We start from the raw sequence: 144,179 nt of genomic DNA on the forward strand, positions 1-144,179 counted from the left end.
CAAGAACCATAAACGAGGAATCCATGGTTGAAAATTCCAATTCTCTTTATTTAAGTCATGTGACGCCAACCTCTGGAACGGAAAAACATGTCGCGACAGCAATGTGATTTTTGAACTGAAAATTTCTTTGAGCGTTAAGGATCTTTTAGCTTTCGGCTGTGATGGCGCGGCAACGAATGTACCAGAAAAATGAACGGTGCAATTGCGGCCATAGAGAATAAAATTGGACATCCTGTCCCATGGTTAATCTGCGAACTGCATACGAGCAGCCTTTGCGTCACTTGTTCACATTACTTGATGGTGAAACTGCTGGTCCATGTAAATTTTCGCAGGACTAATAGGTAAATTGTTAGACAGGTGCGACAATTTACCACTGGTCCACTTTGAAGAAATTACGCTCCTTGTCGTAGGTGCTGGGCTGTTAGTATAATAAAGTATGATTTCATTTCCATTTAAAACTGCATTCTGCACAGTCATTGCAAAAAAAAGGACTTTAAAAGAAAAAATATTGCAATGTGTAAAAAGGCTTGAAAAAAGTCAGTTTTTGGAAATTTCACGAAATTTTACGAACTTGTGTGCGAACCTAATACTGTAAAGAATGTAAATAATTTTGGAGATACATGAAAAGCGTGTTAAAAGGAAACAAATTTAATGGTATTCGAACAAAAAATTTTAACCTTATTATTTTTATAAAAATTTTGGAAAATTGACCTTTTTTCCTATTTTTGAGGAAATTCAAGCCTTGGTAGAACCCTCAAGGAGTTGTTCAAACTTGATAATATTTTACAAGTGTATTGTTCTTACACATGCACAGCTTTTGGTGGGTATTCCAAATTAAGATTCGAAATTTCATTTTTTTCGATTTACCCTATTGGATAGTTCTGCTTGTCTTTTAAATATACAGTTATAACTATACTCGTCATCGTTCAAAATTGTTTTAAATATAAATAAAGAAATTAGAAAGATGCCTTTAAAGAAAAAAGAACATAGATTTTCAATAATAAAAAAAACTTTATACGTTTGAATAAGTTACATGCTCCCATTTGTTATTTAAGTTTTATGAACGACAACGCATTAAGACATCTTAAACTTGGAATAAAGTTTATTTTCATCAAGTTTGGGCTATTTATATTATTTATTTAATGCAATCTGGCAGCGCCGAGCGTCGCTATTCAATTAATATCGTTATTTGCTTTTGTTTCTATTATGGCAAAGGTCTATCAGGATACTAATTCGAAAAAGTGGATTCAGGCACTTCATTGCGATAGTGTACTCTGTAAAAGCACTTGTAAAGTAATCGTTTGTGTGTGTGCTCTGGAATTATATTTTTCCTTTGAAAATTTTTGGTCAATTTTAAAAATTTTAAGCTTAGACCAACGGAGAAATTTCAAGACAGTATAAACAATGTTATAACTGGTGAATTCTGGTCAAACCAACTTTATCGACTGAGATTAAGATGCAAAATGTGCACAAAGAGGAAAATTTTATATGATTATTTCAATGGTATTTTTATGCGTAGTTAATTCCTTAAAATTTTACGTTTCTGATCATGTTTCTTGCAAATAATTATTTTCGTTCAATTGACTTTTTCATGATTTTGAATTTTAACTATCTGCAAGATAATAATTAAAGTTGGTCTGCGTAACATAAAATCTGCACATGTGAGTCGGACTAACGTAACTCCAAAAATGGTTATATTCAGGTTATTAGTGCACTGCATGTGAAGTTTTATTCCACATCGAGCCATAAAAACGTGATTATTATTTTTAAAAAATCCTTTATAATTATTAACTAGTGTTATATAAAAGCGCGAGTCGCAACCATTGTACAGTGCTGACCAAATTATTAGACTAAACCGGTTTTAAAAACAAATTCTTTATTGATTACGCAACTATAGACACATTAACGAACAGAGAAATAATTATCTAATATTTAGTATGCATTCCCTTGTTCTTGATGAACATTTTGTCTTTTTGGCATACTTTTCACAAGGTTTACAACATTTCTTAACTTTGAAAAAAAGGTAAATTGTTTAAACTCACTATTATGTATACTCACATACACATACTCACTAATTACCTTAAACTAACTTTAAATATGATTGAACGCACTAATAAAAAGAAGTAGTGAACTGTTTAAGCTGATTGAGGTTATGTTACTGGTAGGTAGATAAACAAAGAACATAATCAAAGCAGACAGTGCTGCCACCTGCAAACATTAAATTATGCTGAAATAACGTAATAATCAGTGTACAGTATGTACTGTAATTTAACGTTAAAATAAATAGTATTTTAGTACAAATAGTGTACAAAAAACAAAAAAAAAAAACTCTTTAGTCTAATAGTTCGGCCAGCACTGTATACACCAGAGAAATGTTTTTCTCTCTTACAGTTTACGGATAATGTGACTAACTGAAGTTAGTATGGCTTTAGGATACGGAAATTAGTATTATTAAATTTGAATCGGTAATTTAAAACTTCAGAAATCTATTTTCTGTTATGCTGACATATAGATGACTCAATCGCCAAATCGATTACTCTCATTTCTGTTTTAACAGTGCTTTATTAATGCTTAGCATGTGAATTTATATTAAAGTTGGTTCAGTACATTTCTGACCCTGTGATGGCAGAAAATGTGACACGTGGTCCTATTTTCTCCTATGGATAACACCATCTTCTTCATAACTATTTTCTAGCTTTTGTTTAATGGAATTAGTCGATTTGGCAAGTGAAACATCCATATATTCTGCTCTCCTAAGCCCGAAAGAAATAATAAGAAAATATAAACTCTGACCATTAACATTTTTTCTTAAGATTTGTTCCACTCTGTTTAATAAGCGAACATTTTTGATCCTAGCAGTTAGTACATTCTTATTATTAAGTCTTATTTTTCAAAAACACGTGTTTTATAATAATTGCACTGCAAGCGTAATAAATGATCCTTGGATGAAAGGAAAAATTTTAAAAAAATATTACGATACGCTCTTCTGACTAAAGCGGGCAATATGGATATCCGTAGGCTGTCATTGATAAGACAATAGTTTTGCATTCTGAACAATGTCAGCTTTTTCTTGATAAGCGTCTGAAAGTGATGTGGGTGGTGACAGCATTCCGGTATAAGAACACTGTTAGATTTGACTAATCACTGTTTAAACAACACAACCGTAAAAGGAAAACTCGTTCCCAATTTAGCAAAGAACAGAATCCGAGAAAAGTAGAGCAATTTCGGAATTTTCAAGTCTGATAATTTGTTCTATGATCCCGCTTTCTAAATCGTTAATTTTTTTTATTATTATTGTGATACATCTTACAATAGGTGTGTTAGTACCTAATTCGAATTTTACTGACCCACATAAAATTTCTTTACTTCAAAATCAAGAAATTGATTTTTTTTTCGATTTATAACCATTGACATTTTCCCTCCAGGCATAATTCTGAGCATTATATCTTTAGTTGTTATAGATTTTTCAAGCTTGGATATTTTTAACCCACTGCTTCTTTACTTTTCACGGGTACTTGCACTTAGTACGTGCTGGCAATAGCTCAAATATGCGATTTAGGATCTAAAAATATGCACCTAACTACAATGGTGAAGGATGTAGAAGCTCTGTGTATGCCTTGTAATCAAAGTCAATATAGATTTCGTTAACCTGCACGAGTAAGAATTCTGTCACACTTTTGCACACAAGAACACAAATCTACAATAGTTGATAATAGTTGTTATTAATCTTGGGGTAAAGAGATGGAGTCAAATAGATCAAGATAGAGCAAGCTGACTGAGGTAAACTTGGTCGGAAATTGGCTTAGAGCTTATGAAGAAAAAGAAGATACAGTAAAACCAGTAAAGTTGGCTACCCTTGTCAACTTAGATCACCTGTTGAAGTTGACTGTCTTTGTCAGGAACAGAATTAGACTTTTCACATTTATCAACCTCTATTGGTTGACCACTTGTCTAAGCTGACCACTAAAGTACTACATCGCAAGTATTTAACTTACACAGGTTTCACTCGTTAAAATACAGCTGTATCTTTAGAATTAAAAATTACCCAATTTTCTCTTCTAACTACACAATTTTCGTTTCTGTTGCTGCTGCTAATTCTAGTTGCTTAGCCATTGGGCTGGATTAGTTCCAAAGCACCATATTTTGTCCAAAAAAAAACAGAAGAGGACTTCAAAAATGTCTTGTTTAACAATTCTTAATTGACTGTCTGATTACTTAATTATTTACTTATTATTGAATTTTTAGTTTCAAGTTTTATATTCAACCTAGTCAGTTTAATATTCAAGTTGCAACTTTTTCATCTCCTGTTTTTTCTTTAATTCTTGCCGAATAAAAATGCAGGGTGATTAAAAAAAAAAGTGATGGAGTTTCAAAGGCCTACCGATTTAGGAATGTCGGACTGGTAAAGCTCGGATGAAAGAGCGAGTTGTAAAATTTCAATTGACTATCTCTAGATGTCTCAGCGTTATATCGTATGTGCCCTAATTGTTTTCATTCTTTCATATCAGTTATTTATACCACGTCAAAAATACATTCTACCTGCTGCATTTGTAATGAAATCCCAATAATTTTCCAATGTGGTTATAGTCGACTATTCCAAAGAAAAATGCAATTGCTTCATCGTAATTTCTTCCTCGCGAAATGAATGAAAATAAAAAATTCGCTCTGCAATCAGAAGTAACTGGCGGAAGATTTCCGTACAAGACGGACAAGGCGAAAATTTGACGAAACAGATCGCCATCATGTCCGTTTCAGACGCGCATCTAATCATTCCAGTTTCATCCCTCCCCGAAACTTCACCTTCTCGAAAAAAGACCACACTTGCAGAAACTTATTTTTTCCCCGGCACACCAGGAATTAATTATGACCCACACCTGTGAGCACTGACCGGTCCTTTTAACCGTGCTGAGGAAGAAAATAAAAATGAAAAAGAGAGAGAGATGATGATGAATAAATAAGTAAAAGAGAGAGAGAGAGAACTTAAGTGAAAGAGTAGAATACCACTGGACTGATAATGAAGGCGGAGAAGTGACAGCATGATTAGGGGTTACAGCGCTATGTCTTCATTGGGCCCGGTAAATAGGGGGCCGCTACTGCGTAATTACGAGGACCAGAGCGCGAAAGGGCCTATCCGAGGTGTGAGGTCGAGCCACATTCCGACAAGCAGGGTGGTCGTCAAACGATTTTCTCCTCGGCTTTTCCAAGATTTTGTCCCTACGAAAAATCCCTTCGTCTTACGTGGATGGAGTGGATCACGAAAATCTTTTTGAGGTTTTTTGGAGTTTCTGGGAAAGTAAAGTTGTGCCACGTTCAAAAGACCATTGTTGGACATTAAAAACTTCGCAACAAAACTGGTAACTACTTTCATAACCAGAAAAACAAAGTGTTTAGTGTCGTCATGATCGGTAAAATTATGTTTTCACTTTGAATTCAGTGAAAATGTTTACTTTACTATCTAACGTTCTAACTTTAGTAACTTCAACATTAAAGTAGAACATTTTTAATAAGTAAGAATCATATCTTTTCAATACTGTTTCATAGTTAAGAATAAGGTGGAGTATTTTTGTTTAGTATTTAAGAAAAGGAGATGCAAAAATGTATACCTGTAGTTTTCGTTCAACATCTAAACATGCTATTGTCTCTTACTGTCCAAGCTTTAACAAAAAAAAAAAAAAAAGTTCACAAGGCATAAAATAAACAAACTTGTAATGATGAAATGCAGCTGAAGTGACAACTAAGCGAATAAGTTATATTGCTTCCAAAAAATATATATATATATTAGCCGCCTGCTGCTAATGGGTACTTAAGAAGAGCATGAAACAATAAAAGTAAACTCTGTTTTATTTTAGGCCGTGCATACCTCAAAATCAGTACGATGACTAAGACTCTTACTGAAGCAAATTGGTCGATTCCGACTCCTGAAATTTTTCAGTTTCGATTCCCGACTCCGACTTCTTTACCCCAAAACCAGCCCGACTCCGACTCTGCAGCCCTGGTCTTAAATCCCTAAAAGTCCACAGAAGCAGAAAAATCCCTCTCCAAGGGAAAATCAGCCGGATGACTTGATGGATTCTCAAGATCCATTGAGGTGCAATTCATCTTAAGTGCCCACGCAGGGGAACTGTAGTCTTCGGGGGTGACAAAAAGCCGTTTGTAGCTCCCCTCTCGCCGATTTTCCAATTCACGCAGCTAAATTGACCGTGAAACGGAATGCAAGAAGCCGAGGGGTCTAAATTAAAGCCATGTTCCAAAACCTTTTTTTTTTTCTTTTTCCATTTTCTTTCTGATGCTGACTTTCTTCCTACGTTTTCACTTCTGCCCCTCCCCCTAAAAGGTGCCTTCAGTAGGGTTAATGGAACAAATCGAAAAATGCAGGTTTTCGTGCTCCAAACGTTTTCCTTAGTTAAATGTACTGTTACTTCTCCAGCATCCGCGGAGTGAATTCTTTGTGTTTTCGTTATTCGTATGAGGCGAGAGGGGAGATACCGGTAATGATACCGCAACATTATTTGTTGTTGTTTCGGACGTTCTTTGATGTATGACGATTAAACTGTAGTTTTTATTTCGTGACAAAGTTAAAACCGTGTACAGGCGTCTCTCGTATAACACGGTATTTGTATAACATGGTTTTGATATTACACGGTACCACATTTGCGATTATTATAATATGGTTTCGATATTGCGCGGTACGAAACTTGAATTTAATACTTCATGGTTTTGATACAACACGAGTGTTATTTTTTGAAAAAAGATGGAATTTCATTTTTGTTTATTACATTCTGTTAATGTTTGATAATAAGTCTTTCTTTGTGGTAATTTACTTTGTTTTTATGAAAGTTGGTTTCGATACAACACGGTACACATCCCTCGATTTACATAATTTCTAAATCTCGAATAGCGCGGTTTCGATATAACACGAAACACGGTTTCGATGCAACACGATACAGATTGACATGATTTTTATTATGTACATGATTAATTAGTGTAAAAAAAAAGTTAAAAAGTTAAAAAAGTTTTGTATAACACGGTTTCGATACTACACGGAACGAATTAACCATTTTATACTAGGGACGCCTATATTTAAATATTTGGTGTAGTTGAATAACACCACGGAAAAATTTTGATTTTTTTCTCCCTCGTTCTTTAAGTAAAACTATGAGATTCTATGTAAACAAAATGCGTTTGATTCCATCAAAAACAAAAATGTTTCATTAAGTACAGTTTCTGTAAGAGCTTCTCATATGAGAAGTGCATACTGGTTTGTATGCCAGCCAGTCTTCCTTTTCTGCTTCAGACAGTTATTTTTTAAACTCTTCAACATGGAAGACTGCTTTAGTTAGTGTGTGGGTCAACAAAAGCCCTCTCTTTTACTCTTGCCTCAGTTGAATTTCTGAATTTTTCCCTGAGAAGCAAGAAAGCCACTCTTTCTCTACCCAAAGCTTTTGCAAATATTTTCAGAAATGACGTTTAATGTGCAGTGGTGCATGAAAAGAACAACGAAGATTCAAAAATGGTTCATGTGATATGTTTTTGGAGTCGACTGAAGTTTTTTCTTGGAATTAATATCAATGTTTGAAGATTGGAGATCAAAGCAAAATTCTCAACAAAAAAAAGTAAAATGGGAATTTTTGGGAAAATGATGCTCGGTAAAAAATAAATAAATAAATAAAAATAAATCAGAATCGTTATTTGAACTTAAATACTTAAATTGCTCACAAAAAAAATTGTCCGAAGGACAGTTATGTGCAGTGACATTTTGAAATATTAATTATATTTTAAGAACACAGCAGCTTTCAGAAACAGAATATCCGTCTAACCAACCGGATGATACTAGGTTAGGAATTTAGTGTAATCGAAGACCGATTTAATGCAAGCTAAGTTAGTTCTTTTTCAAATAATTTTGAAGTATTTAAAACAAAGATTACTCTTGAAAATGTTCATGTAATAGAACTTTGCTGTCACAATAGAAAAATATTTATGAAGACGCTAATTTCTATTTTAGGCAGTAAGAAGCAAGAGAATGTTAGTAGACTGTTCAAAGTTTTGAGTAAAGCGCGAGAAAACATCAAACCCTAGACAGGCTTTCGTTGAAAAGTTTCTCTAAATCACTAAATCATGTTGTGCAGCAGCTTTTTCTAGAGCTACTAGTATCATCTTTAGTACTAAAACAGATAAGTTTCTTCTCCCGTTAGAAGATAACTCCAATTTTTTTAATTTAACACTTGCACCCCCCTTTGCTTCTAAGTACTGCATTTCTCACGCAGGGTCTAATCTAACGAAAAGCTGTTATTCAATTATGTTTAATGAAAAGAAACTACTTTCAGCAGAAAATTTTTTGAGAGGAACAAAGATGTCTGACATTTCCTGTTTCATTCTAATTTAAATAACTTACAGCTGATATTCAAAAAGTGATTGTTGTATGAGTTTGTAATAATCTCATAATTGAAGATAGAATTAAAAATCATCTTTGTTTCAATTCTAAGAAAATGCATATTTACAATTTTTATTTTTGAATGTATTTATTCTTCTTCTATTTAAATTATGTATAAATCTTTTATGTTACTCTTAGTAAGTCTTAGAAATTCATTTTGATATTCAATACCGATATGGTAATCAATTTTCAGATATTGAACATTTTTTACACACCCCAATGAATTATGCTTGCCGTCTCCAAAAATTTTCAACTGTAACAAAAATCATTGTAAGAAAGCCATCAGAGGACTAACAGAGAAAACTTTCAAATAAAAAGGGAAGATGAATAGAAAAAAGCTCATATTAACAAACAGTTTTATTGCCTAAAATTCAAAAATATACACCAATACATATTTTCCAATTTTATAACAAAATAATACGTATTCACATTTCTTCTTTGAAATAATAAATACCTAGAAAACCATAAAATCTGAGTTGTATATAATAGGTTTAGTAGGCTGTATGTAATAGGTTTAGAGTTTGAAATGCTAACGATGGCATAAGTTTAAATTGAAACTTTACCGGGAAAATTGCAACAAGAAAAGTAAATAGCCAAAATATTGATCAACACTGAGATAATCAACAGACATATCACACTCATTTTGTCAATTATGTGTGTGTGAACTAAGGATAAAACGTCTTTTTAATTGACTTTTAATGCATGAAAGGTAAATACTTCCAATGACATTACTTTTTTCAATATTCTCAATTCAGTGTATAGTCTTTTAATCTATCACAAAATGTTAAAGCTATCGCAAAGAACTAGCCCATAATTAATTCAGCTTGCACTCACATTCTGTAATAATAATTTTATTTATGATTATCAACAAGGATCTAAGTTACTTGAAACATTGTTTCAGCTTTGAAAACGTAACTTTTTATAGAGTTTTGTGGTGCTTTTTATAAGCGTGTCTATTGCACTTTTCGATTAGTCATTGTCAAGTTATATAGTGATGAAACAGGAGTTAGCTACATTCTTGTTCGCTGGAAATATCGAAACTTAGCCATTTTTATCCACCCAGTAAATACATACCACGAATTAATTTTCATGTAGATAAAAGATGACATTTGCACAAATGAGATCACAAGTTGAGAAGAAAAAAAAATGCTTCGATTAAGGTCCTTGGCAACACCACATTTTTTCATTCTTTTTTTGAGATCAGCATATTCACTGCTTCATCTGCTGTATGGCAACAGCTGAACTATCATTATACCCTAAGAGCATGATTCCTTTTCTAAACTCGGAAGATTACAACGCATAAGCTAAATGAGACAGTTTATCGAACGCATTAATAGACATTGTGTATCAAAATGTCCGTGACATGTGACATAACTTAACATGCAATCCTGCAGAAACCAAGAACACAAATTACCTTCATAAAAGAAGTCCTATTTAATAAGTTAAAAAAATAAGCTGTCCTGTTTTGAAACCCTTCCTACAAACATCAACTTCAAAGTCGATCTTTTCATACTTCCATGCTGGAATCCTTTTTACTTTGTGCATTACTTGCCATATCTGGTGATTTTTCATGCACGGAGCGGATGTCCGGTTGCAGATGGAAGTACTACATACCCCTCACAGCTTTTGGTAAAAGAACATATGGAATGCTCTGTGCACAAACGGCAGAACTTGTACCTCTGACAAAAACCAGTCATCCACTTTCTTCATCATAAACATGAGTTGACTATCTTTTTCATTTTGCACATTTTGCACTCCACTTGACAGCACCAATGAAAAGTGCAATTACATCTCGAATGTTCTTCCCGGTTCTCAGTCTTGAAGCCTCTACCACAGCACATCAGGTCGCACCCGTCCAAACCAATGGACGATTCATTGCAACTGCGCCCCAAAGTACCACCGTGTCCCAAGCTTACATCCGGGAAACAGAAATCCGGACTGCTTTCAAAGTACACCAGGTCCTTTTTGGAAGGAGGTTTGTGCTCGGGGTGGTAAGGTTTGAGAAGTGCACGCCGTCTTACGTTACCACGATTGGTAACCAGAACCCTGGAGGCTCCGTCAAATCTGTCCTTGAGTCCTTCACCGACAGCTCTGAAAGGAGGTAGTTGCATCCAACAGGTTTGCACTGTACAACTGCCTGACATCCCATGACACTTGCACTGCCGACGCATTCCAGCTACAACATGCTGAAACAGAGAATAATACAGTAAATGTCGGGTAAATACTATGTTTCACTTAAATAAAACGGCCTAAAATTTCTAAAATGTCTTTAAAAAAGTATGTAAGATTGCAGACACCAGCAATTTCAAATAGCACCAATCATTGAATTTTTAAAAACCTAAGACAAAATTTATTGTGAACTAGTAAGATGTGCCGACGCATTCCAGCCATAACAAGCTGAAACAAAGGATAATGCAGTAAATTTCAGATTTCATGTAAATAATATGTGTCACTTAAAATAAAATGGCCTAAAATTTCTACAATGTCTTTAAAAAAAAAGGATATAGGCTTGCAGACACTAACATATTCAAATAACAACATTTGCGGAATTTTTAAATACTTAACAGAAAATTGATTTTAAATAGTAAGATATGCTTCACAATTAGGTACCACTTTCGGAACATTTTTTAAAAATTTATTTTTGCCGGTTTAAAAGTACTTGAACCTTTAAATCTTTTTATGCACTTTTGACGTTTTATACTTAAAAAAAAATGCTTGAATGCATTTAATCATTCTTATTTTTAATTTTATGCATAATTAACGTTGTTTTAAAGCTTTGGAAACGTTCCAAATTGAAAAATATTTAAATTACATAAAGGCTAAAATTTCGATCTGGGTCATTCCATAGAAATGTCAACCTCAAACTCAAAGAAAAAAAAATCCACAAAGCCCTAATTGTGACCTATCATTTCATTCAGCATACTTTCTAGTACATAAATCCAGTAACAGTTTGCAAAAATTTCAATCGGTGTTATTCTTCTGGCTCTAAACGTGCGAGGTTGTAGAAAAGGCTTAGCATGACGCAAAAAACATGCGTCTAAGTTTTTTTGTGTAATGTAAAAATGTTTGCAAATTTTTAAACGAACCATGCTTATTCTAAAAGATTAGATGTTGTTTCAATAAAATTGACAGTTCTTTTTGCATACATTATAAGATACGTATTTTAATTAGTTTGGTTCTTTCACTGAAAATATTTACGTTGCGTTAGTCACGAAAATATACTATTTTCTGCTTAAAAACTAAACCAGATGATTGAACCAAACAGCAATTTTTAATTTCTTACATCTATGTCATATCTGCTTAAAAAGTGCAAAATATTTATTGTAGTATCAGTGCATATAAAATGATTAGGGTGACTAACGTAACATTTGAGCTGTGACTAACGTAACAGTTTGCATGTGACTAACGTAACATTTTAAAAATGACTGCTAATATTTAAAACTCATTTAATTTAATGTTTTAATGAACAATTTTGAAAGGGTCGGCAGTCTATATTGATTTAAAATATTTAAGGTGATAAATACCAGTAATATTACATTGTAGACCTTCTGTTTACTTAGAAAAATACTTTTTTAAAGGTATTTAAAAAGATACTTCCAATTTAAAGAATTATTATTTTAAAAAAAAAGGTTAGAAAAGCAAAATGAGTATTCTGCTGAATGTGCATTCAACACAAGAATCCAAGCTAAAGAATTCAGAAAATGGAAAGACAGTCTTAACAAAGGAGAACGTCTCTATTTTTTAGAAAATACATCTCCACCTACTAAAATGAAGTAATGGCAGCTGGTTGGGGAAAACATTTGAAGATGTTACATGATACAGTGACAATAAGCGCTGCTGCAGCATATTTCAGAAAATGTATAAATGATCATTTAGACATTTAAACATTTGCGGTGATATCTGGAAATAAAATGCATTCTGGAAAAATGTTCGATTTTTTTTTTTTTTTTTCAATATTACATTTTAATTCAGGATGCACAACACTATTCGTACGATGAATCAATAAACTTAAAAAAATAATATGCCGTTAAAAAGTACTACGGAGTTTCTTATGACCCAAAATGGTGTTATTTAGTTAGCATTCATTGCTTGTTATTCGATGGTGACGTTAGTCACGTTACTTTAGTCACACACAGTTTTCGCAAAAGTACCATTAAGGGCCAAAAAAGTTTCATCTGTCATAAATCTGTAGTATATTTTTTAAAATAGACTGTTTACCTCTTACAAATATATCGGCCAATTTCAAATGCCTGCGTAACTTTTGCCTCGTAACATAAGCATTGTTTCTCAGGGTTGCAAAAATGTTACGCGAGTCCTTTTTTTTTTTTTTTATTGGAGAAAAAAACCTGCAAGCACTTATTTTGCTTCAAATTCTTGGTAGAAATGAAAAATAGTCACCTTGTACATTTTAAATCTACATATTAAACAAAAAAAAATTTCTTTTTAATCCATGGAATAAGTAAAAAGAAGAAAATCAGCTGCGAATGTTACGTTAGTCACTATGGAATGGCCCTTCTTTTAAATGTTGCTGGTGAATTATTCTGACAGTGCGCTCAGTTTTGCTTTTAATGTGCCTTACATTTATCTCTACGAAAAGAAAGGAAATAATTTAAATTTCTTTGAATGGAGAGGTTGAGAAAAATGTGTTTTTCAATAAAAATAAAACTTCAATGTAGTACGATCTATTCATTACTACACTCTCAAAATATAACCTCATACCTCTATTGTCTTGCATGATTATTTATCTTTAAACCACTTAAAAATGTATTCTATTTGACCTGGTTGAGTACCTTATGTACACAATGAATTTCGTACTATCAATATTTTATAGACATAAAATGTTTGTGTACTCGTGTTCACGCAAAATTCTTAAGTCAGATTTGAATACAAAATTTTGTTCAAATATTTGTTTTCCTGTGTTTAACTTATGTGTATATTTTCGTAAAAATATCGCTTATATTACTAGTGTTGCCATAACACACACACACACACACACACATATATATATATATATATATATATATATATATATATATATATATATATATATATATATATATATATATATATATATATATATATATATATATATATATATATAGTGTCACTAGGGAAAGAAGAAGGGGTCGGTCTATCCGGTGCCACCCACCCGAACAGCTAAAGTGGATTTATGAGTTTTAAATATATATACATACATATACTTCAATTCTATTCCCCCCCCCCATATATCTTATTTGTAATTAATACAGTACACCAAATTTCAACAAAAATAAAGCACAATATTTTGGGGAATACATATAAAATACGAATATAAAATATGTGGCATCGATGAATTCCTATTTCCCTCCTTTTTTTTCCTCCTGTCTAAAGATATTTTTATTGTACTGCAGAACAGCCACTCTTTTTACAAAAAAAAAAAAAAAAAACAGATAATGTTGCATCTTTCCTTTCACGAGAAAAGTATCCTGCATACCAACTATTTCATTTTGAAAAGAGCCATAGAGAAAACTCGCAAATAAAGCAACGTGTGAAAAAAAAACTGAAAACCACCTGATCGTTCAACAATCCCTTTCTTTTTCTTCGAGCTTTCTGAAAGTTCTCACAGAAAGTAGCTGTTGATTTCTCCCCGAAATAAACGCCCGCTCAATCAAGTCATTTGACATATCCCACCACAGCGTCATTCTTAAGAATGTAACTTTGTTCAAACGCTCAGACACAGTTCGTTAGGGGATCTCTTGTTGCAGGTCATCCACGCATCTCAGCACAAAAAGCAAAAAAAAAAGGAAAAAAATCTTCTAAACAGGTTTCCAGTCATGATACACACCGACAGGTAAATTTCGGTGATACTCCATATTTCATGAAGGCAAAAAAAGAGGGGTGACGACCACCAGTGGCGTGTATTGTCCAGAGAAGTGTTTTGCAATTCATAAATCAATTAGTCGTCTCAGCCCGGGGAGAGTCGTGACTCAATTAACTCAGTACTCGGGGTGGTCTCACAGCCCTAGACGAAACTGCAGGGGCAGTAACACCAAACACTCTGTGAAAATGATTCGAACAGACTTGACCAGCAGTGCAATGGAGCTCACAGCAGTTTGCTACTTTGTCATCAAGTTAACGGAAAAAAAATTTCTCATAATAAAATATCTAGGTTGGTGAAGATCAATAATAACAACACGAAAAACTAATTTAACACATTAAGTCTAGTATGTTATAAAAGGCATCATATTGTGCATAAATTAAGTTTAAAAGCTGAGAAACAAGCTATTTAAAAAAATTGCGTGTTGCAGAAACACATAATAGAAGTAAAACTTTTATTCTTTCTTTTTTTTTTACATTCTGATCTGTTACTTCACCCGCACGTTTTTTCTCACGCAACGGTCTTGTTCTTTCTGCGCCTGACTTAGGCATACTCACAACAAAATTACGAAATTGTATATTTTGAAGAAAATAGATTATGAACAACGAGAAAGCGAAACAATTATCGATATTCGCTTTTTAATTGTTACCAAAAACAATGAAAAATAATAGCAATTATAAAGCTAATTTTTTTTTTTTTAAAGAAAAGTTAACAAGCCAAGCAATGTGGATAACGCTTTTAAACTGAGGACTTGACTTAAATCAAAGAAATCTTTGAAAACTTGCATAGTTTAAAAAGGTTAAAATGCCCAAAATCCCCAAATATATGCTTCTTGGAAATTTTTTTCATAAATTCATTAGCAAAACTAACTTGATAATTATTATTATTTTTCATGGTTTTTGGCGACAATTTAAATGCAGAAGCATTTTAACTTCATAATTACTATTTCTTTCATTGTCCCTTTGGCAACATTTAAAAACAACAACGTCATTTCCGTCACACAAAAAGGTTAATTTCAAAGTCATTTAAAGTTTCACTTCAAAAAATTGTAAAACCCAAGTTCTTTATGTATCGTATCTCATAAATCTTTTCGAAAGTAAGATTTTACAAATTACTATTGATTAAATGGAAAGGGAAAAAAATTTCAGCGGTAAAGTTATAAACCACTAAAGCTTACTTAAGCCCTTATAAGTGTGGTCATTTTTCGTTATAACGTTGCTAAAATCAATATTCCTGAAACTCTAAAATTTGATTTTTAATTTTTAACCCAAGCAATTCACTAAATAAATGAGGCTGCAATCTTTTTTTTTTTTTCCTTGTTTTAATAGTTTGTGTTTGACTATGAAAAAAAAGAGAAGTACGATGCTATTTCTTTTATTCTGAAGCAGTTATTCGAAGATTATATTCAACAGCATCATAAGTCACATGAAACACGGCTTCTCGATTTCTCTAAACGTCAAAATATGATGACATTCCTGTAAAAAATAATCACCCTGTGAATTTATATAAGTAGAACCAAAACCTAACTCTAAAAATTTTAGACATTAATTGCCGAGCATGAGCATCTATAAAGAGTTACTGCTAGAGTCAGGGGCGGCATTTCAGCATTACATTTGGGGGGTCGAGCTTCTTAAATATGAGTTACCTCAGTATGGTACAAAACGCACACTGACTAATAAGAGGTGGTCATAAAACTAGTCTAATATTAACAATCAATAATGTTTAAAAACATGATAACTTATAAAATGTATTGAAATTTATGATAAAATCTTAATTCATTTTATATGAAACAACTTGATACTACAGTTTTTACCTTTTAGTGAATTTTTAATGAATGTTTTTCGGAATTCAGAAGAACAGGAAATCATGCACTAATCCATCAATGCTCAGGGTAGCGCTCTTTTTCCGGTAAAGCTAAAGATAAAAAATTTTTGATCCATGGTGCTCCGACAAAAGGTCTCTAACCTCCTGAGACATAAAAATGATCTTGCTCAACTAGCTGAGCTGGTTGGATTAGTTAAAAAATTAATTGAGGTAACAAAGCTATGCATAAAAATACACTTTTCAGATCTTGCTCTTCAAAATTACCCAGGCAACTTTAAAAATTGCGAGGGTCTTCAGTTTTCATCATTGAATAATCTAGCCTCTATCTACAAAACAATGCTTCGTGACTGATTGAAATATTTTATTTTTTGTTTTCAACATCCAATCCAGATAATATAGAGCAAACAATACAGAAAAATATTCATCAAATCTTGAGTTATTTTCATTAAAAATGAATCTATTGGTTTATACAAAATATTAAATCAATATTTAACTTTTCATCATCATGGAGATATTTGTTACATATCCTAAATTGATTTTTTTTTTTTAATTGGAGCAGAATAAGATTTTTTTTTAAAAGTTACACGCTTGGTTGAAATAAGCATACATGTTAAAATCATTAACAGTTTCAATTGTAGACTGAACTGAAACTTGAATAGTCAAAAAATAACGGTAACGGATTGAAGATGTTTTGATAGAGCAAAGCATTGTTCAAAAACTTTCCACGATATACACAAATTAAATAAAATTTAAACGAAGCCATTCATGTTAGAGGGCACCAGCTTTCTCACTATTGAAAGAATCGTTTTGCAATAATTCTGCCAGGCGTCAAATCACTGCTTTGAAATTATCGAGAAATGCTTTATTGTTTTAACTATTGAAGACCATCTTGTGTCAATCCGAGTCATAATTAAAGAAGGAATTTGTTGATGTGTGATGTTTATGTTTTCAAAAATAGCGTGCATTTTTAAGAAGTTTCTGTGAATGAATGCTATGTATTGAGTAGCTGGAATGTTTCTGTACTTGAAAAAAGCAATATACACTCAATAAATAAACATACACTTAAAATATGAGCGTAAAATCAATGTTATGTCTCAAGGAATTTTCTTTTGAAAATCATGCACACCACTTGCTTGCACGGCCTCTCATACTGTATCTACCATCGTTCCAGATCCAAGTCCGGATCTGCGTTCCCATAGATCCCGCAGTGGCGAGGGGGGGCCATGTCCTTAAGGGGCCAAACGACCCAAGAAATTGAAAAAAAAAAAGCACTAAGGCTTGCAAATATACACTGCTGGCCATTGGGAAGAGGCCCTACAGATTTTGTTGCAGGGGGCCCGAAATTTATAGATCCGGGTCTTATCGTTACACTGGGCACACACAATGAGGAATTTAGCCTTATATATAGGAAAATTACGTCTTGAGTTAAAGCTCACCATGGTTCAACGTCATTTTTTTCTGTGCTGAAAAAGCCAGAAAGTGTTTCATGCATTCAACGGAGAACACTTGTTTGTGCCTGGTAATGTGTCGAGTTTCATCAACTATTTACTGAGAATGAGAGCGATTTTTAAAAAATGAAGAATGATTTGCGATTAACAAAAATTGGATATACCCATTTTTTATCATTCTGCTCAAAAAAAATTTGGGGGTGCGACCGCCCCCTCTTGCCCCTCCTATTTGCCGCCCCTGGCTAGAGTAACAGATTTTTTTTTACTTCCTTTTACAAAAAAGGAAGTATTGTATTCACGAAAACATTTTCACTCAAAAATCGACCTTAATTTCCATTTTGCTCACCCCTGAATGAATGTTGAGTGTTTTTTTCGACTCGACCACACGTGGATAAGTGTCTAAGAACGTATAGACACGCGAAATATCCATTTTGACGATTCCCGAGTTAGTTACAACGAGTTTTCTCGTGACGTCTGTATGTACGTATGTATGTATGTGCGTATGTATGTCGCATAACTCAAGAACGGTATGTCCTAGAAAGTTGAACTTTGGTACGTAGACTCCTAGTGGGGTCTGGTTATGCACCTCTTTTTTTGGTTATATTCGGGTGTTTCTAAAGGGGTCTTTTGCCCCTTTTTTGGGGGGAAATCATTGTTAATTTCGATGTAAACTCAAGTGGTGTTATGATTTGTCGGACACTTGGCGATATATCGCCCGTCTTTTGCTCGCCAAGTGTTGTCACCAAATTGTCGATTTTTTTTAAAATTTGGTTTCAAATTGGCCACTGTTGGTGACATTTAGAGAGTAAACTATTGAATCACATTAAAATTGCCAATAATGTGGAAATGACGTTAAATTGGAGTAAAAGGAAGTCATGTGATGCACACATCAACTCGTTTTCCTTTTTGTAGGATAACGGCACCAGTAACAGACAAGGTGCAACTTGTAACAGACAGTCATAAGTTTGAATTTAAATTATAAGAATTTAAGGGGGGTAAAACTGATGTTGCTGTGGCTTATAAGTATGGTGCAACCATCTAGTGTTGTGAGAGTGAATTTTATGAGCCAGTTGGCATTTACAAGGTTGTGGTGGAAAGTTATAAACAGCCACCAGGAGGTCAGCTAGTGTTTCATGTTCATTTGAATTTAATAAGACTTTAGTTCTAAAAATAAAGAAATCTTGCACATTTTGAAGAGAAAAAGGGAATTTTGTCCATTACTCATCCTTTCCTCCTGGATGTCATCAGGTTTTTCGTTGTCTGTTACTCGGGATCGGACCTTTTTTAGAAATTGAGCAAATAAAAATATAATTAATTCAGAGGATCCAGAAGCAGCTAAATGAGAAATGAGGTGTAGTTGCATGAGAAAAAAGTAGTTAAAAAAGTCGAAATACATCAAAAGGCTCAGGAAATTGGGTTTACCTGAAAGCGATGTCTTAAGCATGTCTGTTACTGGTGCTGTTACCCTATAGAGTAATAGGCTTCGTTATTCTCTTTAACATATATTTTACTATTTGCGAATATGAATGAGGCTACTTTTACTTCATAAATATTACCGGAAACTTTCGAAGAAAAAATCATGAAAGAAATAAAATGGTAATTACGCTGCAAAAATTACCTGTTGAGGCTCATGTTAACAGCGTACATTAGTGTCGAGGGGGCTCCTCCATAGACACGGGGAGCTCGCGACCTCTTGCAGCGAGCATTGACAACTAAACAGCGAGGAGCCGCATTTTAAGGAGCCAATCTTCTTGTTGGGTCCCAACGGGTGGGATTTCGACAACATCCTTTCAACAATACTCGGGGCAAATAGCAGATTCCAAAATTATTATTTAATCCAAGTGAGAGGTTTCGATCTATATTAAATTTCAACGAAAAAACTTTTTAATTTTTTGTAAAAAGTATTAGCTCAAGCTCTGATAGATCTGAAAATAATCACTCGCCATTACACATCTTTCTTTGGTGGATTAGTAAAATACCCAAACAGTGACTTCTTAGAAACGTAGCTGATTTTTTTTTTTTTTTTTTTTTTTTCATTCTTTGAATTTTTTTTTTTTTTTTTCAAAACAAGTCATTTCTATTTTGAATCTTAGTTTGTGATCAGGGCCGTAACTAGAAAAAATTTCGGGGAGCGTTTAAAAACTTTCATGTGGAGCTTTGCGCTATTTGTGCTAATGTTCAAGTCGTTGGATTATCTTTTATGAAAGTGTTTTGTGCAACTCATATACATATGAAAGACATTTGAGTTTTGGAACAATATTTTTTGGAAATTTTTAAATATAAATGGATATTTAAATGTCAAACCGAACTTTTCGAGGGGGGGGGGAGTTGAACCCTAAGAACCCCTCCCCCTTGTATAACGCCATATTTGTGATGTAAAAACGATTCTTAATTCTCATGTAATATTCTATGTATCACCGATGGATAATTAACACCAGTATACCCTTCTCTCTCCTATCACTACCTCTCAAGAACTGGTAAACGCTAACTCACGGCCACTGGAAATACTAATCCACCTTTTTACATATTTACTAGAAAATCGCACGTCAGGATATGACGGGTGAAAATTGCTTCTTTTTTAGAAAGATTTCCAGCAAATAATGACGTGTTCAAATAGATACATATGAGAGAGAAATGTTTAACATTTTTTGAACTTAGACGACGATCACCAGCTATTTGCAAAGAGCATCTCCCCAACTTTCCTAAAATTCTTATTACCTTATTTTCTCATCTTTATAATATTTCATAATACGACAACAAAAATTTCGAATGAAGAAAAATTGTAACAATTTCAATAGCCCCTATTGAAATTCCTTGCAGGAATTGACAAAACTTCATCAAAACATTGTGAAATTTTGTGCTTAAGTAGAAATTCGTGAATAGTATACCATGTAACGTTGGTATATTTTTATAAACATCGAATGCTTTTTTTATTTGTGTGTTCTGCTTATGGTATACCATATTTCTATAGAAATAAAAGATGAGATCAGGATTCCGAAGGAGCTACGTTTCCTGAACATTCCTCAAAGCGTTTCTGGGGTTCAGTACCTCTTCAGAGGTATGAAGAAACCAGCAAGAACAACAATAATAATAAGAGAAATAATAATAATAATAGAAATGATAATAATAGTAGAAATAATAGAAATACTAATAGAAATAAAAATAATAATATAAATATTAATAATAATAGAAATAATAATAATAAGAAGAAGAATACTTGCAATAAAAATAATTATACATGCATTAGAAAAGAAATGTTACAAATGCTTTTTGTTTGTTCTATGATAATCAGGCCCGACGTTTTCATGGAGACGAAAAAGGGCTTTAAATTTACTTTGCAAAAACATTGCCAAGGAATTTCTTCTTATTTCTTTTTTTTTTTTTTTTTTTTTTCCCATTTGTGAGCATTAAGAATATTAATTCGGTCAAATTATGTGGAATTTCAAAATGAAAGCACAGTCTTATGATACACTTAGTGTGATTGTCTACAACATAGATGACTTTATTACTCGCTCGTCAAGCAGAAAAAAGATTCATCTTCATCGCCATCGGCAGATGATGCTTCAAATGGCAGGGGATGATTTAATGGAGGGATCCCTGGGGCGACACTTACCAGTAAGAGTGCAAATGGCAAAGGTATGAACGTGTCATGGTTGACCTTTAAACGTAAGAACAGAGAAATGAAATCTGCAAAAATAGCTTTCCTTTGCGTCACTTGAGTTATCTTCAGTGCCGTAGTTAAAAGTTAGCTGTTTATTGTTACACAATGAGAAAATTTTATTTACCGTCGACTGTTGCAGTTAATTGCTGCAAATTTAGTTACACTGACTTTTCCGTAACACAACACGTGAACTTGGTAACCGAAATCTCACACCGTTCCATCTTGATTTTAAATCATTAAACGTTGCAAGCAAAACCTCAAATTGTTCCAGTGCTGTTGGCACATTCATTAGCCCTTTCGTCACTACCATGACATGTATGTCCCACTGACATTTACAAATGACTATAGGATAGATCTAATTAAAAATAATTTAGCATTTCATTGCATTTTAAGTGAAATTGCGATAAATGTGTCCCACTAATGTCGCATTAAGTCCCTCCCCATCCCTATATCATTTTCTCCTAGAAAAATATTGGTAAGGAAAGGGTAAGCTTTCATATTCAAGAAGTATACATACAAAATCACATCATCGTGAATGACCTACGGGGTATGGCAAAGAAATAATCCTTTTTTCTGCACTTATTTCCCACACCAAGGATCTTACAATAATTCATATTCTGTACAGAAGTGTGAAAATTGTTAGAATAATTGTGAAATTTATAGTAAAATCTTGTTTTATCAAAGAAATAATATTTTATTTTTAAAATTCTGATACATTTAATATTGAGCGGGCATGCTGTCATTTTTTTTATTAAAGATTCGATCCATCTTGGCATTCTTTTATACGTTTTTGGCAATTAATTTGTATTTCCTCGTTATGGTGCCAAATTTGAATGAATCCTTCTGTGAGACTATTCTTGTTTGTGAAGTTCTATTTCTTTAGTTTTTTCTTTACAATTGTTCAAATATTCTCTATTTGGCTCATATATGAACTCTTTCCATGTCGTGGAAGTGTTTTTATACTTAGTTTTCATTCAAAATTTTGATCACAGATAAAGCTTCAAAACACAGAACTCCATCATGCATGAATATGAAATCTACATTTGGAAACCAAACTTTTAACCATAAAACCTTCGTTCAAGCAATGTTTCATGCTGATATTGGGTCCTCATGCCTTCTACAATGCTTAAACATCCAGCACTTTTAACGGAAATTACGCTCCAATCCATACCTTTGGTGAGGTGTTTAACCGTTTGTGTAATGCGACTTGGGAAAATACTTTACTGGTACTTATCCTGACGTACTGACTGCTTTCTTTTGATATTTTCAGTATTGATTTATCAGAAAACTATACTTAAAAAGTAAAAAGTATATTGTAGGGAAATATTATCACAAAGCAAGTTTTATCCACATGTATAAGCACTTCTTAATCTTCAGTCAGTTTGCAGTAAATTTAGTTTCAGTAAAAAGACTGAACAACTTGAATTTAACTGAATAATTAAAGGAAAATTAATATATCTCGCCCTCCTCTAATTACCCTGGCCTCAAAAAGTTAAGGTACAACATGTTTTTCGATGATCACCATAAAAAAAAAATGGCAGTAACAATAAAATGCATAGTTTGCATGAATGATAATAACGAACTTTAAAATCATTTATAAAAAAACGATAGCTACCATATTTATTTTATAAAAAAGAACATATCTTTGAGTGAGAAAAAAAATATGCTGTTATCAGGCTTTCGTACTTTTGTGTGTAAGTTGTGTTGATTTTTAAATGTTGTTGGCAGTTTCAGTGACAATAGTGAATAAAGTTTAGAAAATGTCTCAGAGACGTCGTTTACCCGATTCGTTATGGTGGCGGGCAGTTGGGTGAAAGGAAATAGGATTGTCGCAGGCTGATGCTGCTAGACGTATCAATGTGTCTCGTAGTGTTGTTCAGCGACTTCGGAATCAATACTAATCCGAAGATTATGCGTCCAGAAGACCCGTTCCAGACCGATCACGAGCTACAACACCTGCAGAAGACCGTTTTTTAGTGCTTCGGTCCGAAAGAGAAGAACCACTACTGTGCCGCAACTCGTTGCAGACCACTTTGTAGCATCAGGACGAAGAATCTATACTACTACGGTGCAAAATCGTCTTCACAATGCAGGTCTCTCTGCAAGACGATCAGTTGTGAGTGTTCTCCTCAACGGACCGCGCCGAAGAATCCGATTATGCTTTGCAAGATAACATGTTTCCTGGACCCAGCAGCAATGGGTTTCTGTGATGTTCACAGACGAGTTCAGATTTACATTGAAGAGTGATTCAGGTCATCCACTGATCTGGAGGGAACAGCGCACAAGATACCATCAATCCAACACTGTTGAAAGACACAGTTACAGAGGTGGTGTAATCATAGTTTGGGCAGGGATCTCGCTCAGTGATCGCAATGACCTGCGTGTGTTTCATAGAGGAACTCTTACTGGTCTGAGATATCGGTATGAGATCCTTGATCCATATGTCCGCTCATATGCTGATGCTATTGGTAATGATTTCATTCTGATGAATAGTAATGCACGACTTCACCGAGCTCAGATTATTGAGGAGTATCTTGAAGATCACAGTTTGGAACGAATGGAATTGCCAGATCGATCGTTGGACCTGATTCCGATAGAACATCTTTGGGACTATCTTGGCAGACAGGTTGCTGCTTTAAATCCTCCTCCAAAGTCATTACATGAGCTGGAACATGGCTTACTCTGTATCTGGTCTGCGCTTCCTATTCCAGTGTCCGAAAACTTAATAAACAGCGTGGAAAAACGATGCCGCCAATGCATTTAAGTTAGGGGGGACACATTCCTTATTAGAACCCATTTTTGTATTGTTTCTATGCCATTTTTCAGCGTAACTCTGTAATGTTCCGTTTTCTTCAAGAATGAACTTTTCCGCAAAGATTTTTTTTTTTTTTGCTATAAATCGTTTTTGCAATACACTTATACACATTTCTATGACGCATTCAATAAAAAAACTACTTAATGCACATATCCTCCAAATTTTTTGTTTCTATATTTATTCATTTGCAAATTAGACGCAAAAAACCGGTTGTACCTTAACTTTTCGAGACCAGTGTACTTACAGATATTTTACGCACAATTATTGCCCTAGCGATTTGCCATAGCAAATTTGATTTTAGCGCTCTTTACAAGGATAACGAGCACAGAGTTCAATTAAGATGAATTTTCCACGAATAGAGGAATCACATACATTGTACTCTATATGGTTATACGCCTATAAAGAGATTTTTTTTCATGTTCAGTTGTTTTTCTGTTAGTTTCGGAAATATGAATTAATTTCCTTTCAGTTTTTGCAATAAATTTACATTTCTACTGCGTTTCCCTACTCTTAAATTGATAGATTTACATTTGAAATTCAAAGATCTTTTCATCCTACGCACCTATGCTTGCAAAATTTTTAGTTTTTTTAGCGACTTCTTGTTGTGTATAGTGGTTTTCTTGGATGAGACACTTTATTACAGCTTGTTTTCTAGGGGGGGGGGGGGAACTTGCTTTACTTATGATCACGCAATAGTTCTTTAACAAAAGAAGAAAAAAAGCTGCCGATTATAAACTAATTAAAGCTGCGAAAAGAATTGCATTTAAGATAAAATAATACTGATACCAATCCGAGGGAAGAATGCAAAATACTAGCACAGCAAGCTGGCTTTTAAATTATATTTTAAATTTAATTGTTAATCAAACACATTCCGTATGTAATGCGAACAATTTCATTAGATCAATTGTTCCTCTACTTTATAAATGCCAACATTTGACAAAGTAATGTCCCCAAAACTACTCTAAAGGAGTGAAAAAAATAATTGGAATAACAAAACAAGTTATCCTCCATGAATTAATGCAAGTATATACAAAATTATTCAAGAAAAACTGAAAAATCACAATTATTCTAATAATTTTCACACCTCTGTAAGTGCCCAAGTTTAAGAGGGTGTTAGTTTTATCCAACCGGTGAGTTTCGGGCTTTCTTTTACTACGAGATGAGTTTTTAGAATAAATTCTCTTAGAGCAACTTTACAGATTTACAAAAGGTGAATACTTTTTATAACATAATTGACCTCTAATCTCAGGAAAGATATTTCTTCATTGGAAAGGGATGAAAGAAGGACTACTGGACTAGTAAGGGGGGTATTAGACTTAGATTATGATACCAGACTTAAAAGGCTTTATGTGCATGGAGCAAAGGAGAGTCAGAATGAACATGATGTTTAAATTCATCAAAATGAATGATGGTAATGGAGAGAAATTTTTGCACAAAAAGTAGGACATGGGGTCATTTTCAGGATAACCTGGAAATTAGGAAAAAATACTGCTTTAGGGTAGTTAGGCTGTGGACTCTTGGAATAGCTTACTGGAAGGGGCTGTAATGAGCAAGAGGGTAAACAGCTGTAAGAGGGCCATTGGTCTTCATTGGCGACTAAGAAACTGACAAGGACTATCCTAGCTGACCTAGAGCCTGCTGCTGGTCGTCACTTTCTGTTTGTATAATCAAGCGTAAAAACCCAGTTTACCTTAAAAAATCTGAAGTTTCTTAAAATTAAACTATTTATTTCCTTGAATTTAATTTGTCGTTGGAAGTGTTCATCATGTTCATTTCTTCGCAACCAATGAAACTAGTAAAATAGTTCGCCAACTACACTTAAAAAAAAAAGAGTTCCCCATTCATGAATTGTGTAAAAGAAAAAAATAATGCACTCATATTTTGTGGAAACTGGTTTGCGGTGCACCACGTACTCCTGACACTCGCATGAAGTGAACAATGCTCTCAAGGTACGTAGGTTTGAAAGATCATGCAGAGAGTGTCTAGACGCTTCCCGAAGCATCTCGATGATAATTAACCTTAAGTATTCCTCACCAGGGTTGAAGAAAAGATACTCTCTCTAATTAGATGGCCACCTTGCGGAGGCAGGCCAGTCATTGAGAGGATGGGTTTGATTTACAGTTTCATCTCATCCGGCATGTCCCGCTGAGTCGACCGCAATTAGGCATGAGTAAATGAGCCATTATCTGTGGGAACTGCCGTGGCTCTGCGGTGCTTTATTAGGTACTACTACTAGGTTGCATTTGCACATAGTTTTTACAGCTAAAAAATGCACGAGGCTTCGATAGGAGAAATTGCCGGGCACTCAGCAAACATTTCTAAGTAACAAAACAAACTACATTTTTTTCGTCTAAATTTTAGAAATTTAATATTTAAATATTATTTCGATCTTAAAATTGTGAACTTCAACTGTACTGTCAAAGGAAAAAAGTACAACACTACTAGAAACTCTCTACGCCTTTGAAATTCTATAAAACTTCCCAGTCACCGAGACAGTTTCTGTTACGTTACGCAGTAATGTTACTTAAATAAAGCTGCATCGGTTTCTAGAAAAATGGAATTTCAATTTCTTAGAGATTTTCTATAGTAGTACGGCGGGGTTTTATTTTTTTCTTAAAGTTTTTCCACAGTATGCTTCCTTTTTTCATCTCGATCACTCTGGTGCTTTTTTTTTTGTTTAAAAAAGAGTATGAGATAGATGAAAGACATAAAAACTAACAGCAGATACTCGTAGAAAAATTGGGTAAGGTGATGATATTAAGCTTCAAAAAACTTTACTCTCTTTAAGATGAGAGTTAAAATTTTGAAGCTTATACCCACGACTTCTTAAAATTGTTAAGTCGAATAAAAAAATTAAGACTCTATCTCTTTTTGAAATAGAAAAAATATGTCAATCAGAAACAAAAAGCGTTTTTCGTCATGTTACCCCATCTACGGGGTCAGATATCGAACAGCTTAAAGAACATTCAGAAATAAAATTGATAAATTAAAAATAGCTACAAACATATTAAATTGGGAAGACCAATATGTTATCCCCTCCCAAACTCTAAACAACATATTTGGAGCATGTTGCCTACCTCCTCGCAAACAGTTCTCCAGTTGGAAAGAGCTTGGCTGAATGGTTCTGATAGAATAATTCTTAATGACTAAAATTATTAATGATAGACTCCATATAAGGCAGCGAAATCAAAGGGATGTAAGTGGACACTTTCAAGTTTTGAGTAAATGTTTAATTTTTTAGTCACTATGAAAGTAAGGTTTGCAATTTTAGGAGTATGGGCAATATTTGGACTCCATATTTTACATAATTTTTAAATGCTTCTCTACTTAATATATAATACCATTTCTATAACATAAAAAAAAATTAAAAAATGGCATCATCACTTGCGCTCAGAATTTATGACTCATCATTAACTTACGGTTGACCAATGACGGATACAATGGAGGGGAGATCCCCCTCCCTTGAGTTACCCTGCCCCCGCATTTTTTTTTTTTTTTTCGAATTAAATTCCTGAAACGAAAGTGTAGGATATCTTTGAGATGACATTAAGGAAAGGAATCTGGTTCGAATATCCCTGCCGGAAATTTTTTGGAACTGAAGTTTCAAACAAGCAATTTAATCGATCTTTGGTGATGTTAGGAGAAGAAGTTTGGAGGGCTTTCCCGGGAATATTTCAAAATTTAAGCCTTAAAGAGACAGTTGTAGACATCTCAAGTAGTGCTAGAGGAGAGAATGAGTTCAGTGACTTTCCTCCGGGTATTTTTGGAAACTGCAGTTCCAAAAAGCGCAATTTTAGACGATTGTCGAAGATGTAGGAAAAGGAGGCTTCGAAACATTCATTTGAAAATCTTACGAAATTGAATTTCTAAAATACAATTTTTGTATTTCTATCAAAGGAAAGAAAAAGAAGTAGGTTAGGGGATCTCCTTGGCTAAATATCTATAGTTTTACTTGATTTAAGTAAAATGGATGGAGCACCCTTCCTTCCCCAGCAGGTGTGAATCAGATGCGTAGTAAGAGGCCAGGTTTAAAAAAATCTCCACGTTCTTGAAAAATTTCTGGATTCGCCCTCTTGACTTTGAAATGTTAAAATGATTTTCTTCCAAACAAAGATAAACTGATCTGGAAGTCTATTGAATTTTCATAAATCATCAAAGTATTGCTCGCTTGAAGCGGGGTTTACTCAAAAAGCGAGTTGTGCTCCGATGGACATAACATTGCTCAAACCAAGTATTTCTGGTTTTGTCATTAAGTGCTTGTTCTCGTGAAATCAAGGCTCGTTATTTGCGAGTTTGGGTGTTTCGTATTTTTTTAGTGTCCGAGATTTTGAGGAAAAAAACGGAATGGTTATTTCTGAGAAATAGTCTTTTCATACCTTTTTAAGTCTTAAATCAATTTTCTGAGCAACGACTGAATACGCGATCATGTCTGAAGTTTCTATGACAGTTGTATTAATAACAAGGTAATTTAAAACCAATAAATTCTTCTCGTGGGATAGTTATTGCATAAGTCATATTTGTTTACTATGCTGATACAAAGTTAAAACATCGGATTGAAACAAACGACCATAAGTCTCTATCTGCCCCCAAGAGATGAACTTTGTTAAAAACAATAACACGGAAGATGCCTTAAAGTGCTCTAATAGTCATAATACAAGCTGTTATTTGCTCACCAGAAAGCACGTGACGCGAAACAATAGCTTTTATGACTCTTCTCGGTAGAAAAACCGAGCTTAATTTATTAGCATAAAATGGTGCTTGTGAACACTTGTACCTACACCACAGCAATTAAGTGGCCTTGCAATCGATGAGTAATGTTTCAGGAACACACTATTTTCTCAATACATTTATCAAGAGTACCAGGAAGAACAGAGGCAAGGAAGAGCGTGGAATATATAAAGAGCATCTTTTCCCGAAGCAATCCAAAACCAGTACTTGTAAAAGATGGTTTCGGATCCGATTTTGACTCTATGTAAATCTCACCCCATCCGTTAGTCTGAGTTTACGCGCCGAGCATAACCACGAGCCATTGAAGCAAGTAATAGCCTATTCATTGGTTTTTAATTTGCCAGTCTTGTCCAATCAGAGGTAAAATGAATCGAAGTCCCGGGGTGGTTAAAGGTCGTCATGTTGCAAATTGAGCTTGATAATTAGACCACCCAGTTGCCCGGAATTTATCAAGGCACTAATGAATGAAAGATGGTGACGTCACTTCTTCAGTGCTAATGAGCCACCTGGTGGCCAACAGAAAACGGATTACAGTATTTGTTTTCCTTTTTTCCCCCCGGCATTGTATCTCTTCTATAAATCATGTGGGTTCATAAAAATAGATGGACAAAAGCTGTAAAGGTAACTTTGAAACACAGAATAATGAAAATGCCACATTTCGCAGTTTGAAAAATTTGGACACAAATTTCATTTGTTTTCAGGATAAACGCGTATTTTTTTATGAACCATTGAACAAAAGTTAAGTATTCCTTCTGTTTAAGGGAATATTTATAGAACTTTAAATCGAAATTGAAGAAAAAGTGGTGCAGGAATGAAAAAGGGTTGTGGAAGTAAAAACCGGTGGTAAATAAGAATTATGTTTAGTTTTAATGCACAATTTGCGTTGTTTTTAACTCTATGTGATTCTGATGAATTATTTTTTTTAATCCATTTCTTCTAGGAATAGAGTTAAAATTTAGAAGTTATGGATAGTCGGGAAGCATTGAATGCCGGGAGGAACGGAACAGCTCTGCATTTATGCCAAAATAAAATGTGAAAAATTATTTCTGGCTTGTTCAGTAACTGCAGTAGCAAGAGTCATAGTCTCAAGTTGCTTCATCTACTGGACAAGCTAAAAATAATTCCTACATTTTATTTCTACACAAATGCAGTACTGTGCCATTCCTCCTGACACACACCCCTACTAATTAAAATAGCAGCTTTTGAAAGGAACATTGAAGGGCAATTCTACGGTAGCAGACGCATTAATTGTTGCAAAATCCATAAGTTCTCTTATTTTGCAATGAAAAGGAGATTCCTTGCAACTCCGAAACACGTGTCTGCAGTAATCTGTAATTTGAGCAATTTAGCGGTGTTATTTCTCTTTTCTTCTTTTATCCCATGAATTTGATGAGAACATCTACTCTTTCTGCTATATGCGTCATTAAATTTTAAATATTTCTGATCTTATGAAATACGTCCTTACCTACCAATCACAGAGACGATAGGCTGGACAAACGTCAATGTAGTACAAAGTGAAATTCATAAGTAATCTTTGCTGTTCAATAGAAAAAGCAGATACGTCAAGTATTTTGACAAGCCGTTGAAGAAGAAGCATTAATCGCAAAAATGATTTTCACAACTACTAAGATTAAAAATATAAATACCAGCTATAAAAAGCAATTCAAAAAAATCTTACTCACCGTCCTCCCTGCCTCGTTGTTGTGGATATTCATGATGTATCGGAGATCTTTCCCCCGTTCTGCAGCATCTACGAATTGCCTGGAAAACTTGGCTCCAAACTCGATGTTGTCACTGCAACCGCCCCATTCCCAGTCCAGTCCACTGGGCCCCCGTCTCCTGTAGTCGCAACTGCATGTGCTGACCAGACCCTCTCTGCAGGCACGAGACAGTGCATGAGTGACACCAGCACTAGTGATGGCGTAGAGGAAAGCAGTTTCACGACAACCTAAGGGAAATACAGTGAAACCTCGTTACAATGAATACCAATACAACGAAATATCCGTTTCAAGAAAACAAATTTTCAGTCCCAATTTAATTTCCATTAGGGTAACGGCATCAGTAGTAGACAAGGGTCCGTTAACAGACAGTCATAAGTTTGGATTTAAGTACTAAGCCTTTTAGGCTAGTAAAATTGATATTGCTGCCACCCATGAATACGATGCAACCGTCTAGTGTTGTCAGAGTGAATTTCCTGAGCCAGTTGGTTCAGCTCTACAAGGCAGTGGTCAGAGCCGTGTCCAAGGGGAGGGTTAAACCCCTCCCATTAGGAAAAATAAAACTATGAATCATTAAATGATTTTTCAAAATGTATTTTAAGTTTTAATTAATTTTAGAGTTAATACTCTGATACAGTGTTCAACCTCTTTAATATTTACCCATCTTTAACAATAAACATTTTCCAGAATTGTAGGATTCCCAAGCACAATCATTGATAAATATTTGAAAAAATAACGATGAAGGAATGGCTGAAAAGTCCGACAATGCTGAGCATGCAGTGGAAACTTATTTAAAGAGAGTATTAGACAATGATGTAGCCAAAAGAAGAGAAAAAAAAATAGAGGGGCAGGGGAAATGGTTACTTTGCTTACTATTAGGTTTTTTTATGGTCAAAAAGGGAAAGCTTATTGGGTTTCGGAAAAGGATATATCCTCAAATATTTCCCTTTGAATACGCCTTTAGTGTTTGCTGGATGAATTTGTCGTTTCACATATTAGAAGAATGCTTCTATGCGAAACAGCAGTTGTTTGGTATCAAATTTATATTTTCATTAAATTCCTGTTAATATTATTTAAAGAAAAAGAAAAGAAAGTAACTAGCATTTGGTGGCATAAAAGACTATGCCACCAAACTATGTGTGCAGTTTTTTCCACTTTTGCAGGTTGTTAAACTGTAAAGAAAAAAAGAAAAAAAAAGAATTCATTAAAAAATGGTTTATTCAACATGCTTAGTTACTTTCCTTTGAAAATCTAAGTTTTAAGCAAAAAAAGTTTGAACCCCTCCCTTTTTGAAATCCTGGACACGGGCCTGGCAGTGGTGGAAGGTTATGAACAGCTACCACGAGGTCTGCCGGTGTTTCATATTCATTTGAATTTAATGAGGCTTTAGGTCTAAAAATAAAGAACTTTTGCGCATTTGGAAGAGATAAAGGGAATTTTGTCCATTACTCATCCTTTCATTATCCTATCTGTTCCAGGGTATCATCAGAATTTTGGTGTCTGTTACTGGAGGTTGGACCTTTTTCGAAGTTGGGTATATAAAAATAGAATTAACTAATTCAGAGGATCCAGAAGATGCTTTTGCATGAGAGGAAAATAGTTTATGTCTAAATGCATTAAAAGACTCAGAAAATTGAGTTAATCTGAGAGCGATGTCTTCAGCTAGTCTGTGACTGGTGCCGTTACGCTACGTTGCTTGAATTCAAGGGCTCGGGGCAGAAATGTGACAAGCCACAAGGAGTGACTTTTCGATCAAAATTTTTGTTTCTCATAACTAAAATTGAAATAAACATGACAATGGATTATGTCTATGGAGAAAACCATGTGTGGTTTTAGTATTGCAGAATATAGAATGTATAGTACCTTTGAAAAATTCTAAAAATATTTTTTACAAGTTGAAAATTGGCCAACTGAAAAATTCACATCATGTGGCATATCACATTCTTGCCCCGAGCCCTTCAATTCCACTGCAACGAAATTCCCGTTTCGACGAACAGAGTTTACGGACCTTGAAGTATGCTGCAACGGAATTCCAGTGCATAGAATTGGTAACTTGAACAAAAACAAGCTGATGAAATAATTCACCGACGCATAGCTTCTTGAAGCTTTCCAGGTGAAAAAAATATGTGAGACAAATAATATGAATAAAATTGTAAGTCAGTTTTGGATACTTAAAATGCAATGGTACTTAAAACCAAATGTTTCGTATTTTGTAAAGTTCCTTGTAAAGTATCCGGCATTACTACATAATTAGCTGAGCATGCGGAATTCAAGACAAGTGTTCAGTATAGGAACTAACTGGAAATATAGTTTTCTTGAATAGTGGTCACTTTCTCTTGTGTTTCAGGAAAGATCCATGATTCTCTAATAAAAGGTGATGAGAATGGGGTTGTTTCCTGCAGTCAAAAGTACTACTTTTAGTCACTGAAATTGATAGAATAAGCAAAATAAATAAATAAATAACATGGAGTCAGAAGAAAAACTTTTTACTTTCTCCAAGAGTTATTTTTTGTTTCATTTAAGGGGTGAAATAAGGCGTGTTCTTTATGGCGTCAGAAGTGATGCACTTTGGCGCGCTACTCCATTTTCGCTCTGAATGTTCACAGGCTGTTTAAAAGAAAGGTTTCCAACAAAACAGTAATATTAATACAATCATAATGTTAACTTTGAATGAAGGTTGATCTGAAACAAGCATGAAATTCATTACCATAATTGCGCTATATTCTTTTTTATCTTTATCTAATAGAAATAACTATCTTTATCTAATGCCAAATTATTGCGCTTTGGGCTAATGTCATTAGTGAATGGCATTTCATCACTTATGATGTCATGAGAAGAAGCGGTAAAAATGAAATTGAATCTGCGCACCGATTAAAAAAAATATTTTTTTTAAACTAAACTTTATCAAATTATTTAAAAAATGGTTACATTTTTTGGTTTTAAGCATGCTATTTCAGAAAAAAGAACTTTTAAAGTTTCAGAAACAACCCAATTAGTTCAGAATACTAAGTTGAGTACGTAAAGCAGTGAGCAATACTATCCATATGTAAATGTTGTTTGAAGCTTGTTAGTTCCTCTTGCATGTGTATTGAAGTAAACCGGAGCCTGTTGTAAAGGAGAATTTTTATTATTTACTTATTCGTTTATTTTTTTAGCAAAGCACCCCCCCTCGTCCCCTGAAAACACTAACCTCTGAAATTCGCAACCGAATGTTTTTCCTGGTGAGCCAGTGATTTTCGAGCAGTTTTACGAGATGCCGACTTTTTACATCTGTGTGCTTAAAGTTTTTTTAACCTATTATGTGTCATTTTTTCAAATTATGAACCCATTTGTAATGCATTTTATTTTTTTCCTTTAAATTGCATTTTATTATATAGGTTAATAATATTGAACCGTCATTTTCATTCAACGGGTTTAGGGAGGTAACTTTTGGTGCTCTTTCTTCAGTTGTGATTGTTATAACATAAGAGCATGAAGTTCTTACTGAACTAAGTGAGCCTACATTCCTATTTTCCAACTTCAAAAATTGTAGCACTAGTTATGTCAATCTTTTTTCCTTTTCTCTCTCTCTCTCTCTGTGTATCTCTATCTCTGTCTATCTCTATGTCTATCTCTCTCTATTTCTATATCTCTATCTGTCTCTATATATATCTCTCTATCTCTCTCTTTTCCCCTTTAGATTAGGTTAGATTTGAAATTATTAGAAACATACTTTTTTAACTGTTAAAAGTTTGATACATAACAAAGTAAATTTATTTTGTGTTAAAAAATTACTATGAACTACACAAAAGATACCAAATTTATTTTAACAAAAGTTAGGCATTATATTTCTGCAGTTTGAAACTGTCCATTATTCAACAAGAAATTTTTAATGTCAAACATTCTTCAATATGTAGTAAAAATTAGAATTTATACTCAGGAGAAACTCCTCCCTTAGCAACGTAAGATTTCAAAATGACACGAGTAAAATCAATGAACAGAATAATTATTAATTAACTTATACCATACCGTACAAATGCTCTTTATTTTAAGCAAAATATAATGAGTTTACAATTGTTTTTTTTTTTTTTTTTTTTTTTTTTTTACGTTTCCGAACAAATTTTTTTTAAATGCTGAAAAATTAAAATGAAATCATAATATTTACAATTTAATTCTTATCTGCTTAAAAAACCGGAAATGAAAATTATTTGCATCATTTTCTTTTGCGTGATGCACGCAAAGTGCCTTCCTTACATTTACATAATCGAACTAACACAATTAAAAAATATATATACCTTCATGAGTATAAAATGTACGAAGAAATTAGTTTTGATTTTTCCAATGCTAAAGAAAAAAAATTTTAACTTTAAAATGGTAATTTGTAAATGAAAAAAAATAAAAAAGCAACTTTTTTTACTTAACCTCAAAAATATTTAATCCTAAAAGAAAATATGCTTCTTACTCAGGGTTTGTTGATAATGATGATGCTTAAAAATATAACCTTTTAAATATCATTCATTTTCTCTTGTCAATGCTTACTCATTATTATTTTTTGATTGTGCATCAGAAATAAATTTTGTCGTTATAAAGTCATAAATTACTTCTTACTAACAACTCAAATAATCGGTAAAGTGAAAGAGTTCACCTAATCATTAATTTATTTATTAAATCATTTACAAATTCATTCATTAGTTAACTCATTTACACATTCATTCACTAACTCATGCACCTCTTACTTTCTTGTTCATTCACTCATTTATTTATTTGTTTATGGTTTCATTTATTTGTTTATTCGTTCATTCATATACTCATCTAAGAAAAATATATTAAATAATCAAGAAGAGTACATTTCATTAGGAATGTAATATTTTTTCATTTGACGTCACTTTTATTTGAAGGAACATAGCTTCGTATAAATAATAGCGAATGATCGATAACGCTCCTAAAGTCATCAACAATGAAACTCGCTCCACAGTATGATAATTTGATAATATTTGTTAGTAGTGTTTGATATGCAGAGAAATGATTTAATTTGTCGGGGCTGAAAGGATCCGGTAAATTGACTGCTTTACTGGTAAGATTCATTTTAGGAGAATGAAGAAACGAAAAAGTGGTCAACAATGAATGCTATCTACTGGAGTTTAGAGTTCAAACACTGGGGTTAGGGTTAAAATTTCAACGATCAAAAGACTATCAAACAGGCAATTGCTTCGTTCAAATGTAGAAGCAATATTCACCTGTCATACCTTGACGGGTGGTTCTCTAGTTATAAATAATTATTTAAAGGTCAAAAAGAAAAAGCAATATTTTAAGCAAAATCTATTCCAAAATATATCACTCTGCATTTACATACAGTAAATTTCAAATGAAGTTTCCAATGTGTTCATTTTGAATTAAAAAAGAGAAAGCAAGTTGTTTTAAATAGTTCCCCAAGTTCCACATTCTCCTACTTTACACAGAAAGTTTGACAACCGCTGATAAGTTGTGAAAATGATTTTGGTTTTACCCAAAGTTACGGAAATATTGTCAACAGAAAAATAAAATAAATGAGTTAAAAATTAGAAATCCACTCTGCTTGGGGCAGGTAAACGGCAACATCTCCAGAAGTGAGTTTTCAAGTTTTTGAAGCATTTTGAATTCAATGCTAACAGTAGGGAAATGTTGAAGTTATGCGTTTTTTCGTGCTTTTTTTCAGCGGAAACTACATAAGCAAGATTGTACAATAAAGTTAACAAAAGAACAAATAATGATGAACGTAACAAAAATACCAAAAAATTAAAAGTGAAAAATTTTCAGTTGCTCTCTTTTATCTGCTCACGATAGAATTTAGAAAAACTATAGTTATGTAATTTTTTACTTGTGAAACGATTCTTTTATACTAAGCTTCAGTTAAGTCCTCAAAACACCACTTTCTTAAATGAAATAGAACGAAGAAAACGAGTCAACAATGGAATCGTTTTTTTCGATCAGAGGAACAAACGAATGCCAAAAGGTTTTCTTCAGTTTAAAAGTTCGTAAAGGTCAAAGGTAACCCACAAAGAAAGGAAAACGAAACCCCGGTGATAAATTTCCCATCTCATGGGAAGAATGTTTTTAAGATAATTTTCATCCATTTATTCCAATCCTCCTCCCCGCTCATTAATTTATTAGTCTCTTAGTCCTTATCAGTGAGGCTCTACTCCAACTGCAGAAACGAAATTTTTATTTCACAGCTCAAAGGTCCCACCACTGGAAGGGTGCTTTGCTGCCAGATCGTGCTTCTGGTATTAAGACGGCCGGGATTTACATAAGGGGGGTTCAGCCAGTGGCAAGGATAACAGCCCGGTTTTACGGCCGGCTAATTCCCGACGTCGGATTTAATTGCGCATTAATTTGTGACTTCGCTAATGTTGTGTATTAATAAGAGATACATCTCACGCTGATGGCCTTTAAAAAGCGGTGTAAAAATATTATTCGCTGTTTGGAAAGTTTGTGGGAAAATTGCTTCGGAAAAATAAAGAGAAGGGGAAAAAAACGTTATTAGCGATGTTACACAATGGGTTTGGAAGAAAAAGAAAAGTTGAAAAGGCTGCGTAAACAAGTCATTGATTTTTTTAAGAACTGAATAAGGAAAACATATTTTTTTACATTATGTGACACCTGAAGTAAAAATGAAATAACTTTTTGCACACAAAATTAAGCTTTTGACCCTTATAAATATACACAAAAAGTATGCGGCTTTACTATTCCTTGACAAGGTGTATCTTTTTCCCAAAGGAAGGCAGCCATCAAAAGAGAAATAAATATCGAGGAAAACCATTTAAGTTCAAGATTTTCTTCATAATTTTAAGAAATGAACACTGGAGCTAAAAAAATTTCATAACGAATTCCATAATTATTTCAACGAAACCTTCATTCAAAACTCTTATTATTAACATTAAAAATTTATTTTTTATGTAAGTGATCATTGATCTCTCCTTTTACACACACACATTTCATCTTAAAAGCACAAGAATAAACAAGTAAATTTTTGCTTTTAGTTGTAGATGTTCAAATTTGAGTAAACTTTTTCACTCAAATTTCGACAAAAATTTCAATTTTTTTTCACCCCCGAATGAATGTTGAGTAGTAGTTGGGGTTTTTTTTAAATAATTTAGTTAATTTATTTTTTCATTATTTATATTTTATTAATTTATTTTTTAATACATTTTTGTTTATTTTTGTATTTATTTATTGACTCCGTTCAAGAGTATATGAACCTACGAACGTATGGACAGCTGAAATATCCATTTTGATACCCCCGAGTAAATTTTCGCGATTTATTTTGCTTTTAGCTACATGTAGATATTCAAATTTCAGTGTAAAATTTTTCACTTAAATTTCGGGAGAAATTTCTATTTTACTCTCTCCAAACGAATTTTTTTTTTCCTTTGACCTGTTCAGGAGCATATATATCTACGGACGGATGAAAAGCTGAAATATACCCCTGAGTAAATTATCAAGAGTTTTTTCGTGACCCCTCTATGTACGTAGGTGGCTTGTTTTGTTTGAAAACTATACATTAAATTTTAAATTTCAGCAACATTGATTTTTGTGACGTTTGACAACCAGGTACGTTATTCATATTGATTAGTTTGGCAAAAAATTATTTACAATCTGAATAGTTGAGTAAGTTCTCAGAAAAAGTAAACACTTTTGGTATTATTTGCATGTTTTGCATGGAATAGAACTTTTGTCTTTTTTTCCCTCATTAAGCTGTAACCACAATACTCTTTGGTAACTAATTCGTGTATTTATTATATAAATAAAAATGATCTTCTTTTTAGATATTTTTCCTTATTTCCAAAAAAAAAAAACCGCGCTTCATTCCATTCGTTACCACCGGTGAACCGTTCAGCTCCAGAGCTAGGGATGAATGGAACAAATGGACGTACTAGTAAATCGTCCGTTAAGGTATAACGGGTGAAAATTGCTTCTGCATTTGAACGAAACCATTGCTTATTTGACAGTTGAAATTGTCACCCTAACTCAAGTGGATTAATCCTGAACTCCAGTAGGTAACGTTCATTGTTGACCATTTCTTCATTTCCTGAAATGACATAGTCTAACCACTAAAACAGTTAAGTTACGGGATCGAGTTCAGCCTTGTCACAATAAAACCTTTCCCTGCATGCTAAAAATTACCAAAACATATTATCAAATTATCATGCCGTGGCGCGAGTTTCCTTGTTGAAGCTCGCGCGTTACTCGATCATTGGCTCGATTCAGTAATATATCCTTATATTATATATATGAGGATATATTACTGAACATGTAATGAAATAATCCGGAGCAGTTGAAAAGATCTGATCCATAGAAGAATGTAAAAAGTTAAAGAAAAAAAAATTCCCATTCATTGGGATTCTCCCTTAATTTGTTCAAAACAATTTTCCCTTTGTAACCCGTTTCAAGAGCTAACTTTCGACCACCGTTTACCTGACAAAATATTGCCTGATATCAGTCGATCTTGTCGTGTTTGTTCATTGAATCATTAATTTTTTTAAAGGGGTAATCATTCGGATGCAGAATTTCATTTTCCGCCTTATATTTTAATATTTTTATTTTATTATCAATTTGTATTTTTTATCGACGTAGATTTGAGTAATAGACGTAGATATTTTTAAATCTACCCAACGCTTTCAATCAACGCAAACTAAAATATGTCAGAAGTAACTGCATATTACAATCAAACTCATTTATTTCTCTATATTATTCTAATAAAAACTTAAAATTAATGTTTCTTTCATCACTTATCTAAACTATATTTATTTCATAGAAAAGAGTTACGTATATTTTAAATGGTATTTATATATGAATTAAATTTACAATAGTTTGTGAAATGTGCTGATTTAGTGGCTTAAATTTTTTGTTACTTTTTTTGTTACTTTAAAGGGTATTACTTTTTATCGAGTTACTTCAGCATTAGCTTTATAGTGTGTTGGCAAGTTCATAGAGTTATACTATTCGAAAATAATGCGCTAGTCACCATACACACGTTAGACATTTTTTTCTGACCAATGTTTAACTTCAATATGACATTTTTCATTTATTTTAAAACTTTTGCATTATTAATATTTTTATTAATATAAAGTAAGAAAGTAATCCATCATTGCATTTCATATCGCATTTAAAATAAATTAAAGTGCATTAGCTTTCATAATTAAATTTTTTAACTATAAATGAGTAATTTTAACTTCATTAATAAGTATAATTTTACTATTGTTTTAGTCAAGTGTGTTATCAGATGTTAAAAGTTTTTAATACCATGTGGCAAAGTGAAATAGTTAAGATAACTTAGCTTTTTCCAAATCAAGAAATTAGAAATTCGATTGAAAGTTACAATACAAAAAGGACGAACAATGTATTCTATAATAAAACTTGCGCTGAAGCATCATTTTTAATTAGTATATTTGTACCCTCAAACAAAAGTAGAAAATATCCGCTTAAAAAATACATGAGGAAAAAATGAAACATTTTGTATTAGACCATTAAAAATATGTTTGATCAAATGAATGATAAGTAAAAGAATAAATGAATAAACGAATAGATAATGAAACAAAAAATGAATAAATATATATATAGTTAACCAATGTATGAGAAAATAAATGAGTGAATAAAATAGTGAATGTGAGAAAATAAGTGAATGAATGAATAAGTGAACTATTGAATGAAAGAATGTAAATTAATTAATTAATAAATGAATACGTGAGTGATTTAGTAAAGAAATATGTAAGTGTTTTAATAAATGAAGGAATGAGTAGGGAAAACGGAACTATTCCACTTTGCCCCGCTCACACTTGACCAGTTAAATGCAAAAAATACTTTTATAAAAATACAAGTATTGTATTTGCAAAAAAAATTTCAGTCAAATATCGGCCTAAATTTCCATTTTGCTCACCCTCGAATGAATGTTGAGTTATTTTTTCAACCCGACCGCACGTGCATTTGTACCTAAGAACGTATGGACGCCCGAAATATCCATTTTGACTATCCCCGAGTTAGTTACCACGATTTTTCTCGTGACGTCCGATGTGCGTATGTATCTCGCATACTTCCAAAACGGTATATCGTAGAATGCTGAAATTTTGCACATAGACTCTTAGTGGGGTCTAGTTGTACACCTTCCCTTTTAAGTGCATACGGATGTTCCAAAAGGAGTCTTTTACACCTTTTTGGGGAAAATGAGTGTTAATTTCAATGCAAAGTCAAGGGATGTTATAATTTGCAGACCCATTGGCGATATTTCGCCAAGCTTTTGGCTGACAAGTTTTGTCCCCAACTTGCCAATATATCGCCAATTTGACGAAAAAATCGAATCTGGTTTCAATTTGGCGCTATTGGCGATATTTATAAAGTTATCCATCAAATCACGTTTTAATTGTTATTAGAAAAATTAATCTCTGTAAAACGCTTTTTTGCATCAACAAACTGGGGGGAGAAAATATTTAAAGTGTTTCCTTGATTACGCCAAGGAACTATTATCATTAAATTGGCGTAAAAGGAAGTCATGTGGCGCACACATCAGCTCCTTTTCCTGAATACACAGCATTTATATCAAAAAAGGTAAAGTGAATAAAAGTTTAGAATTTATTTGAAATCTGCTTTTAAGAAAAAAGGTTGCAATTCATGTTTTATGTAACTTAAAAGGTCTAAACAAATTCTATCACACATAGAAATTTCGTTTTTTTTTTTTTTTTTTTTTTGATTGGTATAAATATGTTAAATATATGAATATGTTTTGACAACCAAAATTATGAAAATTACAACCAAAAAAAAGGCTAGTTTTCGAGGTCAAAACAAATAATATCTTACACAATGACAAATTCCTCTTAATGATAATTATTTGACCTATGTGATGATGTATTAATTGATTTTGTAGAATCACATGAAGTTATATAACGGACAAAAATCATCTGATTAGGACCAAAACTCATAATTAAAAATTCTAGATTGCATTTAAAAATTCGATATTTAAGGTGAGTCAAACCATTTTTATAAGACTCCATGTATACTAAATTTCATGGATACCGAGTCTGGACCTCTCACACACGCGGAGACACATAAACACACCAGCACTGCTTTAAACAAAAAAATGAAGTTTAAAAATATTTTGTTTAGTATTTTTCTCTGCTTCTGATAAGAAAAAAATATTAGCATCGTTACGTTAAAGCTTTTAACGGAATCTTAACGGTATATTCCAGGACCATTCTAAAAGGATCTAAACTGATTTCGCAATCTAGAAGTAAAATATTTTTCTTGGATCACCTTGAACGTCTGTCTTGCCAAGAAACAGCAGATAGAGATCAGTTCTTGTAATTCCTCCTCATTACAGAGTTCGGGCTCTATGTCAAAAGGGCATTCGAGGCAGGGAATTCCAGGAGCCCTCGAGGACAGATAACAATGGGCCTGGTGACAGGGAACGCTGTGATGGAATGCGCGATCGCTTATCACTTGCGCAAACGGACATCGAGGACCACCCTCGTCTGAACCCTACCCCACGTCAACGATCGTGTCCGCGAACAATCTGGGGACAGATAACCGGGCAATATCTATTTTAGAGCTCCCAGACTTGGTTTTGCTTGCCTACCTTGGCAAAAGGATTGGTGTGTTTTGCAGGAGACTGGAGATCAACCATGCTCTATACATCCACTCTATGAGGAGTCGTTATGGCCGATGCAAACGCTTTTATACATTGACTAAAAAATCGCCCGTCAAGGCATGACGGGTGAAAATTGCTTCTACATTTGAACGAAGCCATTGCCTGTTTGGTGATATTTTGATTGTTGAAATTGTAACCCTAACTCCAGTGGATGAACCCTAAACTTCAGTAGGTACCATTCATTGTGGACCACTTTTTCGTTTCTTCATTCTCCTAAAATGACAGTCTTCCCAGTAAAACAGTTAATAAGTTACCGGACCCAGTTCAGCCCTCTTCCCATCATTTCAAACATTTCCAAAAAATATTATCAAATTATCATGCCGTGGCGCGAGTTTCATTGTTGATAGCGTCAGCGTAACTCCATCATTCGCTATTACATACATATGAGCGATTTAGTATTCGTGGATTGAGATTCCTTCGATATCTTCCTGAAGCAGAATGTTTTCAAAGGTGCAAAACAACTTGCGTAATTCGGGCATGCCCGCTTAAACCAGTAATAAGAAGGCTCGAATTCGAATGTCTAACGAATGTTCGAATCGGCTGGTCAATGCAACCATTAATTGGTTGAAGAAGACTTCAAGCGGCGGCTTATATCTTTGACGGAGGTTTGAACCGGCTGGTGAATACGACCGTTAGTTTTCACCTATTTTCGCAACTTATTGAAAGATTTTAAAGGGACGAAGATGAAAAGTTTAGAGGAAAATAACCATCACAGTGTATGTACGTGTACAAAAATTAACAAAAATTAGTTCTTTTTTTTTTTCGGAACATCTTCGTGGGACAGCAGGGGAATTGAAGAGTAATTTAAATGTTATCTGTGTAGCACATTTTCTCACAACCTAGTTCTTAAAGTAGACTTTAAAATGTTATTACGCATTGAGCTTTTGCGCATTTTCACTTCCGATTGGTTTCTCAAATTGATCGTGTGGCAGAAGTTGTAATATTAGAAGACACAGATTTTTTTTTTTTAATGTACGAGTAAATACATTTATCTAATTCGAAAACTGAGAAAATTTCCAGTTTCAACCGATTTGGACGACTCGATTTTTAATCGATTGAGAGCGATGTAAATTAAGGTTTCCCCACATCTATACTTCAAAAAGAAATTTTATTAACGAATTTATTAAAAATTTTATTCTTGATTCCCCATGTTTCGAAAACTTTTGCAATATTATTTTCAACTGTTCTCCTCGCTAAAAACGCCTAAAAGTCTTAACCAGTAAAAGAAAACATTACAAAGTTAAATTGCACCAATTTGCAGCGAACTACAGACACGTGTATCGAAATGACAAGGAACCATTTTTTAAATGCAAGAGAGGTGAACTTGTGGATGAAAAGACACATGAAAAAAGTGATTTACAGTTGTACTATTTTATTTTACTGCACAAAGATGGGGTTTTTTTTTTCCTTAATCCGTATTTTTAGTTTAGGGCAGTCAGACAAGTCTTGCTTTTTCACCTGAAAAGCTTTTTTTAAGTAACAACATTATTTCTATTTTCACATCTTTATTTAAATCAAATACAAAGCTAGTGAATTGATTTGATATGATAAAATTGTGGGGATATTTCAGTAACAAAGAGTTATGCGAAATGCCATAAACATTTTATGCTGGTAGTATCAGCAAAGACAAACACATTAACTCTCATTCTTTGACGTCGAAAATTCCGCCACGACTCCCAGTTATCGAAATCTTGAGGAAATTATAACGTGGAACTTGCCAAATTGACAAGCGTGCCATGTGCTCAACGTTATGACGATTCCCGCCAAAATCTTCCCTAAAGGGATACTTCGGCATTATATATGAAAACACTTCGTTGGTTTCAAAATTCATTCCAAAAGTCTTAGGATATTTCGATGATTGACATTTTAGCACGATCGCCAAATTTTGAATAATGATCATTTTATTCTGGCAATATCAACGTCTAAGTGCATTAACGTCTTGTCTTTGGCGCCAAAAACGTTTAAAACAATTAAAAAATTATCAAGAATCACATTTATCGAAATCTTCCCAAACCTTAACACTTGAACATCTTAAGAATTTCAGTGAGCAAGAGGGAAAGTTTTGAATTTTAAAAGGACAAAATTTCAAGAATGAGGCTTCTGATATTATGATACTTTCCGTTAAAGGTACGTCACTTAGCATATTTTTTATTTTTGGTGGTTAAATTTACTTATCTCTATTTCAAACTAAAAATTTTCTTAATTGTCTACATCCAACAACTTCAATTTCTAAACTCTAGGGTTGCTATATACTTGTAGACATCAACTTTAGCAATTTTTCCATTTTCGCCAAGATAGAAAGTAAGCAAGTCGTTAAACCAAGTGACGTACTTCTAACGGAAAAGTACCATTTGATTTAATTTATTGTTTCTATCTTTGGTCAACAAAGGCAAGACAAAAGGGAGAAAACATGACGAGAATGTAAACGATATTTTTATATTTCCGCTAATGTAGAAAAAAGGCCGCCATGCCAGTAGACGCAAAAAACACCGACATTACTTGGCTCACTTAGGAATAAAACTAAAAATCAATTACATTGTCTTGTATTAAATCACTCAAAGTTTCAAAAATAACTTATCCGGTTCTTGAAGGTACTATTTAATGATTTTTAGTGTATAGTAGAAACGAAATGTTATCGATACTAATTTTAATTCACACATTTTTTAAACGTCAGGAACCATTTGCATAGTGGGAAACTCAGTACCATTTCCTTTAGAAGAATGAACAGGGAGAAACCATTTCCATGGCACGTCGCCAAAAATTTGCTTTAAATTTTCCGATTTTCCCAAGTTGAAAATGTTTTTTCTCCGTCTTACTCTAAAGACCGGTGGTCGGAAGTATTCCAAAGTGGTCCTGTTCAGCAATGAAAGTGCTATGTGAAAATAAAGAAGGGGAATCAGGCTGAGTGCAAAAACAATCGAAATGAAACATAAGAAACTGGTATGGAGTCTTCTTGAGCTTTCGACTTCTTCAGTCCATATTTTCAAAAGGAACCTCATAGATGTCGCTAAAATAAACGTGAAGTAAAGTGCGCCATAGCCCAGAAGCAATATAAAAAACTTGTAATTTGTGAAAGACACACAATTGTTCACCCAAGGGCAATGATGATCCATTTTGAGAACGCAAAAGCCGCAGGACGAGCAGTGGTGAGATCTGTCTGGCTTGATGAGGAAACACTCCCCGCAGTATCTAATGAATCCCCAATAGGTGCAACATAAAACAGGAAGATTTTTTGCAAATTCTTCCAAAAGTTTCATCTGGTCTTGATTATTTCCTGCAGTTTGGATTCTGACGATATCCGTGGCGGAAAGTTTAAATTCCTGTGGGACAGTTCCTGGTGGCGTGAATGCCGTTTTGCAGTAGGACCATACAAGTAGAGGGAACATCAAGTGGTAAAAAAGTAGATAAAGAGATCTTTCTGTTATACTTTCGGTAGAATACCAACATATTTCAACAACATAAGCGTAGTACGACCACAAACATATCACGGTGGACAATAAAACCGGAAGTATCTTTAAACAACGGATAAATAAATAAACAATAAAAAGCTGTTTCCGATTTTCAGCAGCCCCAATGTTTGACATCTTGTCAAACAAATTTCTGAAATTGCTTTGCAGAAGAACGTATGACTTACAGAGCTGATATGCAACACTTCAAATTTTAGCTCAGTGCGTATGACAGTTAATGATATTTTTGAGTCAATGCTCGTGAATGTTTTAAAAAGAGGACAATCTAAATTCTTTCTGAAATTGCTGTTTAAAGCCAGTTTAATTATCACTTCACTAGAGGTCTTTAGTGTGGTGTTGGTTTAATACATTGATGATAGATACTAGTCTATGGATAGATAGCATTAGGGATAATTATATGAATGTGGTGATAAAATCTCGCGATTTTGAAAGTAACTTAACTTTGCCCAATCAGCTTAAGGTCAGCCATTTTGGATCGGAGAGCGTGTTTGAATGGTATTTTCTTTCATGTTCGGTAAATTTTCGTTGCGAGCAATTATTATTGGCACGTGAATTATTTATTAAATGAAATATCAGTTTTGACCAATGTGGCAAAACCCGAAACTTTGCTCTGGTAACCCTAGCTCCGCAACAATGAAAAATCAGATCCAAAATGGCTAAACTTACGTAAGCTGATGTGTCGACCTGTAAATATAGCGGCTCTAGCCCGATAGGATGTCATCGTTGAATGTTATTGGGAGACATTGATTAACTTACATTTGAACGAAGCAATTGCCAGTTTGGGGATACTTTGATTGTTGAAATTTTAACCCTAACTCCAGTGGATTAACCCTAGACTCCAGTAGATAGTGTTCATTGTTGACCACTTTTTCGTTTCTTCATTCTCTTAAAATGAGTTTTACCAGCAAAACAGTTAAGTTACCAGATCCAGTTCATCCTCATAAGAAAAAAGCATTTATCTGCATGTCAAACATTACCAAACAATATTATTAAATTATCAAGCTATTTGGCATTGGGAGAACAGTTGGTAAATCCGGTTTTCCGTATTTGAATGCTTATCTTTGAATTATAGTGACGAAATTTCATCTCACAGATATAAAAAGTGTGGAATTATCTAAACGAATAAGGTGCTAAAACATTTCTCATTACTAAATAATCTGTTGTTGCTTTTGTTCCTCATACTTTAACTTCCTATTTTAATGGAGTTTTTCATATTAGTCAAAAACTTGTATGTTTTGAAGTAAAACTTTTTTATTTGAGGGCTTTGAAATACTGATCCCCAATCTTTCTTGTGGCGGAAGTGAAGTCGTTGTTTTTTAATTGTTGCCAAAAGCAATGAAAAATAATAGTAGTTATAAAGTTAGTTTTGTTAACAAATTTAACAAGCTAATTTCAAAGCTGAACCTAAGCAAGTATATAATTGTGGGTTCTGTTTTAATTTTAAACTTTTCAAATAATGAAGATTTTCGGATATTTCTTTGATTTAAGTCAAGTGATATGTTTAAAAGTGTGGCTTAAGTTCAACTTTGAAGTTAGTTCAAAATTTTTTTTAACAAAAATAACTTAATAACTACTGTTGTTTCCACGGTTTTTGGCCACAAAATAAAAACGAATTTCTAGTATCGTTTAGTTTTCTCGTTGTTTGCAATATTTTTTCTTCATTAAAATATGCAAGTTTGTTGTAAATATACCTAAGTCAGGCGCAGTAAAAAAAGAGCGAGAGAAAACGTGCAGATTAGAACTTAAAAGAAAAAAAAAAGATAAGATAAAAGTTTCACTTCTATCGCGTGTCTTTAAGACACACATTTTTTTCCCCTAGGCGGAGTGTTAAATATGTAAATATCTTAATTTACATTTTGGATATTTTCATTTTCATGAAACTTTTAGTCTAATTTAATGGCTTTCTTTGCTCCAAAATAGTAAAATTTAAATTTCAGAAATAATGATTTTGGCCACGTTTGACAAGCATGTCTGACCACCAATGAGATGGAAAGCGGAACACCCTGTTACAGGAGGAAATTGGTGCATCTATTAGTTTGTTTTATGCCTGCTTTTGGAGACGTGTTTTAGCCTCTAAACGTTTGAACTAAGCATAGTCACATTGAAATGAACGAAACGTGGGCATCAAAGGTTTTCCTTTTCCCCCTCATTCAGATAGACTCCTCTTAGTTGGCCGTCTGGTCCGTGGGCAGACAGCCAGGCCTTTGTTTTGATTCGCTTGAGGAAGATTTTGAAAACGCACGAACGAAGTGTCCCACAGTAATTCCTACTCAAAAGTCTTCCCCAATTTTAACTTTCTTCTACACTAACTACCAATAAGTATTTGGACACCTATGCAAATGTCGATATCTGCGGTCCTAAGGTAGGTCACGGTCTCCGCCGGTATATACCGTGTAGGAAACAGCATCGGCTTTAGTCGCATGCAAGATGCCTCGCAGTTCGGAGCTCTCTGATTTCGAGAAAGGTATAATTATCAGGTATCACAAATGTGGCCGATCCTTAAGGGAAATTACTCGAGATCTGAAGTACCCAAAATCGATAGTGGCCTATGTGATTAAGAAGTGGAAGGTGAGCGGTCATTGTCGGAATGTGCCCCGAGTCGGCAGACCCAAGAAACTGGAAGATAGAGACCGACGAGTGCTGTCCAGAGAAATTCGGAAGAACCGCACCCAACCGATGGCCCTCATCCGCGAGGAGTTTCAACATTCATCCGGGAGTATTGTTTCATATAATACCATCCGTAAGGAAGCACATCTGCTTGGTTTTCATGGTCGTGCTCCTGCCCATAAGCCTTTGATCACAAAGTCTAACCGCCCTGCTCGGTTAATGTGGTGCAAAGCACATCGAAATTGGACCGTAGATCAGTGGAAACAAGTTCTTTGGAGTGACGAATCAAGGTTCACCCTTTACCGTTCGGATGGCAGGGTCTGGGTCTGGCGTCTACCTGGAGAACGTCTCCTGCCAGAATGCATTGTGCCAACAGTCAAGTTCGGCAAAGGTGGAATTATGGTCTGGGGGTGTTTCTCTTTGTATGGGCTGGGATCCTTGGTCCCCATTCATGGTAAGCTCAACTCTGATGCCTACTGCACTATTTTGGATGACAATGTGCTTCCTATGTTGTGGCAGTTTTACGGGTTGGACCCCTGTTACTTTCAGGACGACAATGCTAGTTGTCATGTTTCGACGTTAACCAAAGCTTGGTATGGTGCCAATGGAGTTCAACGAATGGACTGGCCAGCCCAGACCTGAACCCTATCGAGAACCTCTGGGACGAGTTGCATCGCCGAATTCAGGGGTGCACTCCCCGTGCAAAATCGGTGAAGGAACTTCTATGCCTTCTCCAAGCTGAGAGGAAGAAAATACCACTAGCTGTCATACAAAGACTTGTGGAAAGTATGCCTGGGAGGGTTCACGCTGTAATTGCCTCTCGTAGAGGCTCTACCAACTATTGATTTTGAATAAAGTTAGTTTTTCTTTTCTATCACAGGTGTCCAAATACTTATTGGTAGTCAGTGTATATTTGATGCATAAAAGAAAGTATTGGATTCGTTTTGATGGATTTGCACGTTTTTGTGTGTGTTGAGTTCATTTTGACTTTTTTTTTTGGAGAACGTCTGTCTGTGTGTCGGTATGTGTGTGCTCAGGTTTTTTTTTTTTTGGAGGGGGGGAGCAATCGAATACTTTTTTCCGTTATGTGTACCTGCTACATCTCAGTAAATAACGGGTGGAATCAAACAAAATGTGGTCCGTATGTTGACCCTAAAGAATATAAGTGCTGATTCAAGTTTGGTGCTAATAGCTCAAAAGGGGGTGGTGCAATCGAACGTCCTTTCTTGTTCATTACGAGTGCTTTATCTCAAAAGTAATGCTACGTTCTGGATGAAATTTGGAATAAATGTGACCTACACGGAAACAAGCGCTGATTCTATTGGAGCGTTAATCTATCCAAGGGAGGGCGTTGATCTGTCATAAGCCTTGAAACAGCAGTCCTTGAAACACCCACAAGGTTGGTTGTTGTGGACATGGCCGCTCCAGCGAGGTGAGCTCCAATTGTCAAGCCTTTTTTCACGTCGGAGAATTCGAATATATTCTCGCTATGCTAAGAACAGAATTTTCTCAAACACCTCTCACACTGCCAAATGCTTGACTGATACCTTCCCTATCACCACCGCTAATTGGCGCATTGTTGCAACACGTGGCGACCGTTTATTGGACACTCAAAGATGATTCCTTTTTAAATGGGTGTTCCTATTATTTTTCTTATGCAGGCAACTTTCGATAACTCGAAGCCTTATAACTCAAATATTCATCTATCTCTAAGTTTTCATTCGGTCCCAAAATAAATTAGTGCTTTCAATCCAAAGTTTTTTCTATGTCTCGAATGTACTCCTTATAAGTCGAAATATTTATGAAAATTTCGTTTTCATTTTATGTATAAAAATGCAATCAAAACAAGAAAAAAAAAATTTCCCTTGAACACATCGCTTGCTTGTCAGCTTGTTTGAAAGGAATAATTTATTTGCAATAGTTCTCCTCAATGCGCAAAGTGTTGTAAAATTGAGTGATTTGTAGCGGAGGGGGGTATTTTTTGCCTTGGCTGAAGGCCTAAAAATTGCATTGCCGGCTTATCTTTAAGAGACTAAAACTTTGTCAAAAACTGAAAAAAAGTAGCGTTTTTTTTTTTCTTGATGACTCAAATTGTGTTTTGACGACAAACTGCGTACGAGAGAAACATTAGTTAAAACTGTGCTAGAGCTATGATTTCATTAAACAGGCATGATAAAGAACCTAAAGTGACCGACGAATGGGATCATTTTGAATTTTCTGGGGGGAGGATTTTGCAAATTTTTAATTACAGTACCTGGACAGTCCCCAAAACGTGGATTTTATCGAATTGTGTTTACAAACTTAATGACATTTTAAGATGTGATTTTAAAAAAATGTAACGGGTCGAAAATAACTTCCTTTTTTGGAGTACCTGAATAATATTTATTCTCTCTAAAGGTGTTTTTATGTAGTACATATGAATACTTATTTTTATCTGAACTGTAAGTGTTTAAGTGTGTCTATTATATGTTATTATTCTTGAGAAATAAAATTAAAATATTCTTGAGAAAGTTGGGAAACGAGCTTTCGATAACTCAAACTACCGATTACACGAAGGTTTTAACCCGTCCCTTGGGACTTCGAGTTATTGAGAGTTGACTTTTGTTATTACAAGTATACTATTGAACCCACATTCGACAGACTACAATGATGAAGTGAACGAGCTCACATAACGCGAAGCGATTGGAATGGAATTGCTTGTGTTTCACGGGGGTTGGCGAGCGACAACGAACAAGGAGGGGAGGAGGTAGCCTCCTAGTATTTTGAAGCGTAAACACATATCAAACACTTAAGACCAAAGAAATATTACTTGCCTTGTTTTAAATATGCTACAGACAGATTGTAACCGTAGTATAATGCACTGAAATAACTAAACAATATTTTTTCGACAATTCTTTCATGTTCTTTCTTTACTAATTAGAAAATCACCCGTCATGGTATATCGAGTGAAAATTGTTTCTACATTTGAACGAAGCAATTGCCTGTTTGGTGATATTTTGATGGTTGAAATTTTAACGCTAACACCAGTGGATTAACCCTAAACTCCAGTAGATAGCGTTAATTGTTTTGGTTTCTTTGTTTTCCTAAAATAAAAGTCTTACCAGCAAAACAGGTAAGTAACCGAATCGAGTTCCACCTTGTCACAATAAAGACTTTCCCTGCATGTTAAACATTACCAAAACATATTATCAAATTATTATGTCGTGGCGCGAATTCCATTGTTGAAACACGCGGGTTACTCGATTATCGGCTTTATATGAGAGTAATGAAGCTGTAAGTCTGGATGTCCGCTACGCGCATAGTACCTAGACCGTACGGCCAATTTTCATGAAATTTGGCACAAAAGTAGTTCGTAGCGTAGGGGTAAGCACCTTGATGCGATTTTTCCAAAATTCGGTTTTGTTCTTTTTCTATGGTTTTATTTTTACCATCATTGGTGGATTTAATTCCTCTGCACCAATGAATTACCAGAACATGGACGAGAAACATTACCCATAACATGAACGAGTAAATGAACATAGCACATTGATGAGAAATTCATCATCCATTATTTGTAAATATACAGGCGAACCAAAATATCTTTTAATTTTCTACTACGGGTAAAGCCGTGCGGGTACCGCGCGCTAGTTATAAATAAAGTAAATATGAAAATTTTTGAAAGAATGACTCACCTTTCTGAACAATTTTCCCAAAGATATTCTTCCCTCTGGCATAATCAGTGGTTGGACAATTCCACCTCCGCTTCCTTAATTGGTGTTTGCATTCTGTAATGGCAACTTTGACGCCCCTGCCGATCGCCGCCATGGCGCCTGGATTGTCCCTGACCAGCCGCTGCTGTTTTTTACGCAGGGGCAACAGGGGCGAGGAACCTTTCAAGCTCACCAGATTTGCTCTCTGGAAATCTACCACTAAATTGGTTGGTTCTTCCGAGTAGGCGAGACTCCTGAAGGAAACAAAAAAGTACATGTAAATTGAAAATTGTGAAAGAGGATAATTATACAGTTAATTCCCGATTATATGCGAAATTGGGTGGCACAAGTGCCGCGGATAACAAAAATGCGGATAAACCGCAAAAAGGCTAAAATAGGGGGCAAATAAGGTAAGAAATGTCTTTCCTCAAAAACTTGACTGTATTGATGCATAATACTACTTTTAATGAACAGTGAAAATATCAAATACGGATTTAAGGGAGGGGTGATGGGGGCGATCGCCCCTCCCTTGTGGGATTTCGTACTGGACATTTTTCCGAATTGAAGTCCTAAAATGCAAGTGTAGGCCATTATCGATGACGAGAAGGAAAGGAGTGTAGTTCTAATTTATTTCCCAGAAACCTTTTGGGATTCTAGTTTAAAAAAAGGAATTTTAGACTAACTTCGATGATGTTAGGGGAAGGTGGTTTTGAAGCATTTCAATGGAATTATTAAATAATTGAAATTCTGAAACAATTTTAGAATACTTCTTTTAACGGAAAAAGAAAGGAATAGGTTCAGTGATCTTCTTGGATAAATTTCTATATTTTAGTTGCTTTGGATAAAAATGCTGCGGCAGCCTCCTCCTCCCCCTCTTTTAAACATGTATAAAACAGATACGTAGCAAAAAGTGAGTTAAAAAATCATCCGCCCCCTCCTTGAAACATTTCTAGATCCGTCATTGGAAAATATATACAGTTCAGTAAGAATGTTTCGTACTTTTGTGTAATAAAAGTCAACACCAATTAAGAACAAGAGTATGTACTTTGAAAAAAAGCACGAAAATAATCAATAGGCAAGTAAATAATTGAAACAAAAGCAACTGTGTTTGAATTTTAAAAATTTCGAAAAAATTAGCCATTGGCATTTGCTTTTTGCTACGAAAATACATGTTCCTGATTGTTAATTAACTCGCGGATAATCGGCAGTTTACTGTATTGAAACAGCATCATTTTAACAGAATTTCATAAGAAACGTATGCTCTAAAATATAGAACTTTGGTTACGCCTTTCGTACATTACCAATCTCGTATCATTATTTTTTGAAAACTCCCGCTGGAATAGCAGGAAAAAACTTCTTTGACGTTCACCAATAACCCAATGAGATATTCTTTTCAGAAACATTGAATGCAGCACCATCGTTTTGAGCGATATACTAGATTATAGACCATATATATGGTATATTAATATATACCATAATACTGTATTACCGTATACTTAAAGTGCAGTTTGATTTTATAAAACTTAGCAATATCTCCAGAATAATGAACGAATACAAATGTTTATAAGTGTAAAAAATAAATAAAAATAGAAATAGATAAGACTCTCCAAAAAGCGAAATTAGATAATTCTTTAGTTGTAAGTGGCCGGCAATAACAATGCCATTAGTCGCCACTTTTTTTAATAACTCGAGGAGCTAACTTTTTTTTAATGTTGATTTAATAATCCGAATACATTAATTTATGTTAAGTAACATATTTTTAGTAAATTAGTACATGGAGTTTGGTGGAAAAAAAATTTGCCAATTACTTAATGCCTTTTGTACACTTTTGGGTCATTAATTTATTTTAGGTAGCAATCGAACGGCAATTGACCGATGATTTTCATCCGCTATTTTTTTTTTTTTTTTTCATTCTGTCGCTCTGCGATCGTTGCCGACCGTTAATACTTTGTCTAAAAAAGATTACCGAAATAGCTTTACAGATTTCATTTTTGGGCTGCGAAGTTTTTTGATAAAATGTGTAATGCGAAAATGACGCAATGGCTATAAATTTTGGCCAGGTTGTTAAATAAACAAGATTGGTCGAATTAGGAGCAAAATAAAGGAAACACTACGTTCAAAGGACTTTCAAAATTAAAACCTGCTGTACCGAAGAAATCGAACTATACACTACAGCCACTTCTACGACCAAAGACATGAAACCTTATCACGAGTAAAAATAATTTCATAACAAAATGAACGTATTTTAAAAAGATGGGGGGGGGGGGAGGAGAACACATTTCAGTTCATTTTCATTCAATGATAGGGGGATACCCCCCCCCCCGTTAGCTACCGTTCACCAACCCCCGTGAACTGCTAACAATTCTTTTTTTCGTTCGTTCACTACTTACTGACTACATCACCACCCCTGTCGTCTACCCCTGCCGGCCATGCCAGGATGAAACGATAACTACGTGATATTGCCAAAATCCCAACTGCCAAAATACTCCCTGTCATTGAGCGCTTATTTTAACTTCAAAAGATTTTATTGAATAAATGCAAAAAAAAAAGTATTATTTCAGTTTTATTTAAGCCTATTGCAAAATATAGCATTTGATCTATTTCAGACTCCGCTTAGTATTTTAGCCTCAATTATGAAATTCAGCCGACTTTGCTACGTCATTACGTAGTAATGATTTCATTGGCTACTGCGACTCCATCATTGGATTTTTTTACTATTGTAACGCAACAAAATACACTAGAATCTAATGCAGGCGAAAAGAGAATACTCGCTAAAATGAATCACATTTTTGTACATGTAACTCAAGTTTAAATGAATACATCTATTAGTTTAATCCTTTTCATAAAGAATATAAAAACAAGGTTTTTTGTGCAATACTAGAAGTAAATGTTGCAAAAGAAACATTTTATGTAAAAAGGAACTTTTGCGGAAAACTACTTAATCATTTATCAAACATTAAACTCAAGAGCAGCATGCAAAATGAAAAACATTTTATTTTGTTCCGCACTCGATCCTTGCTTGCAATAACTTGGGCTTACACTGAAGGGAAGGGCAAAGTTATTAACAGAAATACTTATCAAGATTACAGCAAGTTCTTTTTTTCTTGGACGAAACACCAAATTCCATTACGATACATTAACGAAGCAAATTATATGCTTTGTTATGTGTAAAGAGTTTTTTCGCAATAAAAGCCTCGATAAGCTGATATTAAGGGGTAATAAAGTATTTTTTCTGAAGGCTGCATAAATGAAAACATCTAAATAAATAAAAGAAGGAATTTCGTGCTCTGGTCTCTGTATAGATCCTAATGCAAATGCCAAGCCACGGTCAACTTTTTCGTTGTGGAGGCGACACTTCATTGTTTATTCCACTTACGCATTTGAGATTGTTAATGTTTTTTCAAGTTTCAATATTTTTTATAGGAGTACAGGGTGAGTCAAAATGAATATAGCGAATACAATCGGCTATAACTATTTATTGAAAAAAATATATATATCGATAAGATTTACACAGAATGTAGACGGAACTTCAAAATTTTGTATACATATCTCAGAGATTTTCTATGTGTCTTCCCTTGGTCACACGGATAATATCCAAGCGGTAGTCCATTTCACGCCATTCATTCTGAAGCATTTATACAGTAACCGACGCAGGCGCATTACAAGTGCGAACTTTCAGTTCTTCAATTGTTTTCGGCAAGGGAAGCACGAACGCCCTGTCTTTCACATAACCCCAGTTATGTTAGTTAGTAAAGTTAGTTAAGTTTGTCTTTACAGGTTTCTTGTCGTTGCGAAGTTTGAATTCGCGCATGTGCAGACTTCCACTTCGCCGCACCTGCTCTTTACGTAAAAAAATTGTGAAGTTCCGTCTACATTCTGTGTAAATCTTATCGATATTTTTTTTTTCATTAAATAGTTATAGCCGTTTGTAATCGCTATGATCATTTTGATTCACCCTGTATAATTAAAGCTAAATACATTCTTGCAAAAAAATTGAATCAAGTACTAAAAAGGAAGCTCGCGACAAATATTGAAATAACGTTGTGGAGCGTAATAGATAAGTTCCTAGTTGTTAAACTATATGTTTTTTACAAACTGGTATCAAGTTCATTCTCTCAAACTGTTAGGCGTTATGTCTGAGCAAAGTTCAATTAATGAAAGTTTCACTACTCTTCAGAAACTTTTTTTCACACATTAAGAAGCCCTGAAGAACATCTCATACCAACCAGATAAAAAGAATATTAAATATTTTCTTTTTTTAATTAGGTTTTTCTTGCGTAGGGTAAAATGGGTTACAGTCTGGCATAGCTGTTTCAATTATTTTTCCCTTTTTCCTCTGTATAGAAAAACTTCAGAAAGTTTTACTTAACTTAAGCAATGCGTTAGTTATACATTTTTCTTGAAATTCCATTTTTAATTGTTTCATATAAATAATGATATCTTTAAACAAAGTCTAAAACTTTCACTGAATTAAATTTTAAACTGTTTCATTTAAAATATGTTTGTTCAGATTTGTAACAAATTGTGTTACTAACGTTAATTCATAAGTTAATAGGTAGGGTAAGTAAAACAGTTATAGGTCACATTTTTCAAAATAAACAGAATGGAGATCTTTTCTTATTTTTGAAAATTACAAAACAAGAAGGAAGAACAATGTATTTTTTAACAGTAATGGGGTTGTTTCCCTCAGTTTACTACCCTTAGTACTACTTTTAGTCGCTGAAATTGATAGAATAAACAAAAAAAATAACATGGACCCAGAAAATACTTTCATTTTCCCAACAGTTATTTTTTATTTTTATTTTTATTTTTTTTTAATGTCCCACTTTTCAAACAAGGCGTGGTCTTTATGACGTCACAAATGATGTATTTGGGCGCATCTGTTTGCCGCGATTCCACGTTATGATAATCAAGAAGCGAATTAAACATTGCGCGCTACGCTTGCTATCAACCATATCGTTACCAGTACGCGTGAGTAAAGAAGCAAATTAAATATTACGTTCTGCGAATGGCAACAGGGAATGGCATTTCATCATTTGTGATGTCATCGGCAGAAGTGTAAACAATAAAAGCGCACCGATTAAAGTAATTTTTTAAAAATATTGAACTCAGACAAATTATTTAAAAAAAAAAAAAGTCAGATCCTATGTTTTTAAGCATGCTCTTTCAGAAAATAATACTTTTAAAATTTTGGAAACGACCTCATTGTATTCAAATGATATTTTTCTTTTTTGGCAGTAAAGTTTCAAATAAAAATTGAAAATTAACATTTTGCCCTCGTATGGAGCAGTAAACGGTTTAGATATTTTTAATCCTATATTTTCTATGTATGATTTAACATATTTTTCTCTGAATGAATAATTAAATGCCTGAATGAATAAATAATATTTAAAGAATGAATAAACCAGTAAATGAATTACTGAATGATTAAATACTCACGTTATGGTCCCGAAGATTAAAATCAACCTGAAATTTGCAGCTTGAAAATGGGTGATAATAAACCATAAATAATAAGTGGGGTAACCAAGGGGAAAAAATCAATGGAAAGATTTGTTGATCAAATCACAGTTGTGTTGATGGTGGTGAAATACTTGTGAAACATAATTACTAAATCAAGAATAGGGGACTGATATGTTTCTATAAAAAAAGATAACGTTGATATCGTAGAAAAAAAATATTTATTAAAAGTTGTAAAACACATCCAGTTTACAATAAACAAGAAATATCTTATATATTAAATGTTACTTTGAAATTTAATTGTTTTGTATAACTTAATGCGCACCAGGCCATCTTTTTTTTTTCTAAAATTTATTAAAAGTAATAAATAAATTCCTTAGGCCTCATTTTCCAAAATGCCCCATTTTACACCATAGTGACTTATTTCGACCCATGGTGGGGTAAAATGAATCAGATCTTCTTAGTTTCGGGTTAGCTGGTTTATAATTGGAAAGATTACGTTAAAATTACACAAAAATGTTCTGAAAAAATGTAACGTCAAGTACAAGTTGCAATTTGAAAAAAAAAAAAATAAATATTTCTGATTTCAGCATTTCGTAACTTTAAATGTGAAAATAGCTAAAAAGTGACCAATTTTACCCTAAACAAATTACCTAAATAAATGTTGCAGATTAAATTCCAATAACTAATAATTCATTTTCCCTATTTTTTTTCTGCATACTGTGTTCAAGACTTTACAAATTTCTCCTTAAACAAATCGCTACAAATCCATTATTCTAAGATTTTTCTTTTTAAACTTATTCACGTGCACGTTCAGAAAAATGAAATGTTTTCTCTTTTGGATGATAAAATTTCTCGTTCCATTAGCACCGAATACGATATTAAACATTTCTATTTTCACCTACAGATGGCAGCAGTACAAACCGCATGCACGTCCTCAGGGCATTTTGTTAATGCAATTAGCGTGAATCGACCATAAATAATATCTCACTCTTCACAAATAGGTGGCTGGTACGAAGGACCATGGAGACTGTGTAGGGCAAATTTTAATTGCATGCACGATTGAAGATTAACAATTGATTAATTGGTAAACGTAGTAGTAACAGTTAAAAATTAATTATTAATTGTAGTTTACTACAGTTAACAATTAATTTGTTGTTAATTGTAGTCTACTACAATTAACAATTTACTACACACAAATTACATGATTTTTAAAAAATTTTAAAACAGGGCGGTCTCTGAGACCTCACGTCCCCAGTTTCAGTTATGTCCTTCTTTCTCTCCTCGTCCCCTCCCCTGTTACGGGTTAAACTAAAACAATGATTTACACAAACTTTTAACCCTTAATTACCTAAAACACAAACATTTACGTGTGAAAAAGGGATGCCAAAACGAGACTAATTCAAGCGGCGAGTGAGCAATCAGCACTGAACGAAAATACGAAATCGAAAAGTAATACTTTGTAGCCTGCGCTATACCTATTGATACATAAAGTTAATTGTTAGCTCTCATTGTTTCATGAAACAATTTAAAAAATTAATTGCAATCGAAAAATGATTAACTTACAATGATTCAATTAAAATTATTGTAAAGTGCAATTAATAGCTTAATTGCGATCAATTTAATTGCAATTAATTAATTAATCAACAAGGTAACTGAAGAAATATTTGATTACTACCCAATCCTGAAGGGGGGCAACTGCCCCTTCACTTTCAAGAGTAAAGAACCTTGTCCCTCCCCTTTTCTAAGGGGATATGTGTTATGTGTGTACAAGGGGGAGCATATGTTTAGAATATTTTTCTCATAGTCTCTGTAGCATATGTTTTAAGAAAGTACTATTTGAAAAATAATTTAAATGGTTATTGCGAAGAATGTACAGAGAAGAATGTATTTTCAATAATATACATGGAGGAATAAAATACTAATGTTTGTACCTTACAAGATACAAAATAAATTTTAATTTATAAATGCTGACCATTTACACGATATTTGTTGCTTGGATATTGAAATAGGCTCATAGGCTCAGTTCCGAGGTAAATTAATCTTAGTTTAAATTTCCATGTGCAAAATTAATTATCATTTCTTGTGCTTAATTGAAGGATGTCCGTGAGAAAATGAAAGAAAGGGGTGTCACTTTGGGTGAACGAGCCAAGTAGATTCTCCAAAAGATCAGGGAAAAGGCAAGGAATTCTGACAAAGAATCATAGACAGGCCTAACCCCTCATCCCACATGTAATATATTTTTTCGAGCAAAATATTGTTTACCACCAACTTGATTGTTGTGATTTGTACTTTCGCTGAAAAAAATCTTTGTCGTTATCAATATGCATCTACGTCACAGCCATTAAAAGAAACTAATGCATGCTATATTTTTCTCATATTATTTCAATATATAGCATTCAAACAGAAAATTGGAAGAATATATGTTTAAATTTATATCATAAATATTTATATTAAATCATTTCTGATTATTTGATTTCTTATTGAGTAAATGAAGAAACGAAAGAAAATGACTAGTCAAGTAAATGCTGTTTTTGCCTTTATTTATTTATACAGCTGTGTTGCCCGGCGTTGCACAGTCTTCCTCGAAAATAAAAGTTGTGTCAAATGACACATGCTCAACTAATGACCCAAACTTTAAATTTATACTTGTTTGGATTTTTTTTTTTTTTTTTTAAATTCCAAAGCGGGGGAAAAAACTCGTTGATCCCGAGTCAAAAGACCTCTGTGCTTAAACTTGACAAAGATCCGGTGCAAATTGTAGATTTGTATAAAGAACATACACATGCACATACGTATATATATCCATTTCTATTTAGTTATGTACTTATTTATTATACTTCCCTTCGGTATGGAGAAGAATTTGTAGCCGTTAAAGGCAGAACGCCTCTCACGAATTCTTTACATTAAATAACATTAAGAAGCTTTAAGCCAAATAAAAATAGATATACTAAGGGGATTTACAACTGATCACTTCGCTCGTCAACCCCTGTTCACCTGTTGTGACTCAATGCCGCTTTGGCGGTTGACAATTGATGATTTTAATGCTTTTCATTGTTTTTGTCAGGACATCTCTGGATGTCCCCAGGACTAGATGCCCAGCCTCTTAAGATTTAAAGGGGTAAGCGTACCCCCAGTGGCGTAGCTACTGTTTCTGCCGCCCGGGGCATCTCCTCTATTTGCCGCCCTTTCATTAAGACATTACTAACACATTAAAATCATCGAAAATTATTGACCTTAAAATTAAACACTTTATTTAAGGAAAAAGACAAATTAATTAAATTCATATTTTTCTTACAAAAGAGAACGGAGGTTGGGGGGCTCTTCCGAAGAATGCTCTAAATTTACGTCAAAAATCGCTTCAACTCATGTCAAAAGATAATAGCAACGTTCCAGGGAGAATTCTCTCCCCAATCTTCTTAGAAACTGAAGTCAGTTTTAGCCTTTGGTGACGTTAGGAGATCGGGGGCTTTTCTAGAATATTTTCCGAAATTTAAGTCCTACTAATACTATTTTAGTCTATTTTTTAGAGAAAGTTAAGGAAATGAGAAAAGTTCAGGGGCTTACTTCGAAAACTCTTGAGCTTTGAACTCTGAGAAGCACTGCTGAGGCAATAAGAAACAAAACGGTTTAAGTGGACTTTTTCAAGTTTCAAGAAAAACGTGTTTAAAGTTCATACCCTAGGTAGGCTTTCATTGAATTTTTTTTTAAATTATTCTGTATAGAAGCATCCACCAGAGCTACTAGTACTATATCTTACCCTAAAACAGAGACGAGGTTCTATTGTCACTTGTGCTGATTATCTCCATTTTTTTTATTTCGGGACTTACATCACTTTGCTTCTCACTGCCTCAGTAAGTTGTCACACCAAAACCTTATATTTCGAAAGGGTTTTTTCTTTGCCTTTAGTAATAGATTTTAAGTATGATTCCCTTATTTTTCCGCACATCAAAAGCGCTGAATCATCGCCCCCAAAATATGCCGCTAGGAGGCGGGCCGCCCCTCCGCTCCGTCCTAACTACGCCACTGGGTACCTCCCTTGGGGTACCGCTCTCAAAAGCTACAGAGTACACCTAAATGATACCCCCCCCCCCCAAAAAAAAAAGAGATCAAGTCCTCTAAAACAAAGACCCTAATTATTTCAAGAGTAACACCCCATCCCCCCTATCTGCGGTAGTGAGAAGCAAAGTGGTGTAAGTGGACATTTTCAAGTTTTGAGTAAAATGCGTTTAAAAATGCAATCCTGGTAGGCTTTCATTAAAAAGTTTTTCTTAATCATGTTGTATAACAGAACCTAGCAAGGCTACTAGTACAATCTCTTGTCCCAAGACAGAGGAAAGATTCACTTACCATTTGTACTGGTTGTCTCCAAATTTTTAATTTTGCCACTTACATCCCTTTGCTTTTCACTGCCTCATTTAAAACTTTTTTTTTTTTTTTTTTGAGAAATTATCGAGTGCTTGCGGAACAAAATATAAAGGTAATGGTAATTCATTGAAAGTGAAGTAAATTGTCAACCAGGGAAGTAAATTGTCAACCAGTTCAGTTTTAAATAAAATAATCGAGGTGTTGACTTTTAAAAAGAGTTAAGTAATAGACAAAAATATAGTTTTATTGGAGAAAGGAAAACCAGTAAACAGTCAATAAAATAACAGTTAAAACCATATTAATAAATCGCTTTATTTTCAAAACAATCTATTTACAGGCACGAACGATTTATTAGTATGGTCTTAATCGTTTCTTCACTTTCCAGTAAAATTTTGATTTTTGTCGCTTAACTTCTTTTTAATGTCAACTCTTCATTTAACCTGAATAAAAAATAACACAAGGTAAGTGAGAAAGTGTTACGTTGTAATATTTTCATACAATACTGAATACGAATATTATTATGATTAAAACAAACGTGACAAAAATATTATTCAACCATAAAACTAATGCAGAAACGTGTTTCTGGAGCAAAAGGAATCATTTTATCTATACTTAAAAATGTAAGTTTTAAGGTGAAAACCGTCTAAGGTTCATTCGGCTGATTTTCATCCGATTAATACAAGTCACGTGTCTGCAATATATTTACACATTATTTCTTCAATAACGTTAAATCTATACCATTATTTGGTTATTTCTGAGGTAAAAGTTAGTGGAGATAGGCAAATGATGATTTGGCAAAACAAAACAAACTAAAGTTGACGTGTTTCAGGATTTTTCTGAAAATACTATTTAAAGTAAACCTCGCAATCATACCCCGTCTCAGAGCTAGTTAGCTGCCTAACGAGCAATACCATGCCAGATAAACCACCTTCTTGATCTCACCATTTCCGATTTCAATAAAATTTGACGTCAAGGATACATAGGGCAAGATAAGTAATCCTGACAATTTTGTTATTTCTAGTTTAAAAATTGCTTAAAATATAAGGCTATAAAAAAAACTCAAAATGTGAGAAAAAATGAAAAGCGTGTCAGAAGTTTACAAATGACTGAAATTTCTCTCTTAATTTTTGTTGAATAAAAACTCAAAAACTGCTGTCAAGCTAAAACAAAAAGTTTCCTATGAATATATTATATTACTTCAAGAGGGGGGGGGGGATCTGCGCCAATTTCGCCAAACTGCGCCAGTTTTCAATTTCTGATACAACCTGATACAAAACGGCGAAATTCGCGATTTTTGTGCCAAGTGCGCCACAAAAGCGATTTTATTATCCAAAAACATTCACTACAAGAGAAAAAAAAAAGCAGTTGAATTTATTTTTTGTCATTGAAAGCTAAAAAGGAGCAAATAAGTAAAAGAGGGGTAATAATTCTTTATATTCGCCGAAATTTGCTCGCTGTGCTTTAAGTTTCAATCCTTTTGCATCCTGTAAATTTTTCAATTATTTTGCAAAATAGAAGTTGTTTTAACCTGTATTTCTTTCAATTGACTTATTTTATTTCTTATTTTAATAATTATTTCACGCGTTGAATACAATTAAGATGTACTTATAATTTAATAACATATCATCGTCTCAGAGCAACGGTAGGATATCTTAGTTTTATTACTGGGATTTAATTTCTTACTGTTGCTCTGAGACGACAATATGTGCAGAAAAAATGTTTTAAGAGTTCATAAAAATATTAATCTTTTTTTGTTCTTTTTTTTTAACTGTATTAACTGTATATTACCACACATCCATGCATTTATTTCTTCAAAAATATTTTTTAAAGTAGTTTTTTTTTCCACATTTTTTTACTTACTGCAATGCATACCTGTATCTATTTCTTTTTAAGTTATAGAATAAAATATGGTTTCTACCACATCATCTGCCGATTACAGCTTATGTTTAATAAGAAAAGTTCCTCTGATACCGGGTGAAGTTTAAACTAGTCAAAAGTAACACATTGACATTGAGTAAAGTTTTTTTTTAATAAAATGCAAATATGTGGTCACGGCAGGTAGTGAGTAAATCGACATACTAAACAGCAATATAGAGTCCGCATCCTTTTTTTTTTTTTTTTGTTCAGCTAATGAAATGTTACTCCTGAAAATGAGCTGATTATTATACTTAAAAGTAATGCTAAACTATTGCCTGAAAAGAATCAATGAGCTCCCTTTTTATATAAATGTTGATAAATAATTTCTTCTGTAGTTATTAATTAAAATTTCAAAATACTTTTAACTTCATTTTTTAAGAGTTTTTGAAGTCTTCTGAGAGCTATATTGAAAAAGCCTGTGAAGTTTAAATGTAGTTATATAAAGTTTTATTTATTTATTTATCTTATATATATATATATATATATATATATATATATTTCATTTTTTTAAAGATTTTATTTATTTATTTTTTTTTTTTTAGTTCAAGAGGGATCTATTAATTCAAGCATTAAAAGTAACATTTCTGATATTGATGCAATATGAGAAAATTTAAACAAAGTCTATAAGTTCGGTTGTGTATGTGTGATGTGTGAATGCATTGTTTAAAAAGCAGATCAATTCCAAATTAGCTTTTTATTTTTTAAACCAAGGTAAAAAATAATCTCACATACTAGCATCTCTCCCTCCCCCCTCCGTCTGTTTTTTTTTTTTTTTTTTGCAATAATTAAAGACTGCCTATAAGTATGTTTCCAGTGGTGTTTCTTTTCCTCTTTAGTTTTGAACGTAATTAATATATTAAAGGTATTTTTTAATTTAAATACAAAAGTTGTTGTCTGTGTCATGCAATCTGTAGAGATTTAAAAAAAAAGTAACGTCAAAGATATTGTGAAAGGAAGTGTGGCGGGCCTGCATTAAGGAGACCCCATAGCACCTACACATCTACAGCCTTGAAATTTTTTCACAAAATAGCTTTGAGCCCCAAAGTTTTTTTTTTTTTTTTTTTTCTTAATAATTAATTTTTTAAGCTGTAATCTCCCGTAAACTGCCCATTTAAGGCATGAAAGATTTCCCACACCCCTAAACATTCTATGTCGTTTGAAAAAGATTTTCTTTCTGCATCAAATTCACAACTCCAGAGCTCGAATACGCTATCTTGCGGTGATTAACAATACTAGAGAAAAAGGTAAAACGTTCCATTCCACGTGTTTTTTTTTTTGTGGTAAATTACAGGCTTCTGACACAGTTTGGGGTGTAATGTAATTTCAGAAGAATAGAAAATGAAGCTTCCCATAAACACGATGAAAAATTACTGTCATTCACTAAGCGTCAAAGCAACTTATAAGTTACGGAATGCGTTTGTTTTACTTTTTTCATCCGCCATTAGACAGTGGCTGCAGCGCCCCCTACAGTTTACTGGAGTTGCGAATAAAGCTTGCTTCAAATTTCTCAATTAATTAGAAAAGTGTATTCTATGGGTTTCTATTTTAAATCCGGAAAATCCTAGGCTCAACTCAGATCAAGTCCTTACTTAAAGAGCAGAATATATTACTAGAGACCATAAATTTGAAAGCGGTTTTTCAAATGTTTAAAACTGCCGCTTTGCAAAGCTCAGGAGCCCCTTAGCCTTTATAGCTCTGCAAGTTAGTTTAAAACACATTTTGAAAGTTTTGTTTTCATGAAAGGGGTGCTTTTTGTTCCAAACGGAACTCGTAATGCGTCTTTAACCTGATTATTTCTAATAAACGATTTAAATCTTTGCGAATCAAATAAGATTGCAAAGTAAGCTTCAGGGGTTGGTGAGTGTTAGCGATTGCTATAAATAAAAATTTGATAAATGTTTTGCAACAAATGGTATGAAAGAATTAAATTAAGATTCTAGTTAGGTATGTATTATGATTAATCGTACATTTACCAAAAGTTGGTTTTGCACACTTTTTTAGAATGACGATATTACTACCAAATTGAGTTTTAAACATTATTTACGTTTTTTTTTTTTTTTTTTTGCTACAAAAGTTTTGTATTTGCTTCAAAGTGTGTACTGATCTTGTCCAAAATTAAAGATTCTGTTTCAAAACCGTGGGTTTACCTGATACAAAACTGATCATTCTGATACAAAACGGTGTTTTTACTGATACAAAACTGTTCGTTTTGATACAAAATTGACATTTTTGTTGATACAAAGCTGATACAGAAATGAATTTTTGATTTTCTACCCCTGACTTTTTTACGATAGATTTAAGTTTAAACTTCATTCACCGTGACGGGGTGATATTGGGAAGGATAGTTTACCCCTATTAATAGTATTTTCAGAAATATCCTGAAACACGTCAACTTTAGTTTATTTAGATTTTTAAATTTTCAGTCAATATTTGAATTTTTGTAAAAGAATGTATTGCACTGTCTAATATCCCAATTATCCTGTATTTAAGTGTAAATTTCACCCCGTTAAAAGTTGCACGCACCCAGTTTTTTATTAAAGCCCAAGCGTCCCGCGACATTTTTCTTTACGGGTCTTTTTAATTTTTAAGAACTAATATTCTCATCTGCAAGCTTCTCTCAATCCCCTATATTCCAGGACAAGACCCTGTAGTCTTTAACCACCTGTAGTATTGTTTACCGCTTTACTATGTACCTATTCACTGCTTTATTATACTCTACAAGTTTCAGTCAGTGAATACTTTACTTTCTATGAGTTCCGTTCAACCATGACAATTCATTTCCGTTTGAAAAATGGCAGATACAAATGTAACAAATGCCCGCTCTACTTAAATAAATTCAACATACAAGTCGAATCTTATCGGCTAAATCCGGTGTAAAATTTCAATTTATTTGTTAGCCGAAATTCGCGTTCTTCCGTGCTAGAGGGTAATCCATCTTCGAACAGGGAGCGTCACAGTTGCAGAAATTCCTTTATTGGTTCATGTGGGCCCACACTGTTGAGCAGTCGCAAAGTGCACTTTATGTGAGCCTTCGAAATGAGTCTAAATTGGCAGCATATTAGGAAGAGGACTTGTCTTATCGCCGACCTTTGACTCAGATTGGGGTAAATGGGGAAATTGACGCTGCTAGTAGCTGGACGCGTTTGTGCTGTACTCGTGTGGGCTGACTGCGACTGAAGAACTCGCAGCATTTGCTGCTAAACTGCGCCGCATGTTCAGAAGTAAACATTTCATTTGACTGAGACACTGATTTGATTTCATCTAAATCTTCACTCTGCTTCACGAGCGCGTGGTACCTGTAAAATTTTATCGAATAAAAGTGAACGATAAACTATTAAAAATTAGATGTTCAAATTTGCAAAGAAAATTTGTGTACCTAAGTCATTAAATCAATTAAACCACAGGGGGGGGGAGACAGGAAAGATTTTGATTAACATAATCTTTACGAAGAGAGCAAAGTAGAACAAAATGAAAATCCCGTTCTTCCTCCCGTAGAAAATATAATTTAATAGAAGAACTCATTATAAATAGAACAATATGAAAAGCCTACTCTCACCCGAAGAAAAAAAAAAGACTGTAATACAAATAAAATTACTTTTTTTTTTTTTAATACGCGCTTTCCCTGGTAAAGGTACTATGGAGCTTCTAAGCACAGAAAAAGGACATTTTTGTCCGTCTGAAAAGTCATTTTCATATTCGTTGCCTACAGTAACATTTTACTCTTCAGCTCTGTGCTTGAATTGACGTTAAATTAAAAACCTTTATATCTTCTGCTCTAGATAGTTGAGAAAGTTGGAACAAACTGTTACTTGTGTAGACAAAAAATTTCTTTCTAATAGGGATGTGTCGTTCATGAACAAACTGATCAAAAAGAACAAATCCTTAAAATGAAAGGATAAGTTCGTTCACTTAAAAATTAGCGACCGTTCTTTTCAACGGCGAGCAGTTTGGAACATTGTATTGAAGGACTTGTGATCTTGTAATAAAATTGCTTTTTTTTTTTTTTTTTTTTGATCGTACATCCATCTTTAAATTTGTAACCCTTAATCAATCTCAATTTTCCTTTTTCTCAGTGCAGTACAATACAGTCATATTGAACCATTTTACTTTCTACTATATTCATCATTTTTCTTTAACCGTTGCAGTTCATTTGCAATTTTCCAATATATCCATTAGTGTGCAACACGTTTGGGCTACTAGTAGACCGAGATCCTACTGGGATTGGCCTATTCTTATGAAGTTTATAAAAACTGTTACCATAGATGAAGAATAAAAGTTGTAAATAAAACACGAAAGTAAGAAGTTCATCCTCTTTTGAATGAACTATCAGAGTTGCCGGGGATTGAAAGGTGCCTAAAAATGGGTAATTTACCTTCATTGAGTTTCCGCAAATAGTTATCCTAAATTGAAGAGTAAACGGTGGAAATAAAATGCTAAAGTATAAGGTTGCCTACATTTTTCCAGTTCCTAATCAGGGTTGTCAGGGGCTAAAATGTGGCCAAAAAATGAGTAGTTTACCCTCATCGAGTTTCCACATTGTGTAAAAAAAATAGGTAAAAATATTACAAAACCGATGGGATAGGGTTGCCCAAGCAAAAGTGGTCCAATCACAGAGTTGTCGCTATTTGAAGTTGCAGTAATTGAAACTTCGAATAGTGTATGCTAGTAACAAAGAGTTCAGTAATCAATACAATGATGTGAGCTTTAGGGAGATAAGTAATTATAATAAAGTCTATTTTCGCTTAAAGCTTAAAATTTATCCAAATATAATTCCTCTATTCGTTTAATCGTGTTAATTGCTTTAATGCGAGTGTTTTCTGGGGCAATTAATGCCTCTAGGATACGAGCTGAACTTTGAGAATATGTCAACCCTTTATCTCTTCTTCACGCTAGATGGCAAATCTTTTTATTTTCGGGTGTTTGGTTTCTCCCCCTGCCCTTGTTAGTTCCTTACCATCCTAATTTCTTCAGATCTCTCCTTGTAATGGCGAAGCAATATCAAGTCATAAATAGCTGGATGGTCTTAAAGTTATTTTTAGTAGCTTAACATCTAATTTTTCTTTACAAATAAAGATTCAACTCTTTCTTGTTTTTCATATTGAAAGATAAGCCTTTGTATCTAAATATGTTAGGTAAAACAGAAACAAAGTGTAAAATGGTCAGGAATAAGCTCATATGCTCATTGCCCGTTTAACATCAGCAGGTATGTACTATAACTCAGCGGAGAAAATAAAAGGCAGAATCTGCAAATTTTTCGCTCATTTAATATTTTTGCCTTTTTGCCATCAATTTTACTTCAGCATTACTGTACATCGTACAAGCTTGCTTATTTGGTTTCTTCTGAAGATAAAAAGAACGTAAATCTCTACCATTTCCCTATTGCACTTATGGAGTTAAAATGTCTCAAAAATTCATTTCTGCAGATACTATCCTTTACCTTCCATAGGCAGTATATATGAGGCAGTGAGAAAGCAAAGGGATGTAAGTGGCAAAATTAAAAATTTGGAGCTAACCTGCACAAATGGTAGGTGAACCTCTCCTCTGTCTTGGGTGCAAGAGATAGTATTAGTAGCCCTGGTAGGTGCTGCTGTGCAGCATGATTTAGAAAAAAAAATCAATGAAAGTCTACCTAGGATGTTATCTTTAAACGCGTTTTACTCAAAACTTGAAAATGTCCACTTACATCCCTTTGATTCTCACTGTCTCATATGGGTATGAATGTGTGTGTGTGGTATCGTTTTTTGTGAGTTGGTCCTGACGCTATGCTGTGTCTATTGGTTCGGCGGTCAAAAACTCCAAAATCTACCTAATAATTATGAAGAAAACTGCGTCTAAACCCACTTTGTGAAAAAAAAAAGGTGTGAAATATCGTGAAAGTAAGTGTAAAAGTTATTTCATTACACTAAACACTACGAAATTCGAATTGGAATCGAAGTTTTAAATCAAGAAGATTCAAAGTGATAACGTTTTTTTTCCCCCCATCTTCCTGAACAATTTGTAAACATGCACATAGCCTGTCAATTTCATCAAATAGTATTTTTCACTTGTTTAACAGAATATGCGTGAAAACGAACATATTTTTGATTAGCCTGCATATCATGACCACCCCACAAAACAGCCTCTTTTTCCAACTCCTATTTATGAGTATCTTAGAATGGTTTTGCTATGCTGTACTCTCGACTAGAGTTATGGCATAACGCAGACCCTTGAGTGTGCCTCACTAAAATTACTACAAGTGGAAACTTAAAGTCAGTCTAGATAGCTTAAAAACTTTAACACATTATTTAGATTTGCTGGAAGAAATATGGAAGTATCTTTTCGACATCATAACCATAAATTCGAGTAAGCATTACGTTCACCATAAAATTGTTTATAACGGCTTTAAAACGGCTCTATAGCACTTCTGAAATCACATTGGGTTTTAGGAGGCAGATTGCGGCACAACTATTGTCTTTAAGAACTAATTCTCATCTTTCTGAGGCATCGCAGTAAGCACTCTTTTCCATTAGGGGAGAAATAATAATTGTTGCAATATCTTTTATTTATGCCTCCGAGGTCAATGTTAATAACATTTAAACATAACCCACTGAGATACATTTTCAGACAAATTTGAACTGTTGTAACATAACATAAATTCGCTGTTATCAGGCTACACTCTTACATCACGGTCATTTTCTAGTGTTGAATTTTAGAACAAGTTCGGTTTTTATTTATTTATTTTTCTTTGGTTTTTTGCTCTTTTTAAGCATAAAAATACGCAGATTTTATCAAAAAAAAAAGGATTTCATAAAGTGAAAATACAGTTATTTGCATAATGAAAGAGAAAAACAACGTAGTTAAACACAGAAATACTCAATTATTTCTTATTGTGTGTACATAATAGGGTCGTTTCTGAAATTTAAAAAATATTTTTTTCTGAAAGAGCAGGCTTAAAAACATAGCATTTGACCATTTTTAAAGTAATTTGACAAAATTTAATATTTTTAAACGATTATTTTAATCGCTGCGCGGATTCAATTTCATTTATTTTACTTCTGCACATGACATCACAAGTGATGAAATGCCATTCAATGATGCGCAGAGCGCAATACTTTATTCGGTTCTTTAATTACATACACTGGCAACGATATAGTTGATAGCAAGCGTAGAGCGCAATAGTTAATTCGCTTCTCAATCATCATAATCTGGAAACGCGGTATACAGCAAGCATAAGCATTCAGTGCGCCAGCGGAAATGCGCGCTAAAATTTATCACTTGTGACGTCATAAAGACTATGCCTTGTTTGAAAGAATCGGACATTTAAGGAAAATTATTCAAAAATTAAACGTTTTGAAAAGAAGTTTTTCTTCGCTCCATGTTTTTTTTTCCCTGCTCATTCTATCAATTTCAGTGACTGAAAGTAGTACTTTTGACAGATGGAAACAACCCCATTACCTTTTGTTCTTTTCGTTTAAACAAAGCAATTAATTACAAAATGTTCACTATTATTCACAACTTATTCCAGTCGGATTTGCGAATTTTAAGAAAACACAATTAAGAGTCGATCTTAAAATGTGCAGAAAAGTTCTTAAGGGAAAAAATGTTGTCTAAACAGATTTACTATTTAAATTTACCCCTTCCTGTATGAATTATTACCTTTCAATTAGATTTGCTTTGAATTCAGCCGTCTTTGTTGGAGATATTGTTTTTTTATTCTGCCTAAAATGTTTTAGCAAACCTCTGCCGACAAAATTTTTCAAAATATTATGAATACCAAATAATTTGAAATAACTAGCGAGGATATGCGTACTTCTTTTAAAGCAACCATAATGAATTTAAATTAGGAAGTATGATTAATGATAGTTGTTAAACATTAAACTGATTAATAGCCAGCAAATTAAATAGATTATTTGAATATGCTTGCATATCATTTAAATATTTGTTTCTCTTAAGTCAATTCAGGTCAATAATTGGACGATTTTATGATAGTAGGAGGAAAAGAACTGCAGCTTTTATAAAAGTAAATAATCAAATGGAACTATGATATTTTACCTTATTAAGCAATAGAAAAGATAGAATGTACATTGAATATGGATACATTTACTATTGTACCAAGAAAGTTTGTTTAATTCTTTATCAAATTCTGGATTACTTGTTGCGCTGTTATTTAGAAAGAGAAAGTGAAAAAAATTGTTTACAATATTTTCATTTTTAAAACTATAATCAAAAATGTTGTTGATGTGTTCTTCATTTTTATATTTCTTATTAATAATAAATACTGCAATTATTAGTTTTCAATCCAAAGTTGATCTTATAAATACTGTACCATGGTTCATAATTATTCCTAATGCATGAAAATAAACTATTCAGTTTAACAAAAGAAAAATTTCTTAGCTAAAATGGAAAGAATTAGTTCAAAGCTTATGCATATTTTTTCCATATCCCGAATTATTCCCCATAAGGGAGCATTTCACATTTCCTTCTGTCTTCAAAATATGGTGTAACATTGTCTTAAACTTTTAAACCGTGCAAGCGTATGAATAATATTTGAAAGATGTAATATATATATTTTAACTGCAAAGTATTCAATGGATTTCAAACCGAAACCAATGATGAAACCCCCCCCCCTCTCTCTTTCTCTTTCTATATATATATATAATATATATATACACACACAACAAAAAAGATCAAGGCACAAATGTGGCACATACGGCATTAGCTGAAAACATAACTTCTACCCATTTAACTAAATACGTTTTCTGTGTAACTTATAGTTTTTATTACTCTTTCTAAATAGTAATAATAAACCCTCCAGGTGCGAAATTTCTCGCATTATTTATAAGCGCTACAATACACTTTTAATGAAACTCTTATCTTTAAACAGTTGTTATAATTCAGACCGAGAGTCATTGAACACATAAGCAATTACTATTATGGATATGAATTTTCTTCAACTACATGGAAAGTTTCACAATGTTTTGAAAAAGGAATGTCGAAACGCAGCTTCTATTATTAGCAAATGGAATTGATCTTTATATGTATTATCATCTATGTGTGAAATGTAAAAACAATGCATTCGAAAAGAAAAAAGATGTTCCTTAACGTATGTTTTTAAAACACATCTGGGTCATTCTTCAAAAAGTGTAACATTTCTGTCACGCGGCTTTTACAGTAAAAACTTTAAGGAACAATTCATTTAACAATGATTTTCAATTCCATCAAAAGTGCATCTTTTTAAAGCTGCCAACAATTTTTTAATAATAATTTTTATTTTAGTATATTTTTGGTTCACAACATGTGAATTCTCATCTCCGTGACATGTCACACACCCTGGTGTGACTGTTTATGCTGCTTAATAACCTTTTTAATTAAAAGTAAATACTTATTTATTTATTATTTCTTTCATAAGAGTCTCAAACACTAATTGCTTAAATATATTTATTTTTTTAATATTGTGTTTTAGTTCGTTTTAGTAGGATAAGGAGTCATGTCACACAATAAATTCTCACCTCCATTACCTAAACACAAAATGCCATTCCTCATTAACACGTGGCAGTAATGTAATCACATCTTATTTTCCATGATACAAGGGAGCCCCTTTGTTTATTTTTAGCCATAGTTGAAGCTGTGAGATTTTTGTCGAAAAACAAGAAGATGGATTTTGCTGTAAAAGCTTAGTGTGGTTATTCTGACTTCTCACTCCGTGAACTTGAGGTTCAGAGATGTAAAGTAATGTAAAAAAAGAAGTGAGCATGTTTTCAAATGCTTAACATGCGCAGATTGTAGCAACGAAAAAAAAAAAAAACATTTCCCTGAAAAACGTATCCATTCTGCCCATATTAATGGAAAATTCCTCACCTTCGTGACAGACCTTATCAATGTCATTATTTCTGAAGTGAAAATAAATGATGGATGGGAAATACATCAGTCTTAGGCATTCTACCAAAATTATAAATTGCCAGTATATGCTCAAATTTACTAAATACTATTTTTAACACACATTTGATCCAAAAGGATAACTACTAATTAAGCCGTACTTTAATTAAGAGAGCTTAATATTAGATCCCCAATAATCATTAAAATAGCTAATTGTTTGCACAATTAACTAAATTACTACTTTGATATTAAATTGACCTCAATTTTCAAATACTAAAAGTTTTTTTTTTTTTCTTTTTCTTTTATTTCCGTGAACAATGCATTTATTATTTTTTTTTTATTTGAGTAAAATAATTGGAATTTAGCTGGGCCATTGTTTATGGTTACTTCTAGTAGGTAACACTTTCATGTAAGATTGAAAAAAAAAGAAAACAAAAGGTTTCGAAACTGAAAAATTTTTGCGTTCAAAAGTTTCGTTTTCTGGAGAACAACCCATCTACGTGTAACGATCATGTTAAGCTCTTTGTTGGGTTTTTCAGTCCATTGTAGTAGGAACTATGGGGCAAAGTGAAATAGCGGGGCAAAGTGAAATAGCGGGGCAAAGTGTAAAGCGGGGCAAAGTGTAAAGCGGGACAAAGTGAAATAGCGGGGCAAAGTGAAATAGCGGGGCAAAGTGAAATAGCGGGGCAAAGTGAAATAGCGAGGCAAAGTGAAATAGCGGGGCAAAGTGAAAAGGTGCAATATTTCCTTTGCGTTTAGCACCACCTATCCGGTACTATTTCAACAATGTTGTTGCACACATAGTCTATTCCAGTCAGGAAAAAAATACCGCCGAAGATTGAAGCTTATGATAATACCAGAAATTTTCAAAAATTGATACTCTTATTGTAATATTTGTTGAAAATCAGAAATTATTTTTGATATTATAAAATAATAAAGTTCTTGTCATTAACATTTTAAATATGAATTAATCCCATCTAATATGCGGTGCAATATTTATTTAGTTAATATTAAGCTTATTTCTATTTTAAATATTTTGCTGAAGTAGTCGAGTACATGCGGGGCAAAGTGAAATTTCTCTTACTCACTCAATCATTTACTAAAACATTTATGCATTCATTTATTAATTAACTAGTGTACCCGCACGGCTTTGCCCGTAATAGAAAAATTAAAAGGTCTTTTGGTTCGCCTCTATATTTACAAATGTATGGTGAATTTTCTCGCCAATTGGCTTGTACCCATGTTACGGTTCCACGTTATGATAATTTCGTAATTTACTCGTCCATCTTATGAAAACTTTGTTCTTAAAATTGGAATAGAAAAAGAACCACATCGAATTTTCGAAAAATCGCTTCGAGGTGCACTCCTCCATGCTACAAACTAACTTTGTGCCAAATTTCATGAAAATCGGCCAAACAATCTAGGCGCAATGCGCGTCATAGAGATCCTGACAGATATCCTGACAGACAGAGGGACATTCAGCTTTATTATTAGTAAAGATAAAGGTTCATTTACATTCCTTAATTTAGTGCATGTTACATCAAAGTTAAAGGCGGCGTGATTAAAGTTTATATCAATAGCAATTTGAAAACCATTTAGGGGAATGTAGGGGGCAAAATGAAATAGTGAAATATTTGCTCTGCTTTTAGCGCCACCTATCTGGTAACATTCTGGTAAAGGTAATTTTCAAATATTGATAATTATATTGTAATATTTTGTAGTAAGACAAAAAAAAATGTTTGTTATTACTAAATGATAAAGTTCCTGTTATTAACGTTCGTTTAAAATATTAATTGAGATCTACTAATATTCGGTGCTGTATTTATTTGTTTAATATTATGCGTTTTTGTATTTTAAATGCTTTGTATGATGGTTAGTCAAGTGCATGCGGGGGGAAGTGAAATAGCTCATTTTATTTTCTCATTCGAGCCTTTATCAAATCAGTTACGTATTCATTTATTACTCATTTTATTTACATCTAAAAATTTCCTTTTTTATTCATTCATTCATTCACTTATTTTCTAATTCATTCAATGTTTTCTCATATACTATTATTTTTCCTTATATATTCATTAAATAATCAATACATTTATTCGTTTCATTTTCTTTCCATTTATTCATTCATTCTTTTATTTACTCGTTCATTTTATCTAAAATATCTTTAATAACCGAATAGAAAATATTTATATTGATCTTTCTTTATGTACAGCAATTTTCAGAACAAATTTCCGAGTTGTTCATTTTAAAAAAAGTAAGTTCTCTTATCTATTTCACTTTGCCTTACATTTCCCTACGTTAGATTTATGACGTTTTATTCATTTCACAAATTATTATCCATAATTACCAGTAAAAGAATGTGGGGCAAAGTGAAATGGAAAAATATTTTTAGTTTGCCGTGCCACCTAGCTAACAATATTTTAACATTTCGTAAAAACATGTTGATTCCATTCCAAAAAAAATTCTCCAAAAATCAAAGAAAGTAATAAAATAAGTCATTTTTTAAGTTTGGTACACAAACTATTATATTTTGTTGCGTAACAAAAATATTTTTTTGTTGTTATAAAACGATAAAATTTTTGCAATTAACATTTTAAGGTTATTTATTCATTCATTTACTTGTTTTCTTATTCATTCCTATTGTATTCACTCATTTTCTCATTTATTTATTCATTTATTGTTTCATTATTGATTATTCATTAATTTATTCTTTTATTTACTCACTCTTTTGATCAAAAATATCTTTAATAACTGAATAGAAAATATTTCCTTAGAAAAATCTTTCCTTTTTCACTTTGCTCCATAAAAAAAAGAAGTGAACACTTTTCACTTTTTTTCTTTTTCTTTTTTTTTAAATACAAATTTACAGTCAAAAATGGAAAAAATATTCTTCAATATTTTTTATTTACACATACATTCATCATGTGTATTACAGTACAGAAAGAAATAATAATAATATGTAATTTTATTATACTCATTTCTTTATGTACTATAATTTTCTGAGCAAATTTCTAATTTGTTCATTCTTAAAAAAAAAAAAAAAAAAAGTTTATCTTCAATAATTCACACTGCTCCACATTCCCCTACTTTCAAAAGGATGAAATTCGGAACGAAAATGTTTTTTTTTTCTTTTATCATAACATTTTGGAAATTTTAAGTGGCTATAAAAGATTTCTTAGGCATTATTAGTCGCTGAACAAATTACTTTCGCTTCAACCAATAAATAATTTCTACTCCAATTAGCATTAAGTTTAAGCTAAAATTCAAGTGACAAAAACTTTTTGAGGAACGACAAATTGAGAGTTGAACAAAAAGATTTTTGTGGAGAAGACGTAATTATTCAACAGGGAGGAGCACCGTAGTTGAGCAGGTTGTTCATCTTTAACTTCGCATATCACAGCGCCATCTATTAGATGCTAATACAAATGTGTTTAGTTAATAGTCATTTTTGCATTTTAAAAGACCAACATAAAGGTATTAGCATCATTTGAAATGAGTGATGAGAGGAGAAGTATACTGAACAAAAACAGTACTGTAAGTTTTTTCTTTCATTTATTTTTGTCATCTTATTATTAACTTTTTTTCTTTTTTTCAATCGCAATGAGTTTTGTTCTGGGACATTTGTTTTCCTATTCGTAAATTATATATTTTCCTCATCTAGTTTTTGATAATGTAATCCCAGCTCCGGTTGACTTAATTGCGTAAATAAATTTCATTTATGCAACATTTTTACGTGTTCATTTTTATTTATTTTTGATGTAGTTTGTTCTCATCGCGAAGAAATGAAAGAAACTCGTTTGAAAAATTATTTTCTACAGAAACTATAGTCTAATTTTATTTTGCTATCTTCTTCATCTTCTCTTTTTTTTTTTTTAATGTATTAGCTCAACGTTTTCGATGCTTTTGTTTCCACAAGTGAATCGAACTTTGCAACATTATATTATTTATTTTGACATCGATACGAATAGAAGACAAAGAAGGTAAAAGTAAGAAAGAAAACTACTATATGCAGAACTAACTACACAGTAGATATAATCTATGGAATACACTTCTCACTGTAAACTCTAAATTATATGTTTAAATCATCTCGAATGAAGTTATTTGCATTTGTATTAATATCCAAAGTCAAACGAAGAACTTCTGTCTTGGTGTATAGCATTAATGCAAAAGACTAATATATTGATGCTATTCACCGACTAATAAAACAACGATAAATGCACAAATTTACAGGTAACTGCAGACACGTGTTTCGGGGTTACAAGGAATCCATTTTTCTAATGCGTTAGAAGTAAGATTATGAATAAAAAGATATCCGACCCAGTTTCCCGCAAATTTGTGTCTATTAACTTTGTTTTATTTTCTTTCACTTTTCTGTACAAAGGTTTTTATTTAATTCTTAGCATTAATGTAGTACCTTTTTTTTTTACTTAATTCATATCTGACGTACTTGACAGCATTTTAGAATAAGTTCATTAAAAAGTTCTGAGTGCATTAATGTAGTTTTTGTTTCACTTAATTTATGTCTAATAAACTTATTAGAATTTTAGAGTAAGCTCATTAAGGAGTTCTGAATGCATTAAAAAAGTTCCTTTTTGTTTATACTTAATTCATACTAGACGTATTCGTCAGCATTTTAGAATAAGTTCATTAAAGAATTCTGAATACATTAAGGTAAGTCTTCTTTTTTCTGCTTAATTCACATTTGACGTAGGGGAAAGGAGGGCACATGTTATTTTTTTTTTTTCTTAATTTCTCAAAAAATAATGCCAATTTCTCAGAGCAAAAGTGTCCTCATAATTGAATAGTATTTTCTTTGTGCCCTGGATTTTTTCAGATTAAAATATATATGTAATTCTTTACGTTATGGAATTTTTAAAAAGTGTCTTCAATTGTGCACATGTATCCCTTAAGGGGGGGGGGCACGTATGAACAAGCCTGGAACACATATGAACATGATTAAAAAATGCAGGAAAAGTATCACATCTCAACGAAAAACTCTTTAATATAAAACATATACGTATAAACCAATTACATTGAATCGTTTGTAACCTACACTGTGTCAGTTTAAATTGTGCAGTAAATGTCAATAAGAAAATATTTTTCCGAGTTACAAAACCCTGCAACTGTCAAATTTTAAAGTTTTGTAGCATATTCTAATCACTGTACCGACAAGAAAAAAAACATAAGACTACTCTTCAATACTAAGAATATTTTATTTTTAAAATTTATTCTTGTTATATAATGCGTTTAAGCTTCATACAGAATATGATGATGAACTTTGAAATTATTTTAAATTTGAATTTTTAGTAAAAGTCGCCTTTTTTTTTCCTGTAAATTTTATATAAAAATTGTTGGCCAACTATTCAGTAACAAAAGAATTTAAAAAATAAAAAATTATAAAATAAATTAAATAATTAATGTTTTCATAATGAACAATAAATTTACAAGCTAATTGCACGAAAATAAAAATTTTAAATCTTTACACCTTTTTCTAACACCTATAACCTTACACCAATACTATATTACGGAGAGGATGTAGGAACTGTTCACATATGTGTCTCTACTTGGGTTCACAAGTGCCCCGTCATCTGCATAAGAAATAATTTTCAAAAATAAAGACTTTTGAATTTAATCAAAAAATTTAAACACTGTTATAAATTTACTTGAATCTTTGAACTCCAACTCTTGGAACTATAGACCTTTGACTCCCGACTCAGACTCCTTAAACCCATAACAATCCGATTCCGACTCCGCAACACTGGTTTATACTGTGAAATAATTATTGTTGATATGATTTGTTGTTATTTTCTCTCTAAAGTTTTAATTCATGTATTCTGTTTTTGACAATGGCAAAAAAAGCGAAATTTGAATTTTTTTATAAGCATATATAACATAAAGAGCTGTGCAGACGGTTTTTTTTTTTTTTTTGATGAGGGTGATTTTTTTTCTTTTTTATTAAGTGGACATTCTGCTAACATATATATATATATATAATATATTTATTTTAATGATCAAATTATTTTTAATTTTATTTGAAATCGATGTTTTTTTTTTTTTTTTTGAATGGGAAAAAATGTATTAGCTGCTGTTTGACATAATTTGCAGTCTTAGCTAATTTAAAGAAAATTGATAAGATGCTAGAAACTCCATATTGATATACAGAAAAGTAGACTCGTTTAGTCCTGGACGGAACTTCTAGTTCAATTTTCGGTTAAAATAAGTAAGTGCTTATTTAAGCGATCTTCAAAACATATTGACAAAAACAAACATTCAAGCGTTCGAACAACCTTAGAATACAAAGAAAATATGGAACATTTCATACATTGATGAATGCAGAGCTCTTTGATCGCTTATTATGCGCATAAAAATAACAATAAACGCTCATTCATACAATTTTGTGCGAAGTAATTTTTTATTTTTAATTAAGATCCTACATTTCATCCCCAATATGTCATTTGATTAGCTGATAAAGGCGATTGGAGGAATTATAATCAAAGATAATGTCTTCGTTATAATAACTGATTAGAAGTTCTGGTAAAAAAATGAAATAAGTAATTGCAGTTTGGGAACTTTTTCTATAACATAATACGTTTAATATCGTCATACCCGAGGGGTTTTCTCTTATTTAAAGTAAACAGTATAGTATATTAATTTAACATTTTTGAAGAATGAATAAAACGTTTCCATTGAACTATTGCTTGAGTATCCTAATTTTTCTAAATTCTGCTTCTATTTCAATATAGGTTTTGACTAGAGACATAACACCTAGTAGTAAACCTGTTAAAATAAATGCGCTGGGGAAGAATTTGAACGTGCATTATGATATAAACAACGAAAACAATCATTTATATAAAAAAAAGAACGATTCGTAATAAAACATTAGTAATGTTTTGAAATATTTGTAGTTAATATTTATATGAAGAAATGCTCATATAAATATTAACTACAAATTTCATCCAAAACTTCTACATCGTAAGTAATATCACTGTTTTTCATGGATTTCCGTGAAGAAAAGCAATAAAATATTAATTTATATTCGTAAAATGTAATGTAACGTTTTCTTCAAAACTTTTATCGGAAAAAGAAGTTTTTAGACTCGTGGAAATTTCCGTTCTCGTGATAAAAATTTAGATTCCCAAGGTAAAAGAACGTGTGACTAGGCATTCTCATAGTTTGTCGAAAATAAACTCAAATAATTCAATGCTATGAATTATTCTAAATCAATGGCTGCAGTAAAATTTAAGAAAAAATATTGTAATTGAAAATTTTAAAAAATGTAAAAGTCATCAAAAATTTAGGATATTTAAACATTTTTATGTACTTTGATTAAAACGAATAACCAGTATCAAACCAATCTAAAATATTGTGATAAAAATGTTAAGAATAACTTCATAAATAATATTCTTGAAAAACATTCTGTTTTTTTGGTAGCTTCCTTTTTTAAAATTAATTTCATACAAATAAGGAAAAAAAATTGAGGTAGTTATATACACGTGTTTAAGTTTGCTTAGCAAGCATGCTTGCACAAGCACTCAAAATGCTTTTTTTTTTTTTTTTTTTTTTTTTTGAGGGAAAAGCTTCAGAGAAAAATGAAAAAATAATGAATAGATAACAACTGTTTCAATACTAAAATGAGATCTTTCATCAATGTAAACAAGTTTGTTAAGAATAGTCAGGTATTGGGATGATATGAAAACACTTGTTGGCGAATAAGTAACCGACCTATTTTCTGACAAATTTTACTTCTGATAAGTCTTATTATTAATGAGATTATAGTTATACATTAGTGTTTTTATTCACGTTGATTTAGTTTTTTCTCCTGCGTTTTTTAATTCTTGTTTTACTCATCGAAACCTTTTCCTGAACGTATTTTGAAAAACGTCACAAATAACGAAATGTGCTATATAAAAAATCACGGGACTACTATTTTAACTTAAAAAAACAAGTGAAAATAATTAAACTTATGTTAGAATATTGTATAAACAGAGAATACGATTACATTTTAAGCAATTTTCAGCAACATTTTAAGCAAGCGGTTAAATTTATTAACTCTTCCTCAAACAGGGTAGACCGGGGCACATTTACGCATTGGGCACGTTTACGCAGTGCCCTTTTTCCAAAACGAGTTATAAATGGAGAGCCAACAGTCATACCAGATTGATGCTGCTCCCTAGCAAATATTCTCACAAGTTTTTGAGAATCAGTCGAACTTCGGTCTAGCCATGCAGAAAGAATAATCTGTTTTTTATCAAGTCGAGTAAATTTTTAATTCAACGTTTTGAAGCTTATTGTGAATAAAGAATACTTTGTTAAAAACAAATAAACACATAAAAAATAGCAGAACTTTATACTTTTTTCTTTTTGAGAATTGTATTTATATGGACAGAAAAGTTATTAAATTTTGTTGCACGTTAAAAATAAATCCAAACTTTCTGACGGGGCACGTTTACGCATTTTCATCGGAGCACATTTACTCACGTTCTTACTGTGTCTTACTATTATGTCTTACTTCTAAACGGTCCCCGAACGTTTTTTCCGCTATGTACTGTCTCAAACCTTGAGTAATTTCGGGGAATTTAGTTTTGAAAATCACCATTCATTTTTAATTAAGTATCATATTCGTATTTTGTAGCTTACAATCATACATACATAGTGTTGTCTTCATGCCTGTTCAGCTTTAACTTTATACACTATTCAGCCTGTAATATATTTCCTTTATTGTAAAGAGGGTAAGACTTTACGTTCAAATCACTAACAGAACCACGTTAGGTATCAAAATAATGAAAAGTCTTATTCAATAATCCAAGTATTTCTTTCACTAGGCCTTCCACATCGTCACATATGGAATATCCCAACTGAGACCATTTAAAAAAGGAGGCCCAAAGCTTAGGAATCAGGAAAGGATTGTGAGCTTCCTCTTTTATTTCCCTAACTGATACTCCGATCAAAGAAGCCCTTAGACAAGAGTAGTTAGAAGCTAAAAAGAAAACAACAAACTGGGGAGTACAAAAAAAAGGAGAAATTACTTTGAAATTTACAAGTTTCTATTGGAGCAGAAATAGAAGACATTAAAGAAAAAAGTATGAAACCAAAACCTACGACAAGGAAAAGTTAGTACACTCTATAAAAAGGAAATTAATGAACGGTTCTGTTTACGAAGTAGAAAATTGTGCTTGCATCTATTGTTTGAAAGTATACAACCACTCGAAAAAAGGACAAGACAGAGTTCAATGTCTTAGACGTCAAAACGCAGTTCCTTGACAAGTATGTGAAAAGAAATACTTTATTTTTGTTAGTAAAAGCTAATGGTGATGAAGAAGTTGACTAAATAGTTTCTTTTTTTAATTAGCAATAAGCTCTATGATTTTAGTTTAGCCTATAAAATATTCTTTAATTAATTATTCGTGATTTTCTTATTTTCAAAGTGACTTAAAGAAATAAAACATTTAAATTTGGTTAAATATCTATATCACTTACTCCTTGGTACAATTTTTACTATGCGTAAACGTGCCCTAATCGATGCGTAAACTTGCCCCGTGTTCGGGGTAAGTTTACGCAACTGACTTGGACTTAAAAAATATTTTTTTTTTACTGTCAAAAACAAAAGCTGAGCAACAATTGAATATACAAATTTTGACTTCATTAACTGCCTTATAAAATCACAATGTCTAAAATTTAATAGGTTCAAACATAAAAATTAGAAAATTCACTGAAAAAAATCCTCGTAAATGTGCCTCGGTCTACCTTACTTCTTTCGAGGTTCATTTCAAAACTGTTTGAAAATTCGACGTTGGATTCAGCTCTCCACCAATTTTGTCGCTTTTTACTTTGTACTTCAATGCTTTCGAGGAAAATAAACACTTTGACAGTTTATGATATTTAAAAAAAACTTCAGAACAAAAGCACAAAAAAAAGAAAACTTTGAACATTTTACCAGTTTTTCAGAATATGTCACTACAACTAATGCCTCCATAAGATAAAGAGTATTAAGGTAGGAGAACCGGTAAACTTTCTTCAATTCCAACATCGTTTTCTCTATGACACTTATCACATCCTTTAGTTAATCAGTAAGAATAAATTATTTTTGTTGTGTTCCGTGCTTGAAAGTATTTACGCGTATTTTGGTTTCTGTCTTAATGCACATTTATAGCTCATTAAATCTATTTTTTTAATTTTCGTTCACTATTTTATTGTATGTATAATACTTTCTTAAATGCCAACCAAACTCCTCTACGTTCTGTTTTTTGACATCCATTGTTGTTAATGTTGATTCCTAATTGCATTTAGTTCTTACTGAGACAGAAAAACTTTTATAAACGTATGGTACGTAAAGAAAAGAAAACAAAAGGCAACATAAAACAAAACCTTCACTGTTATAATTCTACTGGTTTTGCGTCATAATTCTACTTGTTTTGATAACATTGAAATATAAAAATAAATATTCTAACTAAAAGAAAGACTGATACTTCTTACATTTTTTTAAAATTACTCATTTGAACCAAAATATTAAAACATTTTAGTGAAAAAATGTTTACTAACGAAGAAAATCTTCAATTATTTTCTTTAGCAAATTTAACCAGCGATTGGTGGAAAAACAAAAAAGATAATATATCGTTGTTGTTTCCCAAGTCCGCTACATGCTGTAAATTCCATTTTTCACTTTTTCAGTGATTCAGAAGCAATTTTGCATTGCGGAGAATTCCCAAAAAACGCTACGACTTCTTCCGTTATTCTTAGAAACTGCACAAATGCAAATAGTGGGTTTTGGGAGCACAACGAGGATAGATGAATTAGTACAAAAAATAAAAAAGGCACAAAAAGAAAAACCCTAACAATATCTCCTTTTTGCGGGGGGGGGGGGCAGTATTAAATCAAAGATTTGAAACATTTTAAAGTTTTCCTGGACAAAGAAAGCCATCCAGAAAATTTCAATTTATTTTATTTCTGATTTCAGAGAAACATATATATATATATATATATATATATATGTGTGTGTGTGTGTGTGTGAGGGCATTATATATACAAACATACTCAGGGATCGTAGGGTGATTGAAAAATACGTGTAAAAAAAAAGTTTCTCCTAGATAACGGGACACCCCTCAATATTTTTAGACTTGTGGATAGCAATATACTGGAAGAATTTTAGCTTCCTATTTCAACTGAAAGAAAGTGCTCAACCCCTTCCCCCAAACTTCCTACGTAAGGGGAGGGGGGTTAAAAAATACATTGAACTGAAAAAACAATGCTACGTATTATAATATACACTAGTAATATGCATATACATTGCAATAAAATAATTATTTACAAAAAACAGCAGGGGAAATTAAATGTTTCTAAATTTGTGACATTTTCTATGCTACGGCAAATGTTAAATTAAGGGGTCATTGAGCATCCTCTAAAAAGTTGAGTAAGAAGCTAAAACTTTTACAGCATAATACTATTAGTAAGTCTTAAAAAAAAAAAAAAAATAGGGTGTGCCCTGGACTGAACCTGAAAAAAGATTTTTTGAACCACCCTAAAGGACAGAGTCGGGTTTTATTTCATTTATTATTTATTTTGCGAAGTCATGAAGATACTCCTTGACATTTTTTTTAGAAGTGTGAAATTCATTTTGAACGAAATTATGGGAACCATGGAAAAGACTATAATAGTGATCAATTTTAAAAAACAAGTGATTTTCTAAGCACGAAATGGAAAATAACTGGGAAAAAAGATATATGTACTATTTTGACTTTTAACATTTAGAATGGCTGCATTTTGAATGCAAAACAATAATAATAAAAAAAAACATTCAAACGCAACGTTTAAAAACGATGCAAAAGTTTTGTTTGAAGCAAAGATTTAAGAGATTTTAGTTTAAAAGTTTTCTAAGGAGAAGAAAAATCGTCAAGGGTTTTTCAGTATATTTTACTTGTGATTGGTGGAGTATTATTATACAAATGAGTACATCATATACACGGAGGAGGGAAATGTACGAAAACATTAAAGACCACAAAAGTGATAAATTTGATTTTCTTTAAAAAAGTAACAAGATGAAATGGAAAATGAAATCTAAAGAAGAGATCAGTGTTGTTTTGATTTTTAACATTTTGAATGCAAAATATATAATATGTAATATTTATGAAGTTGTAACTGCTTTTTATCCTATTTTCCACGATACAAATTCTTTATTCTGTATACAAAGCGCGAAAATACATTTAAGTAAGTTTCTAGAGTTTATTTTTAAAAAATATATTCGTGAAATTCATTTAGAGTGGTGTTCAAAATATCTCTAAAAATATGCAGCGCTTTCCTGCTCATTTTAAAATAAATTTAGAACCAGTGGCGTAGGAAAGGGGGTGGACCTCGGGTTCAGACCCCTGCCTTGAAGCTAAAATTAAGCTTTTATAACGAAAATTGAAATTACTTTTCTCTGTTTAAAAGATGTTTTAAATTATTCAATCCGTTTTATGCAAGTATTTACTGTCTATTTAACTGTACTGCTTTCTGTCTATTTAAAATTAAAATAAAATTCCCATTGCTTCTATTCACTATTCTAGTGACTAGATTTCGCTTTTCTGAGCCTTATATTGACACCCCCATGTCAAAATTTTTTTGCTACAACACTGTTCAGAACAATTTATTAAAAAAGAGATGAAGAAAACCGTCAAGGATTTGTTTGATATATTTTAAATGTGATAGGTGTGACATTAAAAGGAACGGCACGTTATGAGAAAAAAGAAAGCGTGTCATATTTATATGTAGGGGAATGTGGGGCAAAGTAAAATGGTTAAGATGACTGAGTTTTTTCAAAATGAACAAATCGGAAATTTGTTTTTGAAAATTACAGTACATAAAGAAAGAACATTGTAAATTGTAATAAAACTTGCGTTGAAACAGTATTTTTTGTTTTTTAGCAGTAAAATTGAGTCTTCAAAAAAAAAAGTGGAAATTTTTCTCTTCTTTTTTATGGGGCAGAGTAAAAAATAAAATATTTTTGTAATGAAATATTTTTTCTTCGATTATAAAACATATTTTGATCAAAAAAATCAGTAAAAAAAGTTGAATGAATAAATGGAAAGATAATGAATAACAATCGAGTAATTAAAAGTATAAATAAACTAATATATGAAGAAAAATAAATAAGCAGGTAAAAGAAGTTGAATGAATAAGAAAATAAGTGAATGAATAAATAAGTGAATTTCTAAATGAAGGAATGTAACTGAATTAATTAATAAATGAAAACGTAAGTGATTTATGTTAAATGATTGAGTGAGTAAATGAAAACAAATTATTCCACTTTGCCCCACCCGCTTTGCCCCGTACGTATTAGACTAATTGTACAAGTAATTTAAAATACAAATAAGCTTAATATTAACTAAATCAATATTGAATTGAATATAAGAAGGTCTCAATATTTTAAATGTTAATAACAAGAACCTTATCAGTTTATAGTAACAAAAATAATTTATAACTAACAACAAAATATTACAATGTGAGTATCATTTTTTTTTTTAATTGCCTGTATTACCAAATGCTTTAATCTTCGGCGGTATTTTTTTCCCTGATTGAAATAGACAACATACAGTACTATATAGTTAAAATAATACCAGATAGGTGGAACTAAAAGCGTTGTAAATATTTCACCATTTCACTTAAGAAAGAACATGTAACAAACATATCCACGGAACAAACAAAATGACCTACCGCTTCTCTTCCATAAGCTTGCAAATGAAATTTTCCGTAAGATTCTTCGGATGTTGGCTCTCAGTTAATGTTGCAGTTAAATTTTGAATCGCTGTCTTCAAATTGGTTTTATTATTGCAGATTTTTTTATATCTAATAATTTGTGAGATAATTATATTTTTCAACACTTTTTTACTAAAACACCTGCGAAAATGAATTAAAGAATATACTTTAAAATCCAAATCGTTACGTTTAACATACAAAGCTACACTGGGATCTTTTTTATTTAGTTGAATGTTGAGATCTAGGAAATTAACTGACCCATCCTTATTTGTCTGTTTCAGCAGTAGTTCATTTGGGTAAATTTCTTTATATAAATTGTGAAAATCATTGCTTTAAATCAATGCTCCATATTCCCCTACTTCTTTGTTAGAGTTTGTGCAACTGTATTGCAAACATAAAAATGTGTTTAGATGAATACGATATTGCCTTCTCAAAGTGATTAGAGCTGTCGGAGATTTTTAAAGATTCGTGTGTAATTTCGTAGGAGAGTCACAAGATGTGGAGAAGAGGAAGAGTTTGGACACTCACCACCAGCGGGACCCCCTTCCCCTGGACCTGGGCTTGGCTGTTCGGGCGAGCACGGAGAGCACGGCGATCAGAGAGATGAGGAGGGCTGCTCGGATAGAGCAGAAGATCATCGTCGTCTGTCGGACCTCGCACTGCCTCTCCGCGTGCCCTCGCTTCCTCTCTCTGGGATCGCCTGCCGCACGCCACACCCCCGCTCTCGCCGGGGGTCAGGGGAGGACCGGATTTATGTTCAAGTGGGCTTCCCTGCATCTCACATCACTTAATGGCCCGATTATGATTCGCCGATGACAGGAAAAGAACACTTTTTTTTTCGCCCGTCGTTCTGTCAGGTGGCAGGGCAAACATTAACCTCAACGCTTCGCTCTTCCAAATCGAGAATTGGCATTTAGGCTCGCATGCTTATGAATTATGTCCCTGCCGCAGCCGTATGGAACTTGCGGACCGACGAATTGTAGTGAGTAGCCCGGTAATAAGCCAGTCAAACTACTCAACAAGTCGTGATGTAAGCTTATTTGTGTTTGTGTGGTCTCTTTAATATCTTTGAAGAATTTCACGCGGTTCAACAGGAGCGTTAGTTAGTCAAATTATCTTCACGAAATTTTACTTTTACTTTTCTTTCTTTCCTTTTCTTATTTTTTTTAAGCCCCTTCTTCTTCTTTTTCAGAAATTCATTTTAAATTGGTCTAAATTGACCGATATTATGTTCTTCCATAGAGAAATGGAATTACTTATGAATTCGGAACGTTTTCTAATTTTACTTCCTTTTACAAAAAAGAAAGTAATGTATTCGCGAAAAAGTTTTCACTCAAAAGTCGACCTTAATTTCCTTTTTGCTCACCCCCGAATGAATGTTAAGTTTTTTTTTTTTTTTTCCCGACTGGACCACACGTGGATAAGTGCCTAAGAACGTATAGACACGCGAAATATCCATTTTGACGATTCGCGAGTTATTTACAACGAGTTTTCTCGTGACGTCTGTATGCACGTATGTATGCATGTGCGGATATACGTATGTGCGTATGTATGTCGGATAACTCAAAAACGGTATGTTCTAGAAAGTTGAAATTTGGTGCGTAGACTTCTAGAGGGGTCTTGTTGTGCACCTCCCTTTTTAGTTGCATTCGGGTGTTTCAAAAGGGGTCTTTTGCCTTTTTTTAGGGGGGGGGGGTAATCATTGTTAATTTCGATGTAAACTCAAGTGGTGTTACAATTTGGCGGACACTTGGCGATATATCGGCAGTCTTTTGGTCGCCAAGTTTTGTTGCCAACTTGGCGACAAATTTGGTGATTTTTTTTTTAAATCTGGTTTCAATTTCGCCACTGTTGGTGATATTTAGAGAGTATTGCAAAAAAACATCTTTCGGGTGCGCGAAAAGATTGTTTCTACGCGTGCGCGATTTCAAATTTCTCAGAAAAGAATGCTTTACGTTTTTAAGAGCGAACTAGTTAACTTTGAACGGGGGAGGTCAACGTTGCAGTTTAGGAAATGCAGCGTTGTCAGAGGTAAAGAAAGGGACACAGGATACTGTTCATACATAGAAAAATGGTTCCAAGATGGTTCCAATGGTTCCCGCTTGAAAGAAAATCATAAATTTGAAAGTGTCTCATCGAATAAATGCCATATTTGTTCGCAGTTTTCAGACGTTTTAAGGCCATTAAAAAGTTTCACAAGGCGAGCTTTAACGGAAATCTATGGAAGAGTTAGAACACCCTGTAATCCTTCGTTTTGGGCTGTTTTTACATTCCAAAACGAGGCTTATCTTGATATTTAAAAACTTAAATTGCGACAGGTTTTCCTTTTCGCCAAGAAGGTAGTAATTTTATCGCCAAAACATATTTTGTTGAAGAGAAATACATGAATATCCTTTTCAAATTCATTTCAAGAATCTTTTACAAACTGGTTTTGGACTTTTAAGTTCTAAAAAAATAATTCACTGCTTCTCCTGCAATCGATTCAATATTATTCGGAATTTAACTGCAACTATTTTAAAAACTATAAATAGGCTAAAGAAAAGAAAAAAGTTGCAAAGGCTTGTCTTGCACGAGATTAATACTTATTGAATAGAATTCCTTTAATAGACCAGAACAGTACTGTCAGTTCAACGTTTTATAGAGGGGAGGGGGCTAAGAGTATGTACTCAGTTTAGATTAAACTTTTAAAAAAATGGTGCACATATCAGTACTTTTTGTTTCGACACTTTAGACCCATTTCTACACACATGAGTGCAGAGTAAATATAGATAATGATAATTTTAAAGTTAAAAAAACTAAATGTCTTTGTTGGCGTCTGAGACCTGAAATTGCAACAGTAAAAACCAAGTGGAATTTATAAAAAGAGAAAATTTACAATACAATAGTACCTTTGGTTAAGTAAAAAACATTTAAATACTTGCACTCCTAGCTTTTTTTTTTAAACCAATGCTAAAAAGACCGTTTTACAGGGATTCATATGGCAAATATCGACAATTTTAACGTTGATTTTACGAGAATATTGCTAAATACCTGGTAAACTGACACGGAATTCGGTATCTCATCTTTACAGTCAAACTTGCTAACATACGTACGTTACGTACGCACTAACATTGGGTGAAAACTCGTGATAATTGACTCAGGGATGGTCAATATGGATATTTTGGCTTCCCATGTACGAAGGTATTAATGTACGTATGGATGTGTCGAAAAAGCTAATCAGCATTAAGCTAATCAGCATTCATTTGGGGATGAATTAAGTGAAATTAGTTCGAAATTTGAGTGAGGAGTTTTTTGTGATCACAATACTTCCTTTACTTACTAAAAGAATGTAAAAAAAAAAATCAATTACTCAAAATGTAGTCTTTCGTGTTTAAAGATGAATAATGTTGTAAGAGCTTCTTGCATTAAACTTAGTTCAGAATTGAATGGATTGTTTTGAACAATAGCTTCTCTGGAAAATCGGCAGAGATGCAGTGAAAACAACCTGGCAGTAGAAATCCTCGTGTCTCGAAATACAGATAATTCTATTTGCGACCTCAGATATAAACGTTGGAACAAAAGTGCCTTAGCAACTCTTTTGGTTCTAAAATTATGTCACGATTGTTTACGAATTAGTTAATGTTGCTGCGCTTAAATGTAGCAATAATATCGTAATCGGGAATAGAAAACAGTGTTTTAGTAGAAGTGGCAAAATTAATCTACATTAAAAAAAATTTTTAAGACATAATACTTGGCGCGCACCAATTAATCGGTAATAATCGGTAATCTGCTACTTTTCCGAGTATTTATAAACGGTCAGTTTTAACCGATTAGTTTTCAGAAAATTTTTGTTTTGATTAAAATTACTTTAATAAGTATACAAAGAACAATAAACTATGATAAATGAGCTAATTAATAATAAACAAATGCAATTTTCTGCAACGAAAGGTAACATGTAAGAATAAATCATCCTCATATATATTTCCTCATATATATTTCATATATGGATGCCTCAGTTGCCAAATCGATTAACTCCACTTTTTTAAAAAATCATCATTTCTGCTTTATTAGTGCTACTAAATGCTTACAGGGGTAGAAGTGGTTAACTTGTAACATATAGGACATTTTCCATGAAAAATATAGGACAAATATAGGACACGTTTTATGAATAATTTTTTTTTGAAAAAGTAAACAATACATAGTTTATACTATCTAGTTATTCTCGCAGTAATTATTATCAATGATTTCAATTAATCATACTGCATACAGTTTAAAAAAAAAGAAACTAAAATAAAAATTATAACATACCTAGATTGAGTTTCTTGAGTTCTTGAAAAAATAACTTATGAAAAAACTGTTTACTTATGTAAAAATATTTTAAAACAAAATTTAAACAATGTGACATCTATTTACATTTAATACAATTACTTACAATTATTAATTATTTATATTTTTGAAAAGCTTTTGTTAAACCTTTTTTTCTCCATTTCATCTTTTGCAAGTTTAATATTTTTATTACCAGCATAAAAAGAATTCGCCAAGCTTCTGATATATATATATATATATATATATATATAATATATATTTACACACATCAAAGCATCGTTTTTAAGCAATCTTGAGTTATTTGTTGTCAAGCTTTTAGAGAAAGTGTGAATCAAGTGACCTAAAGGTTTTTCCAAGGTCATTTTCTAAAAATATATACACCAAACTATGAGAATATAGGAAATATAAGACTACTTCTACCCCTGTGCTTAGCATGTGAATTTATATTGAAGTTTTGGTTCAGTATATTTCTGACCATGTGATGGCAGAAAATTAAATAAGTGGGCCTATTTACTCCTAAGTATAACACAATCTTCTTCATAACTTTTCTAATATTTTTTGTTTTGGAGTTAATCGATTTGGCAAGTGAGGCATCCATATATTACATATTACTCATATATTTTTTCATATAGTTTTTCGTTAAATTTATTTTCTTTTCTGCGGATGAGAATTTTTTTCACATCTTATTGATTCTTCAGTTTTCTGTGAGGGTAACGACGGGCGTTTTGTCAAACTTAATAGTCGACCAAAAAATGCGCTATTTCATTCAACTCATCAATGCTTTCATCATTTTTTTAAACAAATATATTACGATTTTTCGTCTGAACATTTCATTTAATATTTCAACTGTTCACATTTCATACGCTATGGTAATTTATTTTTTGGTGATTGATTTATGTATAAATGTGGTTATAACTTTCAAAGCATTCCCATTTATTAGTGCTCTTTTCGTATGATATTTAACTTGAATAAAAAAAATCTGTTAATTTTTTTATATTTATGCGATACTAACGTTTAAAAACATAGATTAATCAACTATAGAACAGAGAAATTCAAGAAGAAAAAAAAGAAAGTTTTAAGAAGTAACAGTATTTAAAATCCTAGCTGCAAGTCCTGACTACGAAAACGAAGTTTGTCTGAAACAAAGTCACATTAAAAAAAAAAAAAAAAAACTTTTTATCTTCTAAATTTCCAGAAAAAAAATACCTTGAATGGCGAGAGGTTTTTTGAATACAGTAATATTTCGTTACAACGAACTTCAAGGAAGCGCAAATTTCGTTCGTTATTACGAAAATTCAAGCGATTTGCTGGCAATTAAACAGGACAGGACTGAACGTTAACTTCGTTGAAACAGTTGATATTTTGTTGTACCATATAACCCCGCATTATCCGACATGCCGGAAAAAAGCGAGGTTGATCATCATGCCGGGAAATTCGAATATGCCGCATAATTCGAGGTTTATTTTGCAATAAAACAAACGTAAATTTCCCCATTCAGTTACAAACGGAAAGCAAACCACTGCAAGGAAAATAATTAATAAATCCCGAAAGTAACCTTCTTTCGGGAAAAAAAATGTGTGTTGCATATAATATGGGCTTGTTATTTATAGGTCATTATTGATGGATTCAATGATACGCCAATAAAGTAATCAATCGTAAGCAATCATCGTTACTGCGATTTGTTCATTTTTTTTTTTAAATTCATTATTTTAGGTTCCTTTTAGAGAGGTAAGTTTAATTTTTATTCATTGAATAGGTATGGTAAATTCTTTATGCTTATTTAGTTTTAATTTAATTTTTATAAAGCATTATTCGTTATTAACCAATATTTTTCTTGTTAAAATAACAGATGAAATCGTTAGTAAATATTTTTACAAAGTTAAACAGCTTATTAATACTAATCAGATATGTATAGAACTTATACTCATTTTAAAACTGAACACACACACACACACACACACACACACATATATATATATATATATATATATATATATATATATATATATATATATATATATATATATATATATATATAGTATTATTTTTTTCCTAACCTAGATTTTTCCAGCATGACGGAAAGGACCAGGCAAGTGTTATTGAAAATCTGGCGACTCTTGAATTTTGCGACATTCCGGATAATACAGCGTAATACAGTATTTGGTATTCGCTGTGATAAAATTTATCTGTTCACTCAACCCTGTTTTTTTTTTTTTTTACGGTGTACGAGAAATTCAATCAAATTGGGACTCAGTTGACTAACAAAGCTAAATTTTTTATGCGATATTTTTATGCGATCCCTATCTACCGCACAAAAACAGGTTCGAATGTATTATTTTGGATCTAACAGCAATGTAGAATTTAAAATTTACTGAAAAAAGTTCAACAAATATAAAATAATAATTTTAAAAAAGAAAGAAACTTGGAATTTACACAGGTATTCGCAATAAATCACCCACAATTTGCGACTGCAGTACAAAGAATCTTCTCTGAGTCAATGTCCGCAACCAGAAGTTATTAATCCCATCCAAATGTAAAACAAATCACTATGGGCTCGTAACAAGGCTGAAATGCGTGGCCAAATGAAATGCTCCTGTTTTAATTAAAAACAAAAAGCCAGAGGGGGGAGGGATGTTTGAGAGGGACAAGGAAGACAATGGATATGAGGGTGAAAGCATCGCCAACATGAACGAGTCACATTATAAAACAGACTCTTGACTGGTTTTGAAGGTACAAAATACAAACACAGTGCACTGGAAATTGCGCAGTTTCCACTGACAATTGAATAGAAGTAGAAAAGTGATGCTGGAGGCGAAGAAGAAAAGGCTTATATATCATTATAAAAATATTTTTATATTATCAGTTAACTATTTTCGTAAATGAATTTCTAAGTCACATACGTAAACATATTATTTCTTAAGTGGAGCATCACTGCTACGTTAGCTACTAATGCTTCCCAGTCTCAAGTTCACCATCTTCATCGGGGTCACGTTTGAATGGCCGAGGAAGAAACGAGGCATTCCTTTTGATACAAAGCAAATTCATTGTTATCAATCTTTAAGTTTAACGCAAAGCAGGTTCAACTTGTGTTGGTGTAATTAGGGAAATTGCTTCGTATAAACTTAATATTTCTTTAATTAAAAGAACAAACAAACATTAAATGAGCTCCTACCTTTCGGACATAAATGTACATACAAAGGGAGGTTCAAAAAACTTTTTTTTTTAGCTACAGTCTAGGACACCCCTTATTTTTTTTTTTTTTTTTTTTAGACTTACTAATAATATTTTGCTGTTAAATGTTTAGCATCTTACTCGAATTTTAAGAGGGTGCTCAATGACTTCTTAATATAACATAAGCCGTAGTATAGAAAATGCCACCAGTTTAAAAACATTTAATTTTCCCAGCTGGGTTTTTTTCTTTTTTTTTTTTTTTCAGTTGAAATCACCCTCTTTCAGTTGAAATAAGAAGCTAAAATTCTTACAGTATATTGATATCCACAAGTCTAAAAATATTGAGGGTTGGCTCGTTATCTAGGAGAAACTTTTTTTTCACGTGTATTTTTGAACCACCCTAATACACAGGGTGTTTTAAAACAGTTTAAGCACTTCAAGAGGTGATATAAGAGTTTATTTGGATAAGAAACCGACATAGATTCCATAATTTATCTTAAATTTTTCCCAACTTACACTCATGTTTGTGAAAATTGCAACAAGATGAAGGACTCATCGGAAAGGAATTAAATTTATTGCACATATTACTCACAGTGCTACAAATAAACGATCAGAATTACAGATCAATGAAATTAAAATAACAGGCGTAAATTAATATCGAATGTAGCTACCCCGAACAGCTATGACAGCCTGTACGCGTTTTGATAGATGTGCTGAATGTTAAATTGGGAATAGCATCTCAGAAGGCTTCAATATGAAGCCTAAGTTCATCCTTACCTACTGCCAGACGAGATGCATGGGCGAGTCTCCGACCACCACAAACCGAGACGGGGCGTCATATCCGGAGAACGGGCAAGCAAAGGAAGTAGCGGAACCAGCCGTGCAGCGAAGAACACTTATTCTTTACGTGCGACATATGGATGTGCATTGTCCTGCTGAAACACTGCACCAGGAATGCTCTGAAAAAAAGGTAGTCACAGCGTCCCTGAAGTAGCGCTCGCTATTAAAGTTACCCGTAAATCGGCCTAGATAGGTTGCCCTCGATATTCAATGGCACTCCAGACCATGACGTCTGCCGTTATGCCGGTATGACTTCGCATTACACACCTGGGAGGTGACGTTCCCTTGTGTAACGTCTGATGCGTAGACGTTCAACGTTATAGTGCAGATTAAATCTGGACTCATCCGAGAAGACGACCTGTTGCTAGTCTGCACGCAATTGAGCGTGTTGATGGGCCCATTAAAGCCGGAAGTAACGACGCGACGGTTAAAGGAATCCTGTATAGGAGAATCCTTGCATGCAGTCCTGGCGCAGCACACGTCGACGAACCGTGGATGCAGCAAGTGTAGCCATACTCCAGCGTTGTGCTAGCGTACGAGAACGCGCTATGCGATCCCTCACGGCTAAGCGGGGGAGGTGTCGATAATTCCGTGGCGTCGCGTCGTTCTGTTGCGTGGGCTGGGGCGAGCTCTTCGGCTAATTTCATCGTCCTCTGTCCATCTTTTACGAATACATATCAGAGCTGCAGCATTACTCCCTTGCACAGGTACTGATTTCTCTATTCGTATATTCACCCTCACGCATGCCGATCATGCGGTCTAATTCGAACTCCGTTATTCGTTCGTATGACTCTCTGCGTTTGGTCGAGTCGTATTGAGTACTAGAGAAACATCTACCATTGTCAGATAGTCATACTGGTTTTCAAAAAACCTTTACAGCTCTTTATATACAGTCTACGCCGCAGTTCAGAAGGCGTTTCTCAGTCCACGCATGCGCGACGTCTCTGTAATTCTAATCATTTACATATCATATCCTGCTATACATTTCCTGTGAATTCCGGTTCATTTGCATGATTCCTTCTTGGTATTACAATTTTCACAAACGTGAGGGTATTAGATCGAAAAAAATCTAATCCGTTAAAAATTTTTATTTTTTTTAAACTTCTAAACATGCTGCAGAACACAAAAAATTCTATAATGTAAACAGCTTCATTGAAATACCCCCTTTTTATGGCGAGGAGCAAGCACTGAAAAAGCCAAAAAAGGAAAAGAACATCAAATCTTTGGTCAAAAAACGTGTTTCTTAGACAACACCGGAAGCTTTAGAGCAATCATTGCAACAAGGTCCTCTTCGCTGTTGGGCCTCTATCGTACTTAAAACTTTTTTACAACGGTTTTTTTTCTGTTATTATATGAATTACTCGTTCGCAAGCAAAGTACACAATCATTATTTTAATCCTGTATTGGGTATTTCTTTACAGACAGAATTATGAATTTCTATTTATGAAAAACAGAATTACAGTTATCAATTGGAGAACATGCTCAATTGTACGTGTTCTGATTTTAGCAGTATTCTCTTTTTTTTTTCTTTTTTTTTCTTCTTCTTTTTAGATGTCTCAGTGCTTGAACGGCGGACGTCGCCATTAAACGAGTTTCCAATGAGACTGATGTAATTATATATCTTTTTCTGTTCTGTAACGTTTGAATAGTTTCAAAAAATAGGTCTTTTTTTGCGATTTCGACACTTTTCTGTCGAATAATTTGAGAACAATTGGAAATCTGGTGTCTAGGTTGGTTTCTGCTCTACATCAGGTCTAATCATACACAGTGAAAACCTGATTTTACGATTCTCAAGGCACTGGGTTAAAAAAATGCAAAATACGGGAAATACATAGAATGCAAAAATCAAACGGAAGAAAAACTAAAGGTAGTTATGTAAACTCTTTTAAAACGTATAAGATCTGTATTTTACGAAAAGAACAGTAATATACATATCATTTTATCACACTAAGTTACGAATCTGAGTGTAGATAGGAAATAGTCCGTAATAGTTGAGTTTTTTAGTCATTGAGTTCAAAGTGTTTCAATCTTCCAAACACTTTGCAAGTTTTTTTTTTTTCCTGGTTTTGATGAGAAAGAAAATTGTCTTTCACTATTTATAAGCTCTTTACTGCAATATTGAAAGAAGGGACGGGTTGTGCTTCCGCTTCTTCTTTTTCATTTTCATTGGCATACGAAAAGTTCATAAGATCGGGGGGTGTCCAGACCAATATATGTTTTATTTATGTTTTAGAAACAAAAATTGCAATTATGAAGCCACTTACTGTTCTCAATAGAAATGTCCCACTAGAATAAAGTAGGATTTTTCTAACCGTTTTTTGACTTGTGGCTCCCTCATGAGCCCGAAAATCATTCGTGGCCCACCTAGTACAATATTATTGTCAATTCAAGAAAAGTATGATGGGGAAATCTGCATTTGCAGTGGCCTTGTAAATATTCTGGCAGATCAAATAAGATGCATCGCAGAAAGGATGCAGTCTAAACGTTAAACTGATTAAGAATTTGCTCCCTGGTATCACGGAAGAATGGTAGAGAAAACTAATATAATCATTTATTTCAATACAAAATGAACAATTTAAGACAAAAGTTGAAGGGATTTAAATACTACATATATATGATTGACAAACATTAAAAACAAATTAAAAATAACCTCTTGTTTGCTAAAGCTTTTAACTTTTTTTTTTTTGGAAGAATCGAAAAGAATGAACTGGGTTTATATTTTTCGGTATTGTAACGCTGATTTGTAACGTCTGTTCTTTCTTTCTCTCTCTCACACACACAAATTGGGCTTAGGTTCCATTTTGAAATTATAGGTGTTACAGTTCAGCAATTTCAAAGTATTACCAATGTTCAAATGGCAATTTAAATCCGGTGCATATTTTCAGTACAAATGCATACGAAGGTTAGGAAGACTAAAATGCAGATACGTCGTTAACTCTCCAAAAACAAACTTGGGTAAAAAACTTCAAAACTAAACATGTAAAAATATAGATAAGTGGTAAGAAATATTGTTATTAAATAAATTCTAAAATCTCTAAAATTTGAAGTTTCTAAATTTTGAGAGGATTATACTGAAATTGAAAATTTTTAACTATGTATATTATAAAAAAGTGACGTCAAAGAAACTGAAATCCTGTCTGTGGTGGGCCTGCATCCAGTAGACCACTAGTACCTACAGCCTTGAAATTCGTTACAAAATTACTTCTAGCCCTGGGGGTTTCACATCTGGGTTATAATTATAATATATATGTTTTTGTCGAATCGGCTTTTTTGTAACTAATTATGCTCAAATTTCACATAAAAGTGCCTATTGAAGAGATGAAAAACTTCCCACACCCCTTAACATCCTATGTCATTCAAAAGACCTAACTTTTGCTAACGGATTATGACTTCAAAAAGTGTTTAATAAAAATATTTCAGAAAAACACTAATGTTAGTTTTTCAGTATGAGCAATGCTTGTGTTCAAGACGCATAATTTATCATCATTTCCACGTGTGTAATGTAATATATTTGATCAAAATTTGTGACATATTTTACCCTCGTGTAAATGAGTAACCAGTTTGAAACAATTTCCCGTGTCCCCCTTTGCAAGGCTCATGGCTCCCCTGCTTTCATATTTCTCCTGTTGCCCCTTGATTTGTTCAGTAGCCCCCTAAAGGGGTCGTGTGGCTTCCGTTGAGAAACAATGGGCTAGAGCAGTGGTGCTCAACCTACGCAAATATAGCCCGCGAAGCTGATCCTTGTGGCACGTTGTTTAGTATTTAGTTCAATATTATGAATCGAAAACTGTTTTCTAAAAACTTCCAAAACAATTAATGATTCATGAAATACACCGCCAGCTCAGTAAACTCCAGCCGAGGACTGCAGTTTCGTGCTTATTAGCACTCATCAGAACGGCATAGGAGTGACTGAGCTGGAGGTAGAAAACCTCTAAAGGAAGTCAAGAGTGCCAAACAAACTGGCAGCTAATATAGAATTAGTTTTCCACCTCCAGCTCAGTCACTCCTATGCCGGGCTGATGAGTGCTAATAAACGCGAAACTGCAGTCCTCGGCTGAAATTGACTGAGCTGGCGGTGTATTTCATGTATTTCTGCCTTAGCTCTGGCTTTAGGGTGGTAACTTACTGAATATACCTGCCTTGCCTTCAATATATTAGTTGAACCGAACCATTGCTTCGGTCACTTGTCTGGTCAGTGCTAATTCTTGTATTAGTTACCAGTTTGTTTGGTACTCTTGGCTTCCTTATGAGGTTTTCCACATCCAGCTCAGTCACTCCTATGCCGGGCTGATGAGTGCTAATAAGCACGAAACTGCAGTACTCGACTGGAATTGACTGAGCTGGCGGTGTATTTCATGTATTTCTGCCCCTGGCTTTAGGGTGGTAAGTTACTGAACAATTAATGATTACTTAATGAGGTGGTAAAAATAATTGCTGTAAATTTGGAGCCGAATGGTAAGAAATTGTTTTCGAAAAGTCAGGTGGAAATTTCGTACATTGATAAAATAAACATATATAGTAATTGATTACAACAATTCTTAGTTTGAAATTTTACTTTCTTTTCTCAGCTTTCCTGTGTAGTCTATGAAAGAAAAAAAAAACTCAAGCATATTTAAGTTTTGTATGAGTTCTGGCCCGCACTGGTGATCTTAATACAAGGTGCGACCCTCGGGGGAAAAAAAGGCTGGGCAGCACAGGACTAGAACATTCTGTTTCATTTTTTACTCTTTATAACATTTTTCACAGTACATGATATGTACTGTGAAAAAGTGTGTGTGGCTGTACGTGATACGTACGTTCTCGTATTATTCAGATATTCTCCAGAAAATACAGCTGCTTGTTCGATGCCTGTGAACGATGAAATTCAGGAAAAATAACTGGAAAAATTTACAGAATATTACAATGGTATGCAATTTTTTTTAAAAACTTCTTTGTACGAAGCAAAATACGCAAAAAAAAAAAAAAAAAACCTGAAATGTCAACATAAGTTTCCATTTTACTCACGCCCGAATGAATATTGAATGAATTGTTTTTTCACGACATCTGCCTATGCATACAATGTCTGAACAGTAGAGAGGAGAAAAAAAAACAAAGGCGATAACAAAAATTCGATTTCACTTTTGGCACGGTATGTAAAAGTTCTGTTGTACATTAGTTAACAGAACTTTCTTCATTGATATCCATTCATATTTTCCGGTACCCCCAAACACTTCAAATTGTTTAAAAAATGGTAATTTTATGAAAATTAAAAAAAAATAGATATTCATTTTGGCAAAGGGTCGAGAAAGTTACGGTTTAGATACAGTAAAACCTGTAAAGTTGACCACCTGTCTAAATTGGCCACTATTTTCAGGCATAGAATAATTCAATCATTATAAGTTGACCACCTGTTTAAGTTGACCATTAAAGTAGTGCACCGCAAGTGGTCAACTTACACAGGTTTCAGACACCCCCCCCCCCCATCAAATTCCATTCATATCTTATGGTACCCGAGGGCCTCAAATATAGTTATTAATGGATCGTTTCTAGAAAATTTAAAAATTTATAAAACGAATTTTTTCAATTTGTTTGACTTGGGATGGGAAAGTTGTATGATAGGTACAGTATTTTACATATTTTTTAAAACAAGTAAAATCCATGCATCTTTTCTAGTGTCCGAAAACATGTTAAAAAGACATCAATAAAACTATAAAATAATTTAATTATTTCACAAAATGTCTTTAAAAATGGTGCCAAGGTGAAAATAATACAGTTTGTAAAGTTATTTTAAACTTTATAAAGGCAGTGTATAGGGTAGTTTAGGAAAATTGAGTATCATGAAAGAAAAACCTAAGCAATTTTTGTGATAAAAAAAAGTTAGATGATATTAAAATAAAGGGAATTATCTTAATGCGTTAAAAGATTTTTAATTGTTATTTGAATTGACTGGTTAGTTCGCATATATAATTTTATCGATTCGTTTTATGCTGTTGCAAATTTTCTTTATTTATGTTGGTGACATACCTCTATATTTTAATTTTTAACCTCATGAAAATGCTCGATTCGTGCCTTTTATTAGTTGTCAAGTGTAGATTAACTATCAAAACGTTTTTCGGTAAATAAATGCAGTTAAAATAGTTCCAAACTGCCGTTGTAATTATAATTGGTTATGGTTACATTAATGAAATGTTTCAACAAATACTTTTTAAAGTTAATCAAGCATATAAAAGTATCACCAAAGTTTTCACCAACAAATTTAGTTTGTAACACGTTATTTCAGCATTATATTTTACACAAAACAAACTTAGCAGAATGCATTAACAGTGGGGAAAAAGTACTTTATTTTACATGCAATAAATTATCGGGAAAATTCGTTTGTTGTGTCTGCTGCAAGAAAAATTCACCTTCACATTCGAAAGCTTTTCTTTTGCGTTTGTCATTTCATGTTGCTTAATTTCTTTTCTGATTTCTTCAAAAATTTTCTTTGCAAAAATGTTATAATTATACAGGGAAATTACTTTGACATTGCGTCTGTAGGAAAATATTCGAATCTGGAGGGTTTTATTCTTTGAACCGAATATTTGTTTATCCATTACTCGATTAAGAGGGTCTGACAGTATTTTGTTATATTTTTGAGGATTAATTATCCCTAAATCAATAAGAACTAAGAAAGTTAATAAAATATCTGAGCTCAAAAGCTATGAATTTCCATGACTTGCGAAAAGAGACTGAAAGCATAATCTTGAGTAAAGAGTGCTAGATTTCCAAATTGAAGAGATTGCGCTTGGAGTGGAGCAATTGGGAAGACTCGCTGAATTGCAAATTTTACTACATAATTGCTGCAAACTATTATAAAGAAATATCTCACACAAATGCTCTCAATGAGGAAAACTTTTTTTTTTTTCAAAACATATTAGGGTCAGTTGGGGTAAAAGGAAAATGAGGTAAAGGGATACAAATGCTATAACCATAGTTGTGGTAAGCTTTGAAACTAAAATGTTGGTGATTGAAGACTAGGTAACATATAGAAGAGATTCTGAGGGTTCTGCTTGTTTCCATACAATTTTGCAGGAGTCACCATTGTTTGGAGGTAAAACTGAAAAAGTTGTTCTTCTTTTTTTTTTTTTTAAATGTAGTGATTCTACATTTTTCTCTCCAGCAAGTCTACAAATGCTAACTGGTTTCAGTTTAACATGTTATGCATAAGGCTACTACTATCCATGACTAGGCTAGCCAGTTGTCCCTGTTTGACCGGGATAGTCCCGGCTTTTAAACAAAATCCCAGTGTCCCGGTTGGTTTACTTCATGTCCCAGAAAAAGATAAATTTGATTACAAATGACCGAAAAGGTCTAAACATAGTTAACTGTGAATGATTATTTAGAATAATTACTTTATCATTTGTATCATTAACTTGTAAAATTAATACCAGATTAGCTTGTGAAGATTTTTACGAGAAGATTAAAACCAGAAAAGACTCTAAAAAACTTATACCCACACAACATAAACTGGTGGAATAGACGTTGAAAAGTCGTCGAATCTGGTCTAAACACTCGTCTATAACTGATCTAAAAACCGTCTGTAACTCGTCGAAATGTCCCCTCAGAACAGTCGAAAGTCGTCTTATACACGTCGAAAAGACGACTACAATGGATGAAAAATGGTGGAATTAGATCAATAATAGACGATATCCATAGCGCTAGATAACGTTACCAAGAACAGTTATAGATGATCTAAAAAACGTCTTCTAGGTGCGCTTATTAACGCACCACACCTTTTTTCAATTCTGGACTCTTCATTCTAATGTTTATACGACACATTACATTTTCCTTAACCTTTTAACATTCATACATTTTTGTCTAATATGCCAGTTCAATTTTTTAGTACTTATTGCAATTACACTATTAAACTTAAAACCTTATTTTCAATTTTTCATGTGTGTAAGCTTATTTTTTTTATCCAACAGTCTTATTTCCATATATCATTTTGAAACAGAAATCATCAACAAGATGAATAAGCTTACCGAAATCAATAAGGCGCTATAAAACAGATGCTAAAATATCAGAAGTAAAAAGCGGCGGTGCTGCTCAACGTACGTTGAAGCACGTGCTTCAACACTAATAACATGGCAACAAGTGTTGCCAATTATGTCAATAAATTATAAATATCATCATTGTCATTAATATTTTTTAAAAATAAAGTTCTTGACTTTTAACCGTTGTTACATGAACTAATGAACTATTTTTAGTTCACTTTTTGCAGCATTTAGCACCACCACAATCCGCTTTCACCCATCACTGTTTGTGTTGATTCTACTGGACACTTTCTATTCGACGTTTAGTAGACGACCCTTGTGGATGATCTAATTTACGTCTGTAAAGGATGACTAATAGACGTCCAATTATAGACGTTTAATAGAACATCTAGAAATGACGTTTATTAGTCGTAGAGTAGATATCACCTTTAGATGTAGATGAGTATAGATGAGTTTTAGATGAGTTTCGACGAGAAATAGTCGTTTTATAGACGAGTGTGCTGTGTAAAATGAAAAGTATATCTATATATTGTACAATTTTTTATTCCTCATTCAAAGTGTTTTTTCTAACTGAAATAAATTGTAAATACTTACATCTTGGAAGTGAAATGTTTTAATTTTATATGCTTATGTCTTTTTTTTTTTTAACTCCTGTTTTAGGTTCATAATTAGTAACCATTTATTCATAGTACCGAGAATAAACTGAACTATAAATTGCTCCAAAAATCAGCCAAGGGTGTATACTAGGGTGGGTCGATTTTGACTTTTTTTGAAATCGAAAACGCCTGTGGTGGGAAAAGTTGTGTATTGGCATCAAATGCTTGCATAAAATTTTTTTTGGAAATCAAAATATATTTAGATCCCCCGCCAGCCCCTTAAAGTTTGGCCAAATATGTAAAAACTAGTCGACCCGTGCGGAACTCCGCACTGTGCTTCGAATCGTTTCATAAGGCATTTCGCTCTTTAAAAATTTCAAAGGAAGAACATTATGAAGAAGAACCGAAAAAAACTAAGCGCAGAAGAGATGGCATGTAATTTAAAGACATCAGTAACAAAACCTCGTGAAATACAACGTAGTGATAATTTGATCATCGCTCACCTTTTGGTTGTACGGATTTTCAATGAAAACATAAATATCATTAAAAGTGTGGCTAAGTAGTGACTCGTGAAAAAGCAATAATTGTGCATGTGAAAAAAACAGGTTGTGGCAAATACAGTCCTGCCCATGTGAGCATCTGACGGGAAAAACAGAAACATTAGAGATATATTTATTGGCACGGATTCGAATTGACGCCATTCTGATTCACAGCCCGACACCCCAAATAACCTAGCAATTGCGCCTTCCTTTTCGAAAGCTATTCATTGAAGGAATGCGTAGTAAAAAACAGCAAAAAGCTTTCTGCCGAAAAAAAATAATAAGATCATGCTTCTATGTTTTGTCATTAACCAGCATAATACGATTTAAAACTATTCGTAAAGCATATGGAATTTGATTAAAGAATGACGAAGATCTCACTTAGCGATTGAAACAAACATTCTAGAGAAGTAATAAATTAGATTGAAAATAAGTATTTTTATTTTTTTATATTGAACTCTTTAACATAGAAGGTTGCTTTAATCGTTACGGCTTAAATGCACGCACATATTTCTCTTTTAATCGAACACTTAAAATACCAAACCAAAACCAGTTGGACTGAGTCCGTTTCTTAAGTGTAATTTTTCGAACGTAGATAAAATGTTTTTTTTTTTTTTTTTTCAGCAGAAAGCAGAGGAGTAGAAAATGATTTCTTACTAATAAAGTTGATAATAATTTTAATGTTTTATATCGTATTCGCGCAAATAAAAAATTAAAGATTTACTGAGTGAAACTCGTAGTTTTAATTTGGCGTAGTATTTTTTCATTTGTACAAAAGGTCGAACACTGCTATTAGAAACATCTACATTTAAGCATACAATGAAAATGTTTTTCTGCACAAAAAGGATTTCCTTGAGGTAAATCTAATACTTTTTTATGCTTACATTATGCTGAGTGGTCTGGATGGAGTCAAAGCTTTAAAAAAAAAAGGAAGAACACCCTTTGATTAACAGTCAACTTATCCGAATGATAACTTTAGCCTGCATAAAGGAGTCGAAACACCAAGTGGCATTCCCATTGCATTTATTTTATTACGTGTGTTATCTGTTGTTTTTGGTCTCCTTATCTTAAGAAAGACATTAATGTATTGGAAAGGGTTCAAAGGCGGGCTACAAGGCTAATAAGTGGACTTTCTCATTTAGACTATGATTCCAGGCTTAGAAGGCTAAAAATTTACAGTCTTGAGCAAAGAAGAGACCGAGGGGACATGATTCAGCTGTTTAAATTTATTAAAACGAAAGATGTTACAGGGCTAAAGTTTAGCACTGAAAACAGGACAAGGGGTCATTGTTTTAAGCTATTTAAATCTCAGGCTAACATGGATATTAGGAAAAATTATTATTTTAGCAGGGTAGTTGAACCTTGGAACAGCTTACCGGAAGAGGTGGTAATGAGCAAAGGAGTAGACAGTTTTAAGAGGGCCATTGATCTTCACTGGGGATTGTAAATTGACTAAGACCAGTCTAGCTGGGCCCAGAGCCTGTTGATGGTCGTCACTTTTGTATTTGTATTTGTATGTTATGAGTACATGTAATGTGTCATATCAATCAAAATTTGCTATTATGTCGGACAGCTCGAGCTTGCCCGAAGTTCAGTTAGTTTATAGCTGAACTCTGTACCGAAAAAAACTTATCAATTTAACCGAACAACTAAGTTCAGTGCTTTTAAGCTTTATTGAAAAAAAAAGAAAAAGAAAAATCAACACACACAGGTTTTTTTTTTCTTGCCGAAAGCGACGTAAAAATTGAAATATTGTATTAGAACTTAGCTTTAAAAAAAAAATCTGCATAAGAACTTCGGGCTGCATCAAGGTTTTGAAACAGCAAGGGGCGTTTCCGAAAACTTGATTTTTCGACCGTAAGTCTATCGTCATTAGCCAACCTAAAAAGTTTAAAAATGAGAGGGGAATAATACATAAGATATTGAAGAGAAATGTTTTTATTTTTGAAAATTTTTACAATTTGTTACCGCAGGCTGTTTGAACCGTTATAACTTAGATGGCAGCACGTGTTCATCATTTAACAGCACGGTTAAAATACAAAATAATTTGAACTAAGCTCTTTTTTAAGCGTAGCTATTCGAATGTAGTAAAAATGTGATAGGATATTTGTTTTATACAAAAAGAATTTAAAAAAATGTAGTTTACCCTTCAAATTGAGGTAGTAATTTTTTTTATTTGTACAAAGAGTCAAAAACTCATTAGAAGACTCTATATTTCAATATACGATTTATTATTTTTTTCTGAACAAAAAACAATTCCATTGTAGTCTGAAATCTTAAACCTGATACTTATATTTTCGCTTACATTATGCTTTAATTTTCTTACTGGAGCTAAAACTTTAAAAACAAACAAACAAAAGAAAAAAAACCTTACAATTCAGAAGTAATTTAGCACAATGTTACATCAAGTTCTCATAACAGCAAGGAGCGTTTCCTTCTCATTTATTCTATTCCATCATATTTGTTATTGACGTTACTAAGTGTTTATGTAATGCGCGATATTTCTCTAATTTTTTTGATGCAGATTGACGTGGGCCCGAACACTTATTCTCCTGGTTACCAGTCGAACGCTCTGCTGATCAAGCTATTCATCTCTGTCGGTCATTGTGCAAGTTAAAGTTATAAATTTAACCGAAAACCTCTTTATAGTTCTTTAAAACATGTTTTTTGGCAGAAAAAAAATATTTTTAGACCGTGGGTCTATTTTTCGTCAGTAGCCAGCACGATAAGCTTTAAAATAAGGTGTAAATCAAAGAAATCGATCGAGAATTGAGGAAAATCTCGCGTAGAAACCAAAAACAGGCTACAGAAATAATATATAAGGATTGACATTATTTATTTATTTTTTTTTTTAAATCTTATGTATAATATTTTTAATCGCCTGTGGTGAGAAAAGTTGTGTATTGACATCTAATGCTCATATAATTTTTTTTTTTTTGGGGGGGGGGGGGGCAATCAAAATATAGTTTGATCCCTCACCAGTCCCTTGAAATTTCACCATAGATGGAAAAATTGACATTTATTTGTTATTTTTTAAATTTCTCATGTTTGATTTTTTTAAACACCCGCAGTGAAAATGATTGCCTAGTAAGATTCTTCACTCATAAGTAATAATAATATTCAAGCTCCGCTCAACCGGTGAAATTTGGAATATTTTCATAATTTTTAAAATCTTGTCGTTTTAAAGCAAAAATTTTATCAAAACACTTTTTTTTTCAAATTTAAGTATTTTTTATACTTTATTTTTCTATAATAACACTATAGAATTCTTTAGGATTAATACATAGGTATAAAAGATGAAAGTACCAGAAGTCCGTCCTCGCAGTTTTACAGCAGCTCTTCGCTCATTTTCCCGAAATATTAGGGGAAAATGACTAAGAATTCACCTCGGAGTTTTTTTTTGTAATAAAGAAGTTTTACACTTTAAACATTGCTTTGTTCTCAGATTTTGGCATTAATTTTCGGGAAGCCACTGTGGTCAGAGCCGTATCCAAGGGGAGGGTTTTAGGGGTTAAACCCCTCCCATTGTGAAAAAAAAAATATGACAAATGAAGAAAACGATTGACTTAAATGAACTTTAATGTGAAAATCTATGTTTAGCGTTTTTTCTCTCTCTCTCTCTCTCTCTCTCTCTCTGAAGTGTTTCTGTAATTTAACTCAGTAATTCTGTATTTTTTTTTCTCTAATTCAACTCAGTTGGACCTAAACACTTGCATTTCTTTCTTCTTTTTTAAATTAAAAAGTTTTACATAACATTCAAATGTTATGTAATTTACAGTGTGTTAAAGCTTTACCGACTTAAATAATATTTTGGAAACTATGGTGGTAGAACCACTGAATGATCTACCAATACAAAGCATTAATATTGCTTATTGTAAAGAAGTAATGATGAATTTGGCATATGTTGCAGCTATGAAGATGTCTTAGTGACTGTGTTTAGTAATATAATTTGCAACTACAATAAGCTCGTTCTTGTTTAGTTTACGAGTAATTACGTATTAAGCATTATTTCAGAACATAAAATCTGATATTCATTCTACATAATAAAAGAATTCATGGAGTTTTTAATACTTGTTGCAATTAACTGCATAGTAAACAGATTTAATTAAAAATAAACAAACAAGGTTCAAATAAAGCAAACCTGTAAAATGAAGGAATACTTTGGTCACTTGTGCAGCCAGAATTATCCTTCTAGGGGAAGAGGGGGGGGGCGTTCAGCAGTACTTACAGGTGCATAAACGCCATACTGGGATCGAAAATTTGTCGTAAAACTAAAGGTTGTGGGGGTTGAATCCCCCCCCACAGGTAAGATTAAAACCCCTCCCTTTATGAAAATCTGGACACGGACCTGACTGTGGTACGTATAAAGCCATCATGCCGTGTTGCTCCACAAACAGATTAAGATGCTTCTGTCACCAACCTAACTTCTCTCTCTACCGCTTGTGTATGACATGGTAAATTCCATAACTCACTTTCAATAACGTCACCCGTTTCAGCTACTTTCTCAAGTTCCGCATTGGGTAAATGTTTGGTGAGTGGAGGGTCTGTAAGGACACAATTTTGCCAATTTATCAATTCTGTATAGTTTTTGCTAAAATATTTCGAGCTGGAATGACAAAATCACGAACAGTTTCATTAGTAAGAGTTCGGGCCTTCAGGATTGTTCTGTAGCCTAATTTCCTTACTGAGGATCGCGTGCCGTTGATCATGGCTATTAGCAGGTTTTCTGGATGACCAAAAAAACCATTTCTTTCTACAACAGGGTCAACTACTGATTTCAGATCGCCAAGATATCTTGAGTAGTGGATAACTTCCCAAAGATGCTGTTCACCGGCTGTGCATGAAGGCTCAGTTTTAATCAAAAAACAAACTTTTGCATGCACTTTTATAATGTATTCTACAATAGTCCCTATTTCCAGCGATAACTCTTTTGTACCAACGAAGTACTCTGTTTGCTGTTGTAAGCCACCTAGCATGAGATAGCTTTCCTGGTGATTTGGTGGACAGTGATGTTGAACAAGTTGACAATTGGAAGCTGCTCACATGTGCCAAGAAGCTTTCCTATAGGACCATTGTATGTAAAAGGACCTGTAGTGCTTCCATCAAGATGCCGTAACAGATAGCGTAAAGGTAGCTTATTGGCGTGCAATTGGCATATGAGCCACTGCAATGGCCTTTTTAAATGCAGCTCAGTCTTATTACACCACCTTTCACACCAGTATTGACTGCTGTTCCATCTGATCCTACTGCAATTAAATCCAAAGTAGATACTTGGGTTGTTTTCAAATAGTCTAATATGCTTGATAACACTTCATTTGCTGTACCAATTCTTCTGCTCTGAGTTTTTCGTTACGATTTCTATTTGGTTCTTATATGCTTGGCTAAGTGAAAAGAGCATGCCGATTTGTCAGACTGGGGGATGGGTGATTTAAATAGTTTCATCATATCACGGAGAAGAAGGAAAATAAACATTCGGAGGAATCACACCATCTGTCTCTTTGACAGTTAAAACTAAGCAGAAGGAGCAAAGAAAAAAGGTAAAACTCGCAGTTTCAGATTCCCGGCAGAGGTGGTATAATGTAATATGATATAATTATTTTGTTCACAAACACAGGGTCTTACTATTTACACCACATGTGATTAAAAAAAATACATAAGAAATAAAAAAAAAGTTTTAAAAAAGTCAATTTTTACATATTTAGTGAAACAATAGGGACCTGGCAAAAAGTATAAATATATTTTAATTACCAAAAATGTTTTTTAATGAACATTAGATGTCAATACACAACTTTTCCCACCACAGGCGATTAAAAATATTATACATAAGATTTTTTTAAAAAAATGTCAATTTTTACATATTTGGTCTAACTTTAAGGGGCTGGCGGGGGATCTAAATATATTTTGATTTCCTAAAAAATTTTTTATGCAAGCATTTGATGCCAATACACAACTTTTCCCACCACAGGCGTTTTCGATTTCAAAAAAAAGTCAAAATCGACCCAACCTAGTGTATACCCCTTTGAATACTAGAATGCGGGGGGTGGGGGACATTCCGGTGTCCCGGTTGAACATTTCAGAAATCTGCAAAAGCCTAAACATGATACAATACTGAAAATATTTATTCATGATTTTTACCTTTGCAGCTATTTTTGATGTGCAACATTTATGTGTTTCTATTTTCCCCATTAATACTGCTACTCTGAGATAAATGGAAGAAACTCAGTTTTTGATTCTTCATATTTTTTGGAAGACTAAATTTTGATAGAAATTATATTTTTGTGAGTGTTTTACATAACACATTCAGTGCAAAATGATTTTTCTTTTTATTTGATTTTAGATTTCATTTGAGGATTCCAGTGACGTGCGGTCTGCCCAAGCAAATCAAGCCTGTTTGGATTGCCACTGTAAAACTTCTTCAGCAGTCTCCTCTTGCTGGATAGAAGCTAGGGTGATGTGGGTTGTCGTGGGATCAACCATCATTCATGTTTCTGCTTGGATTACATTTGTTGAATTCTAGTGGTTCGCTTTTTGCAAGAAGGTAGAAATGTGCACAGGACTTCTTGGCCGAGCTACTCACCAGTTTTACTTATTTTAAGGAACAAATAACATATACCATATTAATATTTTGTGTCTTTCATGAGCATAATTTTTTTTTTTTTTTTGAGCGATCACGATTGCTTATTGTTCTCACTTGACCTTTGAATGACGTTCCTATAATTTTATTTTCTCCCCGCCTTCCTCTGCAGTACCACCGTCGCCTGGCCCCTCCCAATACTGCTCCTCTAGCGAAAACTGTGTCTAGGTTGCGTCCATATCCTACACACACCCATGCGTACATACACACATTCATGCCTGCACACAGACACAAACACATATGCATACATACACACACTCATGATTGCGAAAAACATAATTTGAATTTAAGATGTCAAAATTCAAATTAATTTTTTTTTTAAATTCTTTTCTTTAGGAGAGCCGAAGCGCTGTTTGTTTCACTTGGGCAGACCACAAATCACTGGAAGATTTATTGGGTTCCATAAGACCTGTGGGCCACAGATTGAGTGTTGTTGCTACAGAACTTCTTAAGCTTCAGAGCTGATTGGATGCTTTACGATCATCTACCAACATCAACCTAATGAGTAAGTAAGTGAGATGTTTCCATTTACCCCAGAGCCTTTGGAGTAAAAGGGAACATGATTTCATTGCCCAACAAACAGTCATAAATTCAGTAAATTACCGCCCAATAGCCAGGGCTAAAGCAGATTACATGAAATACACCGCCAACTCAGTCATTTCCAGCCGAGGACTGCAGTTTCGTGCTTATTAGCACTCATCAGCCCGGCATAGGAAAGTGACTGAGGTGGAGATGGAAAACCTCTTAAGGAAGCCAAGAGTGTCAAACAAACTGGTAGCTAATATAGAATTAGCGCAGACCAGACGAGTGACCGAAACAATGGTTCGGTTCAACTCGAATATTGATGGCAAGGCATGGTATATTCAGTAAATTACCGCCCAATAGCCAGAGCTAAAGCAGAGTACATGAAATACACCGCCAACTCAGTCATTTGTGGTGTATTTCATAAACAGTCATAAAGTCAAAATTTTTGCAGTCAATTACACTCAAAGAGTGTAGTCTTGGGCACAATGCACAAAATTTTAAGCCTCAATTCATCCAAAAGAAAAAGAAGGATCTAAAGTTGAAACATTGAAATCCAGCTTCCAATAACCCCAACAACCTTATACATATGTATTTTTTTCGTTGCATAAAATAATCATAACAATGTTTGAATAACCATGCGGATGTAAGAAAGTTCAACGCTCCAAAACTCGCAAAGTGAGCAAAATGCTCATCATTAAGAAGAAAAGAAAAACTTTTTTTTTTCATTTTGTTTCATCAAATATTAGTATTTTTGTACGACATTTGGCGTTTAGACTAAATGAAAATGTGTTTTGCTTGAAGATATTTCATGTACTAAAATTTTTGCGAGGGAAACGAATAACTCGGAAAAAATTCTCACCCACAAGTTCTAAGGTCACTTTCATTTTGATACTTGTTCTGGAGGAATAAATAAAAATTAAAATCGTTAAATTCTCAATTCAATGTCGAAAATGTTTAGACTGTACTTATCTACAAATGACACAAAATAAGTTGCGTGTTTTTTTTCTCTGAACAAGTTTATTACAGAATAAACAACAATGAAAACAGCAGAACAACAGTTGGTGACATATACTGCAAAAAAAAAAAAAAAAAAATTGAAAATGTAAACAATTTACATTTCAATTAAAACTTTATATAATTTTAAACATATACATAATAACTTAAAATATAAATTCTAAAAATTGCGCAAAGTAAATACAATAATAAAAGCCTCTGATATATTCTTAAATGATCTAAGAATTAATCTGAATTTTACTCGGTTTACACATTAATATTCAAACAGTAAATTCAATTTTAAAAAAAATGAATAACCTTTAAAGCATTACATGGGTATATATTTATTGGTTGCAAATCGATAAAAAGCACTGATTTAATTACCATTGTAATTCCATATGACTAGAAAAATAATATGTCATAAAGCAATCCCATAAATAGCCCAGTCAATAAAGGTTTCATGTCGCAACTAATTTAGGGAAACCTGAATTTTCGCAGGATGTTAGCACATAAAGTATACACTAAAAAAGCACAAAATCCTGACCCCCACTCCTCTTGCTTTTCTTCGCACCCCTTCCAAAACATTACAAGCGCAGTACTATGATTATACTCTTTTCATGTAGCAACTAATTAAGAGTAAACTGATTTTTTGCAGGATGTTACTACTTAAATTATACACTAAGAAACAAAGTCAAGACCCCCACTCCTCTTGCTTCCCGCCCCCACCCTTCCGAAACATTGCAAGAGCAGTACTATGATTATACGCTTACAGCTCAAAAATTAATGATGTTACCAAGGAGTTCCTTTTTTTATTTCACTCCTAACAATGAGAAATCAGTGGTGCGCAACCTATGGCCCATGGGACGCATCTGGCCCGCGAAGCTGATCCATGTGGTCCGCTGTTTTGTGAAATGTTACAACTCGAAGAGCACAATTAATGACAATGTTCCAAATTTGGAGCCTAATATTTAGAAATTGGTTTATGAAAAACAGGTTGCATTTAACAAAAGAAGCATCAAGTAATGATAAGAAAAATTTGTTTGCTATTTTCCTTCCTTTTTCGTATTTTCCCATGTCATTTAGAAAAGAGTAAAACATTTTGAAATTTTATATGTGCTCCAGCCCGCGAGAACGATTTTAGTACGATCTGCGGCTCTTATGGGAAGTAAAAGATTGGGGACCACTGTTATAAACAAATTATGTTACATACACTTTTTATGTAGATAACTCAGTTTCACCATTTTACTAATTTAATCAGATACAGAAAACTCACTACAAAAAACATTCAACAAACGACAGCTTTTAATCATTACGTCTTGGGAAGAAATGTTTGAACAAAACTTATAGATAATGACACAATGATGATCTGCAATAGTCATTTAGTTGAAATATAGCATCAATGTAATTACGTTCACTTTAAGGTTTTACAATGAAAATGCAATATTTTGTTACAAAAGTTTATTGTTCGTTTGTGTCGCTGATAGTCTACAAAATAATGTTTGGTCCAAAAATATTACTACAGTGCATTCCACTATACAGTGTTCATAAATAAACGTGCAAACGAACCCAGCTTTACGACAGCTAATTTGTAACACACAATGTTTTACAATTGCAAGAATTATTTGTAGGAAAAGTTCATTTGGAAGGGGTAATCGTCATTAGTCAGTTGCATGAAGTATATTGCCAACCCCATTCTTCTGCTGGAAGTTTAAAACGTCACCAAGATTTAATAAAAGTTTGTGTATGAGCAAGTAATAGCAAAATTGTCTTTAAAGTCAAATTTTGATTTAGCAAAACTTCCAACTTCAGACGCCGCTCATCAACATCTTTTTAGGATTTACCACCAGATTCAAACTTGGTTAGGTTTTAAACTTTGCCCCAGACAAGTCGGGTTGTCAATATACTAAAGGCAACAGACTGATTCCTAAGCTCATGGCTATTAGCTCTGCTCTAAATGAACTTCTCCAACAAATATCTTGCAATTGTAAAACATTATGAGTTACAAACTGTATCTGTCATAAAGCTTGGTTCGATTGCACGTCAATGTGTGGACCCTGTAGTGGAATGCACTGCAACAATATTTTCAGATCAAACCAACGAAATATTAGAAGATGACCCTTATAAAAGAATAAAACATAATAACCAAAAGTAATGTTAAACATTAATAATATCCGCTGCAAAGAAATAATCAGTTGAAATATACTATTCCTGATTTATTTAATGCAAGACTTAAATAGTTAGAGCAAAACATTGACATTATTTTGTAGACTTCTATCGGCGACACAAACAACCTATAAACTTTTGTAACAAAAAATTGCATTATGGTAGTAAAACTTAAAGTGAACGCCATTATATTGTCGTTCCATTTCAACTAAATGACTATCATGGACCTATGAATTTCGTCCAAACATTTCTTCTCAAGACATATAGATAAAAAGCTATAATTTGTTGAAGTTACTTTTTGTAGTGAGTTTTCTGTATATGATTAAGTTATTAAACTGGTGAAACTGAGCTAACTACATAAAAAGTGTGTGTAATATGATTTGTTTATAAGAGTGGTCCCCAACATTTTCTTCCCGACGGCCGCAGATCATACTAAAATCGTTCTCGCATGCTAGAGCACATATAAAATTTCAAATTATTTTACACTTTTCTGAATGAAATGGGAAAATACGGAAAAGGAAAGAAAATCGCAAACCTATAATTGTTGTTATCATTACTTGATGCTTATTTTGTTAAATGCAACCTGTTTTTCAGGTACCTATTTCTAAATATTTAGATCCTAATTTGTAACATTGTCATTAATCGCACTCTTCGAGTTGTAACATTTAAAAATAACGGGCCACACGGATCAGCTTCGCGGGCCAGATGTGTCCCGCGTGCCGTAGGTTGGTCACTACTGGTTTATAATATTGTTAGGAATGAAATTAAAAAAAGGAATTCCCCGGTTACATCACTAATTTTTGAGCTGTAAGCATGTAATCAGAGTACTGCTCTTGCAATTTTCGGAAGGGGTGAGGGAGGAAGCAAGAGTGGTGGGGGTTGGGACTTTGTGTTTTTTTAGTGTATACTTGGTCTGCTAACATCCTGCAAAAATTCAGTTTTCCTTAAATTAGTTGTGACAAAGCCAATTTTTTTACCTTCATTGATTGGGCTAAAAGTTGTATAGTTCGCCAGTTTACTATTTCATAAATTGATATGCTGCTAAAAGTTCCAAAATTTTTGTTATTATAACAAAATAAATGCTTAAAACTTATATCAAAAGTATTGCTCTTGTTGCTTTAAAATGGTTATGCTTTTATAAAATTTTCAAGGTTAAAAATAGAACAAAAGACTTCCATATGAACTATGAGTTTGAATTCATAAAATAGTCCAAGGTACATGTCGTATTTTCCATTTCTGTACAAAGAAGCAATGATAAAATCATTAAATTATCATTTCCTCTTCATCTGAAACCGTTTTGCCGTATCCTTCATCCTGAAGATTGTGAGCTGTATCAACCATGTTACCTACAACAGAAAGTTTAAAACTTATTTGAGCAAAAGAAAGTAGTTTCTAAAATGAAATAATGTTCTATTGAAAATTTTTTTAGAGAAAAAATTGTTTTTTTGGATAGAGTTATGACTTCAAATATTGAGATAATATTCTAAACTCTTGGAAAATATTTATCAAAACAAAAGAGAAGTTAAATTTACTAGAAATAATACGGTCAGTCAGGAAATAACGAGACAGAGGCTATAAAGTGTATTTTATTTGACATTCTTAAAAAGTTCTGACCGAAATTGCTTAAACACTTATCCCACTGGGAAATTAGGCATAAATTTTATGGCATAATTCCATGCTCATAAAAGTCCTTTGCTGCTGCTTTCACAAATTCCACACGCACTCCTTTACTTCATTGTCCAAATGAGATTGTTGTCCCCGAAGTGCCTTCTTGAGTTCCCCAAAGATGTGGGATCACATCAGAGTTTCCGCTACGGTTGTATTTTTCACATAATGAGAAAACACTATCTGAATTGCGAAAATAAAGCAATGCATTTTCGCTTTTTTGCTCAAATAAAAAAAATTATATTTTTAAAAAAAGAAGAAATGTGTGATCCTATTGAGGAAGAATGCATGGCAATAATTAACTTAATCTTTTTAAAATCTCAGCTAAGATGTTTAAATTACAATTAAGTTCAATAACTATTAGTCTTATCCAGCATTATGTCCCCCCAATAACTGCTTTATTAGGAAAAGGGGACTGCAACATTCTAAACACCAATCGTGTTTTTTTTTTTATTTTATGTTTAAAAAAAAAATGTTGTACTTATTTCTTCAAAGATGTCACAGATGAAATATGAATTTTATTTTCAACTGGAGATGAAACACACTGAGGCATATATAAATATATGAGAATGTGTAACATTTTAGCATTTTGCTAACATTTTCCCCTCAATTTCAGCTTTTATGCTTAAGAACTTTTGAACCCAGCTTAAACCCAGGATCACATGGCGATTGATCTGGACTATAAGTGGGGTGGCTCAAAATTTCCCACTTAAATTTCCATAACAATTCTTTTTTTTTTTTGCATTGGCTGTCTATGGTTTAGTATTGTCATGCAACTGGATGACAGCACTTGAAAGTTTTACTAGGACCAAACACACCAATGTAAAAAAGAACTCTTACAGAAATTTAAGTGGGAAATCTTGAACCACCCCTCTTATAGTCCAGATCTATACCCATGTGATCCCACATCTTTGGAGAATTCGAGAAGGCACTTCAAGGATGGATACAAGGGAGGAGCGATGAGAGTGATCACCCCTCCCTTGAGAGCCCCTGCACCGGTAATTTTTCCGAATTGAAGTCTTAAAATGCAAATGTATGCCCTTTTTAATGGCGTTAAGAAAGGAAAGGGTTTGAGTCAACCTTAAGCAAAGTTTTACGAATTAAAGTTTCAAAAAGACAATTTTAAACCATATTTGGTGATGTTTGAAAAAGAAGTTTGAAAGCCTTCCAAGGGTATTTTGCAAAATTAAACTCTTAAAGCGCATTTTAGCCTATTTTTGACGATGTTAGGGGGAGGAAGGCTCGAAACTTTCCCCAGACATTATTACAAAATTGAAGTTCTAAAACACAGTTTTGGAGTACCTCTTTCAATAGTAAAGGAATAATTTCGAGACTTCTTTGGCTAAATCTTTATATTTTAGTTGTTTTAGATAACTGTGCTCCCCCCCCCCTTCGAAAAATTTATAAATCAGATACGTAGTAAGAGGTCAGTCAAAAAATCAACCGCCCCCTCCTTGAGAACTTTCTGGATCCGCCCTTGAGGCACTTCAGGGACAACAATTTCATTTGGACGATAAAGTAGAGGAGTGCGTGAATAATTGGTGCGAGCAGCAGACAAAAGCCTTTTGTGAGCATTGAACTATGTGACTAATTTCCCAGTGGGATAAGTGTTTATACAATTTCGGTCAGTATTTTTGAAAAATGTCAAATAAAATCTGTTTAATAGCCTATGTCTCGTTATTTATTGACAGGCCCTAATAGTATTGTGTGGCATTAAGATCCTGTATGAAAGAATATCATTTCAAAAATGAAAAATAGAGTATGATAAATCAGCATGCCACTTTAAAGATTTTGACAAGAGTGAGGTCAAAAGTTATCTCCATTGCACAACAAACAAATATAGTTTGAAATTTTATCTTATATTAAGTTTCCAAAACATAATTTTACCATTTAATTCATTTTCTTCAAGTGTATTCGTCATAGCAGCAGATGAAGGCCTAGGGCTGACATTATCAACATATTTGCATCCCTCTGGAAGATTCATTTCATCCATTTCATTTTCATTCACTCTTTTTTCATCTAAAACTGCAAAATTCCAAGAATTTAATTAAAATAAAATGTCATTTTGAGATGAAGTGAATAAATTTGAGATAAACATAAATTATTTTTAAAAAATCAAAAAGATAAATATAAGATTTAAAATTGAATCAACAAACTTTTCAATTCATAAAAATTGAACGAACAAATAAAATGGGTTGAGTTACAAGTGAATTTTTAAACACAAGTTCACATGATTTTTCTATATAAATAACTTCTTTATAACTGTCATAAGCACTTAATGAACAAGAGATTATTAGCAGGTCTTTTAATACAAATTACTCTTTACTAAGTCACACTACAAATATTACTCTTTACAAATTACTCTTAGGCAGGTCTTTTAGTACAAATCTCTGCTTATTTTAAGCAGAGAAAGAACATAACTTTTCTGAAGTGCCATCGAAAATGCAGTCACAAAATTAGCAAAAACATGTCATGTTTCCAAAACGGTGTTTTATAAGTTGACTATTTTAATGAGTAGTGACAAAGAGGCAGTAAATAATTAGTTTCAAATCAATGTTCGCTATGATTATCAGTTGAAACTGAACTACTTATGCAAGCATTTAAAACATCCCATACTTATTACAACTAACCCCATACTTATTACAATTTTAAATACCTCTGCACTGCATTTCTGTCTTTAGTGTTTCTGTTATCAGTATATTGTCATACAGTCATAGGGGAAAAAAAGCAAATCCATGATCCTGAACCTACCACATTAGAGTTTTTCTTTTTTTTTAAATTTTTGCAAAGAATTAAAATAATATAATAAAATGCATAACACATAATCACTTTATGATCCTTTAAATAGGTATAAACGCATATCGGACACATGACGCACACTAATGCAATGCCATTAATACTTCATAAGGAATCATACACAAATGACACTTTGAAGGGGGGAGAGGGGCTGTGAAGTTATGAGTTGGTATAATGGAGGGGGAGGGGATAACAAGAAATGGGTGATTCTCTAAAATCCTTACAATATTGTGTCCCAGGAGCATACCACAAGGATTGTTTGATCTAGAACTTTTTTTCTTTTCTTTTTTTTTTTTTTTTTTTTTGATAGTTAGAAGTAACTTTTCCGATGTTATTCCATTTTTCTTAAAACAATAACTTCTTTTTTTTCTACAAAAACTTTTGAACAACCAGAAAGTCACTCTTTTGGTGTGTCCCCATTCGTTTCTCAACTACACTTGAATTATTAAAACATTTTATAGCACTAAACTATGCATACTTAAAGGTGTAAAATAACATTCTTTAAATAAATTTAATTATTTAAATAGTCAAGGTACATCATTTTCAAGTTTGTCCCCAGGTTTTTATGTCACTCTCCTGTCCTAAGAATGAGTTCAATTTATTTAGATATTAAAAAAAAAAAAGAATTTTTAACCTGCTGTGCTACAATACTGTTTATCATCAACTTTTTGTTGGATTTCTTGAGTAATTTGTTGATATGATTTGTCTGCTGTTCACATTAAAATTTTGAAGTTCAAAAATGGAGTATGTAATACTTTTGCTGTCATTCTCCTGGGCAACATTTTTGTTTTAATTAAAAATTGTGAAATTAATGGAGAATTAATTGTGAAAAATTTTAATGCCACTCATAGTGTGTAGTTGAATTAAGAGGTTAGAATAAAAAAATAACATTCTTTACCTTAATTATAACCCTGGGAATAGGTATCAGGCAAGCTGTAATTTTCCTTACAGCTTGGCTGTTACCTATTCCCAGGGTTATAATTAAGGTAAAGAATGTTATTTTTTTATTCTAACCTCTTAATTCAACTACACACTATGAGTGGCATTAAAATTTTTCACATTTAATTCACTCTCCTGGCACAAAAAGAAAAAAAAAGTGAAACGTTGATAATATATCCAGTAAAATAGGTTTATTTCCAATGCATTAGTTAGAAAATAAGACTAGGAATTTAAAAAAACAGCTGAATTTCGCAAACAATAAATAAAAAATGTAGCAGCAGAAAATTTTTATGTTATTATTGTTTTTTTTCTTGTTTAGACAAATCTTTCAAAGAGAGTTTTGTTGGAAATACATTTTTCAATATCAACGCTGCTCGAGTAGGTAAATAAAGTTGCTTTAAATTTCTGACTTAGATAAATTAGAGCACAACTTATACTAGAATTAATTAAATACTTTTCTAAAAATTCAAAGTAACAAACATGCAAAAATTGTTATTAATTTACTAGGTCTAGAAATTTAGCATAGCAATTGAAAAAAAAATTTTTTTTCGTTAAAAAAACTGTCCGTTATTCGGAGTAAGATATTCAGAGTGAATAGTATGGAAAAACCTAGACATATAAAGGGACCGGGACTCAAAGAAATGTTTGTTATTAGAAAGTGTCTGTTAAGGAAGGTTTTACGAAGATTTTGTTTTGTCATGCAATAACATACTTTTTGATTTAGGTTACAATTATTTATTTATTACTATAATTGATTTTTTTATAACGTTTAACGAAACTTACTGCTTGTCACTCTCCTGGTGCATGAAAATTTGACCACCCACGTTTGAGGGGTGTAGCCTAGTTCGAGTTCCCCCTATTTTTCCTCTAATAAGTTTATAACATAGAGTATAATTTTTTTTTTCAGATTTTTTTAAGTATTTTTATTTTTTAAAATTGTTATTGAAAAAAGTCAGGTTTTTGAAGAATCACCCAAATGTGACATTACACATTTTTATAACAATTTGCTTGTGAAAAACAGCATGACATGGGACGACGCGATGGGGTGAAGTAAAGCATGACACTTTGAGACCAAGGCATCAAGTTTGTTGAAAAAAAAGTGTGACATTATTTATAGAAAACCTTTAACAAAACAGAAATCCAATCTTACCATCAGTATATGAGTCACTTATAACCAGCGGTGTATTTTTAGAAATTTTATCCATAACCAATGAAATGTGTTTTCTCAGTTTGGACAAATCTTTCGGTATTTTCAGTTGTGCTTCAGGAAATTTGGTTTCATGATTTCCTTTTCCAAGACAGTTTTTCAGTAAATATATCATGGCAACATTTACCTTCTCTTCCCAACCCTAAAACAGAAGTAACAATTATAAAGAAGTTTAGCAATTATTCTTACAGGAAAAAAAATAAAAACAATGTTTATTTTAAGAAAAATGCACTTGACACCATGTTTCATATTACCTTTTCTTGTAAAGAGTAAATATTTGCATTATTTCACCGGCGTCATCAGCTCATCTCAGAATTTAAGCAAACTGCAGCTAAACTTTTATTTATGCACTTCATGTACAGTGCTGTATACTCATTGTTTTTTATAGGTTATTTTATTGGTTTAAATATGTACCTCAGAGCCAGCAGGACTTAAGTCACATTATGTTAATTATCAGTGGCGCCGACTCCAACGGGCCTGAGGGGGCCCAAGTCCCCTCAAAAATATTTTCGAGAGGGCAGAGCCCCCTGCAATAAATCAAAAAAATTATTAATTATACTATGCTTTCTAAACTCATCCCAAAAGAGTACTTCAATGCACTTTACATTGAGGTTTGTGAAATGGTGCAATCTTGCAGCATTGTGCGGTTTAAATCAACTGGACTCACACAGTTCAATGCAGTTGAACAAGAGTGCTTGCTTTTATTAAACAGAGGTGAAACAAATTTTGAAAAATCAACTGAGTTTTTCAAAAAGGACCTAGACATTGAGAGACTGTGTTTACACTTGAATACCTTAGCCGATATCACTAATGAAAAAACAACTGGTCTTAAAAGACATGAGTAAATTAAATTACCCTTTTTACGAAAATACTGTGCAGGTTTGTATTTATTTATTTCTTTTTTCAAAGCCAAAAAATATTTGTCAGGCTCGTCGAGGTTTTTGGGTTCGAATGTTGATCATATGATTTTAAAATGCTTTTAAAAAAAAACTTTAAAACTCACTACTTTTTTATCTCAAATTTAGAAAAATTCCTGCGGCAAGAACAAGATAGCTCCCGGTTTCCCTCTCCCCCCATTTTTTTTTTAACAAGTCGATGTCTCTGGGAGTGCCCTTCCATTCAAGTTAAGTGTCCTACCTTATATCAATGCCTAGCTACGGCACTGCAAGGCTCCCCATAAAATAGAACAAAAATCTCTTACTAAGACAAGTGACATGATTTAGTTGAACCAGAAAATTTGTAAACCAATTTTTAGATTATTTTACTTTGAAAACTCCATGTCACATACTGATTGTTTGTTAAAATTATACACACCAGAAAATATGGCATTTTCAAGGTACAAAAATCTGACCTTTATTTGGGGTGAGAGGACCTCCGAGGGATTACATAGCCCCTTAACCCCCAGTGATGTCCGGCCCCCCCTCCAATAATTTTTGCAAGTCGGCGCCCCTGATAGTTATACAGGAGTATAAAACTTTTTTCTGACACATGTAAAGAAGAGGACACATGTTCTTTTAATCCTGGTAACAAATTGGAAAGGATATTTTTTAAGTTCACATCGCTCGATACAAAATAGGCTTCTACATACAATGCACTAATAAATAGAAAATTGCAATTTTTGGACTTATGCCAGTCTAGCACTCAGGTACAGATATAAGCAATCATCTATGATCTGGAACACATTAATTCAATTTACATTGTAACTCTTATGAAAAAATTATTCGCCATTCATACAAATCACTATTTGAACTGCCTTCTGAAATGTATTGAGTAAGAATAGCAAGGTTCAACGTATCAACTCACCGATTAACACAGCTGTCTCCAGGGCCCCATCCAACCATTTAAACCACACATAGTGGTAGGTACGGGGGACTATGGAGTGTTATGTTATGTATTTTAAAGAAAAAATATCTGACAAAAAACCTGAATCAAAAACTATTAATAATTGCACGAAAGTGCAAATTTGAACTTTGAAATGTATACATAATAATAAATAGAATTTAGTTATCTTTACTAATAATAAAGCTGAAAGTCTCTCTGTCCGGAGGATGTCTGGATGTCTGTAGGATATCTATAGGATGTCTGTGACGCGCGTAGCGCCTAGACCGTTCGGCGGATTTTCATGACATTTGGCACAAAGTTAGTATGTAGCATGGGGGTGTGCACCTCGAAGCGATTTTTCGAAAATTCGATTTTGTTCTTTTTCTATTCCAATTTTAAGAACAAAACTATCATAAGATGGACGAATAAATTACGAAATTATCATAACGTGGAACCGTAACATGGGCACAAGCCAATTGGCGAGATACGAAATTATCATAACGTGGAACCGTAACGTGGGCACAAGCGAATTGGCGAGAAAATTCACTACACATCATTTGTAAATATACAGGCGAACCAAAAGACCTTTTAATTTGCTATTACGGGCGAAGCCGTGCGGGTACCACTAGTATATTATATTTTAGCATGCCTTCATAAAATAAATAAATTAATATAACAGAACTGCAGTCTCATTTCTTTTTTACCTGTTGTGAATCAAAATCAACAATTGGGGAAAAACAGGCCGACAGAAACCTGCACTGATCTTCAGGTAAATCAACTGATAATCTCAAAAGAAGTAAAATAAGATTTGTTGCACAGCCCAATGCACATGAACTTCCTTCAAGAGCTTTAAGATGCCTGTCCATGGTTTCAGTAACAGACATTATCTGTGAGAAAGAGATTCAGAATTACAATTATTAAAAAATATATACAAACACTAGCAAAAATACCCGATGTTGCCTGGGTAAGTAACACTTGTGAGAGATAATTGTTGCTACTTCCATTCGTTTTCTGTTTCAATTGAAAGAACTCAAAACACAATGCTTTGACATGATTTAAAATCAAGCTTCTTCCCTACCCATAAAATAATCCCTAGTAAAATAGCAATAATATAAAGAACAAAATAGTATTCATTAAAAATGAAATCACAACATTTAAACAAACAAAAATTTGAAGAATTTCCAAAATATGCAGTTAAACTTCAATCGTTTACAAAGATTTATTAGTTAATATGTTTTTTTCTTTTTTTAGAACATAGTCCTTAACCTTATATAACCTTCTCTATATGTAGGCTTGCCAGATGTTCCAGTTTTCAGACAAAATCCCGGTGTCCCGGCCGGTTTACTTAATGTTCCGGTTAAATAGAAATTTGATTACAGATGACCAAAAAAGTCTAAAAATAATTAACTGTGAAGGATTATTTAAAATAATAACTTTGTCCTTTTGGTACCTCAGAGCCAGACTAAGTTCAAAAATTGCGATTTTCCGTCTTTATTACTCCATTGTATTTAGAATCGTTGTCCACATCGAACTATGCAAACATAATTCTACAAAATAAATAAATAAAACCTCTGTAATTATTTATCAATGTTAAGAGAGCGAATGTCCTATCTTTTGCTTGCGCCAGACAAATGTTTTTCCAGTCTCCTGTAAAGTAGTGATTATGTGGCTTACATAATTCTGGCTCTGAGGCACGAAATTGTAACACTGACTTGTAAAATTAACATTGGATTAACTTGTGAGGATTTTTATCGCAAGATTAAAAACAAAAAAGATTTTCTTAAAAAGGTTCTAGTCAATGCAAAGAACATGTAAATACTTTTCAAATTTTTATTCTACATTCAAAGTTTTTCTGCTACTAAAGTAACTTTAAAATGTTAACTTATAGAAAATAAAAGTGTTTAAATGTACCTGCTTGCATCATGTGTTATTTATTACTCCTGGTTTGGGCTCATAATTAGTGACCATTTGTTCATAGCATTGAGAATGAACTACTCTCTAAAACTCTCTAAAAAGCAACCAGGGATTGTACCCTTTTGAATACTCTATACGTGTGGGGGGGGGGGGGAGTAATCTAGTGTCTCGGTTGAATGTTTCAGAAATGCAGCAAGCCTATCAATATGGCTATTGAAGAACAAACAGTTTTAAAAAATATAACCGCCCGTAAACCCCCTATTACTTGCTTTAGTAATTTTTTGAAATTTCAATTATTGTGGGATTTAAAATGTTACCAAATTTGTGGTAATCGTTTTGTGATACCTTGGATAATGCTCTCTCCCCCTACTTAGTAGAACTATCTGTTACAAATTTTCATCGAATTTTTCACTCGTTTAGTTGGCGGATTATTTTACATTTTAACCAAAGTTTTAAAGTTTCTAATAATGGCAATATTTTGGTTACATGGTGAAAACCGAGAAACAGTATTACATAGTTTTTACAACAGCTGAAAAAATTGCCAAATGCCTCAGCTATTGAAATATTTCAACAAAAAGATTTAGAGAAATTCCTCCTGGTCAAGTAGATAATGAGTAAATGTCCAATCAGGGCAAATAATTTTTTTTTTAAATGCATAAAAGTTCTATTAAAATAGAAAATAATCAGCCAAGTCCATTTATTATTTGCCAATGTTGTGCAAAAATGTTATTTTTAAGATTTGACTTGAGAAAAGTCTTGAACAGTTAGACAAATAGCAAAAATATTCAACAATACAACAATTCTAGCTATCTACATGGAGTTGAGATGATACACTAAATACTGAATTAAGTTGATGAGAGCCTTCAAAAATGGAACTAAAAAGCTTATAACTCGTTTTTTATTCTACTTAAAAATTTCAAACAGGTGCCAATCTTCAGCAGAAAAATCAGTGCTTTCAATAGACATATAATGTTAATGTGTGCAAGTATTTTTTCACCCCCATATTAGAAAATTTTTGTGAAAATTGTGTTTATCACCATTAAGGGGGGTTTATCTTCATAACAGGTACGAAAAGTGCCCTATGTGTTATTCTGAGGCATAAGCTATATTATTGTAAAGTTTCATCAAAATCCATTTAGTAGTTTTTGTGTGAAAGAGTAACAAACATCCATACAGACAAAATTTTGCACATAAAATAGTAGTAAGATATACAGCTGAACTCCAGTAACATGAAATGCCAAAAGTTCACCAATGTGTTTGTATTAGCCATTATTAATAATAACCATAAATAAGTAAAATTGTTTAACAATTTAAAAAAAAAAACATCTATACTTTAAAAAGAACCATATTTGATATTACTACTGCATATTTTAAATCTTATTAAAATGTTACATCTTAATTCAAATTCCAAGAGTGTTGAGTCCTAAAAGAAGTTCATACTGCATGCCTAAATTGATTATGTTAGCAGTTAACATGTACAAGTTGCTTCAGCATGTCACTGCTTCAATAGCATATTCGTAAGGTTTTAAATTACTTCTTAAAATTTACTGCTTTTGGAAAACAAGGATGATAGCCAACAATGGAGGGAAAGATGATGATCCATACTGGAAGACAGACTTTTTATCCACCAAACTAAAATTTTTACTGGTAAGCAGGTGTAAGGGTTCTATTCTTAACAGAAGATTCAATAAATGTTTTTAGGTACATGGTTGGCTTTCTGCAATCATGCAAAATAGTCAAAATTTAAAAAAGACTATCTAATCTTTTTTTAATCCCGAAAACTTTCAGTGAAGAGGCCAAAACGTTCCTTTTAATGCACATGTTATACGTGAGATTTACAATGTAAGTAATGAAAAAATCAGAATTAATTAACAAAATATTCCTACATAAAATACAAAATAAAGTATAAATTATGAAACAAATTATCAATTATACAAAAGTTTTACATTCACCATTAATAAGTTGGAAAAAAGTGAGAAATAGTTTTTTGCAAATATACAACTACAGTATAATTACAAAATTAAAACATTTACAGAGGTTTATATTAAATATATATGTGGAATGCACATAGGGGCACAAATACAAGAACATACTAAACACTCCATCAAAAAATAGAGCTTTACAAATTATATCCCTTCAAAATTAAATGTAAATAAAACACAATCGCATGAAATTTTATTTACCTGTCGATGAGTTGCCTCTAAAAGTGTATCTAAATTATTCAGTGGTGTAGGGGTACTATCTTTCAGCTTAGTAAGCAACCGCTTTTGAACAACGCGAAACTGAAGAGAACGATGAGCGATCAAATCCTCTACTTCTTGAATCACTTGACGATTCTTTACAAAGAAAAACATTCAAGGATAATTATATGAAATACTTAAAATTTAAAAAATCATACTTATAACAAATATTTCTCCAAACTGTTAAATTGGACAGCATTAAAATTTTTATGTGTCGGGGCAAAAGCAAGCAATGGAGACTCAAAGTTAAATTTGGGAGGGGGAGGGGATTTTTAATTTGCCAAATGAAACTCCAGATTTTAACAAATGATGAAATATGAGCATACACACACACCAACATTTAATGAGAAGAGACATTAAAGCATCATAATAATTTTTAATACTATTTTTGTAGTTAAAAGCATTTAAGAAACTCAATGTTTTTAATGCGGTTTTCAAATTTCTTAACTTGTTCAACAAAATTTGCCAAATAAGGAAATTTTTTGGAAGGTCAAAGTGAACTCCAAGCAATGACCTTCCATCAGAAAGCTGCTGGATGCAAGCAATGACTGACAACCACAAATTTTAACATAGCTTTTAAGTTAAAAATTCTTCACTTGTTTTTAAGTTTTTTCCCCTTTTATTGTTATTACTAGCAGTACCCGCACAGCGAATCCCATGCTAAAAATGTATTGAAAGTCCGTTGAATAAAAAAAATTGACGCCCCCTCCCCCTCTGATTTGAAATGATCATTTTTCTTTGTATAAAATGCGTGCACACCTTTTCAAAAAAAAAAAAACTATTTAAGTTTCTTTGGAACTTAAAACTTTTTCTCAAAACATTAAATTAGATTAACAGTTGCTTTAAAACTCTATTTAGCGAGTGAAGCGGTTTTTACTGCAATTTAAAATATTTCGCCAAATAAACAAAAAAAAGACATCAAACAATATCTTTCAAACGTAAAAATAATTCCGCAGCTCTATTGTTTGTCGCCAAACTTGCCCAGCAACCACGCTATCATAATCCATCCGTCTAACGAAAAAAAAACATCCCGTGGAACATTCAAAAATCAGCCTCAGAAAAAAATGAAGAAAATATCGTACATTTCACTCGGATAAAAACAAATCCAAAGTTTCTTTTCTTTCAAAACAAATCCCCAAAACAAAGAATTACATTAATGGTTGCCTTAAAACAATAATCCTAGTGTGAACTGCTCAGCAGCTAACGTGCCAAGCGACCATGCTACCGGAACCCAGCCCTTTTGCGAGTGAAGCTGATGTTTTTTCTTTGGCAATAACAAATGTTTCGCCAAACAAACAAAAAGGTATAAAATTACATTAACAGTAGCTTCTAAATCTTTATATATTAAGAGCTGCTTTGCCCGGTTTACCTTGAGAACAAAAATTGAGTCAAGTGACATATATTCAAAAATTAATTAAAAGAATAAATTAATAACCTAAAGAATAACTTAAATAAAAGAAAAAAAAACACCATGCAAAATTACCTTTCCAAACAATGACGACAGATATTCGCAACTCCAGAGCTCGAATACGGTACCTTGTGGTGATTAACATCGCAACTGAAAAAGGTAAAACATATTCCGTTCCACGTGTTATCTTTAGGGTAAATTAGAGGCTTCAAGACACTTTGTGATGTAATGTAATTTCAAAAGAAAGCTTCCCACAAACACAATGAAAAATTACTGTCAGTGACTAAGTTTCAAAGTAAGTTGTAAGTTACGGCATTGGTTTGTTTTACCTTTTTCGTCCACCAGAAGACATTGTCTGAAGCGCCCCCTTTAGTTTATTGGAGTTGCGAATTAAAATGCTTTTAAGAAATTAAAATGCGAAAGATGGATTTTAAAAGCGTAACCATGGAAACATGAAATAAAATAAGTTAAAGAACTGAAAATGTGAAAGACGGAAATAAACAATGGATTCAAAAAATTTAACCATGGAAACGCGAAAATAAAATGGTTGACAACTTGAATCAAAATGACATATTTCGAAATTGATTTAAAAACGCTTGTAACTTTTTTCCCTTTGAAGATAGAAGCTAATTTTTTCGACCACAGCTCGAGAAAGATCTGGAGTAAAAAATATCACTTTTTCCAATGGTGTTAAAAAGAAAACTGTGGGACAATTCCTTCACTTTTTTTTGATAGATTTAATGAAGAAAGTAGTGCCTAAATTTCGGCTAAGCCTAAAAAAGTTTGAGCTAAAAATGCAAATTACTCCCGTTGTGATTAAGTTAGAGCATTGAAATAAATTGTTTAGAACGCGGAAAATTCTACCCTTTTTAATGATATATAATATTAATATGTGCAAGTAATTTTTGACCCCTTTAATAGCCAATAATAAGCAATTTACACGAAATTTGAATATAAAAAGAACTGATAATCGGATTTTTTCGAATTATAGCCTATGTTACTCAGTAAGAAAGCACCTTTCATAAAGTGAAAGAATTTTTCAAATAGGTGCAGTGGTTCCGGAGATCACCTCGAACATATAAACACACAAAAATCCGCTCTCTATCTTTATAATATTAGTAAAGATTATTTAAGCTTTCAACTTTTCCTTTTCCATGTAACTAATAAATGTGTTGGTAGGAGAATTTTAATGCATCACAAAAGTTACATTAAATTCACTGCAGATCTTTAAGAAGATAAACTCTGTACTGAATCGTATACAACATTAAAGAAAATAAATTTTGAGACAAGCAATCCACAACCAAACACCATGGAGAAAAAAAGGATGTAATGACAATTAGAACTACACTAAATTTGCCAAAATATTGTTTTAACGTGTGAAATCTAAGACATGCAGCAAGCTGTTTCAAATTCACTAAAATGTACTGACATACAAAACTCAAAATATTGAAGCACATACAAAATACTAAGTTTATGCTAAGTAGTTGTTCAGTGCATGTCAGCATAAGGATAAAATTAATTATGAGAGTCATTTGCTCTTTCCACTACTCTATTCTTAGACGAGGACACGTTTTTACCTATTATTTGTTTAATTTTTGAATTATTATAAGAATATTGTGGAAAAGTAGATTTTTCTGGATGCTAAAGCTTTTTGTCATTATTTGCTATTAAATAGCTGGGGAAAATTTAATATAATATAAAAGTTACTCACAGTAAAATGCTCTTCAATGACTTTGAAGTATTCTTGAAGAGGGAGAGATGAAGAATAGCTGCATTTCAATTTAGCATTGTCCGCCTCTTTTCGATATTTGTGCTGCAATCTTCTAACCAACTCTGATACAGCCAGCCACAGAGCAGGAAAACTATCACTTTGCAATCTATATCGCTCTACAAACAAACATACCAAACTTTAAACATACTCAAATTTTAAAACAAAAAGGGAAAAAGAAGAAAAGAAAGGAAAATAATCCAAAAATTCATTTATTTTGTTTAATTTTTAAAAGCTACACATGAATACTTGCTAATTTGTAGCTCTACTATAATGATAGAATGACTCTATCTACCAGTTTGTTGGCACTCTCAGCTTCAATGAGAAGACAGAGAGACCTTCGGCTCAGTTATTCACTATGCTAGACTGAAGAGTTCTAATAAGAAAGAAACTGCAGTCTCTATCTGTGAAAACCAGCCTGTTTGGTGTGTTGCAAGTAGTTCTGCCTTAACTGTGACTCACTGCTATAAATGAATATTAAAAGAAAATGTTTAAAAACATTCTTCTTTTTTTTAAGGGAAAAAAGAAAAAAAATCTCTTTTTCGGTTTGGAAAACAATTTTCCTGAATATGTTGATAACCCTACAGTTGCAAACATTATTATAGCACCAACACCAATACTGAAGTTAAGTGAGATGCTCAAATCTAAATCCGCTTCCTGCCATCCTGAATAGAATTGTATTCATTTCAATATTAATTTTAACACAATTAATGACTAATATATTTAAGGTGCTTAGTATCATAACCAGCTCAATCTATAAATGTTCAAAAGTTTTTTTTTTTCTTTTGCAATCTGTTACTTCTTGATCGATAAAATCATACAATAAAATGATTAGAAGCATATCCTTCCTTAATCAGGCCAAAAACCTGTCTTAGTTCAAAACCAGTTCATTTCATTCTTCTACTGAACCATGTCTGTAAAGTATGGGTAATACCAACATTTTTACAACAAATAGCTAACCCACATTTTTGATTTTACAGGCGAATACATAGCATAAAATTGAGATATTCCATCAATGTAATTGGAGTGTGAACAGAAAATTAAAAAAAAAGGTGATTTATTTCAAAACCAGGGAACTCTGAATTATTTTTATCCGTAAATGATTAGACAACTAGGGGGCCTCACCCCCTACTCCGTTAACTCGCCAACCCCTGTTCACCACTTACGGTGGCTCACTAAAGCCTGCAGTGGGGGACAATTGATGATTTTATTGTTTTTCACTCCTGGATGTCCGGCCCCTTAAGACTTAAAGGGGTGAGACAGAGAAGCTTCCATAAAATGTTCTGAGGCAGGGCCGAATGGCTTCCCCTGGATACCCTGCATCCAATGGTACCAGTATTGACCAGGTAGATATTCACAGTCCAGAGAGAATAGGGTTACATACACACAGAAATCAATAGTATATATATTGCTAATTTTAAAAATAAATCAAAAATAAATTTGTACATGAAAGGTTATTCACAAAAAAGTTAAATTCTACTGAAAAATTAAGTATGCAGAGTGAAATATTTTTGTTTCTCCTACAAAATTTAAAAGAAGTGATTGTGATGGTTTTGATACTAACGCTAGAGGTGCTACATCAATGTTTCAAAACATCGATAAATATCGATTAAAACATTTGTAGTATTGATACATAGACCAAAAAACATCCATGTTTTAAAACATCGATCTTTTTATCAATGTATAGCATACATTTTTGATTATGCTACACTAATTTAAGCATTACAAAAGAATACGTACCTGACGAATACATTGAAAATACTGAACTTCAAATCATGGATGTAATTTAATAAGAATAATTTCGCAACATCTTGGTATTATAGTAGGACAAAAATTAATATTAAGACAAGTACGGATTAATACAAACTAGTTATAGTAATAAGGAAATATTTTCAAACTGAATGAAACTAAAAGTAAATTTACATAAAAAAAAAAGAATCTAAGAAAAATTGTATCATAGCATTTACTGTCAGTTGATGAGAAAAAGTTGTGCTAATTATTTTAAAAATACAAAATTAATTCTAACAATTATTTTTAAGAGCAAGAAATGTTGACAGTTTGGAGAAAAAGAAGTTTGTTTACTTTGTCCCCCCAGAAGCACATTTCTCTTTTCACAGACTGTCCCACCAGTCAGAGAAACATCTCTTTCCGATGGAACAGAAGTTGCCATCACTATCAAATACTTTAAAGCAACTTTTACCAGCTCTGAATTTTTAAAGTTATAATTTTCACCATTGCAACATATAGGATTTTCCTTTAGTTTAAGAACTGGAGCCTTGAAATAGACTGCAAGTTTTAGCACCAGACTACCAGTGTCAGGTTCTTCCAATTGCTTTGGCTTTTTCCTCACTCTCTAGTTAATCTTTTACTATCTTGTAGTGATTTTCCCAAAAATCATCCTCTACACGGTAAAATTGATTCTATAAAATGGGTGCAAAGAAAAAATGTTTTTTTTTTTTTTTTGGCAACTCTATAAGTAAACTTAATTACCCAGCGAAAAAATTGGAGCAAATTTCATGATAATTTTCAATTAAAATGCAAAAACATCAACATCGAAAAAACATTGAAACCAAAACATTGATGGTCCAAAAACATTGAAAGTAAAACATCTATGTTTTAACAAAAACATCGATGTTTCCAAAAAATTGACATTGCACCCCTACTAAACGCTTGATTTGTAAAAATGTTTTGATCAATAAAACAAAGTTCATGAGTAAGCATAATTTGAAGATGTTTTGGATTTTTAAAAGCGCCGACGTCCCAATAAAAAGAACTAGAGATGGATGAACAATCACTTAAATATAATGAAAAAACTTACGAGCTGTTTTTGATGGTAATATGGTGACTATAGGACCTGAAAAATATTCGATGCCCATTGCTCCACCAGGGTAGGAAGTTCCATCAGACATCAAATCTTTAAAAAAAAAAGAAGCATCAATTATAATATGAGAACTTACTTAAATAAATCTAGCATAAATGTAGTATTGATTTTACACAGAACAGACAACACAAACCAATATCCAAACATTGTTTGTTCTTAGGAAAATTTGAAATATTCAGTATGGGCACATTTTGTTTGTTGTTTGTATTTCAGTTTACACAAATATGGGATGCCATAGTTCAAGATGCTTACAATTAACTATGATAATACAGTAATTTAATATGCAGCAAAATCCTGTTACAATAAACTTTAAAGGACCACAAATTTTAACAATTGTAATGGAATTGAAACAAAGTAATTGCAACTAAAATGGGGCTAAATTTGTTTTATTCAAACGGATATTTCACTGTATTGGTATTCATTGTAGTAAGATTTTTCACTGCAATAACATAATAGTGCAATATTATATTATATAAAATATCACAGAAAGAAAAATGGCGAACTCATGAAAATGTGAAGTAGTAAAGTGAGAGGTGCTTGGTTAGTATCATTACTCATGAATTGTTGGTTTTTTGCTCCCAGTTGAAGGTGAGAACAATAGAAAACAGCGTCTTTGCATATCAGTAGTATTTTGTCAAAAAAAAAAAAAAAAAAAAAGAAAAAGAGAATCTTTTACAACAATTCAGAACATAATTTTTCACCATTTCAATATCTACGAGTATAGCAATCAAGCTTTTCCGACACCATCATATGATAGGTTTTAGCATGCGCTATAATAGTTACACTAACAAGCATAAGATTGTTGGAGACTATATAAACAGTACATAACACTAAAGGACATTAACAGTGTCAAACAAACCGTGCTGCACAGTTAAATATAATCTGTTCTGAAGCATTCTTCAGAACATGGTCTCAGTATGAGAACATAACCTTTGTTAAGGGTTATTTGCTTTCATTTACGTCTGCAGTTCCACGCCTAAAAATGGCCACCGACAGTGCAGCAGTTGTTATTTGCCCTTTCTTTCCTGGTAACTATATTCCCAGGTTTAATGACATTCACAGGGTTTCTCAGTCTCCTGACTTAGCTATCATGCTTGCTGAACATTAGGAAGGGGGGGGGGGCTTTTAGAGAACAAAATGGTAGGAAAAATTTATGTTTTTTTTTTTACATGTGTGCCTTTGTAAAGAACCATGACATTGCACCTTTCAACTTTGTAACAGGAGAAATCATATTCAGACTGAAATGATTCATATATAAGTTTATCATTATTCAAGAGGTTAAAAAGTTATTGGATCTATTTTTACATTGCTTCTGAAGTGTTGCAATAGATATCTTTTGCCGGACACTTCATACATTAAAAACTGTACTTTATTAATTTAACATCGCATTTTCTACCAGTAAGTATTTTTGTAAATCTGTCATTAGGTTATCTCTAACCATGTGCAAAATGTCAATGCAAAAATTATGCATGAAGTTTTTCGGCAGAGGAGAAAGAAAGTAAAATTTCAAACTTACTTTTTAAGAAAATGTTTTATTTCATATTGGTCGAGAATCTTAGAAAGGGAAAAGTTGACTTTAGAAAGAATCCATCCATTCTCTTTAAAGACTAATGCATAGTTGACAATAGACTGGTGAAATTATACTTGGTGGAACTTCTGTTATCTGGTCATACAGTTAACTATGAGGAATGACTATTTTATTTCTACCGAATCTTGATAACTGGAGAAATTTCCCAGTAATCACAGTAAGCAACCTCTAAATTGGTTTTGCTTGTATTAATGTGTTTACGTGCGATTAGTTCAATCAATGTCTTTATATTGGAAAATATGTTCATTCTTCATAAAATAAAAATTAATACAATCAAGGTACATATATTTTATCGAGTCTATTTCAATAACTTCCTGCACCACTTAAAACTTTATACAAATATACTTTTTTTTTTAAGGAAAATGAATGAAAGCTTTATAAAATTTTTAAAATAGTAAAAAAGTATCTTTTAACGGCACTACTGATCCATTTTCAAGCAATTAACTATTTTAACAGTTTTGGAAAATGAAAATGTAGCACAATAATATTGCCTGGGACCTTGTGTTGCAGCTGAGAATTTTTTTTTAATGAGAGTTTGTATTTAAGTTGAAACAGCAAAAAAAAAAAAAAGTCTTAGGAATCTCAAGTTTGTTGTGACAAAAAGTAATTTATTTTTCTATACATATAGGTAAAAACATGAAAAAACAAAAAACAAATATTATGATCTTTATTAAAATCTTTGGATTCCTTAAAAGTTGATTTTTTCCAGAATAAAGTGCCAAAAGAGCGAAAAGAGGAAAAAATAAAACCTGTTTCTGGAGCAGTTTTGAAGCATAAATGTTTAACATCTGTTCTAATAGTTCTATAGTAGGAGAACTTATATTTTTGAATCAGCATATTCACTTTGCACAAGGATGAATTATACTTTTGGATTAACTAACTTCAGCATTTTCGGATCAAGACAAAATCATTACATCATTCTCAGAAGATATTGCAAACAGAAACATGAAGTAGAAAAATGAAGAAAGAATGAAACATATAAACCATCACAACCAACATAACAATAAAATTAGAAATATATCCGTTCCATATGATGTTATAAAAGAGAAAGTAAAAGTAATACCGAAGACATAAAACTAATGAATTTGCAAGCACCAAAATTTCATTTTGGGAAAAATACATAATTTAAATATAATTACACACTTGCAATGTAAGTTTATGCTTGTACTGATTATAGATGGACATATATGAATGAAAGACATGAGTTTCAAGAGCGTTCTGAAACAGCTACAAACTGCGCACATAAAAATTTACAGCACGTAATAAAAAAATTTCAAGGAATTGACAGGAAAGGACCGACGTTGCATTTAAAGAATAATGATGTCTAATATGCAAAGGGCCTTTTTTTTTTGAAAAAAAAAAAGTAGTATTTCATTTCCACCCACCCTCCTTACTAGAAAGTTTATTCTTCATGCTGTCAGGCATTTGAAATTAAATTGAAAACATTAAAAATTAACTAAAAATAAATTATTTTTGGACGAAAAATCATTTTAGAAACGTGAACCAAGAAGACACAGAGGTTGTTGCGATATGAAACATTATCTAACCCTTTTCTAACTGTCTCACGGGAGGTTTCCTGATTTTGTTCATTTCAGTACTGAAATGCCAGCCAGGTAAACAATGTTGCTTTTCAGCGATTTTTCAGAATTTTTTCAACATGGTACTTTTGCTTAAACATTTATTTTCGCTATCTTAATCAAGGGCTTTACTTAATTCAAGGACTTTCTGGTTACTAAAGCTATGCCATGTGCAAGCTGTGACAGTTTACTTCTGGGGTAAAGATAGAAATACGTAAATTTCAAAAAAGTAAGTCATCAAAATAACAAAATTTAACGATAGTAATCCCAATAATACTGCCGTGTGCAGGTAAATGGCAGTATCTGCAGAAATGAGTTTCTGAGATATCTGAAGAAATGTGTGGTGGATTCAATAATAACAATAGGGGAAACGTTGGAATTAGAGTTTTTTTCGCGCTTTTTTATCAGAGGAAACCGAATAAGCAAGCTTGTATAATAAAGATAACGTACATTAGATGACAAAAATGCAAAAAAATGAAAAATGAAAAATTTGTAGTTACTGCCCTTTATTTGCACACGGCAGAATAAACCGATAAATTACCAAATGTGAAAGAAGAAAGAAAAACTTGTTTCTTCTGTCTTGTTGTTCATTAGGATTTGAAAGGATTCAGACTTTAAACCTAGCCCTTATGATAAAAACTTTAAATGCATAAAATGTGTAAACTGCCGTGCGCAGGTAAACAGCAGTATCTGCAGAAATCAGTTTTTGAGATATTTGAAGAAAAGGGTTTTGGATTCAATACTAACAATAGGGAAATGTTGGAATTAGACGTCTTTTTCGCGCCTTTTTTTTCAGCAGAAACCAAATAAGTGATCTTGTGCAGATAATGTACAATAGATGACAAAATGCAAAAAAAATGAAAAATGAAAATTTTGGAGTTACTGCCCTTTAACTGCACAAGGCAGTAAAAACATTACATTTGTAGATTTGAATGTTGTAACACATTTTATGCATTTAAAACTTTGATTAAATACAACATTTGTGACACTTAACTTTAAATAATTAATTGACAATAAAAACGATACCTCTTACAATTGAGGTAATGAGAAACAGAGGGATGCAAGTGGACATTTTCAAGTTTTGAGTAAAATGTGTATAAAGATAACGTCCTAGGTAGGCTTTCATTAGGTTCTTTATCTAAATCATGCTGTACAGCAGCGCCTAGTAATTCTACTAGTACTATCTATTGCCCAAAGACAGAGGAGAGGTTTCCATACTACTGGTACTGGTTATCTCCATTTTTTAAATTTTGCCACTTACATCCCTTTGCTTCTCACTGCCTCAATTGTTTTCTGCAAAAAATTTCCAGTTAATTATAAATTTTTTACATTTTTAATTGTAAAAACTTCTCATGGTTTAAAACATCCAAATATTTGTTTTCTGCATTCATTGCTATTTATGAATTTAAAGGCTATATCATTATTGTCTAGCAATTGTAATTCTTCTTTACGGATGGAGCATATAACCAAGTGATTCAGTCTTTTTGCAACATTGTGCTTCTTAAATAGGTTTTCAATCTTCTAAGAGAGCTAAAACTTCTTTCAGCTTCGCAAGAAGAGCTAGGAAATACAATTAGTAACCTAATTAATTTTTCGATGTTTTCAAACATTTGTCTTACATCGTGTGACATGGATTTAAAATCTGATACCACATCAGGCACAGATGCAACACTAAATTTTCGGTGGAAAAGTTGTAACTGTTTCTAAATGACACATTTCAATTTCAGGATATTTCCCTATCGTTTCTTCATATTCTAGAGTCTTTTGAAGCAGTATGGCTCTTTCTAAACTCTTAAGTTTGCACAAATCTTCTGGGCAAAATCTGGTTTCTATAGAAATTAAAGTTGCATCCAACATCTCAAAATATTCTCTTCTATAATATTTATGTAAAACAGCAATACTCCATTGCTGTTTTACATAAATGTTCTTTACCTTCACCGGCAAATTTTTTGGGAACTTTCCTTTGGCGATGCAAGTCTATCTTCTCCAAGTTATTCTCTTCTAAAAAATTTTCAGCTTCTACGAAGATCTCTTCAAATCTTTTATCACATCTAACGTCCTCGACGTATGTTTTCAAGTCATGTATTCCTTCTATCATGGAAGAAACACACATTTGCCTAGAATTGTAGACATTTATTAAACACTTCCATTTGTCGATGATATTCTTCAGCATCATAAAACCAAGTACTACCGTCCCTCATTGAAATAGTCTCAACAACCCCCCAGCTGATTGCCATTTGTTTCCAACGATAAGTTCTAAAATATCCAAAACTGCAGAGTAATTTTTCAAAATTTCAGCAATTTGGGAATATTGGTAAATCCACGGAGTTGGATAAAGAGGTTGTTTTATCCTGATATTACCAACAGGGCCGTCAATTGCCACTTCTTTGATTTTTACAAACTGTGAATTGCTTTTGATGACTTATTGAAAATAACTCCAAGCTCATGTGCCCATTGCATTGCATTACGCACAGTTAATGAAACTTCACACATATCTTTCACTACCAAATTCATGCAATGAGCACCACAATGCACAAACAGAGCTAAGGGCTGATCATCCTTAATCATCTTTTGAACTCCACCTTTTTCCCCACTCATTGTAGATGCTCCATCACATGTTTGACCTCGTACGTTGGATATTGGTAACTGCATTCTTATTTATCATGACATCTTTCAAAATAGATGATATGCCTTCAGCTGTCATATCAGATGCACTATAAAAACCCGGAAAGCATCCAGTAGGATTTAGTTCCTCACCAATATAACGAACACAAATGATCTCTTGTTCTAAACTGTATGCATCATGGGTGCCATCACAAATAATGGAAAAAATTGGTGGATTCTGCTTATTAATTTTGTCGCAAATGTTCCGTAAAATTTCTTGACTCATCAGTTTTAGCAATTCATTTTGAATGGTTGGATGAGTCATTTTTTCTCTTTCTTTGTTCATCCAATTTTCAAGGCTAGGGAAATCTTCCATTTACAATTTTAGTAGATTATGTAAGTTTCCAGCAAATTGCTCGTGACCTCGAAGTGCTAGTCCATGTCTTGCAAGAAATTTCAGGGATGTGATAATTTTTATCAAACAAGCCCTTGCTGTTCTTTGACAAGACTTTCGTTTAGCTGGAGATGTACCGGATTCTTTTTTTGTTTGAAAGACAAAACTGCTTGTAAGTGAGCATCACATTTTGATGGCTTTTGAACTTTTCTAAAACTTTCTTCCAATTTTCAAACCTTTGACTTGAGAAACTGCTATTCATTTTCTTTGCTTAGTTCTTTGCTTGATTATCCAAAGAATACTTTTTGACAGAAGAAACAAAGAATACCATCTACTGAGTCAGGGGCGCCGACTTGCAAAAATTATTGAGGGGGCTAGACGTCACCGGTGGTCCTGGGGTTATGAACTCCCACGGCGCTCCCCCCCCCCCAACTTTTCCCAAAAAAAAAGTTCAGATATTTTGAACCTTGAAAATGCCAATTTATATATTTTCTGGTGTATGTGATTTATACTAACAAACAATATGTGGCATGTCGTTTTCAAAGTCAATCTAAGAATTTGTATGCAAATTTTCTGGTTCAATTAGATCATGTCACTTATCTTCAGTGTGGGACATTTTTGCAGTTCTATTTTGGGGGAAGTCGTGCAGTTCCGTGGCTAGGCATTGCTATAAGGTGTAGGGCACTTGACTTGCATGGAAGGGCACCTAAATACAGCCTAAATACCCAGCACCTAAATACCCAGTGCGCCTAAATACAAAAAAATATTGGGAGGGTGGGGGGCATGCCGCGGGTTTAACCCCGGGAAATTTTCTAAATTGGAGATGGAGAAAGTAAGTTTTACAGTTTTTTAAGCATTTTAGAGTAATATATTATCAACATTAGAACCCCGAAAACTCTACTCTCGCTAACTCGACACATGTTTTGGCTTTGAAAAACGAAAAACAAAAAAAAAACAAAAAAAAAAAGGAAAAAGAAAACCTCACATGTACGGTGTTTTCGTAAAAAAATAGTTTAATTTATAGTATAATAATTTTGTTTTTAGACTATTACAGAATAGTGAATTTATATATATATATGAAAAGATTGAAATTATATTTAAATAAACTATCATTAAAAAAAATAAAGCATAAGATATTGCTGTCGCACTTTGATTAATAAGTGAAATAGCTTTGAATAAGGCTCAGAGTTCATTAAATAAAAATAATATCCCACAGTTAATTTGTTTAATAAAGTTAACATAGTATGTAAATAGCGGGTTTTTATAGAGTCTTATACCCTAAAAATATTTAAGTATTTGAAAATAACTAATGCAGTACTATAGTAATACGGTAATAAAATAATACTAATATTCCGAAATTTTGAATCTAACATTCTGTATGTAGTTAATTCTCTATTACAGAGATTTTTAAACTTGCTTTAAATACCAATATTAGGGCTGTCTTTAGAAAGGTGCGAATGTCGACCGCCTGACTAGATTACTGAATTTGAAGTCGTTGACCTCTGGTCGAATATCCAATTCATCAAAAATATCTCGGTGGTTATGAAAGTTGTTCAATCGCATCCCATTGTTGATCGGACAGACTATCCGCAGGTTCGCACACTGGGACAAATTTGAGCGCTCGCAGCACCGTAACACTATCATTATTCACACCACTCGTTTTCAGTTAACCTGCTTTTAACCATAAAAATTATTTGTTGTAACTCATTGCTGAATGTATTTTACAAGGTACTTCAAACAAGGAAAGATTACTATCTTCAAACAAGGAAAATAAAAAATATTGAGACAAATTTGTGAGTTTAGAAAGCATTAAATAACTAAGAATTTTCTTAAATTATTAGGGGGGGGGGCTCTGCCCCCTCAAAATTTTTTTTGAGGGGGCTCGGGCCCCCTCAGGCCCCATGGAGTCGGCGCCACTGTACTGAGTTGCTTACATGCAACAATGAAAAATCTTTATACCAAGCTGTTCTAAATTTTAATGTTTTATCCTTAAGTTTTTGCAAAGGTAAGATTTCACCAGCTACTAGAGGTTGATTCAGAATGTTACTACAGAATTCTTCTGTAACTGCAACTCTTTCGGTTGGGGGTTCAATTATCTCTATAAAGTAGGAATTCCGCTAGGAAGTGATGTTTGAGAATGTGGTCACTTTATCAAAAACTTCTCCATCTCGGAAGTAAACAAAACCTAAGAAGAAAAAAACTTTTCAGTTGTAAGTCAATTTTTTTAAAAAGCTTTTTTGTTTTTTTTTATCCCCCTTTAAAAAATATACTTTTTGCCCTGCAATATTTCAAGTAGAAAATACCTCGAATACTTAAGTGATACTTCACCAATAAAGCAACGTTCAATGAAACTGAATGCATTAATTAACCACCAGTACTTTAAAGATATAGAATACTGTCCCATACCAGAGCTAAGGCCAAATTGCAAAAAAAAAAAAAAAAAATATATATATATATTGAACTGCTCTGGGACATTATCCTGAGCTTGCAGTTTCGAATATGAAGTATAGAGTAATAGAAGGGTCAGTTTCCTTCTTTAGTTATCCCTCAAATATAACAAAAGCATTTTTTGTTTTATAAGGACTTTTGATCGAAAAACCCCTTCCAGAAGATAACTCTGGCTGCGCTAGTGGTTCAGGAAATGCAATGCAAAGAGAGATATTAAGGCTGTCATTGGAACGGCAAATGTATCAGAAAAATCCTTACTCTGCAAATTGGAAACTTTAAGAATAAATTTTAATAAAATGGTTTAGTGTCTGAATTTCAATTAAATGATCGAAAACAACGTTGACACCTTTCAAAACATTCTAAAAAACAATTTCAAATTTCAAACAGAATATTTAAATCCTAAATTATTCAAAAATATTTTTGCATCTTACTTTTTGTGCTCACAATACAGTATTCAAAATTCATGCATAAGATCAATATGAATACAAAAGCTTAATGAATTCTCAATATTTTTCATCCTGCTTTTGTCGCTTCATAATGCTTGCTTTTGAAAAAAACAAAGAATTAAAAACTAAAATATTATTTTTGCTAAAAAAAAGGGGCAGGGGTATTTAAAATTTTTTGATTTTTTTAATGTACAGTGCAATTTACTAGGGGGAAAAAAAAGTTTTATAACATTGCACATCAAAAAAACAACAACCCTCAAGTTGCTTCAAACAGCATTCCACATCAATTTCTTGTAAACGGCACCCCTCCCCTCATTTTTTCTTCTTTTTTTCAGTTTTCGAAAGTTGCATAGCTACTATTTCTATTTGGCGGGGATGAGTGCATTATAATAACTATTAGCATTGTTCTGAAGGGCTAGAGAGGTGCAAAGTTCATAAATATTAAGTATGAACATTTATAGCAAGTTTGATGACTCATAAGTTATTCCATCTAAAATGTTAAAAAAATCATCAAAAATGATTTTTTAAGGTTGGTTTTACAATTTTTTTACCCATTTTCTGGCATAAAACCAAAATAAGGACTCACTCATATGAGCCTCATATATAAAGAACTCTTCATGTGGTTAAATAAATAAATAAATCTCTAAATCTCAATATTTAATTTTTTTTTTTGGCTACTTTAGAATTTACCTAAATATAAAGATATTAAGAGTAATTGTAATTTTTGAGTGTTTAAATCAAGAAATCACACAATACCTTTTAGTGCAAACCAAGTTTATAGAAATAGTCTCAAATACTTATTTTGCTCCAATTTTACTTGTCCTGAGAATGATGATTTCATTTAATTTTAAATTACATTACAAAATTAAGATTTCTTGATTAAAAACTAAGTTTGACTTATGAATTAAAAATTATTTGTATGGAAGATAAACATCTTGCTTTTTTAATGCTAATTTAGTTCTTTTCCGGATTTGCATAGAAAGGCAGCAATAAAATATTGTTAAATGTACTTTAAAGATCTCAACTTTGTTAAAAATAAGTAATCTATAATTCTATATATTCCACTAATGATTGTGTAATATCGTAAAAAGAGCACATCAGTACTTCCTCCAATGAAAACGTTCTGAATTATTAGTGGTATTGAAGTCTTAAAAATCGCTCCGTGTTTACTATTAACGGAAAACGCACATAACGTTAACAAGTAATTTTGTTACTTCCTTTTCAATGCAATAAGAAAAAGATAAAATAAGTAAAACTTACCAGATTCTTTTCCTTCAGCTCAGATATTCTCTAAAGTGAACAGGACATGCTGGTGTGGATATTGCAATGCGTTGTAAAAGGATTTACTTTAGAATCACAGATCCTCCGCTTGCTGTTCTGAGGAAAATTTTCCAACAAACATCATGCGCACAAGAACTTAAAGCCCCTTTCTCCGTTCTCCCACCAGCCCGGGTAGCCAGAGGGATTTTTAGCACCCAATGT

The 144,179-nt window shown here is 32.9% G+C and overlaps 2 protein-coding genes across 2 annotated transcripts in view; both read right to left on the reverse strand.

The window, feature by feature from the left end:
• Positions 1–10,140: 10,140 nt before the first annotated feature.
• On the reverse strand, positions 10,141–87,870 carry LOC129216166 (protein Wnt-1-like). The gene is made up of 4 exons (XM_054850337.1): positions 87,752–87,870; positions 51,884–52,155; positions 30,447–30,712; positions 10,141–10,617 (listed from the first exon to the last, which is right to left on the reverse strand). Exons 1-4 carry the CDS (start codon positions 87,859–87,861, stop codon positions 10,141–10,143), a joined length of 1,125 nt encoding a protein of 374 aa, XP_054706312.1. The 5' UTR covers positions 87,862–87,870.
• A 28,103-nt stretch (positions 87,871–115,973) lies between these two features.
• Positions 115,974–144,179, reverse strand: part of LOC129216668 (protein PTHB1-like) — a 72,922-nt gene continuing 44,716 nt past the window's right edge. The window contains exons 16-22 of the mRNA XM_054850883.1: positions 133,578–133,673; positions 130,703–130,878; positions 127,527–127,679; positions 124,134–124,316; positions 121,552–121,750; positions 118,554–118,691; positions 115,974–116,347 (exon numbers count right to left, since the gene is read on the reverse strand). Of these exons, the coding sequence (XP_054706858.1) occupies positions 116,265–116,347; positions 118,554–118,691; positions 121,552–121,750; positions 124,134–124,316; positions 127,527–127,679; positions 130,703–130,878; positions 133,578–133,673 (1,028 nt within the window). The 3' untranslated portion in view covers positions 115,974–116,264. The remainder of the gene's footprint in view (positions 116,348–118,553; positions 118,692–121,551; positions 121,751–124,133; positions 124,317–127,526; positions 127,680–130,702; positions 130,879–133,577; positions 133,674–144,179) is intronic.

The sequence above is a fragment of the Uloborus diversus genome, chromosome 2, assembly GCF_026930045.1.
Source record: "Uloborus diversus isolate 005 chromosome 2, Udiv.v.3.1, whole genome shotgun sequence".
Classification (NCBI taxonomy): domain Eukaryota; kingdom Metazoa; phylum Arthropoda; class Arachnida; order Araneae; family Uloboridae; genus Uloborus; species Uloborus diversus.

Coding starts and splice junctions, on each gene's coding strand:
- LOC129216166 (XM_054850337.1), bottom strand. CDS start 87,861: ATGATCTTCTGCTCTATCCGAGCAGCCCTCCTCATCTCTCTGATCGCC. Junction 52,156..87,751: donor GGAAGGGGGTCCCGCTGGTG/GTGAGTGTCCAA, acceptor TGTTTCCTTCAG/GAGTCTCGCCTACTCGGAAG. Junction 10,618..30,446: donor ACAACGAGGCAGGGAGGACG/GTGAGTAAGATT, acceptor TCTCTGTTTCAG/CATGTTGTAGCTGGAATGCG.